This window comes from Ranitomeya imitator, chromosome 3, assembly GCF_032444005.1.
Source record: "Ranitomeya imitator isolate aRanImi1 chromosome 3, aRanImi1.pri, whole genome shotgun sequence".
Taxonomy (NCBI): Eukaryota; Metazoa; Chordata; class Amphibia; order Anura; family Dendrobatidae; genus Ranitomeya; species Ranitomeya imitator.
In genome coordinates, this window is record NC_091284.1 from 355,245,847 (window position 1) to 355,390,025 (window position 144,179).

Below are 144,179 nucleotides of genomic sequence, written 5' to 3' on the forward strand. Positions count from 1 at the left end.
CAGGCACCAAAGTTATCAGCCGGAACAATCGTCGTATCATAATATGTGATTGCCTCACTTCTTTTACATTCCTTTTTATTATATTGTCTTTTTAAAATAATGTTTCAAGTAAAAGCTTTTGTTAGAAATTCTAACACTACTTTTTGATTGGTGTGTCTCGATCACAGCACTGTATGAGGGCACAAATTAACGTAACAAACTAATGTAAACTTAACTAAAACAAAGAAAAAATGAATATTAGTTTAAATAATTTTTTTTAATTTAACAACATAACATTTTTAAAACCAGTAATACTATTTAGTATTGTCCCCCCTACAACTGGTGGCACATGTCCTTTATCTTCTGCAACTCTACGATTGCCAGATTCTGCTGCTTGTGAATGTGCGCCAGAGTCTCACACAGCCTTTCAATCCTGGCTTTTACATCCAGGATGGTCACACTGCCGGCTGCTGTTGGTGACAAAGCATAAAAACCTAACATTAATACCACAGTATTATCCTGATAGTGGGCTGTGATCACATCCCCATAATAGCGTACAGGATGAATGAAACATCTGAGGCGGCGGAAGGCTCTGAAACGGCCCTTGCTGTACAGGGTTACATAGAGAGAGGCAGTGAGTGACAATCTTTAACGTGTAGGGAAAACTTACGTGGCAAGACCTCGTCTGGGGACATATTCTCCGAAAGAGAGAAGCCCGGAAGAGCATCAGGGGGACAGTACTGCGGTGACTGGGATGCCTCAGGGTGGCGGCGCTGTTTCTTTGCCTCTTTTAATGGAAAAAAAGGTGCTGTCAGCATTCATAAATAAATAATGTTTTAGAAGAGGGAAGAGGGGACCTGCCACCAAATCCTCATCACATTATTGTGTGAACCTACTAGGGTGTTGAGCCGTTGACCCTGAGGGCGCACGGACATCGGAGGCGGGGTGGGAAGCCTCGTGGCTGCGATGGTGTGTTTTTGCCTCTGTGAAGGGAAAAAAATAAAAAATTTTAAACATAAATGGCAACAGTGACTGCAGGTGGGGGGGGGGGGGGCGAGGGGACCTGCCACCAAATCCTCATCACATTATTGTATGAACCTACTAGGATCTGTTGTTGACCCGGAGGGCACTGGGACAGAAGAGGCCGTGTGGGAAGCCTCGTGGCTGCGACGCTGTATTTTTGCCTCTGTGAAGGGAAAAAAATAAAAAATTTTAAACATAAATGGCAACAGTGACTGCAGGTGGGGGAGGGGGGGATCGAGGGGACCTGCCACCAAATCCTCATCACATTATTGTATGAACCTACTAGGATCTGTTGTTGACCCGGAGGGCACTGGGACAGAAGAGGCCGTGAGGGAAGCCTCGTGGCTGCGACGCTGTGTTTTTGCCTCTGTGAAGGGAAAAAAATAACAATTTTTAAACATAAATGGCAACAGTGACTGCAGGTGGGGGGGGGGGGTCGAGGGGACCTGCCACCAAATCCTCATCACATTATTGTATGAACCTACTAGGATCTGTTGTTGACCCGGAGGGCACTGGAACAGAAGAGGCCGTGAGGGAAGCCTCGTGGCTGCGACGCTGTGTTTTTGCCTCTGTGAAGGGAAAAAAATAACAATTTTTAAACATAAATGGCAACAGTGACTGCAGGTGGGGGGGGGGTCGAGGGGACCTGCCACCAAATCCTCATCACATTATTGTATGAACCTACTAGGATCTGTTGTTGACCCGGAGGGCACTGGAACAGAAGAGGCCGTGAGGGAAGCCTCGTGGCTGCGACGCTGTGTTTTTGCCTCTGTGAAGGGAAAAAAATAACAATTTTTAAACATAAATGGCAACAGTGACTGCAGGTGGGGGGGGGGTCGAGGGGACCTGCCACCAAATCCTCATCACATTATTGTATGAACCTACTAGGATCTGTTGTTGACCCGGAGGGCACTGGGACAGAAGAGGCCGTGTGGGAAGCCTCGTGGCTGCGACGCTGTGTTTTTGCCTCTGTGAAGGGAAAAAAATAACAAATTTTAAACATAAATGGCAACAGTGACTGCAGGTGGGGGAGGGGGGGATCGAGGGGACCTGCCACCAAATCCTCATCACATTATTGTATGAACCTACTAGGATCTGTTGTTGACCCGGAGGGCACTGGGACAGAAGAGGCCGTGAGGGAAGCCTCGTGGCTGCGACGCTGTGTTTTTGCCTCTGTGAAGGGAAAAAAATAACAATTTTTAAACATAAATGGCAACAGTGACTGCAGGTGGGGGGGGGGGTCGAGGGGACCTGCCACCAAATCCTCATCACATTATTGTATGAACCTACTAGGATCTGTTGTTGACCCGGAGGGCACTGGAACAGAAGAGGCCGTGAGGGAAGCCTCGTGGCTGCGACGCTGTGTTTTTGCCTCTGTGAAGGGAAAAAAATAACAATTTTTAAACATAAATGGCAACAGTGACTGCAGGTGGGGGGGGGGTCGAGGGGACCTGCCACCAAATCCTCATCACATTATTGTATGAACCTACTAGGATCTGTTGTTGACCCGGAGGGCACTGGGACAGAAGAGGCCGTGTGGGAAGCCTCGTGGCTGCGACGCTGTGTTTTTGCCTCTGTGAAGGGAAAAAAATAACAATTTTTAAACATAAATGTCAACAGTGACTGCAGGTGGGGGGGGGGATCTAGGGGACCTGCCACCAAATCCTCATCACATTATTGTATGAACCTACTAGGATCTGTTGTTGACCCGGAAGGCACTGGGACAGAAGAGGCCGTGTGGGAAGCCTTGTGGCGGCAGCGCTGTCTCTTGGCCTCTGTGAAGGAAAAAAAAAAGTTTGGTCAGCAGAAAGCTGTGCCACATAGTGCTCTTCACCGTTCAAACTGCCCCATAGCTGTGACACATAGTGGTTCTGCAACGTTCAAACTGACCCATAGATGTGGCACATAGTGGCTCTGCAATGTTCAAACTGTCCCATAGATGTGGCACATAGTGGCTCTGCAACGTTCAAACTGTCCCATAGATGTGACACATAGTGGCTCTGCAACGTTCAAACTGCCACATAGCTGTGACACTTTGTGGCTCTGCAACGTTCAAACTGCCACATAGCTGTGACACTTTGTGGCTCTGCAACGTTCATACTGGCCCAAAGGCCTATGCAAATCCATGCAGCGTACCCCCCATTCCCATGAATCACCCAATTAACCCTTCTGCGTGCCCAAATTTTGGGTACCTGCGTACTGACCTCTGCGAATCTCCTTGCGAAGCTCCTGCAGGCGCTCTGGGCTTTTGGACTTCAGATCGCCCCATTTTTTCACAATCTGGGCCTTACTGCGTGTTATCCCAAACCGCTTCCTGAGGCCCTCAGACACCACATGGACAACTTCGTCCTTGTGCTGGTTGCGGTGCAGCACCAGCCCTGTTGTTTCATACTGCATCCTATCCATTGTTCCAATAAGGAACTTGAGCTCTGGGATGCCCATAGGAGGATCACGGCGACTGGCAGCCATTATCAGGATGTCAGGGATCCAAAACAAGCTAGCGCAGGCACGCCGGAACGCTGTAACGTCATCACGCCGTCATAGACCACGAGCGTACATTACGTGACGCTCCGGCGTTATATAACCATCCTTCGAACGGCTTTTACTCTGTGCGTTCATTCCGTACCGCTCATGCGTCACAAATGTGACGCTGTCCATAAACTGCAACGCTATTGCGAAGCCGATCTGGCGGCAGGACGGCGTAGTCAAGCTCCTCCTGTGGGCGTTGCTGTTCAGGGTCATTCCATCTAAAATGGCGGCGAGATTGCGTTCTGCTCCTCTGGGGCAGCCAGAGCTCCTTTTTTTTATTAGTCAGATGGATGCCCTGGATTATGAGGGTCAGGAAAGCCGCCCTGCCCACCCACACATCCACAAGCGGGAAGTGCTTGGCCACATAGCCAGAATGATGGAGAGGAGGTTTGGCGTCTGCCGCAGTCAGCTTCAACTGCGTAAAAAATGGGCTGACCTCCGCTATAAAACGCCACAAATGTTTGCTGAGTTGCGTGCGGAGGCAAGGCGAGGCAAGTACTAGTATGGGGGGATTGGGAGATGCACGCTGTCAGGAGGGGGGGGGTTTGTGAGGGAGGCTTGCGCTCATGGTTGCCAACTTCACCTCAAATGCATTAAAACACATGCCCTGTTTTTTAAAAATTTAGTTATTTTCCAAGCAGAATATGCGTTGTCCGTGAGAAAACTTGTCGGGTTCCCTAATCTCAACCACCATCTTGAAATTATTAAGATGTCCGTAATTTTTAGTTTCTCAATTGACCAAAAATATTATCGGAGGAGGGTGGCCTACTGATAAAATGATACGTTTTCCAAAGACAGGAAGACCATTGAACACCAGAGCCCACAGACATGTCAGAGTATCGCACCCCTGTAAAGTGTGATCTCTATTTTATGTTTGAGTATATTGTAAGCTTTGATCTGCAGCACTCAACATTTGTGTGTAAACATTGTGATTCTTTACTTTAGGTGTAGAGAGACAGCGGCGGCAGCAAGTGAGACCCACCATTGACACCAGTACCACATCTTCAGACACCAGTGGCAGCCCACAGTCCGGGACATCACGTAAGTTCACAATCATTGATTGCATTTTTTTTAACATCACACGGGACATAACAGGGTAGCTGAAATATTTGAAGACATTACAGACGCAGTAATGACCCAGCGGCCTAACACGCCTCCACCATCTGTTGCGACCATGCACCCTCGCACCCCTGTGAAGTGTTATATAAATTTTATGTTTCAGTATATTGTTAGCTTTGATCTGCAGCACTCTACATGTGTATTTAAAGATTGCGTTTGTTAACTTTATGTGTAGAGAGACAGCGGCGGCAACAGGTACCTGCCATTGCCAGAAGCACCACAGCATCCACCACCAGCGGGAGCCCAGATCCCGGGACGTCACGTAAGTTAACAATCATTGATTACAGTTTTTCAACTGCATAAGGGACATAAGAGGGTAGCGGTAATATTTGAATACATTACAGACGCAGTAATGACACAGCGGCCTACCACGCCTCCACCAGACAGCAGACGGCCTCGCACCCCTACACCACCCTCAACACCTCCCTTCCGACACTCCTCTTCCTCCCCCGGGTCGGCGCCATTCTCCCCAGAAGCTAACATACGTAAGTGACCAAAACAGCGAGCGCTTCCCAACGGCGTGTTCCATAGTTAACCAGATCTGTTATTATTTCCTTTTCGGTGCTGCAGCACTGTCAAGATCGCTGGGATGGGAAATTAGCACCTCTGGTTCTGACAATGAGGAACCGGCGTCCCTTCTCCGTAAGTATCAACATAATACGAGTGGTTTTCTGCTGGATGTCACAATAGACAACTAAAACTGTAAAATTTAATAAAATTAACATTGCCCTGTGGTGCCAGACCAAATAGAAATTTACAACACACAAAATTTGGTCCTGCCACAGAGGTCGAGATGTATTTTCAGCGGATTCAACGTTGGTTCTCCAACCTCTTCTATCCACAGAACCGCCCACCGTAAGAGAGCTCCTGGCGAGACAATTGCGCCTGGAGCGGACAGCAGCGCTCCTGCAGCAGACAGCAGCGCTCCTCCAGGCTCAAGTAGAGCAGCAGGGCGTGACGCTGCGACACCTCTTGGGCCGTGGAAGGAGATAATTTTTTTTTTTTTGGTTATGTTATATTTAGTTGTTAATTAATTTTAAACCAAGAAATTGTTACCAAAAAAACCAAAAATCTTCGCATTCTTTCTTTAATGTTTACCAAGCTATAAGGGTTAACAGCACCATTTAATAGGCATCACATTTACTTTAAGTTAGAGAGGTTTATATGACAGCAAAGCAAAAAAAATTTTTTTTTTATACGGCGCGATCCTGCCAGGGTACAGCTCCAGAACCATTAAAGTACTGACAGTATTTTTCGCGACAGTCGCTTGCATCGTCTGCCTGCCTGCCAGATCCAAGTGCTTGAAGAGCTGTAAAATTATCAGGTTGTGTACGCCATTCCCCGGGCACAATATCTCCGGTTCTTGCGTCCACTGCATCAATAAACGAAGGAGGAGAATAGGAGCTCGTATCATGACGTCTCAGGAAATTATGGAGCACACAGCATGCCAAAACCACAAAGTCTATAGACGGCAGCTTCAAGTTGATAGCTGTGTGGAACACTCTAAACCGATTTGCCATAATCCCAAAGGCATTTTCAACCACACGACGGGCCCTCGACAACCGGTAATTAAATATTCTGCGCTCCGGTGTGAGTGTTCTCTGTGCAAATGGCTTCAGCAAATGTGGATGAAGAGGGAAAGCTTCATCAGCGATGAAGACAAAATTTAGGTTTGCTTTTGTGTCTTCATTTAGTGGCAACAGCAGTTCATTGTTCCTCAAGCTTTCCCCAAATGAAGTGTGTTCAAAAACACCACCGTCGGAGACTCGACCATTCATGCCAACATCTACATCGACAAACTCATAGTTCGCATTGACAAGGGCCATGAGGATCACACTGAAATATCCTTTGTAGTTGAAAAAGAAGGATCCAGAGTTGGCTGGTTGCGTGATGCGCACATGCTTTCCATCTAATGCACCACCGCAGTTTGGAAACTGCCACAGCTCATCAAAATCGGAAGCAATCCTCTTCCACTCATCCGCCGTCTTGGGAAACTGCAAGATGAGAAGGAAACATGTACAAATTAGGTCAAATATATTATGCACATACACTCTCATGTGGACATCCTACAGTGAATGAGGCGCAGTATGGGTATAACAAAGTCAACAACCCTGAGTATGCAGGCAGCCATTTTATCAGATGGCTTCGATGACTCAGAGGGGGTGCTAAACAATATATCTAAATTATATAATCAATAAAATTAGGTTGGGAGCATCAAATAAAAGAAGGGTGGCGCAGGGTTGGAGCAGCACATATCAGAATGGAGCCGCAAAATGGTAGCAGCACATGTCAGAATGGAGGCGCAGGATCACAGCAGCACATGTCTGAATGGGGACGCAGGATGGGAGCAGCACATGATAGGATGTAGAACATATACCAATAGAAATGCGCGTAAACAGGGCGTAGAACGGGTTAAATAGCTAGTATAATATATCGACATAACACAGCAGCCAATAAAATATAGTAGTACCTCCATATAATGCCTTAAGCTGCGCACAATGGCCTCGCATGTCTCCGGAATCACAACGCTCAGGAAAGGTCTGGAAACAGCAGCGGAAAACTGCAAATCCTGAAGAGACCTTCCTGTTGCCAGGAACCGCAGTGTCACCGCCAACCTTTCATCCACGGGCACGGCTGCACGCATCGGCGTATCACACCTTTGTATGAGTGGCATAACAGCAGACAGTATTATTTTGAAGGATTCCTCCGACATCCGAAGGTAGTTTCTGAAATCATGAGGGTTATTGTCACGTAACTCTCTTATGAGACCCATGTGTGACAATGAGGATCTTTTCTGCAGCCAGCTCCGGGTCCACATGCGACGTTTTCGTTTAGGACGTCTCTCCTCTTGGAGACGTGCTGCCTGAAACACCAGGGCAGCAGCAACAACAGAACTCTCATCGGAAGTGAGCATAGTTCCTAAAAAGAAATCAAACGTACAATAAATACACGTGCTTACAAAACAATGTTCTGACCATTGATCTAATAACTATATATTTTACTACTGGTATTAAATGGAGCAGTCAACCATCTCGATCTGTAAAAGAATTAATTGGGCCACGCTACAGCTGTGTACCTGAGGTTCTCAGGCCTACCCTACTCTCCATAAAGGAACAATCGACCACGCTCCAGCGTTTATCCACGTTGAAGCGCAACATATGCTACGCTGAAGCGTTATACATACCTTTTGCGGAAAAAGTCTAGTAGTAGAAGAAAAGTCCAGGAAATCCAGCGAATTTAGGAGTTCTGTTTACAGCACGTGCTACAGAGAGAAATGAATAGCGCGCTCGAGAGCTCCGGTTTTATCCGCTGGGAACAATAGTCCTTTGTCGAATGAGCGCACAGTATTGTACCGCCCAATCAGCACTTGGGAGGTGGAGAATTCAGCGCTCCTACGTAGCCAACTCCTCCGCCCTTTACATCGTATACAATATCGTGCACACCTTTGTTACACTATGCGATCATGCCGCCACAGCGGGACACTAGACGACGAAAGAAAGTTTCAAACGATGTGCTACGACGTACGATTCACAGCGGGGTCCCGGATCGCAGGAGCGTGTCACACACTGCGATATCGTACCTATATCGCTCGAACGTCACAAATCGTGCAGTCGTAGCGATCAAAATTGCACTGTGTGACGGTACCCTTACTGCATACACGCGTATGGAGAAAGTATGTACATATACACCTAAATAAAATGGCAATGGTTGATGATATCAACTTCTTGTTTGAGGCACATTAGTATATTGGAGGGGGAAAATTTTCAAGATGGGTGGTGACCAAGGAGGCCATGTTGAAGTCAGCCATTTTGGATCCAACTTTATTTTTTCCAATGGGAAGAGGGTCATGTGACACATCAAACTTATTGAGGATTTCACAAGAAAAACCATGGTGTGCTTGGTTTTAACGTAACTTTATTCTTTCATGAGTTATTTACAAGTTTCTCTTTGTTTACAGCCAGTGACATGTCGCAGAGGTTAACACGTGAGGAGCAGAAAGAAATTGTGTTGATGTCTGGTGAACGCAGTACCCGGGTCATTGCAGCAGATTTCAATGCAAGACACTGTACGCAAGAAAACTGGCACCATTCTCATGTTATTTATGTGTATCCATATAAATGGCCAACCAAAAATAGTTTGCCTCATCACTGAACATAATATTCTGTGAAAACTGAGGGTCCCGTTCCAATTTTTGTTTTGCCCATTCTGCAAATTTAGCGTGCTGATCTTGCATCAGTCGAACATCCCTTCGGCGGATATTAGCTACTCACAAATGGCACCCTTACAAAATCCAGCTGCTGCAGCATATCAACGAGGATGACCCAGATCGGCGCACTGAATTTGCAGAATGGGCCAAACAAAAATTGGAATCTGCTGCAATGACACGGGCACTGCGTTCACCAGACATCAACACAATTTCTATCTGCTCCTCACGTGTTAACCTCTGCGACATGTCAATGACTGTAAACAAAGAGAAACTTGTAAATAGCTCATGAAAGAATAAAGTTAAACCAAGCACCCCATTGTTTTTCTTGTGAAATTCTCAATAAGTTTCATGTGTCACATGAAGCTGATATCACCAACCATTCCCATTTTATTTAGGTGTATCCATATCCTTGGCCCACCCTGTAGATGGCTTCTGCCTGGGAGTATGCATATCGCATACATCCTCTTCATTCCTGGCTCAGAAACTGGCATTGGAGAGGGTTCATACACAGATGTAACAATATCCCTGCCATTTAAGAGAGGTCTCTGGACCCTTAGGACCATTTTTTTTCAAGGAACAATTGATGAAATCTTCCTATTATGTTGTTGGCATTCATGTTTTTAGGCAGACCTCAGCGTCTCTCCTTAGGTCCACAGCCTTTCCAATGTACTAAATAATGTAAGAACCCTTTTCATTACTTGAAAATCTAGAATTTTCTTGATCAAAATGACAATTCAATAGTAACTTTATTATGGAATTTTATTTTATTTAGCTGCGTTTGGCTCAATCTTGAGCTACAGTATGACGACTTGATGGATGAACGCTTTTGTAAGAAGATTGATTTTCCGCAAGCCTACATACAGTGGGGAAAAAGTATTTAGTCAGTCACCATTTGTGCAAGTTCTCCCACTTAAAAAGATGGCCTGTGATTGACATCATATGTAGACCACAACTTTGAGGGTATGTGCACACGTCAGGATTTCTTGCAGAACTTTTCCTGACAAAAACCGGACATTTCTGCCAGAAATCCGCATGCGTTTTTACCGCGATTTTACTGCGTTTTTGACGCATTTTTGGTGCGTTTTTTGTGCGTTTTTTCCCAAATGCATAGAATTGCGGGAAAAACGCAGAAAATCCGCAAAAATAATGAACATGCTCATTTTTTTTACCGAGATGCGTTTTTTTCGCGGAAAAAAACGCATCCATGTGCACAAAACATGCAGAATGCATTCTAAATGATAGAAAGCATAATGTATGCGTTTTTAATGAATTTTTATAGCGTTTTTAGCGCGAAAAAACGCAAAAAAAAGTGAAAAAACATGAACGTGTGCACATGGCCTAAGAGTCAAAATGAGAAAACAAATCCAGAATATCACCTGGTCTGATTTGGCAAGATTTATTTAGCAAATTATGGTGAAAAATAAGTATTTGGTCATTAACAAATGTTCATCTCAATATCTTGTTATATATCCTTTGTTAGCAATGACAGTGGTCAAATGTTTTCTGTAAGTCTTCACAAGGTTGGCACACACTGCTGGTGGTATGTTGGCCCATTCCTCCATGCAGATCTCCTCTAGATCAGTGATGCTTTAGGCATGTCGGTGGGCAACACAGACTGCCAACCTTGTAAAGACTTACAGAAAATGTTTGACCTCTCTCATTGCCAACAAAGGATATATAGCAAAATATTCAGATGAACTTTTGTTAATGACCAAATACTTATTTTTCACCATAATTTGCAAAATAAATCTTGCCAAATCAGACAAGGTGATATTCTGGACTTGTTTTCTCATTTTGACTCTCATATTTGTGGTCTACCTATGATGTCAATTACAGGCATCTCTCATCTTTTCGGGAGAACTCACTCAATTGGTGGCTGACTAAATACTTTTTTTCCCACTGTAGTTCCACCAAAGTCTTTTCCGCTGTTATCTTGATAATTTCCAGCCATTGGGATGCTGGTCTTCCTTTTCGCCTTGTTCCTTCTATTCTTATGACCATAATGTGCTTTTCCAGTGATCGCTCTCTTCCTATGATGTATCCAAAGTAGGTGTAGCTAGCTAGTCATAGCTTGGTGATCCCTGCTTAACCCCTTAATCCCATATGACGTACTATCCCGTGGAGGTGGGGTGGGCCTTAATTCCCACCGACGGGATAGGATGTCATAGCGATCGGCTGCGCTAACGGGGGGAGCGCTGCCGACCGCGGCTGGGTGTCAGCAGACTATCGCAGCTGACATCCGGCACTATGTGCCAGGAGCTGTCACGGACCGCTCCCGGCACATTAACCCCCGGCACACCGCGATCAAACATGATCGTGGTGTGCCGGCGGTACAGGGAAGCATCGCGCAGGGAGGGGGCTCTCTGCGTGCTTCCCTGAGACGATCGGTACAAGGTGATGTGCTCACCTTGTACCGAGCGTCTTCTCCCTGCAGTCCCCGGATCCAAAATGGCCGGGGGGCTGTATCCGGGTCCTGCAGGGAGTACTTCCGGGTCGACTGCAGGTGCTGGTAAGCCTGCAGCAATGTGAGTGAGATTGCCGATCTTACAGAGTACTATTCAAACTGTAAGATCGGCGATCTGTGATGTCCCCCCCTGGGACAAAGTAAAAAAGTTAAAAAAAAAATTTCTACATGTGTAAAGAAAAAAAAAAAATTACTAAATAAATAAATTAAAAAAAAATTATTATTGCCATAAATACATTTCTTTATCTTAAAAAAACCCAAACAATAAAAGTTCACATATTTAGTATCGCCGCGTCCGTAATGACCCAACCTATCAAACTGTCCCACTAGTTAACCCCTTCAGTGAACACCGTAAGAAAAAAAAAAAAAACGAGCCAAAAAACAACGCTTTACTATCATACCGCCAAACAAAAAGTGGAATAACACACGATCAAAAAGACGGATATAAAAAACCATGGTACCGCTGAAAACGGCATCTTGTCCCACAAAAAACGAGCTGCCACAAAGCATCATAAGCAAAAAAATAAAAAAGTTATAGTCTTCAGAATAAAGCGATGCCAAAATAATTATTTTTTCTATAAAATAGTTTTTATCGTATAAAAGCGCCAAAACATAAAAAAAGATATAAATGAAATATCGCTGTAATCGTACTGACCCGACGAATAAAACTGCTTTATCAATTTTACCAAACGCCTCCCCCAAAAGAAATTCATGAATAGCTGGTTTTTGGTCATTCTGCCTCACAAAAATCGGAATAAAAAGTGATCAAAAACTGTCACGTGTCCAAAAATGTTACCAATAAAAACGTCAACTCGTCCCGCAAAAAACAAGACCTCAGATGACTCTGTGGACCAAAATATGGAAAAATTATAGGTCTCAAAATGTGGAGACGCAAAAACTTTTTTGCTATAAAAAAGCGTCTTTTAGTGTGTGACAGCTGCCAATCATAAAAATCCGATATAAAAAACGCTATAAAAGTAAATCAAACCCCCCTTCATCACCCCCTTAGTTAGGGAAAAATAATAAAATAAAAAAAATGTATTTATTTCCATTTTCCCATTAGGGCTATGGTTAGGGCTAGGGTTAGGGCTAGGGTTGGGGCTAGGGTTGGGGCTAGGGTTAGGGCTAGGGTTAGGGTTAGGGCTAGGGTTGGGGCTAGGGTTAGGGCTAGGGTTAGGACTAGGGTTAGGGCTAGGGTTAGGGCTAGGGTTAGGGTTGGGGCTAGGGTTAGGGCTAGGGATAAGGTTGGGGTTGGGGCTAGGGTTGGAGCTAAAGTTAGGGTTAGGGTTGGGGCTAAAGTTAGGGTTAGGGTTTGGATTACATTTACGGTTGGGATTAGGGTTGGGATTAGAATTAGGGGTGTGTCAGGGTTAGGGGTGTGGTTAGGGTTACCATTGGGATTAGGGTTAGGGGTGTTGTTGGATTAGGGTTTCAGGTAGAATTGGGGAGTTTCCACTGTTCAGGCACATCAGGGGCTCTCCAAACGCGACATGGCGTCCGATCGCAATTCCAGCCAATTCTGCGTTGAAAAAGTAAAACAGTGCTCCTTCCCTTCCAAGCTCTCCGGTGCGCCCAAACAGGGGTTTACCCCAACATATGGGGTATCAGCGTACTCGGGACAAATTGGACAACAACTTTTGAGGTCCAAGTTCTCTTGTTATACTTGGGAAAATAAAAATTTGGGGGGCTAAAAATCATTTTTGTGGGAAAAATAAGATTTTTTATTTTCACGGCTCTGCGTTGTAAACTGCAGTGAAAGACTTGGGGGTTCAAAGTTCTCACAACACATCTAGATAAGTTCCTTGGGAGGTCTAGTTTCCAATATGGGGTCACTTGTGGGGGGTTTGTACTGTTTGGGTACATCAGGGGCTCTGCAAATGCAACGTGACGCCTGCAGACCAATCCATCTAAGTCTGTATTCCAAATGGTGCTCCTTCCCTTCCGAGCTCTGCCATGCGCCCAAACAGTGGTTCCCCCACACATATGGGGTATCAGCGTACTCAGGACAAATTGGACAACATCTTTTGGGGTCCAATTTATCCTGTTACCCTTGTGAAAATACAAAACTGGGGGCTAAAAAATCATTTTTGTGAAAAAAAAAGAATTTTTATTTTCACAGCTCTACGTCATAAACTGTAGTGAAACACTTGGGGGTTCAAAGTTCTCACAACACATCTAGATAAGTTCCTAGGGGGGGTCTAGATTCCAATATGGGGTCACTTGTGAGGGGTTTCTACTGTTTGGGTACATCAGGGGCTCTGCAAATGCAACGTGACGCCTGCAGACCAATCCATCTAAGTCTGTATTCCAAATGGCGCTCCTTCCCTTCCGAGCTCTGCCATGCACCCAAACAGTGGTTCCCCCCACATATGGGGTATCAGCGTACTCAGGACAAATTGGACAACAACTCTTGGGGTCCAATTTATCCTGTTACCCTTGTAAAAATACAAAACTGGGGACTAAAAAATCATTTTTGTGAAAAGAAAAATAATTTTTATTTTCACGGCTCTGCGTTATAAACTGTAGTGAAACACTTGGGGGTTCAAAGCTCTCAAAACACATCTAGATAAGTTCCTTAGGGGGTCTGCTTTCCAAAATGGTGTCACTTGTGGGTGGTTTCAATGTTTAGGCACATCAGGGGCTCTCCAAACGCAACATGGCGTCCCATCTCAATTCCAGTCAATTTTGCATTGAAAAGTCAAATGGCGCTCCTTCCCTTCCGAGCTCTGCCATGCACCCAAACAATGGTTTACACCCACATATGGGGTATCACCGTACTTAGGACAAATTGCACAACAACTTTTGTGGTTTAATTTCTTCTCTTACCTGTGGGAAAATAAAAAATTGGGGGCAAAAATATCATTTTTGTGAAAAAATATGATTTTTTATTTTTACGGCTCTGCATTATAAACTTCTATGAAGCACTTGGTGGCTCAAAGTGCTCACCACACATCTAGATAAGTTCCTTAAGAGGTCTACTTTCCAAAATGGTGTCACTTGTGGGGGGTTTCAATGTTTAGGCACATCAGGAGCTCTCCAAACACAACATGGCGTCCCATCTCAATTCCAGTCAATTTTGCATTGAAAAGTCAAATGGCGCTCCTTTCTTTCCGAGCTCTGCCATGCGCCCAAACAGTAGTTTACCCCCACATATGGGGTATCAACATACTCAGGCCAAATTGTACAACAACTTTCAGGGTCCATTTTCTCCTGCTACCCTTGGTAAAATAAAACAAATTGGAGCTGAAATAAATTTTGTGTGAAAAAAAGTTAAATGTTCATTTTTTATGTAAACATTCCAAAAATTCCTGTAAAACACCTGAAGGGTTAATAAACTTCTTGAATGTGGTTTTGAGCACCTTGAGGGGTGCAGTTTTTAGAATGGTGTCATACTTGGGTATTTTCTATCATATAGACCCCTCAAAATGACTTCAAATGAGATGTGTGTAGCAATATGTTATATGTTCATGTGGCCTCTAGGGGTCTCACTACTTTAATGTGTGTTCTATATTCTTTGTTTGGAACTTGTTGGATGTTGTTGTACTCGGAATTCATGTAATGGAGGTTGAGACATGATGTGAATAAAGAGCCTGGAGATACTCATAGAGTGTGATTTATGACAGGATTCATCAAACAGAACATGGTGGCAGCCGGGCACAGAACCTGCAAATTCTTAGAGCTTATATGAGGCTGGAACTGCACAGATCACTGCAACTGTAAGTACAGATTCCCTGACAGTACAGAAAAATGGAGACTGGTCTGAAGCCCCCTCAGAGACTGGATGTCACTTCATGTAATCTGTCCCAGACTTGGAGACATTGGAAGGAAGAGTTTACACTGTATGTGGATCTGACTGTGGGCCCCACTGATGACAAACGGAAAGTAAAGCTGTTTTATTACCTAATTGGGGAAAATGGCAGAGAATTAGCCCACACCTTGCTCCCAGACACAGACAACCTCCTCCTAGCAGACATTGTGCAGGCATTTGATAAACACTGTGACCCAAAGAAGAATGAGACAGTGGAAAGATATAAGTTTTTCACAAGACATCAGGAGGATGGTGAAAATGTGGACAGATATCTGACAGAGCTGAGGAGACTTGCAGAAACATGTGGCTTTGGAGAGATCAGGGACAGTCTAATCAAGGACAGAATGGTGTGTGGCATAAAGGACAGTCATCTCAAAGAAAGATTACTGAGAGAGGAAGGCATGACTTTAGAGAAATGTATGCAAATCTGCAGGGCTGCTGAGCTCACAAAGCACAGCCTGAAGATGATGGCAGGCACTAGTGAGAATGATGATGACAAGGTGCATGCAGTATCTATGAAAGGAAAGACAGGACCAGACTACCCTATAAACACTGTCCACTGCAAGTATTGTGGGAAAAGGCATGAGAGAGACAAAACCAAGTGTCCAGCATAGGGTTGAGCGAAACGGGTCGAACATTTTCAAAAGTCGCCGACTTTTGGCTAAGTCGGGGTTTCATGAAACCCGATCCGACCCCTGTGCGGGGTCGGCCATGCGGTACGCGACTTTCGCGCCAAAGTCGCGTTTCAATGACGCGAAAAGCGCCATTTCTCAGCCAATGAAGGTAAACGCAGAGTGTGGGCAGCGTGATGACATAGGTCCTGGTCCCCACCATCTTAGAGAAGGGCATTGCAGTGATTGGCTTGCTGTCTGCGACGTCACAGGGGCTATAAAGAGGCGTTCCCGCCGACCGCCATCTTACTGCTGCTGATCTGAGCTTAGGGAGAGGTTGCTGCCGCTTTGTCAGAAGCAGGGATAGCGTTAGGCAGGGTCCATTAACCACAAAACCGCTTGTGCTGCAGCGATTTGCACTGTCCAACACCACCCTCGGTGTGCAGGGACAGTGGAAGTTTTTTTTTTTTTTTTTTCCCCTCAGCGCTGTAGCTCATTGGGCTGCCCTAGAAGGCTCCCTGATAGCTGCATTGCTGTGTGTACGCCACTGTGCAAACCAACTGCTTTTTTCAAAGCACAAATCCTCTTGTTCCTTCCTTTCTGCACAGCTATCTTTTTTGTTTGTCCACACTTTTTATTTCATTTGTGCATCAGTCCACTCCTTATTGCTGCCTGCCATACCTGGCTGAGATTACTGCAGGCAGGGAGATAGTAGCTGCCTGCCATACCTGGCTGAGATTACTGCAGTCAGGGAGATAGTAATTGTAGGACATTCCCTGTGTTTTTTTTTTTTTTTTTTTTTGGTGGGAGATTAAGATTGGCAATTTGGCATTTCTGCTAGAGTGCCATCCCTGTGTGTGCCATCTCTCTCACATAGTGGGCCATAGAAAGCCTTTTCATTTTTCTGTATTTTTTTTTGTGGGGTGTATAAATTCTCCCTGATAAAAATACAGTGGGAGATTAATATTGGCCTTTGGGCTTGTGTGCCAGTCCTGAGTGTGCCATCTCTCTCACAAATAGTGGGCCATAGAAAGCCTATTTTATTTTTTTTTGGGTTTTATAAATTCTCCCTGAAAAAAAGGGAGATTAATATTGGCCTCTGGGCTTGTGTGCCAGTCCTGAGCGTGCCATCTGTGCCAGCCCTGAGCGTGCCATCTCTCTCACAAATAGTGGGCCATAGAAAGCCTATTTAATTTTTTTTTTGGTTTTATAAATTCTCCCAGAAAAAAAGGGAGATTAATATTGGCCTCTGGGCTTCTGTGCCAGTCCTGAGCGTGCCATCTGTGCCAGTCCTGAGCGTCCCATCTCTCTCACAAATAGTGGGCCATAGAAAGCCTATTTTTTTTTTGGGGGGGGTTTTAGAAATTCTCCCTGGAAAAAAAAAGGGAGATTAATATTGCCCTTTGGGCTTGTGTGCCAGTACTAAGCGTTCCATCTCTCTCTCTCTCTCTTAGTCAGTGGGCCATAGAACGCCTATTTTTGGTTTTATTTGTTTTCTAAATTCTCCCTGAAAAAATCATTTTATTTTATTTGGTTTCTAAATTCTTCCTGATAAAATCATATTTTTTTTATTATTTTTTTTTCTAAAGTCTCCCTGAAAAAAAAAAAAAAAAAAAAAAAAACAGTGGGAGATTAATATTGGCCTTTCTGCTTGTGTGCCAGTCTTGACTCCTGGGTGCGTCATCTCTCAGTCAGTGGGCCATAGAACGCCTATTTTTGGTTTTATTTGTTTTATAAATTCTCCCTGAAAAAAATCATTTTATTTTATTTGGTTTCTAAATTCTTCCTGATAAAATCATATTTTTTTTATTATTTTTTTTTCTAAAGTCTCCCTGAAAAAAAAAAAAAAAAAAAACAACCAAAAAAAACAGTGGGAGATTAATATTGGCCTTTCTGCTTGTGTGCCAGTCTTGACTCCTGGGTGTGCCATCTCTCTCTCTCTCTCTCTCTCTCTCTCTCTCCAATTGTGGTCCATAGAAAGCCTATATTTTTTTTCCTTGATTTGGGTTCCAAAATCTACCAGAGAAAATAACTCCATCAATCATTGGTAGAAAAATATTGGCCTCTGGGCTTGTGTGCCACTCCTGATTCCTGTGTGCGTCATCTCTCAGTCAGTGGGCCATAGAACGCCTATTTTTGGTTTTATTTGTTTTATAAATTCTCCCTGAAAAAATCATTTTATTTTATTTGGTTTCTAAATTCTTCCTGATAAAATCATATTTTTTTTATTATTTTTTTTTCTAAAGTCTCCCTGAAAAAAAAAAAAAAAAAAAAAAAAAAACAGTGGGAGATTAATATTGGCCTTTCTGCTTGTGTGCCAGTCTTGACTCCTGGGTGTGCCATCTCTCTCTCTCTCTCTCTCTCTCTCTCCAATTGTGGTCCATAGAAAGCCTATATTTTTTTTCCTTGATTTGGGTTCCAAAATCTACCAGAGAAAATAACTCCATCAATCATTGGTAGAAAAATATTGGCCTCTGGGCTTGTGTGCCACTCCTGATTCCTGTGTGCGTCATCTCTCACTCAGTGGCCCATAGAAAGCATATAGTTTGTTACATTTGTTTTCTAAATTCTCCCTGCAAAAATCAATGTTTTTTTTTGGGGGGGGTTTCTAAAGTGTTCCTGAAAAAAATAAAAATAAAAAAAAAATAATAGTGTGACATTAATATTAACATTTGTGCTTCAGTGACAGTCCTGCGTGTGGGGCATCTCTCTAATTTGCAGCCACCAAAAAAAGAGTGTGTAACATTGGGCCTGATTTTCGCTGTGGTCTCACCAACCTGTAAAGGGGTAGCTAAATCATACTGAAGTTATAGCTCACCGTGTAAGTTGTGTGACTGCAACAAATAACGTTAGTTTGGTTACGTTTTTAAAACAATGAGGAAGTCTAGTGGAAGAGGTCGTGGCCGGGGGCGTTCATTGTCAGCTGGTAATGAGGGTAGTGGTAGTGGTGGAGCATCAGGTGGTCGTGGGGAAAAAAATATTGCTCCTAAGTCTGGAGCTGTGGAGCCAGGTTCGTCGTCCGGCTACACAAGGCCTCGAACGCTCCCTTTTCTGGGATTAGGAAAACCGCTTTTAAAGCCGGAGCAGCAAGAGCAAGTTTTGGCTTATCTTGCTGACTCAGCCTCTAGCTCTTTTGCCTCCTCTCGTGAAACTGGTAAAAGTAAAAGCAGCGCGTCGTTAGTGGATGTTCACGGTCAGGGACAAGTCACTTCCTTGTCCTCTTCAGCAAAAACAACAACAGAGAAGAATGCAGCAGGCGACACAACGGGTTACTCCATGGAGCTCTTTACACATACCGTCCCTGGCTTAGAAAGTGAAGCAGTTAACAGTCCATGCCCATTACAAATTGAATCTGACATGGAGTGCACTGACGCACAGCCACAGCCAGACTACTATGCTGGTCCTTTGACTCAGACCACAACATTGCCCTCGCAGGGTGCTGATCAAGAATCAGACCCTGATGAGACTATGTTGCCCCATCACGAACGCTATACCACCGAACGACACGGTGACACAGACGAAGTTGCGCAGGAGGTACAAGAAGAGTTATTAGATGACCCAGTTTTTGACCCCGATTGGCAGCCATTGGGGGAACAGGGTGCAGGCGGCAGCAGTTCTGAAGCAGAGGAGGAGGAGGGGCCGCAGCAGGCATCAACATCGCCACAGGTTCCATCTGCCGGGCCCGTATCTTGCCCAAAACGCGTGGCAAAGCCAAAACCTGGTGGAGGACAGCGTGGCCATCCGGTTAAAGCTCAGTCTGCAATGCCTGAAAAGGTATCCGATGCTAGAAAGAGTGCAGTCTGGCATTTTTTTAAACAACATCCAATTGATCAGCGCAAAGTCATCTGTCAAAAATGTTCTACTTCCTTAAGCAGAGGTCAGAATCTGAAAAGTCTCAATACTAGTTGCATGCATAGACATTTAACCACCATGCATTTGAAAGCTTGGACTAACTACCAAACGTCCCTTAAGGTTGTTGCACCCTCGGCCAATGAAGCTAGTCATCAACGCAACATCCCTTCCGGCAGTGTAGGACCACCATTTAGCGCACCACCTGCTGTATCTGTGCAGGTATCTTTGCCAGGCCAAAGCAGTCAGGGTCAGGGAATCACCAGTTTCGTAGTAGGAAACACTGCATCTAGGGCACCGGCGGCAACAATACCATCTCCCACCGTCTCTCAGTCTGCCATGTCCACCGGCACCCCCGCTAGTTCCACGATCTCCATCTCTCCAGTCCAGCTCACCCTACATGAGACTATGGTTAGAAAAAGGAAGTACTTAGCCTCGCATCCGCGTACACAGGGTTTGAACGCCCACATAGCTAGACTAATCTCGTTAGAGATGATGCCCTACCGGTTAGTTGAAAGCGAAGCTTTCAAAGACCTGATGGACTACGCTGTACCACGCTACGAGCTACCCAGTCGACACTTTTTTTCCAGAAAAGCCATCCCAGCCCTCCACCAGCATGTTAAAGAGCGCATCGTCCATGCACTCAGGCAATCTGTGAGCACAAAGGTGCACCTGACAACAGATGCATGGACCAGTAGGCATGGCCAGGGACGTTACGTGTCCATCACGGCACACTGGGTAAATGTGGTGGATTCAGGGTCCACAGGGGACAGCAAGTTTGGGACAGTTCTGCCTAGCCCACGGTCTAGTAAACAGTTGTCTGTAGCCGTTCGCACCCCCTCCTCCTCCTCCTCCTCCTCGTCCTCCTGCAGAAGCAAGAGCTCGTCCACAGACCGCAGTCGCACAAACACTCCATCCGCACCTGCCACTGTTGCACACCAGGTCTCCCATTATGGGGCAGCTACTGGCATACGTCAGCAGGCTGTATTGGCTATGAAGTGTTTGGGCGACAATAGACACACCGCGGAAGTTCTGTCCGAGTTCTTGCAGCAAGAAACGCAGTCGTGGCTGGGCACTGTAGATCTTGAGGCAGGCAAGGTAGTGAGTGATAACGGAAGGAATTTCATGGCTGCCATCTCCCTTTCCCAACTGAAACACATTCCTTGCCTGGCTCACACCTTAAACCTGGTGGTGCAGTGCTTCCTGAAAAGTTATCCGGGGTTATCCGACCTGCTCCTCAAAGTGCGTGGACTTTGCGCACATATCCGCCGTTCGCCTGTACACTCCAGCCGTATGCAGACCTATCAGCGTTCTTTGAACCTTCCCCAGCATCGCCTAATCATAGACGTTGCAACAAGGTGGAACTCAACACTGCACATGCTTCAGAGACTGTGCGAACAGAGGCGGGCTGTTATGTTTTTGTGGGAGGATACACATACACGGGCAGGCAGTAGGATGGCAGACATGGAGTTGTCAGGTGTGCAGTGGTCGAAGATTCAAGACATGTGTCAAGTCCTTCAGTGTTTTGAGGAATGCACACGGCTGGTTAGTGCAGACAACACCATAATAAGCATGAGCATCCCCCTAATGCGTCTGCTGATGCAAAGTTTGACGCACATAAAGGATCAGGCGTCTGCACCAGAGGAAGAGGAAAGCCTTGATGACAGTCAGCGATTGTCTGGTCAGGGCAGTGTACATGACGAGGTACCGGGCGAAGAGGAGGTGGAGGATGAGGAGGATGATGGGGATGAGTATATTTTTAATGAGGAAGCTTTCCCGGGGGCACGGGAAATTGGTGGCGTGGCAAGGCCGGGTTCTGGTTTTTTGAGGGACACAAGTGACGTAGATTTGCCTGCAACTGCCCCTCAACCAAGCACAACCGCAGATTTGACAACGGGAACTTTGGCCCACATGGCGGATTATGCCTTGCGTATCCTCAAAAGGGACACACGCATTACAAAAATGATGAACGATGACGATTACTGGTTGGCCTGCCTCCTTGATCCTCGCTATAAAGGCAAATTGCAAAATATTATGCCACATGAGAACTTGGAACTAATATTAGCAACAAAACAATCAACTCTTGTTGACCGTTTGCTTCTGGCATTCCCTGCACACAGCGCCCGTGATCGTTCTCACACGAGCTCCAGGGGCCAGCAGACCAGAGGTGTTAGAGGGGCAGAAATCAGAAGTGGCGTTGGCCAGAGGGGTTTTCTGACCAGGTTGTGGAGTGATTTTTCTATGACCGCAGACAGGACAGGTACTGCAGCATCAATTCAAAGTGACAGGAGACAACATTTGTCCAGTATGGTTACAAACTATTTTTCATCCCTTATCGACGTTCTCCCTCAACCGTCATTCCCATTTGATTACTGGGCATCCAAATTAGACACCTGGCCAGAATTGGCAGAATATGCATTGCAGGAGCTTGCTTGCCCGGCAGCTAGTGTCCTATCAGAAAGAGTATTCAGTGCTGCAGGTTCAATACTAACAGAAAAAAGGACTCGTCTGGCTACCCAAAATGTAGATGATCTAACCTTCATTAAAATGAACCACAACTGGATTTCAAAATCTTTTGCCCCACCCTGCCCGGCTGACACCTAGCTTTCCTATGAAAAGGTCTTGCCTGTGGACTATTCTGAATGACTTTTCCAATCTCGTAATTTTCTTCACCTGATTGTCCAGCATACGACATGTTTCCACCTCACGAAATGGCCAAACTCCCCACACGGGGCCGTGCTATCGCCACTTTGCGCTTGGACCCTTGAGAGTGCTGTTTGTCTGAAGAGGTGGGTGTGGCCGCTTTTGGTCGACGGCACTGCCACTGGGTCCCTCATAGTACAATAAAGTGTCTCTGGCGGTGGTGGTGCGCACCCAACGTCAGACACACCGTTGTAATATGAGGGGCCCTGTGCCTGTACCGCCGGCCACAAGCCAGTTCCCCCCCCCAGCTCAAACAGTGCTCTACCACTAGCAAAATTATCTCTCACAGCTTCACCAATGTGTAGTCTAGGCGCTGACATCCTTCAATGCCTGGCACTGACAATACCATTGTTTTGACATTTTTGTTATGTTAGGCCTTCGAAGCCTGTCTGCGGTCCCTTCTTTCTACAACTACTACACTGACCAGGCCACTGCTGGCCGTGTTACCCTGGAACCAATTTAAAAGTGCCTACAGTCAGCCCAATTTTGTTATGTTAGGCCTTCGAAGACTGTCTGCCGTCACTCCTTCCACTAGACTTCCACTGACCATACACTGCTGCCCATGTACCCCTGGAACCAATTTAAAGTGCCTACAGCCAGCCCAATTTTGTTATGTTAGGCCTTGGAAGCCTGTCTGCGGTCACTCCTTCCACTAGACTTCCACTGACCAGACCACTGCTGCCCATGTACCCCTGGAACCAATTTAAAAGTGCCTACAGCCAGCCCAAGTTTGTTATGTTAGGCCTTCGAAGCCTGTCTGCGGTCACTCCTTCCACTAGACTTCCACTGACCAGACCACTGCTGCCCGTGTACCCCTGGAACCAATTTAAAAGTGCCTACAGCCAGCCCAAGTTTGTTATGTTAGGCCTTGGAAGCCTGTCTGCGGTCACTCCTTCCACTAGACTTCCACTGACCAGACCACTGCTGCCCATGTACCCCTGGAACCAATTTAAAAGTGCCTACAGCCAGCCCAAGTTTGTTATGTTAGGCCTTGGAAGCCTGTCTGCGGTCACTCCTTCCACTAGACTTCCACTGACCAGACCACTGCTGCCCGTGTACCCCTGGAACCAATTTAAAAGTGCCTACAGCCAGCCCAAGTTTGTTATGTTAGGCCTTGGAAGCCTGTCTGCGGTCACTCCTTCCACTAGACTTCCACTGACCAGACCACTGCTGCCCGTGTACCCCTGGAACCAATTTAAAAGTGCCTACAGCCAGCCCAAGTTTGTTATGTTAGGCCTTCGAAGCCTGTCTGCGGTCACTCCTTCCACTAGACTTCCACTGACCATACACTGCTGCCCATGTACCCCTGGAACCAATTTAAAAGTGCCTACAGCCAGCCCAAGTTTGTTATGTTAGGCCTTCGAAGCCTGTCTGCGGTCACTCCTTCCACTAGGCCTCCACTGACCAGACCACTGCTGCCCGTGTACCCCTGGAACCAATTTAAAATTGCCTACAGCCATGTTTTATTATTTTAGGCCTTCGATGCCTGTCTGCGGTCACTCCTTCCACTAGGCCTCCACTGACCACACCACTGCTGCCCGTGTACCCCTGGAACCAATTTAAAATTGCCTACAGCCAGCCCAATTTTTTTATTTTAGGCCTTCGATGCCTGTCTGCGGTCCATTCTTTCAACTACTACTACACTGACCAGGGCACTGCTGCCCAAGTACCCCTGGAACCAATTTAAAATTGACTACAGCCATGTGTTAATATTTTAGGCCTTCGATGCCTGTCTGTGGTCACTCCTTCCACTAGGCCTCCACTGACCACACCACTGCTGCCCGTGTACCCCTGGAACCAATTTAAAATTGCCTACAGCCATGTGTGATTATTTTAGGCCTTCGATGCCTGTCTGCGGTCACTCCTTCCACTAGGCCTCCACTGACCACACCACTGCTGCCCGTGTAACCCTGGAACCAATTTAAAATTGCCTACAGCCATGTGTTATTATTTTAGGCCTTCGATGCCTGTCTGCGGTCACTCCTTCCACTAGGCCTCCACTGACCACACCACTGCTGCCCGTGTACCCCTGGAACCAATTTAAAATTGCCTACAGCCAGCCCAATTTTTTTATTTTAGGCCTTCGATGCCTGTCTGCGGTCCATTCTTTCAACTACTACTACACTGACCAGGGCACTGCTGCCCAAGTACCCCTGGAACCAATTTAAAATTGACTACAGCCATGTGTTAATATTTTAGGCCTTCGATGCCTGTCTGTGGTCACTCCTTCCACTAGGCCTCCACTGACCACACCACTGCTGCCCGTGTACCCCTGGAACCAATTTAAAATTGCCTACAGCCATGTGTGATTATTTTAGGCCTTCGATGCCTGTCTGCGGTCACTCCTTCCACTAGGCCTCCACTGACCACACCACTGCTGCCCGTGTAACCCTGGAACCAATTTAAAATTGCCTACAGCCATGTGTTATTATTTTAGGCCTTCGATGCCTGTCTGCGGTCACTCCTTCCACTAGGCCTCCACTGACCACACCACTGCTGCCCGTGTACCCCTGGAACCAATTTAAAATTGCCTACAGCCAGCCCAATTTTTTTATTTTAGGCCTTCGATGCCTGTCTGCGGTCCATTCTTTCAACTACTATTACACTGACCAGGGCACTGCTGCCCGTGTACCCCTGGAACCAATTTAAAATTGCCTACAGCCATGTGTTATTATTTTAGGCCTTCGATGCCTGTCTGCGGTCACTCCTTCCACTAGGCCTCCACTGACCACACCACTGCTGCCCGTGTACCCCTGGAACCAATTTAAAATTGCCTACAGCCATGTGTTATTATTTTAGGCCTTCGATGCCTGTCTGCGGTCACTCCTTCCACTAGGCCTCCACTGACCACACCACTGCTGCCCGTGTACCCCTGGAACCAATTTAAAATTGCCTACAGCCATGTGTGATTATTTTAGGCCTTCGATGCCTGTCTGCGGTCACTCCTTCCACTAGGCCTCCACTGACCACACCACTGCTGCCCGTGTACCCCTGGAACCAATTTAAAATTGCCTACAGCCAGCCCAATTTTTTTATTTTAGGCCTTCGATGCCTGTCTGCGGTCCATTCTTTCAACTACTACTACACTGACCAGGGCACTGCTGCCCAAGTACCCCTGGAACCAATTTAAAATTGACTACAGCCATGTGTTAATATTTTAGGCCTTCGATGCCTGTCTGCGGTCACTCCTTCCACTAGGCCTCCACTGACCACACCACTGCTGCCCGTGTACCCCTGGAACCAATTTAAAATTGCCTACAGCCAGCCCAATTTTTTTATTTTAGGCCTTCGATGCCTGTCTGCGGTCCATTCTTTCAACTACTACTACACTGACCAGGGCACTGCTGCCCAAGTACCCCTGGAACCAATTTAAAATTGCCTACAGCCATGTGTGATTATTTTAGGCCTTCGATGCCTGTCTGCGGTCACTCCTTCCACTAGGCCTCCACTGACCACACCACTGCTGCCCGTGTACCCCTGGAACCAATTTAAAATTGCCTACAGCCAGCCCAATTTTTTTATTTTAGGCCTTCGATGCCTGTCTGCGGTCCATTCTTTCAACTACTACTACACTGACCAGGGCACTGCTGCCCAAGTACCCCTGGAACCAATTTAAAATTGACTACAGCCATGTGTTAATATTTTAGGCCTTCGATGCCTGTCTGCGGTCACTCCTTCCACTAGGCCTCCACTGACCACACCACTGCTGCCCGTGTACCCCTGGAACCAATTTAAAATTGCCTACAGCCAGCCCAATTTTTTTATTTTAGGCCTTCGATGCCTGTCTGCGGTCCATTCTTTCAACTACTACTACACTGACCAGGGCACTGCTGCCCGTGTACCCCTGGAACCAATTTAAAATTGCCTACAGCCATGTGTTATTATTTTAGGCCTTCGATGCCTGTCTGTGGTCCCTCCTTCCACTAGGCCTCCACTGACCTGTCTACTGCGGCCCGTGTACCCCTTGAACCAACCTAATAAAATATTTAAAAAATTAATTTGATTATAAAAAATAAGATCGTGTTGAGATCTCAAATGCAGACATTTTAACAATCAAAACAAACACACAACAAATATCTGGAACTGTACTACAAAGGTCCAACAGCTACAATTTCTTTCTCCTGCAAGAAGTTAACTGAAAGTTTTTTGGAGTTGTTAACACAGATATGGCATCCACCGAGTGTTGTCCTGTCGCGTCTCCTTTAAATTATTTCCAATAAGATGTTAAACTATTAATTTAATAAAATCAATAATTAAAAAAATAATTGAGTAAGTCAAAAGCACATTGCAAATAAACATTAATTACAAATCAAGAAGCATGGCGCGTCCGAGGGTGAGTAGATACCGAATAAGAATATAATCACCCTCGGACGCGCAATGCTTATTTACAACAGCCTTCCTTCCTAAGAATCAGCCCTTCCGTGGTGTAGAGAGAGGTTGTGTTACACTCCAAGGTGTTCCCCAGGTTGCCTTTCCTGAGCTTCGATCTTCCGGCTCTCGTTTAGTAGCTGTTGGAAACTACGCTGCATTAGGCCTACTAATTGTGTATGGGGTGTAGAGACAGGTTGTGTTACACTCCAAGGTTTTCACCAGGTTGCCTTTCCTGAGCTTCGATCTTCATGCTCTCGTTTAGTAGGTGTCGGAAAGTAGGCTGCATTAGGCCTACAAATTGGGTATGGGGTGGAGAGAGATGGTGTGTTACACTCCAAGGTGTTCCCCAGGTTTCCTTGCCATTGCTTCGGTCTTCCGACTCTCGTTTAGTAGTTGTAGAAAAGTACACAGCATTAGGCCTACAAAATGGGTATGGGGTGGAGAGAGATGGTGTGTTACACTCCAAGGTGTTCCCCAGGTTGCCTTTCCTGAGCTTCGATCTTCATGCTCTCGTTTAGTAGGTGTCGGAAAGTAGGCTGCATTAGGCCTAAAAAATGGGGAATGGGGTGGAGAGAGATGGTGTGTTACACTCCAAGGTGTTCCCCAGGTTTCCTTGCCATTGCTTCGGTCTTCCGACTCTCGTTTAGTAGTTGTAGAAAAGTACACTGCATTAGGCCTAAAAAATGGGTATGGGGTGGAGAGAGATGGTGTGTTACACTCCAAGGTGTTCCCCAGGTTGCCTTTCCTGAGCTTCGATCTTCATGCTCTCGTTTAGTAGGTGTCGGAAAGTAGGCTGCATTAGGCCTACAAATTGGGTATGGGGTGGAGAGAGATGGTGTGTTACACTCCAAGGTGTTCCCCAGGTTTCCTTGCCATTGCTTCGGTCTTCCGACTCTCGTTTAGTAGTTGTAGAAAAGTACACAGCATTAGGCCTACAAAATGGGTATGGGGTGGAGAGAGATGGTGTGTTACACTCCAAGGTGTTCCCCAGGTTGCCTTTCCTGAGCTTCTATCTTCAGGCTCTCATTAAATTGTGGTTAAATGGAACAACTGCATTTGGCGTACTAGTTGGTTTGGGGCCTACTATCGGTGTCTGCCACTCCTTGCTGTTCTCCTGGTTTCCTGTCCTGAAATTCCATTTTCAGCCTCTCGTTAAGTAGTTGTTAATGTTAGACTACATTTGGCCTACTAGTTGGGTTGGGGCCTACTATCGGTGTCTGCCACTCCTTGCTGTTCTCCTCCACTGAACAAAGCTGTGCCGCCTGTTTACTACGGTTGCCAATTTTGAACTGCATTTCGACTACTTACTGATTTGGCCCTACTCTCTGTGTCAGCCTCTCATTCCAGTTGTCCTCCACTGCAATGCCCCCTGGTTATTCCTGTGTTACCAATTTTGAACTGCATTTAGCCCACTTTCTTCTTTGGGCCTATATCTGTGTTTCCACTTCATCGTGCCCATTGCCCAGCCAGTGATAGATGAGTCTGCTGGTACATTGACCCATAACGCAACATTCCCCGTGCACGCTACACAACAACATTGTGACCCTGCTGAAAGTCAGGTTGCTCTTCCCGCATACCATACCACCTTACACGGGGACAAAGAGGAAGGTGCAGATGAAAGTGCAGGTTCCTTCATCAGGTGGGGGGAGGAATACTAGTTGGCGACGTCACTGGCACAGGGCCTCTCATAGTACGCAAAAGTGTTGCTGCCGGTGGGAGGCGCCCCCGCCGTGCAAACACACCGCTGTACTTTGAGGGGCCCTGTGCCAGTGCCAATGCCAACGAGTGGGCCCCCCCTGCTTGCTCAGGATCACAGCACTTGCAAAGTTGAAATACTTACCTCTCCCTGCTCCACTGCCGTGACGTGGTCCAGATTTACTGGGCCCACTAATTACTTGAACCAGCCCTACCCCCCACAACTTTAGCCAAATGACCCCCAATTTCAAATGCCTTCCAATTATTTTAAGGTAAATTACGCTTGACAAGCTTCATTAAGAAGAATGGATGGTTTTGACATTAAAATGGGCACTCTAGGTGTTTTCCTGGCCCCCACTCACTGCCGACTATGCTGCCCCATTGACTTGCATTGGGTTTCGTGTTTCGGTCGATCCCGACTTTACGTCATAATCGGCCGATTTCACTCGACCCGACTTTGGACATAGTCGGGTTTCGCAAAACCCGGCTCGACTCTAAAAAGGTCAAGGTCGCTCAACTCTAGTCCAGCATATGGGGAAACCTGCAAGTCATGTGGCAAGAAGAATCATTCCTCTGCTGTCTGCAGGCAAGGAAGAGGCAAACAGTACAGACAGCTCCACACTGTGACACCAGACACTGACAGTGCAGAGGACATTACATGGCTACAAATGCAGTCTACAACAGAGAAAGTCAATGTAGTCGGGCAGTCAGTAGTGAAGGATGCCAAGCAGCTTTATGCAACATTCTTGTTGGATGAGAAGCCCATTAGATTTCAGCTGGATTGTGGAGCAAGCTGCAATGTAATTTAATTTGATCTGCTAAACAAACAGGTTTCTATTGAGCCAACTGACAAGGTACTGGTGATGTACAACAAAAGTGTTCTGAAACCAATGGGGACATGTAAGCTAAAAATACGAAACCCATGTAACAGAAAGAGTTATAGAGTTGAATTTACCGTGTTACGGGGTGGTAACCATGTACCATTACTGGGAGTAAAAGCAGTTCAGGCAATGGACTTAATAAAAGTACAGTCTCAGAACATTATGTCTGTTGAAGTTGCCCAGGATATAAAAAATCCAAAACTAAATGCAGAGCACAACTTGGACATGCAGAAAATAAAAGCAGAGTATGCTGATGTATTTGAAGGTGATGGATGCTTTGAAGGTAAATATAGGCTAGAAATTGACAACACAGTACAGCCCACCAGATTACCTACAAGAAGAGTGCCTGTAGCTTTAACGCAACTGCTGAAAGTAGAACTGCAAGATCTACAGAGAAGAGGCATGATAGCACCAGTCTATAAGAGCACAGATTGGATCAGCAGTTTGGTCATAGTGCAGAAACCATCGGGCAAGTTAAGAATATGTATTGATCCTAAGCCACTCAACAAGGCGCTGAAACGAAATCATTACCCAATGCCAACATTAGATGATGTTCTACCAGATTTATCAAAGGCTAAAATATTTTCTGTATGTGATGTAAAAAATGGATTCTGGCATGTGGCCCTGACTGAAGATTCAAGTTTATTGACAACATTTTCTTCACCATTTGGACGCTTTAAATGGCTGAAAATGCCCATGGGACTAAAACCTGCTCCAGAGATATTCCAGCAGAAATTGATGCAGGCTTTGGAAGGACTTACTGGAGTGAAGACAATAGCGGATGATATCCTAGTAGTGGGAGAAGGTGAAAATATGGAATCTGCAATCAAGGATCACGATCAGAAGATGATACAATTTTTGGACAGATGCAGAGAAAAAAACATAAAGCTGAATTTGGACAAATTCAAATTGAAAATAACAGAAGTGGCCTATATTGGTCATCGACTGACTTCAACTGGGGTCAAAGTGGATCCTGAAAAGGTGAGAGCAATACAAGATTTGCCTACCCCTACTGATGTTTCTGGAGTACAACGATTTTTGGGCATGGTGAATTATCTCTCAAAATTTTGCAGACATCTGTCAGACATGTGTGAGCCACTGAGACAGCTAACCCACAAAGATGTGCGCTGGGAATGGACAGAAAGCCAGGAGACTGCTTTCCGAGCAGTAAAGAATGCCATTGCAGATACAGCAACCCTAAAGTATTTCGATCCAGATCGAGAAGTGGTGGTACAATGTGATGCTTCGGAAAAAGGCCTTGGAGCCACATTAATGCAGAACAAACAGCCAATTACATTTGCAAGCAGAGCCCTTACAACAACAGAGCAGGGATATGCGCAGATTGAGAAGGAACTATTGGCTGTGGTATTTGGGATGGAGAAGTTTCACCAGTACACCTATGGTCGACGGGTAAGAGTGCAGTCGGATCACAAACCATTGGAGAGCATTACAAAGAAACCATTACTAAATGCCCCAAAGAGACTACAGCGCATGCTGTTGCGACTTCAGAAATATGATGTTGACATCGGGTACTGTCCAGGAAGAGACTTACTGATTGCAGATATGCTAAGCAGAGCTTACCTTCCTATCACAAATGATGAGGAGGAAGACATTGAAACCATCAATATGTGTAACTACCTTGCAGTGTCAAAAGAAAAGGTCAAGCAAATCCAGACGTTTACAGAGAAGGATAAAAGTCTCCAGAGTTTAAAGACTGTCATCTTGCAGGGCTGGCCAAAATACAAGCAGCATGCTCCGAGGGAAGTCTCACCATTCTTCCACATAATAGATGAATTGTTAGTGCAGCAAGGAATCATCTTTAAAGGAGACAGGGCTGTTATACCTGAAGTTCTCAGAAGAGGCATATTGAAGATGTTGCACTCTTCTCACTTAGGCATGGAAGGATGCCTACGTCGTGCACGAGAATCAGTTTATTGGCCAGGAATGAATGACCACATAAAAAATTACATAGCACAATGTGAAATATGTGCATCCTGCAATGATAAGCAACCAAAGGAGACATTGCAACCTCATGAAATTCCACATAGGCCTTGGTCAAAAATAGGAACAGACTTGTTCACATGGAATGACAAAGAATACCTGATTACAGTGGACTATTTCTCTAACTTCTGGGAGGTTGATTTGGTGCAGGATACAAGGGCGAGAACAGTGATTAAAAAACTCAAGGCCCATTTTGCCAGGTATGGCATTCCAGATATCGTTTTCTCTGACAATGCGGCACAGTTTACGTCGGAAGAATTCAAAACTTTCAGTAAGAAATGGGAATTTGAACACCAGACGTCTTCTCCAAGATATCCTCAGAGTAATGGGAAAGCAGAGTCAGCAGTAAAAACGGCCAAAAGACTCATGCAGAAAGCAAACCAGGCGGGTGCTGATGTATATCTGTCTATACTGGATCATAGAAACACACCCACCCAAGGCCTAGACAGCAGTCCGGCACAGAGGCTCATGAGTAGGCGTACAAAGACACTAGTACCAACTGCGTGTCATCTGTTAGAGCCAAAGCTGCTGGGAAACATCGAAGCTAAATTACAGAAGAATCAAGCTAGGCAAGCTTTCTATTACAATAAATCTGCAAAGGATCTGCCTGAGCTCCAGAGAAATGACAACATTCGGCTGCAGCCAAGCACCACATTTGACAAACACTGGCAAAAGGCAAAGGTTGTCCAGAAACTGGGACCTCGGTCTTACGAAATTCTAACAGACGACGGAAGAAGACTAAGGAGGAATCAAAGATATTTGAGGAAAACGCAAGAAAGAGATGATTCATGGCCTTTTGAACAGTATCCAGACACCCAAGACAACGAGGCAGCAAGTACAAGTCAGGTAACAACAGTGACAGCTGACCATCAGGGTGAGGACTCAGGCCAGAGACAGACAATATCAGAAGAACTACCAGATGTACCAGATGTAGAAAGTGACACATCTTATATTACCAGAGCTGGCAGAATTCGCAAAAAGCCGGCGCACCTCAAAGATTATATCTAACTGGACGTACTAGGTTAATTTCTAACTTTGTCATAGTATACATTAGTTTAGTATCTTTTGTTGTTCCTCTAGTTAAAAGAGAAAGGATGTAGCAATATGTTATATGTTCATGTGGCCTCTAGGGGTCTCACTACTTTAATGTGTGTTCTATATTCTTTGTTTGGAACTTGTTGGATGTTGTTGTACTCGGAATTCATGTAATGGAGGTTGAGACATGATGTGAATAAAGAGCCTGGAGATACTCACAGAGTGTGATTTATGACAGGATTCATCAAACAGAACAATGTGGTCCCTAAAAAAAAATGGTGTTGTAAAAATGAGAAATTGCTGGTCAACTTTTAACCCTTATAACTCCCTAACAAAAAAAATTTTGGTTCCAAAATTGTGCTGATGTAAAGTAGACATGTGGGAAATGTTACTTATTAAGTATTTTGCATGACATATCTCTGTGATTTAAGGGCATAAAAATTCAAAGTTGAAAAATTGCGAAATTTTCAAAATTTTCGCCAAATTTCCGTTTTTTTCTCAAATTAACGCAAGTTATATCGAATAAATTTTACCACTAACATGAAGTACAACATCTCATGAGAAAACAATGTCAGAATCGCCAAGATCCGTTGAAGCGTTCCAGATTTATAACCTCATAAAGGGACAGTGGTCAGAATTGTAAAAATTGGCCCGGTCATTAATGTGCAAACCACCCTCGGGGCTTAAGGGGTTAAAGTGACATGTCTGACTTGATTTGTTCCAAAATTGATTTGTTTGGTCTTCTTGCTAGTCATTGTGTTAGGCCGGGGTCACACTAGACCGTAATACGGACGAGTGCAATGCGATAAAAAATCGCATAGCACTCGTCCCAATGTTAATCAATGGGGCAGCTCCCATCATCCAATATTTTCTCGGCCGTATTCAGGATCCGAGTGAAATCGCAGCATGCTGCGATTGTCAGCGTTTCTCGGCCGAGAATCGCCAATGAAAGTCTATGGAAGCCCCAAAAATACGGATCACACACAGACTAGCAGTGTGACTTGCGAGGAATACGCAGCGCTGTTAGAGAGAAAAGCCGGCAATTCAGTGCGGTGTACAGTAAAATCACACTGACCGCTTAGAATAGAATAGGTCGAATAAATGTGTACACATAGAATAGGTATATATACAGTGGGGCAAAAAAGTATTTAGTCAGTCAGCAATAGTGCAAGTTCCACCACTTAAAAAGATGAGAGGCGTCTGTAATTTACATCATAGGTAGACCTCAACTATGGGAGACAAACTGAGAAAAAAAAATCCAGAAAATCACATTGTCTGTTTTTTTAACATTTTATTTGCATATTATGGTGGAAAATAAGTATTTGGTCAGAAACAAAATTTCATCTCAATACTTTGTAATATATCCTTTGTTGGCAATGACAGAGGTCAAACGTTTTCTGTAAGTCTTCACAAGGTTGCCACACACTGTTGTTGGTATGTTGGCCCATTCCTCCATGCAGATCTCTTCTATGAGGACAACCAGCAGAGGGCGCCCTCTTATGAACTCGAGCCAGGGAGCTTTCTAGGAAAGTTCTCAAAATCTAGGAACAGCCAGCAGAGGGCGCCTCACCGCAAATGCAGGTAAATATAGGTCAATGACCTACTTTACCTACATTCCCCGGGGTTTTGCAGACATGAGCTGCTGCATTAGCAAAGCTCGTGGCTGCAAAATATTTTAACCCCTTCAGATGGATTTACATCGTTGGACTTTACAGATCTGCGGAAGGTAAGGATATTGTTGGTTTATTATATTTTTTTTGTTACAGAACGAGGGTCTTCAGTGAGTGGATTGGGCGTTCAATAAAATATTACAACAACCTTTGTTTTTATTTCATTAAAATAATTTTTCATAATGTGTTTGTGTTTTTTTTAACCCTTTACTAGTTTTGGATTAATAATGGATAGGTGTCATAATTGACGCCTCTCCATTATTAATCTGGCTTAATGTCACCTTACAATAGCAAGGTGGCATTAACCCTTCATTACCCCATATCCCACCGCTACACGGGAATGGGAAGAGAGTGGCCAAGTGCCAGAATAGGCGCATCTTCCAGATGTGCCTTTTCTGGGGTGGCTGGGGGCAGGTGTTTTTAGCCAGGGGGGGGCCAATAACCGTGGACCCTCTCCAGGCTATTAATATCTGCCCTCAGTCACTGGCTTTACTACTCTGGCGGAGAAAATTGTGCGCCATTTTTTCCGCCATTTAACCCCTTAATTTACTAGCTAGAACGGCCAAATTTTGCATAGACACACTACTGACATTAGTAGTGTGGAATATGCAAAAAAAATGGTGATATGAGATGGTTTACTGTATGTAAACCAGGTCTCTTATCATGTCGGGTTTAGGAAGGAGAAAGCAAAAGCCGGTAATTGAATTACCGGCTTTCTGCTACATCGCGCTGGATGAAATATTAATATATATACATATATGTGTCTACTGACATATATATATATATATACAGTGGGGCAAAAAAGTATTTAGTCAGTCAGCAATAGTGCAAGTTCCACCACTTAAAAAGATGAGAGGCGTCTGTAATTTACATCATAGGTAGACCTCAACTATGGGAGACAAACTGAGAAAAAAAAATCCAGAAAATCACATTGTCTGTTTTTTTAACATTTTATTTGCATATTATGGTGGAAAATAAGTATTTGGTCAGAAACAAACAATCAAGATTTCTGGCTCTCACAGACCTGTAACTTCTTCTTTAAGAGTCTCCTCTTTCCTCCACTCATTACCTGTAGTAATGGCACCTGTTTAAACTTGTTATCAGTATAAAAACACACCTGTGCACACCCTCAAACAGTCTGACTCCAAACTCCACTATGGTGAAGACCAAAGAGCTGTCAAAGGACACCAGAAACAAAATTGTAGCCCTGCACCAGGCTGGGAAGACTGAATCTGCAATAGCCAACCAGCTTGGAGTGAAGAAATCAACAGTGGGAGCAATAATTAGAAAATGGAAGACATACAAGACCACTAATAATCTCCCTCGATCTGGGGCTCCACGCAAAATCCCACCCCGTGGGGTCAGAATGATCACAAGAACGGTGAGCAAAAATCCCAGAACCACGCGGGGGGACCTAGTGAATGAACTGCAGAGAGCTGGGACCAATGTAACAAGGCCTACCATAAGTAACACAATACGCCACCATGGACTCAGATCCTGCAGTGCCAGACGTGTCCCACTGCTTAAGCCAGTACATGTCTGGGCCCGTCTGAAGTTTCCTAGAGAGCATTTGGATGATCCAGAGGAGTTTTGGGAGAATGTCCTATGGTCTGATGAACCCAAACTGGAACTGTTTGGTAGAAACACAACTTGTCGTGTTCGGAGGAAAAAGAATACTGAGTTGCATCCATCAAACACCATACCTACTGTAAAGCATGGTGGTGGAAACATCATGCTTTGGGGCTGTTTCTCTGCAAAGGGGCCAGGACGACTTATGCGGGTACATGAAAGAATGAATGGGGCCATGTATCGTGAGATTTTGAGTGCAAACCTCCTTCCATCAGCAAGGGCATTGAAGATGAAACGTGGCTGGGTCTTTCAACATGACAATGATCCAAAGCACACCGCCAGGGCAATGAAGGAGTGGCTTCGTAAGAAGCATTTCAAGGTCCTGGAGTGGCCTAGCCAGTCTCCAGATCTCAACCCTATAGAAAACCTTTGGAGGGAGTTGAAAGTCCGTGTTGCCAAGCAAAAAGCCAAAAACATCACTGCTCTAGAGGAGATCTGCATGGAGGAATGGGCCAACATACCAACAACAGTGTGTGGCAACCTTGTGAAGACTTACAGAAAACGTTTGACCTCTGTCATTGCCAACAAAGGATATATTACAAAGTATTGAGATGAAATTTTGTTTCTGACCAAATACTTATTTTCCACCATAATATGCAAATAAAATGTTAAAAAAACAGACAATGTGATTTTCTGGATTTTTTTTTCTCAGTTTGTCTCCCATAGTTGAGGTCTACCTATGATGTAAATTACAGACGCCTCTCATCTTTTTAAGTGGTGGAACTTGCACTATTGCTGACTGACTAAATACTTTTTTGCCCCACTGTATATATATATATATAGACAGTATATATGTTTTTTTTTTTGTCACATGGATCCCTTGTATAGCCGTATGTCGGTTTTGCAAGCCTGCGATAAAAACACGCAGTACGGATGCCATACGGATGTCACACGGATGTCACAAGGATCATTTGATGCGAGAAAATCGCATCCTCGCACTGCACACGGATCAATGTTTTGGTAACATTTGTGCGATTCTCGTCCGTCAAAAACGGTCCGTTTTTTTATACATTGTGTGTGTCCCCGGCCTTAATAACATCCTTCTCCAGCATTTCAAAGGTGTTGATTCTTCTGTCTTTTTTCTTTATCAGACAGATTTTGCATCCATATGTTATCTGTGAGGGGTTGACTCACTCAGCTGTTTTACCAGGTAGACACAGGAACTGTACTGGTGGTAGTTCACCTGCTAGTTTATTATGGACAGCATAAACTTCAGCAGGGTTCAGGAAAAATAGACAGAGTCTTACTGGCATAATGATGAAACAAAACAAAAGGTAACTTTGCCCTGCAAGCTTCACTGCAGGAAACAAACACCGCGTGCTAAGCTCCTCCAGGAGCTACGAGGGAGTTACACCTCTCCCAGCACACCATCTAGACTGACACTCATGTCCAGATATTTAACACCCCATGTAATGATCATGAGTCGCCCTCCAGGGCAGCGGGGTACTCGGTACCAGGTTCGGTCTTAAAGGGGAAGTCACGGTGGCTGCGACCTGGTCCATGACCCTGGGCGCCCAATAAAGGGGACGGTCTTTTAAGGGAAAAATGTTTATAAGTCTGTCGTGACGTCACCTGTGGTTTCAGTCATTTGTGGGACCGACGCTGCGTTAACCCCTTCACCCCCGGAGCTTTTTCCGTTTTTTCATTTTCGTTTTTCGCTCCTCTCCTTCCCAGAGCCATAACTTTTTTATTTTTCCATCAATATGGCCATGTGAGGGCTTATTTTTTGCAGGACGAGATGTACTTTTGAACAATACCATTGGTTTTACCAGGCATGTAACAGAAAACGGGAAAAAAATTCCAAGTGTGATGAAATTGCAAAAAAAGTGCAATCTCACACTTGTTTTTTGTTTGGCTTTTTTGCTAGGTTCACCAAATACTAAAACTAACCTGTCATTATGATTCTCCAGGTCATTACGAGTTCATAGACACCTAACATATCTAGGATATTTTTTATCTAAGTGGTGAAAAAAATTCCAAAGTTTGCTAAAAAAAAAAAAAAGTTGCGCGATTTTCCGATACCCGTTAGCGTCTCCATTCTCCATCTCCAATTTTCGTGATCTGGGGTCAGGTGGGGGCTTATTTTTTGTGTGCCGAGCTGGCATTTTTAATGATACCATTTTGGTGTAGATACCTTCCTTTGATCGCCCGTTATTGCATTTTAATGCAATGTCGCGGCGACCAAAAAAACGTTATTTTGGCGTTTTGATTTTTTTTCTCATTACGCCATTTAGCGGTCAGGTTAATCCTTTGTTTTTATTGATAGATCGGGCGATTCTGAACGCGGTGATACCAAATATGTGTATGTTTGATTTTTTTCTAATTGTTTTATTTTGATTGGGGCGAAAGGGGGGTGTTTTGAACTTTTATATATTTTTTATTTGTTTTAATATTTTTAAACACTTTTTTTTTAAATTTTGGCATGCTTCAATAGCCTCCATAGGAGGCTAGAAGCATGCACAACTCAATCGCCTCTGCTACATAGAGGTGAAGCACAGATCACCTCTATGTAGCAGAAATGCAGGTGTACTTTGAACACCGACCACAGGGTGGCGCTCAAAGCAATCGGCCATCAACAACCATAGAGGTTTCTAGGAGACCTCTGGTTGTTATGGCAATGCACCGCTGACCCCCGATCATGTGACGGGGGTCAGCGGCGCGAGCACCTCCGGCTGCGCGGCCGGGAGCGCTTGTTAAATGCCACTGTCAGCGCTTGACTGCGGCATTTAACTAGTTAATGGGCGCGGGCGGATTGCGATTCTGCTCGCGCTCATTGCGCGCACATGTACAAAACAGCTGGCATGTCACGGCTTTGAGGTGGGCTCACCGCCGGAGCCCACCTCAAAGGGGTTAAAGGTGTCCTCTGGGAAATCTTGTTGCAGCACTGATGGTACACTTCCCACAGATGAAGCGGGGTCCCCAGGGGTCCTAAGGTGTATGGTGGTGATGACGGCTGCCAGTAAATGAGTAAAGGACATAAGTTGTAAGTCTTTACCTGGTTTACTGTAGTTGGCAGGCCACAGTCCAGGGCACCAGCAACAAGAACATAGGAGTCCATACAGGCTGGAAACAAGCGGAATCCCCTTGGCAAGTCAGGTTAGGAGCCTTCCACTCTGCACTTGCTAATATCCCTTGCTGCCTGAAGTGTTCCAAACAAGGTCCAAATTCTTTCAGTTCTTTCTCCTGTCCTGGGACGGGTACCTGTATGGCAGGCAGCTTGAGCTGTACTTTCTGGAGTCTCTACACGGTGACTCCAGGCTCCAGGATGCTGCTGTGCCACAGGCGTAATTTGGGCAATGTCTGTAAGATCTTATGCTCTCTGGTTCTGCTGAGTGTCCTGTAGTAACACTCTAGCCACGGGCTCCCGGTATGCGGTCTCTGACTCCTCTGAGGCCTATTCTCATCCTCCTTGAGCCCTGAATCTCTCCTCTGTTCCTTTTCTGTCTGCCCTCGCTCACAGACTGTACAAACTGAACTGACTCCTCCTCCAAACCAGGATCTTTTTCCAGGAAAGCTGCCCTAAAACAGGGTTTTGAGCTCCCCCTCCTGGCCTGGATTTGGAAGGTGTTGTGTGTGTGATAACCTGGCAAAGGGAATCTCACTTATCTCCAGGCATAGCACTACCCTCCCTGAGAGGAAGGCAGCACTACAGTGGTACCTGAACTTCTGGGGTGCCACAATCACATGACCGTGACATCACACAGGTCCTGTCAGGACTCTGCAGGTGGCGATACAGTGGATCTCCTCCCACCCGCTCTATGGAGGTCCACTAAAACCAGCCCAAAACATAACTTAACCCTCTCAACATATAGCGTGCTGGAGGAAAACTATTTTGGTCTCACATAACTGAAGCTAATATGAGCAGTGACACATATTTCCCTTCATACACTGTGTCAGTGACCCTGTCACATATTTCCCACCTCTGCCCAAAGCCGGGGGTTTTGGCACTTTCAAACACCGAACTGGGAATTCGGGAGAGAGCATCTGCATTGCCATGTAACTTCACTTCTCTGGCCTATGCTCTAGGTGGAATGTGAAGTCTTGAAGGGCTAAGAACCACCTAGTTACCTGGTGTTCTTACCCTTCTCTCTCAACCATCTCAAAGGGGCATGGTCCAACACTGACTTAAACCTACAGCCTAGCAGGTGGTATTTCAGGGTGTCGACAGCCCACTTTATGGCTTAGCATTCTTTCTCAACTATTGCGTAGTTCTTTTTCAAGATGAGGGTTTCCTGCTTAGATTAAGGATGGGATGCTCTTCTCTATTGATTTCCTGTGACAGCACGGCTCTCAACTCAACTTCTGAAGCATCGGTCTGAACCACATATTCTTTACTAAAGTCGGGTGTGACTAGAACCAGATGCTTGCACAGAGCCCGCTTCAGTGTGTCAGGAGTCCATTTTACCATCGTCGACTTGGTGCCCACAAGGAGATCTTTTCACAATGCTGCAACTAAGGCAAAGTTCGGGATAAATCACCTGTAATACCCCACAATCCCAAGAAACACCCTGACTTGCTTCTTGGAGAGTGGTTGCAGCCACTCCTGAATTGCTTTTATTTTATTCAACTGGGGCTTGATTTCGCCTCTCCCGACGATTTAGCCTAATTACCTGGCCTCTTTCTTCCCTATGGCACACTTCTTGGAATTTATGGTGAATCCCGCTTTCCTCAAGTCATCAAGGATCACCTGTACCTGATTGACTCCTATGTAATGCATGACTTTATTGATTATTTGCTATTTTTAGTGTTTGTTTATATTTATTATCTTTTATTATGTAAATTCATACTAGTTTATTCAATTGTCGTGTGAGCATTTATTTATTCATCACAATTCTTTGAACCTTAACAAAACAGATGCGAACTGCAGTCAGAGCTAAAGATGACAATGTCATCCAATTAGGCTGTGGCATATATCTTACATGGAGCCAAGATTTCATCCATCACCCTCTAGAAGGTAGCTGGGGCTCCCTGCAGTCGAAAAAGGCATCTTGATGTACTGAAAACACCCATCTGGCATTGACAAGGCCATCTTTTCCTTGACGCTCTGTGACACTTTTTTGGAAGTGCATTGAACAGCAAGGTGGATTGCTGCTGAGGGGAAAGAGAAAAAAAAATTTCTTTAAATCTTCAGCTTAGAAAGTGTGAACGAGCTTAGTGTGACCTGAGCGTAAGTGTGAACGGCGGTAAGTGTGACTTGTGATTCAGTGACTTTGGATTCAGGGAGTTTCAAAGGGAGGAATTGCTGAATTGCTGTCTGTGTTTTATTGATACTTTGCATTTATTTTTTATTTAACTTTTCTGTCTGGTGCAATCCCCATTAAGAAATGTGCTCCACTATTGATAATGCCATCCAGTGCACATCTTGCCACATGTATGCAGTCCTTGAGCAGCCGATCGAGGGTGCATACTGCTGTGTGAGATGTGAGCACGTTGTGCATTTGGAAACCCAGATTCTGAATCTAAATGTGCAGCTGGCAACACTGAGATCCATTGACAATATGGAAATGAGTCTTCTGCTCACTAAGCAGACGCTCAATGGGATAGATGAGGGGGAAGATGGTAGGATGGAGCTGCAGGACAGTGGAGCAGCAAGCTGGGTGACAGTTAGAAGGCCGGGTAGAGGGAAGAGTGCCAGTGAGGCTAGTCCTGATCTGGCACACCCCAATAAGTTTGCTAAGTTGGCAGATGAGGGGGGTGCCAGTACAGGGGTAGCACTGCTACAGCCAGGCATGCCCTCTGAAAGCCAGAGGAGTGACTGCTCCAGTAAGGAGGGAAATAGGAGAGCAGGGCAGGCCAGACAGGTGCTGGTAGTGGGGGACTCAATTATTAGGGGAACAGATAGGGCAATCTGTCACAAAGACAGGGATCGTCGAACGGTGTGCTGCCTACCTGGCGCTCGAGTCCGACACATCGATGATCGGGTGGACAGATTACTGGGAGGGGCTGGTGAGGACCCAGCGGTCATGGTGCACATTGGCACAAATGACAAAGTTAGAGGTAGGTGGAAGGTCCTTAAAATGATTTCAGGGAATTAGGCTGCAAGCTGAAAGCAAGGACCTCCAACGTGGTATTTTCCGAAATATTGCCTGTACCACGTGCCACGCCAAAGAGGCAACGGGAGATTAGGGAGGTTAATAAGTGGCTCAAGAATTGATGTAGGAAGGAGGGGTTTGGGTTCCTGCAGAACTGGGCCGACTTCTCAGTTGGCTACAGGCTCTACGCTAGGGACGGGCTGCACCTCAATGGGGATGGTTCAGCTGTGCTGGGGCAGAAAATGGCTAGAAGGTTGGAGGAATGTTTAAACTAGGAAATGGGGGGGAAGGTATTCAATTTATAGGAGGGGAAGATAGTGCAGATAGAGACCTGGGCATAAATAAGGAAGTTGGGGGTGGCGGTGGCATGGGGGGTGGGGTTAGATCAATTAATAATTTAAGAAAGAATAGAGGTACAGAGAGATACATAAAATGTATGTAAACTAATGCCAGAAGCCTCGCCAACAAAATGGACGAATTAGAATTAGTGGTGTTGGAGCATAATTATGACATGGTGGGGATATCTGAAACGAGGCTTTTTGAGAGCCATGACTGGGCTGTTAATTTGCAGGGTTATAGTCTGTTCAGAAATGATTGAACGGATAAGCGAGGGGGAGGTGTGTCTATATGTAAAATCATCCTTAAAACCTATCCTGCGTGATAATATAGGTGAATCTAATGAAAATGTAGAGTCCCTGTGGGTGGAGATAAAGGGAGGGGGAAAAAATAATAAATTACTGAAAGGGGTTTGTTATAAGTCTCTAAAAATAATGGAAGCAACGGAGAATATCCTCATAAAGCAAATAGATGAAGCTGCGACTCAAGTCATTATTATGGGGGACTTCAACTACCCTCAAATAGATTGGGGAACGGAAATTTGCAGTTCCAGCAAAGGTAATCGGTTTTTGACAACTATGAGAGACAATTACCTTTCACAATTGGTTCAGGACCCAACAAGAATGGGGGGCACTGCTAGACCTAATATTAACCAACAGGCCAGACCGCATATCAAATATAAGGGTTGGGGGTCACTTGGGGAATAGTGATCACGAAATAATAAGTTTTCATGTATCCTTTAATAAGATGTGTAGTAGAGGGGTTACAAGGACACTAAACTTCAGGAGGGCAAATTTCAAACGGATGAGAGATGATCTTAGTGCAATTAACTGGGACAAAAAAATACACAAAGAAAATGGGAGACATTTATTAGCATCCTGGATAGGACCTGTGCGCAGTATATACCGTATGGGAATAAACATACTAGAAATAGGAGGAAACCAATCTGGCTAAATAGAACTGTAAGGGGTGCAATAAGTGACAAAAAGAAAGCATTTAGAGAATTAAAGAAAGTAGGTAGTGAGGAGGCATTAAATAAATACAGAAAATTAAATAAATTCTGTAAAAAGCAAATCAAGGCAGCTAAGATTGAGACAGAGAGACTCATTGCCAGAGAGAGTAAAAATAATCTCCAAATATACTTTAACTGCGTAAATAGTAAGAAACTAAAAAATGATAGTGTTGGCCTCCTTAAAAATAGTCTGGGTGAAATGGTGGATGAGGATGAGGAAAAAGCCAATATGCTAAATGACTTTTTTTCATCAGTATTTACACAAGAAAATTCCATGGCAGACAATATGATCAGTGAATTATAAAGTGTCACCTGCTTAACCCAGCAGGAAGTACGTCGGCGTCTAAAATTCACTAAAATTGACAAATCTCCGGGCCTGGATGGGATACACCCCCGAGTACTGCAGGAATTAAGTACAGTCATTGATAGACCATTATTTTTAATCTTTAAAGAGTCCTTAATAACAGGATTTGTACCACAGGACTGGCGTATAGCAAATGTGGTGCCAATATTCAAAAAGGGGACAAAAACTGAACTCGGAAATTATAGGCCAGTAAGCTTAACCTCTACTGTGGGTAGAATCCTGGAGGGTATTCTAAGGGATGCTATACTGGAGTATCTGAAGAGGAATAACCTCATGACCCAATACCAACATGGGTTTACTAGGGACCGTTCCTGTCAGACTAATCTCATCAATTGCTATGAAGAGGTAAGTTACGGACTTGACCAAGGGAACCCAGTGGACGTAGTGTATATGGACTTTTCAAAAGCTTTTGATACGGTGCCACACAAAAGGTTGATACATAAAATGAGAATAATGGGGATAGGGGAAAATATGTGTAAGTGGGTTAAGAGCTGGCTCAGGGATAGGAAACAAAGGGTGGTTATTAATGGAGCACACTCGGACTGGGTCACGGTTAGCAGTGGGGTACCACAGGGGTCAGTATTGGGCCCTCTTCTTTTAAACATATTTATTAATGATCTTGTAGGGGGCATACAGAGTGGAATTTCAATATTTGCAGATGACACTAAACTCTGCAGGGTAATCAATACAGAGGAGGGCAATTTTATATTACAGGATGATTTATGTAAACTAGAAGCTTGGGCTGATAAATGGCAAATGAGCTTTAATGGGAATAAATGTAAGGTCATACACTTGGATAGAAGTAATAAGATGTATAACTATGTGCTTAATTCTAAAACTCTGGACAAAACTGTCAATGAAAAAGACCTGGGTGTATGGGTGGATGACAAACTCACATGTAGTGGCCAGTGTCAGGCAGCTGCTACAAAGGCAAATAAAATAATGGAATGCATTAAAAGAGGCATAGATGCTCATGAGGAGAACATAATTTTACCTCTATACAAGTCACTAGTTTGACCATACTTAGAATACTGTGTACAGTTCTGGTCTCCGGTGTATAAGAAAGACATAGCTGAACTGGAGCGAGTGCAGAAAAGAGCAACCAAGGTTATTAATACCAATACCAAGATAGGTTATTACACTTGGGGCTATTTAGTTTGGAAAAATGAAGGCTAAGTCGTGGTCTTATGTTAATGTATAAATATATGAGTGAACAGTACAAAGACCTTTCTGATGATCTTTTTAATCATAGACCTGAGACAGGGACAAGAGGGCATCCTCTACATCTGGAGGAAAGAAGGTTTAAGCATAATAACAGACGCAGAATCTTTACTGTAAGAGCAGTGAGACTATGGAACTCTCTGCCGTATGATGTTGTAATGAGTGATTCATTACTTAAATTTAAAAGGGGACTGGATGCCTTTCTTGAAAAGTATAATGTTACAGGGTATATATGCTAGATTCCTTGTTAGGGTGTTGATCCAGGGAACTAGTCTGATTGCTGTATGTGGAGTTGGGAAGGAATTTTTTTCCCCAATGTGGAGCTTACTCTCTGCCACATGGTTTTTTTTTTGCCTTCCTCTGGATCAACATGTTAGGGCATGTTAGGTTAGGCTATGGGTTGAACTAGATGGACTTAAAGTCTTCCTTCAACCTTAAAACTATGTTACCATGGGGGATCTGCCAGTACCCCTTCTTCAGGTTGAGGGATATAATGTACCTAGCACGTCCCAGTCGCTCAATGAGTTCATCCACCCAGGGCATCGGGTACGCGTCAAAAAGGGACACCTCATTGAGCTTGCGGTAGTTGCTGCAAAACCGTCACTCCCCATTGGGCTTTGGTACGAGGACGATGGGATTTGACAAGCCACTTTTGAACCAGGTGCAACAGATCAAACATCTGGGAGCGTGGGGTTTGCCACCAGCATTCGGTCAGCGATGGACTCGCTGAGCCCTTATAGACATTGTCACTCCCAGGTGTACCAGAATTTCAGTTTTCAATTTGCCATACTCTTTGGCATCCTGAAGGGTTAAATCCTAATACGTCTTTTGGGGTTCACCAGTCAAATAGGGGGCTAGCACCTCTGCTCACTGCTCTGGATGTAGCCTCTCACGCTCTGCTACCTGCTCCAGCATAGTCAAAAAGGCTTCGGCATCATCCCCAGGTGGTCATTTTCTGTATAGCTCATCTTACCATTTTCCAGACGTACGCATTATCGCCTGGAGACAGAGAGGAGACCATCGGCCTTACACGAACCGCTTCTGCGAGGAGCTCCATTAGCCGTGTTAGTGCCTCCTGCTGCTGTTGCTGCTGCAGCTGTTGTTGAAGCTGTTGTGCTAACAGCTTATTCATTTCCTGTTGTACCAAATTCTTTTGTTGACTAGCGAGCTGGTGTTGCTGCTGTACCTGGATGAGATGTTTCACAAGCTCCTCCATCTCCGTCTCCCTCTGAATGGCGGATTTCACTCAGGACATTAGATTGTCCTCAGTCTCTATGCGTGTTCCTGGAGCGCTGCCCACACCCAAAACATCACATGGAGTTGAGTCAGCTGCTTTACCAGGTAGATGCAGGACTCTCATGTCCAGGTATTTAACACCCCATGTGATGATCACATGACCGTGACATCACACAGGTCCTGTCAGGACTCAGCAGTTGAGATACGGTGGACCTCCTTTTACCCGCTCTATGGAGGTCCACTAAAACCAGCCCATAACATAACTTAACCCTTTCAACACATAGCGTGCTAGAGGAAAACTATTCTGGTTTCACATCACTAAAGCTAATATGCACAATGACACATATCTCCTTTCATACTCAGTGCCAGTGACCCTGTCGCATCTCATAGAACAGTCAAACTATGTGCAAGTAGTGTCTTTGTTGCCAGTGAAATGTTCCTCAATTTGAAGACCTTGTCCAGTGACTTCATTGTTGATTTGCCCATAACAATTCTCCTATTGGCTTCTGATGTTGCTGCTGCATCATGAATTATCATCTGAGTAGGTTGAAGCCCTTCACAACTTCTGGTTCATTGCAGTCTACCTCAAATGTGTCCCAGTCGTATGTGGCATCTTGAGTAATAATCTTTATATGTGTACATAATTCGTCAGGCTTTCTTTCATCTGTGTCTAGTGATGTAAATCGATTGTGCAGACTGTTCCAAAAAACTTCAGGTATTTTGGTCAAATCAAAGTGGGAAACAGCCTGTTGTCTAGTCCATTGCCAAAGTTTGACTCTAAACTTTTTATCAAAAGTTCATGATAAGTTCCACAGTCTGTCAGCTACTGGCCTTGTTTTCATGGTAATGATCAACATCCTCCATCTTTGACGACCACATATGTAGTCAGTCATGTCAATGTGTAGAGTCTCCATTTGTGATTTGGGAAGAAAGTGCTCATGATGGACAGTTGATTTGTTGTACAAAACTCAATGAATAATTTTGTTCACCAAAGTTCTAACGATGGTTCCATGTTTGCTGTGACCCACTTTGGCAGTCTCCTATGATAATGAATAAGTCTTATTTTGGCATCTTAACAATTTCCTCTTGAACTTGATGATAGAATAGTTCAATGTCCTCCTAATGAGCATCTGTTGTTGGTAAGTGGACTTGTATAACTGTAGAATTGATTGGCACACTGCTTCTTCGGTTATCATTGGCAGAATAGCAAACCCAATGATCGTTTAACTAGAGATATCTGAATTGAGGCCATCTTAATTTGCTAATTCTGCACACAACAAATGCACAATATATACAGAATATGAATAATATCACTAAAACTTTTTCTCCACTCATGGTTAGTGGTTGGGTGAAGCCATTTATTGTCAAACTATTGTGTTTTCTATTTTTAAATCATAATGACAACCCAAAATATCCAAATGACCAGGATCAAAAGTTTACATACCCTGGTGATTTTGGCTTGATAGAATGGACAGAAGTTGACACAAATCGGTTTGAACGGCTACTAAAGGTAACATCCTCACCTGTTTAAATGAAAAAAAGTGGTTTGGTACCATGTTAGCCAGTAGAAAAAAAGATATAGAGTGCTCTCAGTGGTAGAAACAAAATAGGAATCTTGTGGATGTGATACCTTTTAATGGCTAACAAAATATAGTGAATGATGTTACAAAAGCAAGCTTTCAAGACTGCTTACGTCTCTTCATCAGGCTTATGACAATATATTTGAGGAAACCAAATTATATACAGTAAAGGTACCTTCACACTGAGCAACTTTAAAATGATAATGATAGCGATCCGTGACGTTGCAGCGTCCTGGATAGCGATATCGTTGTGTTTGACACGCAGCAGCGATCAGGATCCTGCTGTGACATCGCTGGTCGGAGCTGAAAGTCTGGAACTTTATTTAGTCGCTGGATCACCCGCTGACATCGCTGAATCGGCGTGTGTGACGCCGATCCAGCGATGTGTTCACTTGCAACCAGGGTAAACATCGGGTTACTAAGCGCAGGGCCACGCTTAGTAACCCGATATTTACCCTGGTTACCATTGTAAATGTAAAAAAAAACACTACATACTTACATTCCGGTGTCTGTTGCGTCCCCCGGCGTCAGCTTCCCTGCACTGTGTCAGCGCCGGCCGGCCGTAAAGCAGAGCACAACGGTGATGTCACCGCTCTGCTTTACGGCCGACACTGACACAGTGCAGGGAAGCTGACGCCGGGGGACGCGACAGACACCGGAATGTAAGTATGTAGTGTTTTTTTTTACAATGGTAATCATGGTAAACATCGGGTTACTAAGCACGGCCCTGCGCTTAGTAACCCGATGTTTACCCTGGTTACCCGGGGACTTCGGCATCGTTGGTCGCTGGAGAGCTGTCTGTGTGACAGCTCTCCAGCGACCACACAATGACTAAACAGCGACGCTGCAGCGATCGGCATCGTTGTCTATATCGCTGCAGCGTTGCTTAATGTGATGGTACCTTAAGGAGCACAGGCATGGTGTGATACATGTACATTTAAATAAACAAACACTGAGCTTAAAGAAAGAATCCTTAATTAGGTAAGATAAGACAAGTGGTATGAAAGTTTTATGGACCCCATATGCATGTGAGATCAAAGGGCTGGTGGTGCCTTCATTGTTTTTGGAGGAAATTGCTCAGACCTCATCCTTGCTCTCAGCCTCTGTCCTGTTTCTCCAACATAGAAGTCCCCCACTGGACATATATTTTGCATAGAATTAAATACACCACATTGGAAGAGGAACATGTGAATGTCCCAGGGATCTTATAGTCCTGCTGTGTGTTGGGTATTTGGATCTTGTCGTTGGTCTCTATATGAATGGAGGTTTTGCATCTCCTCCCATTGCAAGGAAACATTCCCCTTGGTGAATCTGAGGGCATTGAATTTTGTATCATGATGTTTCTTAAATTGGGAGGTGACCTGTAACATAGCAAGGGGGGTCTTTGAATAATATTTTTAACCGGTCATCCTTGTGTAGGATATGGTGAAGCTTCTTAGCCATTTTTCTCAGTATTTCAAGCTGTGGGTTGTAGGTCACTAGCAGAGGTACACAATGATTTTCCTTTTTTCTTTTCTGTACGTCAAAACAAAAAATGGTTACAATGTTAGCCATTAAAAGGTATCACACCCACAGGGATCCTATTTTGTTTCTCCGACTCTATATCTTTTTTTCCTCACCTGTGACCTGTTTGCTTGCAATCAGTGTGTGTGCATAAAAGCTGAGTGAGTTTCTGGGATCCAGACAAACTCTTGCATCTTTCATCCAGTCACTGACGTTTTTTGGTTGTGAGTCATGGAGAAAGCAAAAGAATTGTCCATGTATCTATGGGAAAAGTTAGTTGAACTGATACAAAAAGACATCCAAGGAATTGATAATGCCAGTCAGCAGCATTCAAACTGTGTTTAACAAATGGAAAATTAGGAGCTCTGTAAAAACAAAACCACGGTCAGGTAGACCAACAAAAATGTCATCCACAACTGCCAGGAAAATTGTTCAGGATGAAAAGGAAAACCCACAAATAACATCAGGTGAAATACAGGACTCTCTGAAAACTAGTGGTGTGGCTGTTTCAAGATGCATAATTAGGAGGCACTTGAAAAAAAATGGGCTGCTTGGTCAAGTCTCCAGAAGAAAGCCATTATTGCACAAATGCAACAAAGTATCTGACCTACAATACGCAAAACAGCACAGCGATAAGCCTCAAACCTTCTGGAACAAAGTTATTTGAAGTGATGAGAACAAAATTTAACTTTTTGGCCACAGCTATAAACGTTACATTTGGAAAGAGGTCAACAAGGCCTATGATGAAAGGAACACCAGTCCTACTGTAAAGCAAGGAGGTGGATCGCTGATGTTTTGCGAATGTGTGAGCTATAAAGGCACAGGAAACTCGGTCAAAGTTGAAGGAAAGATGAATGCAGCACATTTTCAGAAAATACTGGAGGCAAATTTGCACACATCAGCCCAGAAGCTGCACATGAGACGTACTTGGACATTCCAACATGACAATGATCCAAAACCCAAACCAAAGTTGACCTGTCATTGGCTACAGCATAAAAAATGAAGGTTCTGGAGAGGCCATGTCAGTCTCCTCTCCACTCTGGGAATATCTCAAGTGAGCAGTTTATGCTAGACAGCCCAGGAATTTACAGGAACTGGAGGCTTTTTGCCAAGAAGAGTGGGCAGCTTTACCATTTGAGAAAATAAAGAACCTCATCCATAACTACCACAAAAGACTTCAAGCTGTCATTGATGTTAGAAGGGGCAATATATACTGTAGTAAGAAATGGGGTATGTAAACTTTTGATAAGGGTCATTTGATGTTTTGGACTGTCATTATGATTTAAAAAGAGAAAATACAGTAGTTTGACAAATGGCTTCACCCAACCACTAACCATGAGTGGAGAAAAAGTTTTGGTGTTATCATTCATATTCGCTGAAAAAAAGGCCAAGAAAGCAAAATTTCTGCTGGCGTATGTAAACTTTTGAGCACAACTGTATATCAAATACACAACATAGACAAATACCCAATACAAACATCAAGTGCACAATATAGACATCAAATGCATAATACCCACAACAAATAAAGAAAACAGACACCAAATACACAATATACACAACAAATATACAATACAAACACTCAATACAAAAAGGAAATTATAGTGAATTGAGAGAACAGGAGGTGCATAGTGGTGGGGTGTTCAGGATACAGAAAAGTGACCGGTAATTAATTGAGGGAGAGAGTGCAATGGCTAATTATTTATTATGTTTATTTATTTTACTCACTTATATAGCACCATTAATTCCACAGAGCTTTACATGCACTATTGGCAATGTCCCCATTGGGGCTCACAATCTAGATTCCCTATCAGTATGTCTCTGGAGTGTGGGAGGAAACCAGAGAACCAGGAGGAAACCCACGCTAACACAGGGAGAACATACACATGTGGTCAAAATTGTTGGTACCCCTTGTTTAATGACAGAAAAACCCACAACAGTCACAGAAATAACTTGAATCTGACAATAGTATTGGGTATTGGCTTCCCCTTTTCTTGTAGGTTTTTTCATTACAAACATACATTGATAATTCACCACTGTGCATCTTGTCAGCTGTAATAGGGCAGCATGGTGGCTCACTGGTTAGTATTGCAGTGCTGGGGTCCTGTGTTCAGATCCCACCAAGAACAACATCTGCAAGGAGTTTGTACACACGTGGTCAAAATTGTTGGTATCCCTCATGTAATGAAAGAAAAACCCACAATGATCACAGAAATAACTTGAATCTGACAAAAGTAATAATAAGTAAAAAATCTATGAAAATGAACAAATGAAAGTAAGACATTGCTTTTCAGCCATGCCTCCACAGATTTGTTTTTTTAAATAAACTCATGAAATAGGCCTGGTCAGAAATGATGGTACCATTAACTTAATATTTTGTTGCACAACCTCACCCCATAGACCTCCATACAGTATACTGCTCTCCATAGTCCTCCTTATAGTGTAATGCACTTTCCATAGTCATCCATATAGTATAATGCACCCCATAGTCTTTCATATAGTATAATGCGCTCCCCACAGTCTTCTTTACAGTATAATGCACCACATAGTCCTCCATATAGCATAATTTACTCCCCATAGTCCTCCATACAGTACAATGCACTTCCCATAGTCCTCCATACAGTATAATGCACTCACCTTAGTGCTTGTTTTTTGATTGTATTCCTGCTCTGAGTGTAGGAGTCTCTGGAGTTGCAGATATATGTTCCACGTCTTTAGTTAGATGGAGGAATTTTTGTATAATCTGCTGTGGATATTTTTGGAAGGGTTTTAATACTGACCGCACAGAGCTCTGTCCTATCCTTTCCTATTTTTAGCTAGAGCAGCCTCTTGTGCTAAATCCTGTTTTCTGCCTGTGTTTGTCTTTCCTCTCCTACTCACAGCCAATATTTGTGGGGGGCTGCCTATCCTTTGGGGTTCTGCTCTGAGGCAAGATAGTATTCCTATTTCCATCTATAGGGGTATTTAGTCCTCCGGCTGTGACGAGGTGTCTAGGGTTTGTTAGGCACACCCCACGGCTACTTCTAGAGTGCGGTGTTAAGATCAGGATTTGCGGTCAGTATAGTTACCACTTACTCCAGTGAAAGTTTTCATGCTGCTCCAAGGTCACCGGATCATAACAGTACAACTGGCCCATAATGAGTTAAATGCATCTCAGAAGAAGGGAAGGAAGGTGTTGAGCCATTTTTTTTTCTTCAGTCTGTTTTGTCTTCTCTTCCCTCTTTATCTCTGGGTGGCTGAGGAGCCTAGTGCTAGCATGAATGTTCAGGAATTAGCTTCTCGTATAGACCAGCTTGCTGCTAAGGTACAGGGTATTTCTGATTATATTGTTCAGACTCCTGTTTTAGAACCGAAGATTCCTACTACTGATTTGTTTTTTGGTGACAGGTCCATATTTTTGAGTTTTAAAAACAACTGTAAACTGTTTTTTGCTTTGAGACCTCGATCCTCTGGTGATTCCATTCAGCAGGTTAAAATCGTCATCTCCCTGCTGCGTGGCGACCCGCAGGATTGGGCGTTTTCCCTGGAATCTGAGAATCCGGCTTTGATTAATGTAGACTCCTTTTTTCAGGCTTTCGGATTATTATATGATGAACCTAATTCTGTGGATGAAGCTGAGAAGACCTTGTTGGCCCTGTCTCAGGGTCAAGAAGCGGTAGAATTGTATTGTCAGAAATTCAAAAAATGGTCTGTGTTGACTAAATGGAATAATGATGCTTTGGCGGCAATTTTCAGAAAGGGTCTTTCTGAATCCGTTAAAGATGTTATGGTGGGGTTTCCCACGCCTTCCGGTCTGAGTGATTCTTTGTCTCTGGCCATTCAGGTTGACTGGCGCTTGCGGGAGCGCAGAGCTGTGCGCGCTATGGCGTTGTCCTCAGAGCAGATTCCTGAGCCAATGCAGTGTGATAGGATTCTGTCTAGAACGGAACGACAAGGTTTCAGACGTCAGAATAGGTTGTGTTATTATTGTGGCAACGCTTCTCATGTCATTTCAGTCTGCCCTAAGCGGACAAAGAGGATCGCTAGTTCATTTACCATCAGTACTGTACAACCTATATTTCTGTTATCTGTGTCCTTGATCTGCTCATTGTCATCATTTTCTGTCATGGCGTTTGTGGATTCAGGCGCCGCCTTGAACTTAATGGACTTTGAGTTTTCCAGGCGTTGTGGTTTTCCCTTGTAGCCTTTGCAGAACCCTATTCCTTTAAGGGGCATTGATGCAACACCCTTGGCTAAAAATAAGCCCCAGTTTTGGACACAGGTGACCATGCGCATGTCGCCAGCCCATCAGGAAGATTGTCGATTTCTGGTGTTGCATAACTTGCATGATGCAATCGTGCTCGGTTTTCCGTGGTTGCAGGTACATAATCCTGTGTTGGATTGGAAGTCCATGTCTGTGACTAGTTGGGGTTGTCAGGGGGTTCATAATGATGTTCCTTTGATGTCAATCTCCTCTTCTTCCTCTTCTGAAATTCCAGAGTTTTTGTCTGATTTTCAGGATGTATTCGATGAGCCCAAGTCCAGTTTCCTTCCACCGCATAGGGACTGCGATTGTGCTATTGACTTGATTCCAGGCTGTAAATTTCCTAAGGGTCGACTTTTCAACCTGTCTGTGCCTGAACATACCGCCATGCGGAGCTATATTAAGGAGTCTTTGGAGAAAGGGCATATTTGGCCATCTTCTTCACCGTTGGGAGCGGGGTTCTTTTTTGTTGCTAAAAAAGATGGTTCCTTGAGACCCTGTATTGATTATCGCCTCTTGAATAAAATCACGGTCAAGTTGCAATACCCTTTACCTTTGCTTACCAATTTGTTTGCTAGGATTAAGGGAGCTAGTTGGTTTACGAAGATTGACCTTCGGGGGGCATATAATCTTGTTCGTATTAAACAGGGTGATGAATGGAAAACTGCGTTTAACACGCCCGAAGGCCATTTTGAATACCTTGTGATGCCATTCGGGCTCACTAATGCTCCATCTATTTTTCAGTCCCTCATGCATGATATTTTCCGGACTTATATTGATAAGTTCTTGATTGTATATTTGGACGATATTTTGATTTTTTCCGATGATTGGGAGTCTCATTTGGAACAGGTCAGGAATCGGGATGGTATTTCAGATCCTTCGTGACAATGCCCTGTTTGTGAAAGGGTCTAAGTGTCTCTTTGGGGTGCAGAAGGTTTCTTTTTTGGGCTTTATTTTTTCTCTCTCGTCTATAGAGATGGATCCGGTTAAGGTTCAGGCCATTCATGATTGGATTCAGCCTACATCCGTGAAGAGCCTTCAGAAATTTTGGGGTTTTGCAAATTTTTATCGCCGTTTCATTGTTAATTTTTCCAGCGTGGTTAAATCCTTGACCGATTTGACAAAGAAAGGTGCTGATGTGGCGAATTGGTCCTCTGCGGCTGTCTCTGCCTTTCAGGAGCTTAAACGTCGATTTACTTCTGCCCCGGTGTTGCGCCAACCGGATGTTTCTCTTCCATTTCAGGTTGAGGTTGACGCCTCTGAGATTGGGGCAGGGGCCATTTTGTCTCAGAGGGATCCTGTTGGTTCCTTAATGAAACCGTGTGCTTTCTTTTCCCGTAAGTTTTCCCCTTTTGAATGCAATTATGATGTCGGCAATCGGGAGTTGTTGGCTATGAAGTGGGCGTTTGAGGAGTGGCGACATTGGCTTGAGGGAGCTAAGCACCGTATTGTGGTCTTGACCGATCATAAGAATTTGATTTACCTCGAGTCTGCCAAACGGCTGAATCCTAGACAGGCTCGATGGTCCTTGTTTTTTTCCCGTTTTGATTTCGTGGTCTCGTACCTTCCGGGTTCTAAGAACATTAAGGCTGATGCCCTCTCTAGGAGTTTTTTGCCTGATTCTCCTGAGGTCTTGGAACCGGTCGGTATTCTGAAAGAAGGGGTGGTCCTTTCTGCCATTTCCCCTGATTTACGACGGGTTCTTCAGGAATTTCAGGCTGACAAACCTGACCGCTGTCCTGTGGGGAAACTGTTTGTTCCTGACAGATGGACTAGTAGAGTGATTTCTAAGGTTCACTGTTCCGTGTTGGCTGGTCATCCTGGCATTTTTGGTACCAGAGACTTGGTTGGTAGGTCCTTTTGGTGGCCTTCTTTGTCGCGTGATGTGCGTTCTTTTGTGCAGTCCTGTGGGACTTGTATGCGGGCCAAGCCTTGCTGTTCCCGTGCTAGTGGGTTGCTTTTGCCATTGTCGGTCCCTGAGAGGCCCTGGACGCATATTTCTATGGATTTTATTTCCGATCTTCCGGTTTCCCAGAGGATGTCGGTTATCTGGGTTGTTTGTGACCGGTTCTCTAAGATGGTTCATTTGGTGCCTTTGCCTAAATTGCCTTCCTCTTCGGATTTGGTTCCGTTGTTTTTTCAGCATGTGGTCCGTTTGCATGGTATTCCGGAGAATATTGTGTCCGACAGAGGTTCCCAGTTTGTTTCTAGGTTTTGGCGGGCCTTTTGTGCTAGGCTGGGCATTGATTTGTCTTTTTCTTCTGCGTTTCATCCTCAGACAAATGGACAGACCGAGCGAACTAATCAGACTTTGGAGACTTATTTGAGATGCTTTGTGTCTGCTGATCAGGATGATTGGGTAGCTTTCTTGCCATTGGCCGAGTTTGCCCTTAATAATCGGGCTAGTTCGGCTACTTTAGTTTCACCTTTCTTTTGTAATTTTGGTTTTCATCCTCGTTTTTCTTCTGGGCAGGTTGAACCTTCTGACTATCCTGGTGTGGATTCTGTGGTTGACAGGTTACAGCAGATTTGGGCTCATGTGGTGGACAATTTGGTGTTGTCTCAGGAGGAGGCTTAACGTTTTGCTAACCGTCGTCGGTGTGTTGGTTCCCGGCTTCGGGTTGGGGATCTGGTCTGGTTGTCTTCCCGTCATGTTCCTATGAAGGTTTCTTCTCCTAAGTTTAAGCCTCGGTTTATTGGTCCTTATAGGATTTCTGAGATTATTAATCCGGTGTCTTTTCGACTGGCGCTTCCGGCCTCTTTTGCTATCCATAATGTCTTCCATAGATCTTTATTGCGGAAATATGTGGAGCCCGTTGTTCCCTCTGTTGATCCTCCTGCCCCTGTGTTGGTTGATGGGGAGTTGGAATATGTTGTTGAGAAGATTTTGGATTCCCGTTTTTCGAGGCAGAAGCTTCAGTACCTTGTCAAATGGAAGGGTTATGGCCAGGAGGATAATTCTTGGGTTTTTGCCTCTGATGTCCATGCCGCTGATTTGGTTTGTGCCTTTCATCTGGCTCATCCTGATCAGCCTGGGGGCTCTGGTGAGGAATCGGTGACCCCTCCTCAAGGGGGGGTACTCTTGTGAATTCTGCTTTTGGGCTCCTTCTGGTGGTTGTAGGTGGTAATGCAGTTGTCCCTGGCTTGCAGTCCTGGACAGGTGTATCTGCTGATTGCATCTCTGACTGGGGTATTTAGGTTTGCAGGACTCATTAGTCCTTGCCAGTTGTCAATGTTTCTTGGGAAGTGTTGGATCTATGTCTGGCTTCTCCTGCTTAGCTGCCAATTCAGCAAAGATAAGTGTCTGTTTCTTTTTCTATGGCACACAAGCTGTGTGCTTGTTTTTTGATTGTATTCCTGCTCTGAGTGTAGGAGTCTCTGGAGTTGCAGATATACGTTCCACGTCTTTAGTTAGATGGAGGAATTTTTGTACAATCTGCTGTGAATATTTTTGGGAGGGTTTTAATGCTGACTGCACAGAGCTCTGTCCTATCCTTTCCTATTTTTAGCTAGAGCGGCCTCTTGTGCTAAATCCTGTTTTCTGCCTGTTTGTCTTTCCTCTCATACTCACAGCCAATATTTGTGGGGGGCTGCCTATCCTTTGGGGTTCTGCTCTGAGGCAAGATAGTATTCCTATTTCCATCTATAGGGGTATTTAGTCCTCCGGCTGTGACGAGGTGTCTATGGTTTGTTAGGCACACCCCACGGCTACTTCTAGTTGCGGTGTTAAGATCAGGATTTGTGGTCAGTATAGTTACCACTTACTCCAGTGAAAGTTTTCATGCTGCTCCAAGGTCACCGGATCATAACAGTTCTCCATATAATGTAATTCACTCCCCATAGTGCTCGATATAGTATAATGCACACCCATAGTTTCCCATACAGTATAACGTACCCATAGTCCTCTATTCAGTATAATGCACCCAGAACTCCTCCATATAGTATAATGCACTCCCTGTAGTCATATATACAATATTACGCACTCACATATTCCTCCATAGAGTATATTGCCTCCATGCAATATAATGCACCCCATGATACTCAATACAGTATAATGCACTCTCCATAGTCCTCCGTATAGTAAAATGTACTTCTCATGGCCCTCCATTTTGTATAATGCACCCCATAGTCCTCTATAAAGTATAATGCACCCCATAGTCTTCTGTACAGTATAATCCACACCATAGTACTCCATATAGTTTATTGCACTCCCCACAGTCCTTTATACAGTTTAATGTACCCCTATAGTCTTTCATACAGTATAATGCACTCCCCATAGTCCTCTATACAGTATAATGCACCCCATAGACCTCTGTATAGTATAATGCATCCCACAGCTCTCCATACAGTATAATGCACTCCCTATAGTCATCCATACAGTATTCTGTACCATACATCCATACAGTATTATGGCCACCATAGTGTACTTACTGAAAAAAAATACAACACTCACCTCCTCATTTCCCCGCCTCTTTGCAGTGAACATTCTGAAGAATCGCACCTCTCAGCACAGTGGGCGCCATGTTGCAACATCACCGTGCCTGCTGTGCTAAAACGTCAAAGGGAGAATGATGGAGGAGGAAGTGTCAGTTGACACTCCCCTTCTCATAATTTCTTACAACTGCATCAGATTTCAGGATACCGATACAGTTGAACGATCAATGACAGGCGGAAGGTCCCAGTGGTGGAGCTGACACCGGCCACCCAAGCACACAGGCTCCATAGCAGCTGTGGGGCCTGCCACCATTTTTCTACAAAAAAGATAAACAAACAGGGAGTAATAATTTAGCAGAATAATAGGGAAATAACTTTGCACTTAGGTCTGTATCCCTGAACCCACCTAGGCGCTGCTGGCTCTTTGAGTAGGAATCTACTTGATGTCTAGACTCTCCACACTAGCTACATAAATTCTGATTTAGTCACTTGATTCCTTGTTGTAGATGGGGCTGAGTCACCCCAATCTCCATGATTTCCTCAGGAAGTGTAATATGCACATGATACTTAAGTGGTGGTGCAGAAATAGTGGTGTTTCTCTGTCTGCGTTCACACTATTATTGAGAAGGATTTGCAAGGATATAGTAGAGTCAATTGAATCAGGAGGAGCAAGTGCAACACCCACTAGGGCTGTAGGGTGCTCGAATGATTCTTAAAGGGGTGGTCATGGCACAGTGACCAGGTCCGTGGCCCTGGGCGTACAATTAAAAGGGATGAGGTAATGTTTATAGGGGATTGTTTGTGACGCCACCTGTGGTGTTCGGCTATAGATGGCCGACGCTGCTTAAAGGCACCGCTGGGGCCGATGGTGATGCAGCTGGGATGGTTCTGCTCCCCACAGGTGGAGCGGGGCCCCAGGGCTACCAAAACAGTCTATAAGGGGTTGTGGATGTTGGGGTGCAGGAATGATTGGAGGACACAGGGACTGTAGTTTCTTTACCTTTAATTGCAGATGCAGTCTGGAGCACAGGTACAGGTGATATTGGCAATCTGGGCAGCCTGGAAACAGTTCAGGATCCCCCTAGCCAAGAGGAGTTGGAAGCCTCCCTACTGCGCTGTTCTTTAGGTTCTTGATGCCTTAAACTCTCTTCAATTCCCTCTCTCAGTCTGTCCTTTAAGTGGAACACTACCTGCATGGCAGGCAGCTCGAGCCTTTTCCTGGGGTCACTCCCTCATGGTGCCTTCAGGCTCTAGTTTGCTGCTGTGCCTTCGGGAGTCAGATGTGGCCAGGAGACCTGCAATCTCCTGTTCTCCAAATTCAGTTGCTGGGCATGCAGTTCCTACACAACCACGAACTCACAATAAACTCACACTGACTAACCCTGCCTCCAGACCAAAACGTATAAGGAAGTTCCCCTGAAACCGGGTTTAGCGCTCCCCCTTCTGGTCTGGAGTCAGGAAATGTGTTGCATGCCAATGTTACCTGCTAAGGGCATCCCTTCTTGCTTTCAGGCATGGCATCACCCCCTATGAAGGAGTCAATGCCATTGTGGCAACCGGACTCCAGGGATGCCACATTCTCCCCTAGTGAAATCCAATACTCCCCGACTGGGAAAACATAAACATGGTAAACAGGTGAACAATTACAACTTTCTACAAGATTTTAACAAGATAAAAATTTCAAAAACCTTAAAAACGGTAAACAATTGACAATTAAGTTCCTGAGGGCAACACTGGTCCATTTGCGTTACCCTACAGACTTTTGAGTTTCCTCAGTGGGAACCGCCCCAACCCACCTTTGCTTTGTTCCTGGGCATGGCTACGGGACTTTAGACCTGACTTTATTTGTCTTTTCGACGTCAGGTCGGGGAACTATACACTATAAAGGTACTAACCACACATAGTCCTGTGGCCCAATTGTCCTTCAAAAGGTTATTATGAAACCACTGGTGTAGTGCACTCTCTATTGGCTACGCTACGGGTGGTTCTACGTAGCACGCGTATACCTGATTTCCTAGGACTACTCCTGCTCACTGTGGGCATGACAGATTCACCGCTGGCAGGGGGGTGGATTCTCTTGCTCTGCTGCTGGTGTGGCATCTGCTGCTTGAGCCCACTGGTCTTCAGGCTGGTCTTGAGTCACATCTCCTTCTGGCACTACTAGCTGGAGAAAGGTCAAAACAGGCATGACTATGGCCTGGTTCACTCTTGTCCAGTTTGGAGGGAACTCGCCAAGTACCGTGCTGATCTTTTCCTCCACTTCTTCCATGGGCTGAGGAATGCCTTGATCTTTAATCCTCTCCTTCAGTTGGTCAGGGCATACCTTCACATGATCCCTTGATACTGCCGCTGAGATTTCTCCTCCATCTTTACTGATGAGGCACACCTTAGTATTGTCAAAGTTTGAAGGCATGATGGTGTATGGTTCAGCTTCCTACTTATCATCCAGTTTATGCATTCTTTTTCTTTTGAGAACTTGTTCTCCAGTTGACAAGGGGACTGCAGGGGAATGCTGATTCTAATTTCTCTCTTGCCTCTGTCTTGCCTGGGACAAACTCTTTTGTAACCATTCTTGCACTTTGCAGTATTGCAGCTGCCGCTCTGTATCCCAGTCTGAATCTGGTGATGTGGTTTCAGGCGTTCGGACTCCCATGTCCAAGTCAATGGGTAACTTGCCATGTCTCGCTCTCATTAGGTAGGCCGGAGTGCAGTTGTCGGAGTCCACTGGAATATGGTTGTATAGATCTACCAGATCTGGCAACTTCTCTGACCACTGGTTTCTCTCTTCCAGGGGCAAGGTCTTCAATAGGTCAATTACTACCTGGTTCATTTTCTTGCACATTCCATTTGTCTGTGGATGATACGGCGTTGTCCTTATTTTCTTGCAACCATACAGGTTACAGAACTCCTGAAACACTTCTGCTTCAAAGGCGGGGCATTGGTCGCTGAGCACTTGTTCGGGGTAACCGTGCGGTCAACAAAAGTGTTCTTGGAATGCTTTTGCTGCCATCTTTGCTGTTTGGTCTTTAACAGGCATGACTACCAGGAATCTTGAGTAATGGTCCACTATGGTGAGGGCCTTAGACATAGCCTGACCAGTTTGGAGCCAGCTTTACGTAGTCCAAGGCTACCAGTTCGAGCAGTTGTTTGGTGATTATTGGCTGTAATGGGGCTCACTGGCTGTTGCGGTCTTTCCTGTGGAAGTTGCATGAGCCACACTCTCGGCACCACTTCTCAATGGCTCTTCTCATGCCAATCCAGTAGAATCTTTCACGAAGTAGGACTTCCAGCTCCTTCCACCTGAAATGTCCTGCTCCATCGTCGTATGCCTCTAAGACCATTGGCGCATCCCGCTTCGGGACTACTACCTGCCAGATCAGTTCATGAGTGCATGGGTGTTGTGAATTCTGTTGTCAAGCTCCCTCCTGTGGTCATGAATGGTACTTCGGCTGGTTCTGTCCATGGCTTCCTCTGGTAGTTGTGAGTGGGGCTGCGGCTTCTGAGGTTCCTTCCACAGGTGACGAGGTTAATTCGTTAGCTGGCTGCTCTATTTAACTCCACCTAGATCCTTGCTCCATGCCACCTGTCAATGTTCCAGTATTGGTCTAGTTCACTCCTGGATCGTTCTTGTGACCTGTCTTCCCAGCAGAAGCTAAGTTCCTGCTTGTTTTTCTTTAGTTTGCTATTTTTCTGTCCAGCTTGCTATTTTGATTGTTGTCTTGCTTGCTGGAAGCTCTGGGACGCAGAGGTAGCGCCTCCGCACCGTGAGTCGGTGCGGAGGGTCTTTTTGCGCCCTCTGCGTGGTCTTTTTATAGTTTTTTGTGCTGACCACAAAGCTACCTTTCCTATTCTCTGTCTGTTCAGTAAGTCGGGCCTCACTTTGCTAAATCTATTTCATCTCTGTGTTTGTGATTTTCATCTTTACTCGCGGTCATTATGTGTGGGGGGCTGCCTTTTCCTTTGGGGAGTTTCTCTGAGGCAAGGTAGGCTTTATTTTTCTATCTTTGGGGCTAGCTAGTTTCTTGGGCTGTGTCGAGTTGCATAGGGAGCGTTGGGAGCAATCCACGGCTATTTCTGGTGTGTGTGATAGGATTGGGGATTGCGGTCAGCGGAGTTCCCACGTCTCAGAGCTCGTCCTATATTATCAGTAACTATCAGGTCATTCCGTGTGCTCTTAACCACCAGAACCATTATTGTCCTGACCACCAGGTCATAACAGTACAGGTGGCCAGAAGTACTAATGCATCTCACACTATGAGGGATATGAGAATTTCTGAGACCATTTTTTTTTCTTTGCAGTGTGTTTTGTCTCTCTTTTCCCCTTTACCTCTGGGTGGTTCAGGATACAGGTGTAGATATGGACATTCAAGGTCTGTCCTCTTGTATGGATAATCTCACTGCAAGGGTACAAAACATTCAAGATTTTGTGGTTCAGAATCCAATGTTAGAGCCTAGGATTCCAATTCCTGATTTGTTTTTTGGGGATAGATCTAAGTTTCTGAATTTCAAAAATAATTGTAAATTGTTTCTTGCTTTGAAACCTCGCTCCTCAGGTGACCCTGTTCAGCAAGTGAAAATCATTATTTCTTTGTTGCGTGGTGACCCTCAAGACTGGGCATTTTCCCTTGCGCCAGGAAATCCGGCATTGCGTGATGTTGATGCGTTTTTTCTGCCGCTCGGATTGCTTTATGATGAACCTAATTCAGTGGATCAGGCAGAGAAAATCTTGCTGGCTCTGTGTCAGGGTCAGGATGAGGTAGAGATATATTGCCAGAAGTTTAGGAAGTGGTCTGTACTCACTCAGTGGAATGAATGTGCCCTGGCAGCAGTTTTCAGAAAGGGTCTCTCTGAAGCCCTTAAGGATGTCATGGTGGGATTTCCCATGCCTGCTGGTCTGAATGAGTCTATGTCTTTGGCCATTCAGATCGATCGACGCTTACGTGGGCGTAAAGCTGTGCACCATTTGGCGGTATTATCTGAGCATAGACCAGAGCCTATGCAATGTGATAGGACTTTGACCAGAGCTGAACGGCAAGAACACAGACGTCGGAATGGGCTGTGTTTTTACTGTGGTGATTCCACTCATGCTATCTCCGATTGTTCTAAGCGCACTAAGCGTTTCACTAGGTCTGCCACCATTGGTACGGTACAGTCGAAATTTCTTTTGTCCGTTACTTTGATCTGCTCTTTGTCATCCTATTCTATTATGGCATTTGTGGATTCAGGCGCTGCCATGAATTTGATGGACTTGGAGTTTGCTAGGCGCTGTGGTTTTTTCTTGGAGCCCTCGCAGTATCCTATTCCATTGAGAGGAATTGATGCTACGCCTTTGGCCAAGAATAAGCCTCAGTACTGGACCCAATTGACCATGTGCATGGCTCCTGCACATCAGGAGGATATTCGCTTTTTGGTGTTGCATAATCTGCATGATGTGGTCGTTTTGGGGTTGCCATGGCTACAGGTCTATAATCCAGTATTGGATTGGAAATCTATGTCTGTGTCCAGCTGGGGTTGTCAGGGAGTACATGGTGATGTTCCATTTTTGTCTATTTCGTCATCCACCCCTTCTGAAGTCCCGGAGTTTTTGTCGGATTACCGAGATGTATTTGATGAGCCCAAATCCAGTGCCCTACCTCCTCATAGGGATTGCGATTGTGCTATCAATTTGATTCCTGGTAGTAAGTTTCCTAAGGGCCGACTGTTCAATTTATCTGTGCCAGAGCACGCCGCTATGCGGAGTTATGTAAAGGAATACTTGGAGAAGGGTCATATTCGCCCGTCGTCGTCACCATTGGGAGCAGGGTTCTTTTTTGTGGCCAAGAAGGATGGTTCTTTGAGACCTTGTATTGATTACCGCCTTCTTAATAAGATCACAGTCAAATTTCAGTACCCTTTGCCGCTGCTGTCTGATTTATTTGCTCGGATTAAGGGGGCTAGTTGGTTCACCAAGATAGATCTTCGTGGTGCGTATAATCTTGTGCGTATTAAACAGGGCAATGAATGGAAAACAGCATTTAATACGCCCGAGGGCCATTTTGAGTACCTGGTTATGCCATTCGGGCTTTCCAATGCTCCATCAGTATTTCAGTCATTTATGCATGACATCTTCCGAGAGTACCTGGATAAATTCCTGATTGTATATTTGGATGATATTTTGGTCTTCTCGGATGATTGGGAGTCTCACGTGAAGCAGGTCAGAATGGTGTTCCAGTTCCTTCTTGCAAATTCTTTGTTTGTGAAGGGGTCAAAGTGTCTCTTTGGAGTTCAGAAGGTTTCATTTTTGGGTTTCATTTTTTTCCCTTCTACTATCGAGATGGACCCTGTTAAAGTCCAGGCCATTTATGATTGGACTCAGCCGACATCTGTGAAGAGTCTGCAAAAGTTCCAGGGCTTTGCTAATTTTTAACGGCGCTTCATCAGTAATTTTTCTAGTGTTGCTAAACCGTTGACTGATTTGACCAAGAAGAGTGCTGATGTGGTCAATTGGTCTTCTGCGGCTGTGGAAGCTTTTCAGGAGCTGAAGCGTCGTTTTTCTTCTGCCCCTGTGTTGTGCCAGCCAGATGTTTCGCTTCCGTTTCAGGTCGAGGTTGATGCTTCTGAGATTAGAGCAGGGGCTGTTTTGTCGCAAAGAAGTTCTGATGGCTCGGTGATGAAACCATGTGCCTTCTTTTCTAGAAAGTTTTCGCCTGCTGAGCGCAATTATGATGTTGGCAATCGAGAGTTGTTGGCCATGAAGTGGGCATTCGAGGAGTGGCGTCATTGGCTTGAAGGAGCCAAGCATCGTGTGGTGATCTTGACGGATCACAAGAATTTGACTTATCTCGAGTCTGCCAAACGGTTGAATCCTAGACAGGCTCGTTGGTCGCTATTTTTCTCCCGTTTTGATTTTGTGGTTTCGTACCTTCCAGGCTCTAACAATGTGAAGGCTGATGCCCTGTCAAGGAGTTTTGTGCCCGATTCTCCGGGTGTTCCTGAGCCGGTGGGTATTCTCAAAGAGGGGGTAATTTTGTCTGCCATCTCCCCTGATTTGCGGAGGGTGCTGCAAAAATTTCAGGCTGATAGACCTGACCGTTGCCCAGCAGAGAAACTGTTTGTCCCTGATAAATGGACTAGTAGAGTTATCTCTGAGGTTCATTGTTCGGTGTTGGCTGGTCATCCGGGAATCTTTGGTACCAGAGATTTGGTGGCTAGATCCTATTGGTCGCCGTCTTTGTCGCGGGATGTGCGTTCTTTTGTGCAGTCCTGTGGGACTTGTGCTCGGGCTAAGCCCTGCTGTTCTCGTGCCAGTGGGTTGCTTTTGCCCTTGCCGGTCCCGAAGAGGCCCTGGACGCATATCTCTATGGATTTTATTTCGGATCTCCCTGTCTCTCAAAAGATGTCGGTCATTTGGGTGGTTTGTGATCGCTTCTCTAAGATGGTCCATTTGGTACCCTTGTCTAAATTGCCTTCCTCCTCTGATTTGGTGCCATTGTTTTTCCAGCATGTGGTTCGTTTACATGGCATTCCGGAGAACATCGTTTCGGACAGAGGTTCCCAGTTTGTTTCGAGGTTTTGGCGAGCCTTTTGTGCTAGGATGGGCATTGATTTGTCTTTTTCCTCGGCTTTCCACCCTCAGACAAATGGCCAAACCGAACGAACTAATCAGACTTTGGAAACATATCTGAGATGCTTTGTTTCTGCTGATCAGGATGATTGGGTGTCCTTTTTGCCTTTGGCTGAGTTCGCCCTTAATAATCGGGCCAGCTCGGCTACTTTGGTTTCGCCGTTTTTCTGCAATTCTGGTTTCCATCCTCGTTTCTCTTCAGGGCAGGTTGAGTCTTCGGACTGTCCTGGTGTAGATACTGTGGTGGATAGGTTGCAGCAGATTTGGACTCATGTGGTGGACAATTTGACATTGTCCCAGGAGAAGGCTCAACGTTTCGCTAACCGCCGGCGCTGTGTGGGTCCCCGACTTTGTGTTGGGGATTTGGTTTGGTTGTCATCTCGTTATGTTCCTATGAAGGTTTCCTCCCCTAAGTTTAAGCCTCGTTTCATTGGTCCGTATAAGATTTCTGAGGTTCTCAATCCTGTGTCGTTTCGTTTGACCCTTCCAGCTTCTTTTGCCATCCATAATGTATTCCATAGGTCATTGTTGCGGAGATACGTGGTGCCTGTGGTTCCATCCGTTGATCCTCCTGCCCCGGTGTTGGTTGAGGGGGAGTTGGAGTATGTGGTGGAGAAGATTTTGGATTCTCGTATTTCGAGACGGAAACTCCAGTACCTGGTCAAATGGAAGGGTTATGGTCAGGAAGATAATTCCTGGGTCTTTGCCTCCGATGTTCATGCTGCCGATCTGGTTCGTGCCTTTCATTTGGCTTGTCCTGGTCGGCCTGGGGGCTCTGGTGAGGGTTCGGTGACCCCTCCTCAAGGGGGGGTACTGTTGTGAATTCTGTTGTCAAGCTCTCTCCTGTGGTCATGAATGGTACTTCGGCTGATTCTGTCCATGGGCTTCCTCTTGTGGGGGTGAGTGGGGCTGCGGCTTCTGAGGTTCCTTCCACAGGTGACGAGGTTAATTCGTTAGCTGGCTGCTCTATTTAACTCCACCTAGATCATTGCTCCATGCCACCTGTCAATGTTCCAGTATTGGTCTAGTTCACTCCTGGATCGTTCTTGTGACCTGTCTTCCCAGCAGAAGCTAAGTTCCTGCTTGTTTTTCTCTGGTTTGCTATTTTTCTGTCCAGCTTGCTATTTTGATTGTTGTCTTGCTTGCTGGAAGCTCTGGGACGCAGAGGGAGCGCCTCCGCACCGTGAGTCGGTGCGGAGGGTCTTTTTGCTCCCTCTGCGTGGTCTTTTTGTAGTTTTTTGTGCTGACCGCAAAGCTACCTTTCCTATTCTCTAAAAAAAGAGAAAAAAAAATCCAGCTTCCAAAAACTTACAAATTTATTCAGCATAAAAGGCAAAGTCCAGTCCAATCCAATAAATCACATAGTGAAGAGTAGCAAGCTACGCGTTTCGAACAATGGTATGTTCTTTCTCAAAGCTACTGCATACATGTGGCAGCAAGGTTAAATACCAGCTGTCACCAATGAGAATTACTCTGTCGATCACATGATAAACAGAACAAATCATCTGGTTAAAAATCTTATATTTACAAAAAAACCAAAGAATGACTTAAACAACTTACAACAAAATAAAGAAAGAAAGAAAAACGCAAAAAAACAAAACATAATACATATTATAGTTGCAATTCAGTAGTGGAACATGATCTCTCTCCGCGCATTCAGACCTGCAGGGTAGCAGGTATTCAGGCAGAACATCCAGTATGCTTCACGGGTCATTAAAGGGACACTGTCACCTGAATTTGGAGGGAACAATCTTCAGCCATAGAGGCGGGGTTTTGGGGTTTTTGATTCACCCTTTCCTTACCCGCTGGCTGCATGCTGGCTGCAATATTGGATTGAAGTTCATTCTCTGTCCTCCGTAGTACATGCCTGCACAACGCAATCTTGCTTTGCACAGGCGTGTACTATGGAGGACAGAGAATGAACTTCAATCCAATATTGCAGCCAGCATGCAGACAGCGGGTAAGGAAAGGGTGAATCAAAAACCCCAAAACCCCGCCTCCATGGCTGAAGATTGTTCCCTCCAAATTCAGGTGACAGTGTCCCTTTAAACGTCTCTTGAAATCTCCCCCTCTCGCTGATAGTTTAAGTTTCTCAATGCCGACGACTCGCAGAGATGCCGTGCTCCTCTGATGACAGGTAATAAAGTGCTTAGATGCAAATGACATAGATCGATTATCATTAACAGAAGTAATAATATCTGTAATATGTTCAGAAATGCGAGTTTTGAGCATTCTTGTGGTGCATCCTATATAACTTAAATTACATTCTATACATTTAATCATGTAAATTACATTTTTACTACTACAATTAATGAACTGTTGTATTTTATATTGTTGTTTATCTTCACTGTCGTAGAAAAAATGTGCAGTGTTAGAATGGGCACACGTCCTGCATCTAGAAGCACCACAGCGATAAAAACCACTGGAATGTAACCAGGTGCACAATGGGTTAACTGAGCTGAAAAAACTGGGAGAAAGAGTATCTGAGAGAGTGGTGGCTTTTTTTGCTACCACCTGACACCCTGACGACAAAATGGTAGAAAGTGTCTCATCTTCATACAGAATGGGAATATTTTTAAGAATCAATGATTTAATATTGTTGTATTGAGGGCTATATTGAATAGAGCAAATCACTTTTTGATTCTCAGTATTGCTACTATTTTTTTCTTTTGGTCTTATCATATCACATCGTTTTTTCTTTTGAACAATTTTCCTAGCCCTATTTAGCGACCAATTAGGATATCCCCTCTTTTTTAACTTTACACAACATATATCTATCTCTTGTTTTAAAGCCACAGCATCACTACAATTTCTGGTGATTCTGTTTAATTCACCTACTGGTATTGACTTGATAGTGTGACTTGGGTGGCTACTAGAAGCATGTAAAATGCTGTTACCAACTATAATATGTATTATGTTTTGTTTTTTTGCGTTTTTCTTTCTTTATTTATTTTGTTGTAAGTTGTTTAAGTCATTCTTTGGTTTTTTTTGTAAATATAAGATTTTTAACCAGATGACTTGCTCTGTTTATCATGTGATCGACAGAGTAATTCTCATTGGTGACAGCTGGTATTTAACCTTGCTGCCACATGTATGCAGTAGCTTTGAGAAAGAACATACCATTGTTCGAAACGCGTAGCTTGCTACTCTTCACTATGTGATTTATTGGATTGGACTGGACTTTGCCTTTTATGCTGAATAAATTTGTAAGTTTTTGGAAGCTGGATTTTTTTCTCTTTTTTTGGATTGCTTGCTCACGTGATGACTACACGTTATCCGTGCTTCCCCACAACACATGCCGACAGGTTAGCTGGTATATATTTTTTTCTTTTTTCCTATTCTCTGTCTGTTCAGTAAGTCGGGCCTCACTTTGCTAAATCTATTTCATCTCTGTGTTTGTGATTTTCATCTTTACTCGCGGTCATTATGTGTGGGGGGCTGCCTTTTCCTTTGGGGAGTTTCTCTGAGGCAAGGTAGGCTTTATTTTTCTATCTTTGGGGCTAGCTAGTTTCTTGGGCTGTGTCGAGTTGCATAGGGAGCATTGGGAGCAATCCACGGCTATTTCTGGTGTGTGTGATAGGATTGGGGATTGCGGTCAGCGGAGTTCCCACGTCTCAGAGCTCGTCCTATATTATCAGTAACTATCAGGTCATTCCGTGTGCTCTTAACCACCAGGTCCATTATCGTCCTGACCACCAGGTCATAACAATAGGTTCAAAACAGCTTACCCTCATAGATGAACAGCGTGCCCTTCTCCTTCCACAACTGCTGCACTTCCTGTGGAGCATCTGGATCAGGGTGTGAGTCAGCTTGTGTCAGTAGGTCCTTTACTTGGCGGACTGATGGATCGCTATCCTGCATCTCTGCCCACTCATGGTGGGACAATGGGTTTAACGTGGCTTCCTGCATGATGCAACGCTTGTTCCTCACCTCCTGGGAGCATTGGGACGCAACTGGGCGGTGGACGACTGGTAACTCGATTTCTTCTGATGCTTCCGGATCTTCTCCCTTGTCTGATAAATTGACCCTCTGGACAGCGCATCAGCATTAGCGTTCTTATGTCTTGCTCGGTATTTGATGGTAAATTCGTAGTTGGACAGCCGGGCCATCCATCGCTGTTCCAGGTCACCCAGTTTTGTGATTTCAATGTTGGTTAGTTTATTATTGTCCGTATAGATAGTAAACTTCGCCAAAGCCAGGTAGTGCTTGAAACGTTCCAATACCGCCAGACTATGGCAAGGAACTCCAGTTTAAAGGAACTGTAGTTGTTGGGGTTCCTTTCAGTAGGACAAAGCTTCCTGCTGGCTTAGGCAATCACTCTCTCTCTGCCTTTCTGCACTTGTGACAGCACGGCTCCTAATCCCACATTGCTGGTGTCTGTGTAAAGTACAAATTGTTGGTCATAGTCGGGATAGGCCAGGACTTTATCTCCTGTGAAAGCCAACTACATCAGAGTGAAGGATTCTTCTAGCCTGGCATTCCACTCAAACTGAAGACACTTGTACTTGGCCTTCTTGGATTGGCCCACTAGTAAGTCTAGCAGAGGTGCGGCTGTCTTGGTGAAGCCCCTGATGAATCTCCGGTAGTAGCCTCCCAACCCGAAGAACTGCAATACTTCATGAATGTTGTTGGATTTCGGCCAATCCCTGATAACAGTGACTTTGTCAGGGTTTGGTGCCACACCTTCGGCGCTTACCACGTGACCTAAGTACTGCACCTTGGGCTTCAGCAGGTGGCATTTGGACAGCTTCACTCTCAGGCCAAAGATGGACAGGGCTTCGAACACCTCGGCCAGATGCTTCAAGTGGTCTTCACTTCATAGGTCTTGGAGAAGACGATGATGTTATCCAGGTACAACAGAATGGTTTCAAAGTTCTGGTGCCCAAGGCAACACTCCATCATCCTTTAGAACGTCCCCGTTGCATTGCAAAGCCCGAATAGCATGTAGTCGAACTCGCAGAGGCCCTTTGGTGTCATGAATGCGGTCTTTTCTTTATCCGCCTCTGCCACGGGAACCTGCCAATACCCACTGGTGTGATCTAAGGTAGAGAAATAGTTAGCGGATCTCAGTGCAGCTAGTGATTCCTCAATTCTAGGTAATTGGTAGGCGTCCTTGTGTGTAATGCAGTTAATTCATCTGTAGCCAACACACATTCTCATAGCACCATCTTTCTTTCTAACGAAGACGAACGGAGCTGCCCAGGGGATACAAATATCTCTGATTACCCCAGCCTCCATTATCTCCCGCAACATATCCTTGGCAAGCTGATAGTGTGCTCGGGGTACATGCCAGTACCTTTCTTTAACCCCTTCATGACCCAGCCTATTTTGACCTTAATGACCTGGCCGTTTGTTGCAATTCTGACCAGTGTCCCTTTATGAGGTAATAACTCAGGAACACTTCAACGGATCCTAGCGGTTCTGAGATTGTTTTTCGTGACATATTGGCTTCATGTTAGTGGTAAATTTAGGTCAACAAATTCTGCGTTTATTAGTGATAAAAATGGAAATTTGGCGAAAATTTTGAAAATTTCGCAATTTTCACATTTTGAATTTTTATTCTGTTAAACCAGAGAGTTATGTGACACAAAATAGTTAATAAATAACATTTCCCACATGTATACTTTGCATCAGCACAATTTTGGAAACAAAATTTTTTTTTGCTAGGAAGTTATAAGGGTTAAAATTTGACCAGCGATTTCTCATTTTTACAACAAAATTTACAAAACCATTTTTTTTAGGGACCACTTCACATTTGAAGTCAGTTTGAGGTGTCTATATGGCTGAAAATACCCAAAAGTGACACCATTCTAAAAACTGCACCCCTCAAGGTGCTCAAAACCACATTCAAGAAGTTTATTAACCCTTCAGGTGCTTCACAGCAGCAGAAGCAACATGGAAGGAAAAAATGAACATTTAACTTTTTAGTCACAAAAATGATCTTTTAGCAACAATTTTTTTATTTTCCCAATAATAAAAGGAGAAACTGAACCATGAAAGTTGTTGTCCAATTTGTCCTAAGTATGCTGATACCTGATATGTGGGGGTAAACCACTGTTTGGGCGCACGGCAGGGCTTGGAAGGGAAGGAGCGCCATTTGACTTTTTGAATGAAAAATTGGCTCCACTCTTTTGCGGACACCATGTCACGTTTGGAGAACCCCTGTGTGCCTAAATATTGGAGCTCCCCCACAAGTGACCCCATTTTGGAAACTAGACGCCCCAAGGAACTTATCTAAATGCATAGTGAGCACTTTAAACCCCCAGGTGCTTCACAAATTGATCCGTAAAAATGAAAATGTACTTTTTTTCACAAAAAAATTCTTTTAGCCTCAATTTTTTCATTTTCACATGGGCAGCAGGATAAAATGGATCCTACAATTTGTTGGGCAATTTCTCCTGAGTACACGAATACCTCACATGTGGGGGTAAACCACTGTTTGGGCACATGGTAAGGCTCGGAAGGGAAGGAGCGCCATTTGACTTTTTGAATGAAAAATTATCTCCATCGTTAGCGGACACCATGTCGCGTTTGGAGAGCCCCTGTGTGCCTAAACAATGGAGCTTCCCCACAAGTGACCGCATTTTGGAGATTGGACCCCCAAGGAACTTATCTAGATGCCTAGTGAGCACTTTAACCCTCAGGTGCTTCACAAATTGATCCGTAAAAATGAAAAAGTACTTTTTTTCACAAAAAATTTATTTTCGCTTCAATTTTTTCATTTTCACATGGGCAATAGGATAAAATGGATCCTAAAATTTGTTGGGCAATTTCTCCCGAGTACACCGATACCTCATATGTGGGGGTAAACCACTGTTTGGGCACACGGCAGGGCTCGGAAGGGAAGGCGTGCCATTTGACTTTTTGAATGGAAAATTAGCTCCAATTGTTAGCGGACACCATGTCGCATTTGGAGAGCCCCTGTGTGCCTAAACATTGGAGCTCCCTCACAAGTGACCTCATTTTGGAAACTAGACCCCCCAAGGAACTTATCTAGATGCATATTGAGCACTTTAAACCCCCAGGTGCTTCACAGAAGTTTATAACGCAGAGCCATGAAAATAAAAAATAGTTTTTCTTTCCTCAAAAATGATATTTTAGCCTGGAATTTCCTATTTTGCCAAGGGTAATAGGAGAAATTGGACCCCAAATGTTGGTGTCCAGTTTGTCCTGAGTACACTGATACCCCATATATGGGGGTAAACCACTGTTTGGGCGCACTGCAGGGCTCGGAAGGGAAGACACGCCATTTGGCTTTTTAAATGGAAAATTAGCTCCAGTCATTAGCGGACACCATGTCACGTTTGGAGAGCCCCTGTGTGCCTAAACATTAGAGATCCCCCGCAAATGACCCCATTTTGGAAACTATGGAAACTAGACCCCCAAAGGAACTAATCTAGATGTGTGGTGAGCACTTTGAACCCCCAACTGCTTCACAGAAGTTTATAACGCAGAGCCATGAAAAAAAAAATTATTTTCTCAAAAATGATATTTTAGCCCACAATTTTTTATTTTCCTAAGGGTAACAGGAGAAATTTGATGCCAAAAGTTGTTGTCCAGTTTCTCCTGAGTACGCTGATATCCCATATGTGGGGGTAAACCACCGTTTGGGCACATGCCGGGGCTCGGAAGTGAAGTAGTGACGTTTTGAAATGCAGACTTTGATGGAATGCTCTGCGGGCGTCACGTTGCGTTTGCAGAGCCCCTGATGTGGCTAAACAGTAGAAACCCCCCACAAGTGACCCCATTTTGGAAACTAGACCCCGAAAGGAACTTATCTAGATGTGTGGTGAGCACTTTGAACCCCCAAGTGCTTCACAGAAGTTTATAACGCAGAGCCATGAAAATAATAAATACATTTTCTTTCCTCAAAAATAATTATTTAGCCCAGAATTTTTTATTTTCCCAAGGGTAACAGGAGAAATTTGACCCCAATATTTGTTGTCCAGTTTCTCCTGAGTACGGTGATACCCCATATGTGGGGGTAAACTACTGTTTGGACACATGTCAGGGCTCGGAAGTGAAGTAGTGACGTTTTGAAATGCAGACTTTGATGGAATGCTCTGCGGTAGTGTTGAGTGATACCGTCCGATACTTGAAAGTATCGGTATCGGATAGTATCGGCCGATACCCGAAAAATATCGGATATCGCCGATACCGATATCCGATACCAATACAAGTCAATGGGACATCAAGTATCGGAAGGTATTCTCATGGTTCCCAGGGTCTGAAGGAGAGGAAACTCTCCTTCAGGCCCTGGGATCCATAGGGATGTGTAAAATAAAGAATTAAAATAAAAAATATTGATATGCTCACCTCTCCGGCGGCCCCTGGACTTCACACTGCTAACCGGGAGGCTTCTTTGTTTAACCCCTTCCCGACCTGTGACACAGCGTATGCGTCATGAAAGTCGGTGCCAATCCGACCTGTGACGCATATGCTGTGTCACAGAAAGATTGCGTCCCTGCAGATCGGGTGAAAGGGTTAACTCCCATTTCACCCGATCTGCAGGGACAGGGGGAGTGGTAGTTTAGCCCAGGGGGGGTGGCTTCACCCCCTCGTGGCTACGATCGCTCTGATTGGCTGTTGAAAGTGAAACTGCCAATCAGAGCGATTTGTAATATTTCACCTAAAAAAATGGTGAAATATTACAATCCAGCCATGGCCGATGCTGCAATATCATCGGCCATGGCTGGAAATACTAATGTGCCCCCACCCCACCCCTCCGATCGCCCCCCCAGCCCCCCGATCTGTGGCCCGCTCCCCTCCGTCCTGTGCTCCGCTCCCCCGTCCTCCTGTCCGCTCCCCCGTGCTCCAATCACACCCCCCCGTGCTCCAATCAAACCCCCCCGCACTCCGATCCCCCCCCGTGCTCCGAACCACCCCCCCTGCACACCGATCCCCCCCCCCTGCACACCGATCCACCCGCCCGCACACCGATCACTCTCCCCCATGCTCCGATCCCTCCCCCCCGTGCTCCGACGCCCCCCCGTGCCCTGATCTCCCCCCCCTGTGCCCTGATCTCCCCCCCTTATACTTACCGATCCTGGCGGGGTCCGTCAGTCTTCTTCCCCGAGCGCCGCCATGTTCCAAAATGGCGGGCGCATGCGCAGTGCGCCCGCCGAATCTGCCTGCCGGCAGATTCGTTCCAATGTGAATTTTGATCACTGTGATATAATCTATCACAGTGGTCAAAATAAAAAAACAGTAAATGACCCCCCCCCATTTGTCCCCCATAGATAGGGACAATAATAAAATAAAGAATTTTTTTTTTTTTCACTAAGGTTGGAGTTAGAACTAGGGTTAGGGTTAGGGTTAGGGGTAGGGTTAGGGTTAGGGGTAGGGGTAGGGTTAGGGGTAGGGTTAGGGGTAGGGTTAGGGTTAGGGGTAGGGGTAGGGTTAGGGGTAGGGTTAGGGTTAGGGTTAGGGTTTCGGTATGTGCACACGTATTCTGGTCCTCTGCGGATTTTTCTGCAGCGGATTTGATAAATCCGCAGTGCTAAACCGCTGCGGATTTATGGCAGATTTACCGCGGTTTTTCTGCGCATTTCACTGCGGTTTTACAACTGCGATTTTCTATTGGAGCAGTTGTAAAACCGCTGTGGAATCCGCAGAAAGAAGTGACATGCTGCGGAATGTAAACCGCTGCGTTTCCGTGCAGTTTTTCCGCAGCATGTGTACAGCGATTTTTGATTCCCATAGGTTTACATTGAAATGTAAACTCATGGGAAACTGCTGCGGATCCGCAGCGTTTTCCAAAGCGTGTGCACATACCTTTAGAATTAGGCTATGTGCACACGGTGCGGATTTGGCTGCGGATCCGCAGCGGATTGGCCGCTGCGGATCCGCAGCAGTGTTCCATCAGGTTTACAGTACCATGTAAACCTATGGAAAACCAAATCCGCTGTGCCCATGGTGCGGAAAATACCGCACGGAAACGCTGCGTTGTATTTTCCGCAGCATGTCAATTCTTTGTGCGGATTCCGCAGCGTTTTACACCTATTCCTCAATAGGAATCCGCAGGTGAAATCCGCAGTAAATCCGCAGGTAAAACGCAGTGCCTTTTACCCGCGGATTTTTCAAAAATGGTGCGGAAAAATCTCACACGAATCCGCAACGTGGGTACATAGCCTTAGGGTTAGGGTTGGGTTGGAATTAGGGTTGTGGTTAGGGTTAGGGGTGTGTTGGGGTTAGGGTTGTGGTTAGGGGTGTGTTGCGGTTAGGGTTGTGGTTAGGGTTACGGCTACAGTTGGGATAAGGGTTAGGGGTGTGTTGGCGTAAGAATTGAGGGGTTTCCACTGTTTAGGCACATCAGGGGGTCTCCAAACGCAACATGGCGCCACCATTGATTCCAGCCAATCTTTTATTCAAAAAGTCAAATGGTGCTCCTTCCCTTCCGAGCCCCGACGTGTGCCCAAACAGTGGTTTACCCCCACATATGGGGTATCAGTGTACTCAGGACAAACTGGGCAACAATTACTGGGGTCCAATTTCTCCTGTTACCCTTGAGAAAATAAAAAATTGCTTGCTAAAACATCATTTTTGAGGAAAGAAAAATGATTTTTTATTTTCACGGCTCTGCGTTGTAAACGTCTGTGAAGCACTTGGGGGTTCAAAGTGCTCACCACATATCTAGATAAGTTCCTTGGGGGGTCTAGTTTCCAAAATGGGGTCACTTGTGGGGGGTTTCTACTGTTTAGGCACACCAGGGGCTCTGCAAACGCAACGTGACGCCCGCAGACCATTCCATCAAAGTCTGCATTTCAAAAGTCACTACTTCCCTTCTGAGCCCCGACGTGTGCCCAAACAGTGGTTTACCCCCACATATGGGGTATCAGCGTACTCAGGAGAAACTGGACAACAACTTTTGGGGTCCAATTTCTCCTGTAACCCTTGGGAAAATAAAAAATTCTGGGCTAAAAAATTATTTTTGAGGAAAGAAAACGTATTTATTATTTTCACTGCTCTGTGTTATAAACTTCTGTGAAGCACTTGGGGGTTCAAAGTGCTCACCTCACATCTAGATAAGTTCCTTTCGGGGTCTAGTTTCTAAAATGGGGTCACTTGTGGGGGGTTTCTACTGTTTAGCCACATCAGGGGCTCTGCAAACGCAACGTAACGCCCGCAGAGCATTCCATCAAAGTCTGCATTTCAAAATGTCACTACTTGACTTCCGAGCCCCGACATGTGCCCAAACTGTGGTTTACCCCCACATATGGGGTATCAGCGTACTCAGGAGAAACTGTACAACAACTTTTGGGGTCAAATTTCTCCTGTTACCCTTGGGAAAATAATAAATTGCAGGCTAAAAAATCATTTTAGAGAAAATAAAATTTTTATTTTATTTTCATGGCTCTGCGTTATAAACTTCTGTGAAGCACTTGGAAGTTCAAAGTCCTCACCACACATCTAGATTAGTTCCTTTGGGGGTCTAGTTTCCAAAATGGGGTCATATGTGGGGAATCTCCAATGTTTAGGCACACAGGGGCTCTCCAAACGTGACATGGTGTCCGCTAATGATTGGAGCTAATTTTTCATTTAAAAAGCCAATTGGCGTGCCTTCCCTTCCGAGCCCTGCCGTGCGCCCAAACAGTGGTTTACCCCCACATATGGGGTATCAGCGTACTCAGGACAAACTGGACAACAACATTTGCGGTCCAATTTCTCCTATTACCCTTGGCAAAATAGGAAATTCCAGGCTAAAAATCATTTTTGAGGAAAGAAAAATTATTTTTTATTTTCATGGCTCTGCATTATAAACTTCTGTGAAGCACCTGGGGGTTTAAAGTGCTCAATATGCATCTAGATAAGTTCCTTGGGGGGTCTAGTTTCCAAAATGGGGTCACTTGTGGGGGAGCTCCAATGCATAGGCACACAGGGGCTCTCTAAACGCGACATGGTGTCCGCTAACAATTGGAGCTAATTTTCCATTCAAAAAGTCAAATGGCGCGCCTTCCCTTCCGAGCCCTGCCGTGTGCCCAAACAGTGGTTTACCCCCACATATGAGGTATCGGCGTACTCGGGAGAAATTGCCCAACAAATTTTAGGATTCATTTTATCCTGTTGCCCATGTGAAAATGAAAAACTGAGGCGAAAAGAATTTTTTTGTGAAAAAAAAAGTACTTTTTCATTTTTACAGATCAATTTGTGAAGCACCTGAGGGTTTAAAGTGCTCAATATGCATCTAGATAAGTTCCTTGGGGGGTCTAGTTTCCAAAATGGGGTCATTTGTGGGGGAGCTCCAATGTTTAGGCACACGGGGGCTCTCCAAACACGACATGGTGTCCGCTAACGATGGAGATAATTTTTCATTCAAAGAGTCAAATGGCGCTCCTTCCCTTCCGAACCTTACCATGTGCCCAAACAGTGGTTTACCTCCACATGTGAGGTATCGGTGTACTCATGAGAAATTGCCCAACAAATTTTAGGATCCATTTTATCCTGTTGCCCATGTGAAAATGAAAAAAATTGAGGCTAAAAGAATTTTTTTGTGAAAAAAAAGTACTTTTTCATTTTTACGGATCAATTTGTGAAGCCCCCGGGGGTTCAAAGTTCTCACTATGCATCTAGATAAGTTCCTTGGGGCGTCTAGTTTCCAAAATGGGGTCACGTGTGGGGGAGCTCCAATTTTTAGGCACACGGGGGCTCTCCAAACGTGACATGGTGTCCGCTAAAGAGTGGAGCCAATTTTTCATTCAAAAAGTCAAATGGCGCTCCTTCCCTTCCAAGCCCTGCCGTGCGCCCAAACAGTGGTTTACCCCCACATATGAGGTATCAGCGGACTCAGGACAAATTGGACAACAACTTTCGTGGTTCAGTTTCTCCTTGTACCATTGGGAAAATAAAAAAAATGTTGCTAAAAGATAATTTTTGTGACTAAAAAGTTAAATGTTCATTTTTTCCTTCCATGTTGCTTCTGCTGCTGTGAAGCACCTGAAGGGTTAAAAAACTTCTTGAATGTGGTTTTGAGCACCTTGAGGGGTGCATTTTTTAGAATGGTGTCACTTTTGGGTATTTTCATCCATATAGACCCCTCAAACTGACTTCAAATGTGAGGTGGTCCCTAAAAAAAATGGTTTTGTAAATTTCGTTGTAAAAATGAGAAATCGCTGGTCAAATTTTAACTCTTATAACTTCCTAGCAAAAAAAAATGTTGTTTCCAAAATTGTGCTGGTGTAAAGTAGACATGTGGGAAATGTTATTTATTAACTATTTTGTGTCACATAACTCTCTGGTTTAACAGAATAAAAATTCAAAATGTGAAAATTGCGAAATTTTCAAAATTTTCGCCAAATTTCCGTTTTTATCACAAATAAACGCAGAATTTATTGACCTAAATTTACCACTAACATGAAGCCCAATATGTCACGAAAAAACAATCTCAGAACCGCTAGGATCCGTTGAAGCGTTCCTGAGTTATTACCTCATAAAGGGACACTGGTCAGAATTGCAAAAAACGGCCAGGTCATTAAGGTCAAAATAGGCTGGGTCATGAAGGGGTTAAAAAGCGCTCCTTTCGGACCTGTGAATGACGTCCCGGCTTCTGATTGGTCGCGTGCCGCCCATGTGACCGGCACGCGACCAATCAGAGGCCGCGACGTCATTCGCAGGTCCTCAATTCCTAGAATTAGCAGTTTTGTGAATGAGAATGACGTCGCGGCTTCTGATTGGCCGCGTGCCGCCCATGTGACCGGCACGCGGCCAATCAGAAGCCGCGACGTCATTCTCATTCACAAAACTGCTAATTCTAGGAATTGAGGACCTGCGAATGACGTCACGGCCTCTGATTGGTCGCGTGCCGGTCACATGGGCGGCACGCGACCAATCAGAAGCCGGGACGTCATTCACAGGTCCGAAAGGCGCGCTTTTTAAACAAAGAAGCCTCCCGGTTAGCAGTGTGAAGTCCAGGGGCCGCCGGAGAGGTGAGCATATCAATATTTTTTATTTTAATTCTTTATTTTACACATCCCTATTGATTCGATACCGATACCCGATATCACAAAAATATCGGATCTCGGTATCGGAATTCCGATACCGCAAGTATCGGCCGATACCCGATACTTGCGGTATCGGAATGCTCAACACTACTCTGCGGGCATCACGTTGCGTTTGCAGAGACCATGATATGGCTAAACAGTAGAAACCCCCCATAAGTGACCCCATTTTAGAAACTAGTCCCCGAAAGGAACTTATTTAGATATATGGTGAGTACTTTAAACCCCCAAGTGCTTCACAGAAGTTTATAATGCAGAGCCGTGAAAATAATAAATACGTTTTCTTTCCTCAAAAATAATATTTAGCCCAACATTTTTTATTTTCCCAAGGGTTACAGGAGAAATTGGACCCCAAAAGCTGTTGTCCAGTTTCTCCTGAGTAAGGTGATACCCCATGTGTGGGGGTAAACCACTGTTTGGGCACACGTCGGGGCTCAGAAGGGAAGTAGTGACTTTTGAAATGCAGACTTTGATGGAATGGTCTGCGGTCGTCACGTTGCGTTTGCAGAGCCCCTGGTGTGCCTAAACAGTAGAAACCCCCCACAAGTGACCCCATTTTGGAAACTAGACCCCCCAAGGAACTTATCTAGATATGTGGTGAGCACTTTGAACCCCCAAGTGCTTCACAGACGTTTACAACGCAGAGCCGTGAAAATAAAAAATAATTTTTCTTTCCTCAAAAATGATGTTTTAGCAAGCAATTTTTTTATTTTCACAAGGGTAACAGGAGAAATTGCACCCCAGTAATTGTTGCGCAGTTTGTCCTGAGTACGCTGGTACCCCATATGTGGGGGTAAACCACTGTTTGGGCACACGTCGGGGCTCGGAAGTGAGGGAGCACCATTTGACTTTTTGAATACAAGATTGGCTGGAATCAATGGTGGCGCCATGTTGCGTTTGGAGACCCCTGATGTGCCTAAACAGTGGAAACCCCTCAATTCTACCTCCAACACTAACCCCAACACACCCCTTACCCTAATCCCAACTGTAGCCATAACCGTAATCACAACCCTAATTCCAACCCTAACCCTAAGGCTATGTGCCCACGTTGCGGATTCGTGTGAGATTTTTCAGCACCATTTTTTAAAAATCCGCGGGTAAAAGGCACTGTGTTTTACCTGCGGATTTACCGCGGATTTCCAGTGTTTTTTTGTGCGGATTTCACCTGTGGATTCCTATTGAGGAACAGGTGTAAAACGCTGCGGAATCCGCACAAAGAATTGACATGCTGCGGAAAATACAACGCAGCGTTTCCGCGCGGTATTTTCCGCACCATGGGCACAGCGGATTTGGTTTTCCATAGGTTTACATGGTACTGTAAACCTGATTGAACACTGCTGCGGATCCGCAGCGGCCAATCCGCTGCGGATCCGCAGCCAAATCCGCACCGTGTGCACATAGCCTAATTCTAAAGGTATGTGCACACGCTGTGGAAAACGCTGCGGATCCGCAGCAGTTTCCCATGAGTTTACAGTTCAATGTAAACCTATGGGAAACAAAAATCGCTGTACACATGCTGCAGAAAAACTGCACGGAAACTCAGCGGTTTACATTCCGCAGCATGTCACTTCTTTCTGCGGATTCCGCAGTGGTTTTACAACTGCTCCAATAGAAAATCGCAGTTGTAAAACCGCAGTGAAATGCGCAGAAAAACTGTGGTAAATCCGCCATAAATCCACAGCGGTTTAGCACTGCGGATTTATTAAATCCGCTGCGGAAAAATCCGCAGAGGACCAGAATATGTGTGCACATACCGAAACCCTAACCCTAACCCTAGTTCTAACCCCAACCTTAGTGGAAAAAAAAATTATTTATTTTATTATTGTCCCTACCTATGGGGGTGACAAAGGGATGGGGGGTCATTTAATATTTTTTTTATTTCGATCACTATGATAGATATTATCACAGTGATCAAAATGCACATTGGAACGAATCTGCCTGCCGGCAGATTCGGCGGGCGCACTGCGCATGCGCCCGCCATTTTGGAAGGCTCGGTAAGTATGATGGGGAGGGGGGGAGCACGGGGGGTGGATCGGAGCATAGGGGGGTGGATCGGAGCGCAGGGGGTGGATCGGAGCACGGGGTGTGGATCGGAGCATGGGGGGTGGATTGGAGCACGAGGGGGTGGATCAGAGCACGGGGGTGTGGATCGGAGTGCAGGGGGGTTGGATTGGAGCACGGGGGGTGGGATTGGAGCACGGGGGAGCGGACAACAGCACGGGGGGAGCGGACAGGAGGACGGAGGGGAGCGGAGCGGTGCATAGGACTGATCGGGGAACTGGGGGGGCAATTGGTGGGGGGGGGGTGGCAGACCAATGTTTCCAGCCATGGGCGATGATATTGCAGCATCGGCCATGGCTGGATTGTAATATTTCACCAGTTTTAATAGGTGAAATATTACAAATCGCTCTGATTGGCAGTTTCACTTTCAACAGCCAATCAGAGTGATCGTAGCCACGGGGGGGGCTGTACTACCACTTCCCCTGTCCCTGCAGATTGGGTGAAATTGGAGTTAACCCTTTCACCCGATCTGCAGGGACGCGATCTTTCCATGACGCCACATAGGCGTCATGGGTCGGATTGGCACCGACTTTCATGACGCCTACGTGGTGTCATGGGTCGGGAAGGGGTAAATGGGCAGATTATCTCCAGCTGGGAAATGGTGTTGTATCCCTTTTACCTGCCCAAAGTCTAGAGGATGTTTGCTGAAGACCGACTCATATTGTCGAGCCACCCGGTAAGGCCCATGCTTTTGGTGCAAATGAGTGGAGTCAGTGCCTATGTGTAGCTGTTGACATCAATCCTCTAGCTGCCCCTCAGAGCCACTGTCCTCCACCTGGTCGGAAGGAAGCAAGGGTTCTGCTGTCTCTATTGCATTGTTACTTACAGTGAACAGCTTAGCAAGGGTGGCATATCAGGGTAAATGGACCTCTTTTTCCGCATAATTCAGGATGCGTATTAGAATTCTCCCCTTGCGGATATTGACTACCCCCTGGCTGTCAGGACAGTGGGCCTACTATCAGAGTATACCAGTTCTACCAGGGCCTGGTAATCTTGATCCCTGAGGCCTACGGCTGCCCGACATCAAATTAACATTTCACTCCTTGGGGGTACTGTAAAGGGGTACGGATCACTCATTCTGACACTGTCGACTTCTCCATCAGACAGCTCTACCTGTTGCCTCTGCATCAGTGCTTTGATCTCCTTTTGCAGGACTCGCTGCTGACTGGAACTGGTGGTCTCGGCTACCTGTTGCAACAAAACAATAATTTCTCCAAGACAATGTTCTATTACATTGGTGCCTAAAGTGATCATAGGATGGCACTCTCGTTTGTCAATAACAACTATAATCAAACCTTATGACTGCAATTCTATTCTGCCATTCTTAATGGTCACCTCCGTATACCCCACTTGTGGCAAAGGTAGACCATTGCTGGCGACTATTGTCAGATCATTATCTGGGCCGTGGGTAATATCAGAGTCAGCCCAGTACTGTTTGTAAAGAATATATGGCATAGTTGTCACCTGAGAGCCGGTGTCCAGTAAAGCGTTCACTGGGATGCCATCAATCACAACTGGGAGGACCGGTCATCCTCCCACATACTTGTCTCGCCAGCTTTGTGGGCCTGGTCGTCCTACTCCTGGGGGTTGGCCCTCTGCCTCAGGGGTTGCCCGTTTAAATTGCAGAATCTTGCAATGTGTCCTGACTTGCTGCAGCAGCGACAAATTGGTCGTCCGTCCTGGTCATAGTGGTCGTTATATGTCCCTCTTGTCGGTGGGATCCTATTCTGCCATCGCCACGTGACATTATCTGGACTGGAAGCCATCTTGATCTTCCCCTTTGGGAACACTTGCATGGACTACACGGTTTTGGCTAGTGCAGCCACACTTTTGGTCAACTCCTGCACCTGGAGACGTAGTTCTGCAGAAGCGTCATTATATAGGGTCTGCGCGTCGGCTTCCACGAGAGTCTGTGGAAAGGATGCCGCTTCCTGGTGTTATGTAATTGCTGGGCACCTAGGGGGCACTGTGCGGCTGGAAAGTGGTTCATGCAGCACCCAGATGGCCCTATCTTTAAAGTGTGCAAAGTCCAGGTCACGGTTTTGCAGGGCCCTGATGCACAGCTGTGTCCTGTGGGTGCTGGACAGGAGTCCCTCAATAAATTGCTCCTTTAACAATCTGTCCCCATCTTGCACGCTGTCAGGGTCAACCTGCTTAATGGCCCACAGCGCCTCCTGGAGATTAAGGGCATAGTCCCATATACTGTCCTGCACCCTTTATTTACACCCAAAGAATCTAATTTTTGTCTCTGTTGCATTGCAGTGTCAAAGGTGTCCTTCAGCTTGGCCAGGATTTGCTTAACAGTCCTTTTATCAGTGTACTGCGAGGACTTTATCTGTATCTGAGCTGCACCAGTTAACTGGCCAGTGAGGATGCTGACGTTTTGATTCTCATACAGGGGGTACACTTCAAACAAACTGTAGAGTCTCTCCTTAAAATCTCTTAGGATGTGCGACTCCCCTGAGTACTGAGGTAACCAGGCTGCTCCCGGTATATACGGCATTGATAATGGCATTATGGAAGCTGTTTATGAGGGCTGCGGCCGTGGCCGGCGCTGCATCTCCATCCGGGCTGAACATATTCCTCCCCCTAGTTAACCTCAGCCAGGCAACAGAATGCCAAAAGTGTGCAAAGCGGTCATCAAAGCAAAAGGTGGCTACTTTGAAGAACCTAGAATATAAGACATAATTTCAGTTGTTTCACACTTTTTTGATAAGTGTATAATTCCACATATAATTCCTCATAGTTTTGATGCCTTCAGTGTTAATGTACAATTTTCATAGTCATGAAAATACAGAAAAATCTTTAAATGAGAAGGTGTGCCCATACTTTTGGTCTGTACTGTACCTTTTCTCCCCAGTGTCCCCTTCTGTTGTCTGTGAGTGCATATTTGTATGATTGATATTTTTCCTTTATCCCTGTTTGTCCTTCCTTGTTTGTCTGGTTTGTGTATGTTCATACACTATTACTCCCCACTTGCCTGGGTGGAGAAAGGGGACAGATATGGAGCTGATTCAGGAGTACAGGCAAGGATGTGGCCCCAGCATCTTCACCATCAGAAGTAATCCAGGAAGCAGGGATAGCTAGGACACCCCTAACGTTAGGGACAGAGAAGGAGCCCCTTGACCCAAGTAATCTGCCAACAGAGTCGTGACACTCCACTTTGCCTATCTTCACATGTTCTGCCATTTTATGGGTGATTTACTGTGGTTTGGTTAGTATATGAATTCGTAATTCATTAACATAACTTAGAGTTGATCGTAGAATATTTAGGAGGAAAGAAACTTCACAAAGGGAACTGACTTGTTATAATGGTGGCATCTTATTTTACCATGCTCAAATTCAGTGAGGGTTTTGCAATGAGCCAATGTTAGTAAAAACATCGCTATGTGCTTGATATTCATGAGCGTTAATTCTATGATTCAGAGGTGTGCCCTAATACTTTGTCTATAAAGTATATTTCAGCTGCTAATAAGGCAGATTCCATTAATTTCTGTTTCATTTTTTAATTGTGACTAAAATGAGAGAAAATAAATAAAAGATAACTTTTATAATTAAAGATATCAAAACTACTGTAGAGATGAGCGAATTCACTTGGGTTCCTTCTTATTTAGCAAGCTATAGCGCTTGCTGAATAAGCTGCAGAGGGAACCTGTCTTCCTGGATCTCGCTGGCCGATCAGCGCCGCAGCTGCGTGTTGCGGCGGTGTGACTGGAGAGCCTGTGTGTTGGGCTCTCCATGCATGTGTCATGTCTGTCACACCGCCGCAACACATGCAGCTGCAGCGTCGATCAGCGCTATAGCTTGCCGAATAAGAGGGAACCCAAGCAAATTCGCTCATCTCTAATCAAAACCTTGTGACAGAGCTCTAAAATGTTGCCACTGGCCCTAAATACAGGTTTAGTGACATAGTAGCAGAACCAAGTTCAATGCATATATTAGATAATACAGCCAGCCTCACTGCATAGCTGCAATAACTACAAGGTGAGAGAGATTATCTGCTCACCAGAGGCAGTGCATGGACTAATAAGCCTTCTTATTCACTGTCTACTCAATATTCCAGTGGACAGAAAGGAAAACAATTATTTTTACTTATTTACTCCCATAGGTGACAGCCTGTCTGTCACAATCCATTTTTGGATTTGTGAGAGCTCTGGCTCTGCTTTAATTTAAACTTAGTTTTTTGCTTTCGTGTCAGCAAGGGTTAATGCCAGTTTTCCTCGCTGCAAGCTGCTGAGTTGCTAGGTCAGCTGATGTAGGTGGTGACCACTCCCATCATCCTTTAAATAGTCACATGAAGCATCAGCTGACTGTTGGTAATAGAGTTGTCTATGTATGCCAGCCTTGGAGATGCAGTTCTCTAGTGTCAGCGCTGAATCTACTACTTCTGTGGAGTTTGGAGTCCTGTTTCTGTATCCTCTATGGTGTGGAGCTTGGCAGCGGAGCCTGGAACTAAGTTGCTTGATTATTTACCTTGTCTGTTTCACGCTTGTCACTATCCCCTGTGTTTGCAGTGGTGAGGCTAGCATCCTTGCCTGCCAGTGCACTAGCCAGGGTATAGTGAGGTGACAGTTAGGCACCAAGTATGAGACGGCAGTGGGGGGAAGGATGAAGGACGTTAGGGGAGCTTAGGGGTAGGCACAGGCTGAGTTAGGAGGTGCCTCATCCCTCGTTCTCTTCTATTAGGACCCCCTTTTCGCATCCCGTTGGTGTTTGTTGTGCCATCTGCTGGACTGACCCTTGTGGTCGTGACACTGTCACTGCATGGCGCTGTAGGCTGAACATGGCAAAGGAGAAAGTGGCAAAATATATAACACTCCATCAATCTGGAAAATTGCAACAACTTTAAAAGTTTAATACGTTATGTTTAACCAGACAGTAAGCAAAAACGCATCTCCAAACGGCATAAAAAGCATTACACAGAAAAGTAAAGAGTACTATGTCAGATATCCTCAACTTCAAGCAACCTAAACGCAGCAGAGATGGCTTTGAATCTACTTGAATGCAGAGTGAAGGAAAAGCAGCCAAGAAGAGTTCAGAATATATGAGAACAAACTCAACACTATTGAATAAGACATCGAGTGATTACTTCATGTATATAATTAACAGAATGTCAAAAGTGTCCAAGGCTGTTATCAAGATAAAGGGTTATTATTAAAAAGAATCTAAAATATAGGAGAGTATTCCTATGTTTGACAGGTTATAGTTATTGCATAAGTCCTTCTGTGTTCTTGCATATTTTTGATGACTCTACAATTTTTCTCAAATTGAAAATAGTGAAAACTGTGTTTTTCTGGCACCAGATACGTAGTCTCTAAGAAAATGAGTCTGTAAAACTTGCTGTTGCAAACACTTTTGTCATTTGATTGAATGTGCATATTTCCCTATTTCTTGATCAGTGCCTCTGACAGAAGATTGAATATTTTGAATAGAAGTTTCCTAATTTTTACTTGACGCTAGATTTACAATACATTCAACAAGGAGAGTATGTAGACCTGTACTTGTTGTTCTATATACCTTTCAATTAATCGGACGTGCTCATTATTCTTCTAATCTCTATGTAGAAACAGGAGGTCAATTTTGTCACTGCAAAAGTCTATGGTGGGCAGAGGAGCGCAGCAGCTGGGTCAGGCGCTGAAGAGGGGAATGATAAATGCAGGGACAAGAGATTTCCTGTTCCTACATAGTGCAGAGAAAAGAGAAGAATTAGCTGGGTAGAAAGGTGAAAATAGCAATTGTAAGTACACAGTGCTACATTATACTATTCTAATGCCAGAAAGTTGTCGTGTATGTGCTTTAAGATGTAGCACAGCTGGCAACTACGTCATTATGTTTGCACTATGTTAATATTATCCTTTGCAGATAATGTACATGATAATTCAATATATAGAAGTGGCTTAAATATGCACAAAGTGATGTACTTCTTATGCTCTGCCATTTAGTGATTATTGCCATAAGGATACATGGTTAAACTGCATGCCGGGGTCCTGAACTTAGTAGTAAAGGAGAAGGAGACATTTTGTGCGCAAGAGTCGTCATCCCAGAGAAGCTAAAGGAGCAGGTATAAAGGAGCAAGTAAGGGAGCAGCTATAGCTCCTGGATATAACAAACCACTGCATCCACTTAAGATAACTGTGTGATAAGGATTTTGCATATCATCAGAAGTTGAAGCTCAGCAGTCTCTGCACTTTTTATATATCGGCATTACTATACTGGAAAGCAACTGTGATTGCTGTATAGACATTGAATCTCGGTTAAATCACCATTTATCTGGATGTACCTGTCTGTTATCAACAGCCCCTCTGGCCTACCTGTTTTTTGGACTATTTGGAGTGCACCACATTACTTCACACTGCCAGGAGGCAGAGGTTAACTTTATTTTCTTTTATTTTTTTCAGTGCCATAGCGAATTGGTAACATTCACATACAGTAGCATATTACATTACATGGTGACTGCAATGTATTAAAAGGCTAAAAGCATTGATGGAAGTGCTTCTTAGGCTTCTTTCACACTTCCGTCTTTGAGCTCCCGTCGAAATCCGTCGACTTTTGAAAAAACAAGATCCTGCAAATTTTTCTGCGGGATCCTGTATTTTCCCATAGACTTGCATGAGCGACGGATCGTGACGGATTGCCATCCGTTTCATCCGTCGTGCATTGGATCCGTTGGAAAATTGCTGTCTGTCAGGCGGAGAAAACGTTCAGAGGAACGTTTTTTTTCTGCAAGTCGGAAAATCGCTCCGCAACGGGTCCTGCGCTGCCCGTCGTTGGCTATAATGGAAGCCTACGGACGCAGGATCCGTCGCTGACCGTCAAAAACAGGAATCCGGTTTTTGTATTCTGAGCATGCCTGGAATGATTTTGTAGTCAGAGGAATATCTCTCCTTCTCTCTCTCCAGACATTCAAATTCAGGCAGCGCCTAATTCGACGCATCCGTCAGGACACAGGATGCACTGCATCCGTTTTCACTATTTTTAAGACATCCGTCGATACGTCGCATCGTAGCATTCTGATGGCTGCCTGCCGACGGAAGTGTGAAAGAAGCCTTAGGCTCCTCTATTTAATGAAACCAATTTAGGGTATACCTTCATTGAAAATAATAGTCTATTAAACTTGCCTATACAGTTGAAATAAAAATGCCATGAGTCATTGTCCCAGAAAGAAGGCGGGGGAATGGTGGAGCAGCGGGTCACAGAGGCAGGAGTTGGCGGCTGCAGCTAAAACCTGTGCCCACTGCTAAAGAGAAATTAATATTCACTGTGCTGGCAATGTGCTGGCAGTTACAGCCGCAGCCGCTGACTTCCAGCACCATACATACAAGGAGAGGGATAAGGAGCCATGCATACAGGGATGGGGAACCATGCATGCAAGGACAGGGATGGGAAACCATGCATACAAAGATGGGGGATAAGGAACCATACATGCAAGGATGGGGATAAGGAGCCATGCTTACAGGGACAGGGAGCATGCCTACAAGGACAGGGATAGGGGGCCATGCATACCAGGATAGGGACGGGGAGAGCCATGCACACCTGGATAGGGATGAGGGGACAATGCATACCCAGCTTATACAAGAGTCAATAAGTTTTCCCAGTTTTTCGTGGCAAAGTTAGGTACCTCGGCTTATACTAAGGTTGGCTTATACTCGAATATATACGATATACAGGAGTGCTGTACACCAGAATCCCTGATGGTAAAACAACAATCTTTTGGCATCTGCTGTGAAAATAGGTCCCTATATGTTTTACATGTACGCTGCAAGTTACTTTGTGCCTACACCAAGCATGAGGCATTAAAACAACATAAACATAGTATATCCCTACAATAGTGCCCCGTAAAGTGTTGTCCATTTGATTTTTCGTATATAGTTAATATTTATTTTTTATCTGGATGGTTACCAGGGGTGAGACAGACTCTTTTAGAGATCAAAGCAGTTGGCTCTAGAATGTGCTCCACCACCCTTGGCTCCAAAAGTTCAGCTTGATAGATGTTTGTTGTTCCTTTTCCAACTAATACATATTATTTTTAGTTATACTTTGACACATTGATTGGAAAATACACTTAACATTTTTTAAATAATGAACATTTTCCTAGGCAATCACCTACCCAACCAAATGCTGTTCCCACTCATGCCTGTAAGTACATTAGGCTTTCATCACTGAGGGAGATTCAAGAAAAAACATAACTTTAAGGCAGATTGACTACAGAGATTGATATTTGCAGGCAAACAGTCATCCACTGTGCCCCAATTACGAATGGACTCTGTTCAGTTGACAGTGATAGATGGAGGGCTGCTGTGTAAGTGTAGCACTCACTATTCTTCTTCTGTTCCCTTTGAATGAACCTTTTCATAACCAATATTGTAAGATTGCCAAATTGGTCTTAGTTATACGTTTATTTATATGTTCTTGTACTTTAACAATATTGTTGTTTATTTTGCATGTAAGGTAAAATGTATGACCTCCATTTACAAAACATGGAGTAAAGATGTATACTTTTAAAGGAACCCATTGAGTTATCTTAGAGACTACTCATAGTTTAATTGTTCTTGCCTGTACATAATGTATGTATTTTATGACATACTGTGTGCATCATTTTGTGCAGTTTTCTTGCTGCATAAACAATGGATTGTGATATTCTGCAGCATTAAAGGTTAGGGATGCTATGACTGACTGTAGGAAAGATGGTCTTCTTGACGGTCAGCCACAAAGAGAAAGACTGCTTTAATTTCTTAATGTTTTTTCTTTATCCAGGAAACGTATATGATATATTTGGCATGTACGTATATTATAGAGGCTTTTGTTGAAAACGTGCTAGGTTACTTTAGTCAGTCCTATAAATTTAGTAGCATCTTAGGGGGTGCACGCGTGTGGGGTCAGGCACACGCATCCCTGTAGCAAAGCATCACGCAGCTAAGCATCGAGACACCGCAGTTATTTCAATGGCAGTTAGTCATGGCAGGAGTCAGGACCCCACTCTATGTATGTCTCTTTTGGGTATGTCTGCTGAATAAGCACTTCTTATTACTTGGACCTAACTTTTCTATTAACCCATCTTACTCTTTCATCATGTTTACATATGCCCTTACAGTGTTTACTCCACTAATCCTCACTTCTTCCCTATCCACAAACCCCAGGACCCTCTAACCAAATAATCATCTCCCCTTCCCTCTTTCCTCCCCACCTTTCCTCCTCTGCTGACCTGCTCCTCAACCTGAAATCTGTCCTAATAAAACAAGTCGGCCACTCTCCTTTTCCCACCTGCTCTCCCTTTGTCCGCTTCTCCTCATTGCTGGCAACATATCTCCCAACCCTGGACCCCCACAGCTCATACCTCCCATTACTACCCCTTCCTACCACTCCCTATCTAATATGAACTACCACAATCTTTCCAACATTAAACCCGTGCCCCTGACGCACCCCCCCCCCTGCTCCCTCTCTCTGTAGCACTCTGGAATGCCTGCTCAATCTGAAATAAGCTTCATGTGATTCATGACCTTTTTCTCTCTCACAAGCTTGCCTTCCTCGGCATCTCAGAAACATGGCTAACACCCTCTGACACTGCCTCCCCTGCTGCGCTGTGTTACGGCAGCCTCCACTTCACCCACACCCCTCGCTCTGGCCACAGACATGGTGGAGGAGTGGGTCTTCTTTCTTCAAACTGCACCTTTAACCCAATCCCACCTCTACCCTCCCTTATCCTCTCCTCTTTTGAAGTCCACTCTGTCCGCATCTACTCTTCATCCAACCTCCAAGTGGCCATCATATACCGACCTCTGGGCCTGGCCACTGCCTTTATTGACCAATTCTACACCTGGCTTCTTCACTTTCTCTCTGTTGACCATTCCCACCATCATCATGGGTGACTTCAACATCCCCACTGATACCCTTCAGTCAACAGCCTCTAAACTTCTGCTCTTACTTCATCTTTTGGACTTACTCAGTGGTCCTCCGCAGCCACCCACAGAGACGGACATACACTAGACCTAGTCTTCACCCGTCTCTGCTCTCTATCTACCTTGATCATCTCCCCTCCCCCTCTATCCGACCACTATCTGCTCACCTTCTCATCCCTGTCCTCCTCACCGGTCACCCATGTCCAGCAACATTCGCACCCCCGCAGAAACCGAGGGAAGGGTGAGTTGAATATTATAAACTTGTCCTCTTATGATTTATCAGCTGCTGAGGTTTCCTTACTTTCTAAGGGATTATCATTTTCTCCAATGAATACCCTGGATAAATTTGAATTAACAAAAGATTTATATCTGTTTTGTAGACAACTGACCTTTAAGTTGCTTTATCAGAATCCATCTGTAATGGATGGTTTAACAGATGCGGATAGACAACTACTCCGGGATTTGACGGAGTTGCTGGATGAAAACGAGAACAATCAAGGTAGGCGGAAATTTAGTGGGAGATTGCCTTCACAGGCTACTCCGTCTTTCTCACTGTTCCCAGCTATACAAATCTTTTTTGATAAGACAAATAGGGATATCCAGAACCTGAAAGTTGATAGCCATGGCCACAATAATTTGACTAAAAGTACCGTCACACTCAGTGACGCTGCAGCGATATAGACAATGAGCCGATCGCTGCAGCATCGCTGTTTAGGTCGCTGTAGAGACGTCAAACACAGCAGCTCCAGAGCGATGCAGGAGCGATCCTGTGACATAACGGCGACTCACTTATCGTTGTAGCTGTTTGTTAGCTCCATGTAAAACATTGCTGGCATCGTTGTTTTTGCTGTCAAACACGACGATACACGCCGACCTGACGACCAAATAAAGTTCTGGACTTCTAGCTACGACCAGCGATATCACAGCAGGATCCAGATCGCTGCTGCATGTCAAACACAACGATATCGCTATCCAGGACGCTGCAACGTCACGGATCGTTGTCGTTCTCGTTGTAAAGTTTCTGAGTGTGAAGGTACCTTAAGGATGAGAGACGGGCTTTATCTAAATTGAAATCCAATTACCTTTTTAAGATTAAGGAGGCGGACAAGGGTGGCAACATTGTGCTGTGGCCTAAAGATATGTATTGTTTGGAAGCCAAACGGCAATTGGGCAATCCACAGCACTATGTTGCCCTACCTTCTGATCTGACATTGGTCTTTAAATCAAGTTTGGTCAAGTTATTGTCCAATGCATACTCCTGGAACATTATAGACAAAAAGGAATTTGACTTTTTGACGGTTAAGCATCCAGTGGTGCCAACATTCTACATGCTGCCCAAAGTCCACAAGTCTGTGTCCAACCCCCCGGGCAGACCTATTGTCTCGGGGATCGGGGGTTTATATGAAAAACCATGTATATATTTGGACTTTTTCTTGCAGCCTATCGTTCTCAAGTTGGATTCTTATATTCGTGATTCGTCATTTTTGATACAACTGGACCCCTTGAAAATACCTGACAACACCATCCTTGCAACACTTGAAGTTGAGGCACTTTATACGAACATTAAGCATAATTTAGGTATTTCAGCCGTGGCTTACTTTTTGGATAAATTTTCCACAGGGGATAGAGGTCACGATTTGTTTATCTTGGACCTCTTGAGAGTAGTACTGGAGAAAAATTACTTTATATTTGATAGGGTTTTTTACAAGCAATTGTCAGGCATCGCTATGGGGGCAAGATGTGCGCCCTCATATGCAAATCTGTTTATGGGGTGATGGGAGGAGACGCAGGTCAAGAAAAATGAGTTATTCTGTAAGAATGTCCTTAAATGGGACCGATTTATTGATGATGTTATTATCTTATGGGCAGGTTCGGCTGAAGAAATGGAGCTTTTTGTTGAGGAGCTGTTGTGAATTCTGTTGTCGAACTCCCTCCTGTGGTCGTGAATGGTACTTCGGCGAGTTCTGTCTATGGGCTCCCTCTGGTGGCTATGAGTGAAGCTGCTGCTTCTGAGGTTCCTTACACAGGTGACGTGGTTTATCCTTTGGTTGGCTGCTCTATTTAACTCCTCTCAGATCGTTACTCCATGCCAGCTGTCAATGTTTTTGCATTGGTTCAGTTCGCTCCTGGATCTCTCTGGTGACCTGCCTTCTCCTGCAGAAGCTAAGTTCCTGATAGTCATTATTTGTTCACCGTTTTCTTGTCCAGCTGGTTATCATGATTTTGTCCTGCTAGCTGGAAGCTCTGGGATGCAGAGTGGCTCCTCCGCACCGTGAGTCGCTGCGGAGGTCTTTTTTGCACACTCTGTGTGGTCTTTTGTAGGTTTTTGTGCTGATCCCAAAGTTACCTTTCCTATCCTCTGTCTATTTAGTAAGTCTGGCCTCCCTTTGCTGAAACCTGTTTCATCTCTGCGTTTGTGACTTCCATCTTTACTCACAGTCAATATATGTGGGGGGCTTCCTTTACCTTTGGGGAATTTCCCTGAGGCAAGGTAGGCTTTATTTTCTATCTCTAGGGCTAGCTAGTCCTTAGGCTGTGACGAGGCGCCTAGGGAGCTTCAGGAGCGCTCCACGGCTATTTTTAGTGTGTGCGATAGGATTAGGGCTTGCGGTCAGCAGAGCTCCCACATCCCAGAGCTCGTACTGTATGAGGTTTAACTATCAGGTCATTCCGGGTGCTCCTAACCACCAGGTCATAACAGGAGCTTAATGATAATTGTTGGAATATTAAGCTGACTTCCCACTTCTCCAATAGTTTGGTGGACTTTCTTGACCTGAAGATCATGATCCAAGGCAATCGGATTAACACCACCCTTTTTGTAAAAATACAGCTACAAATAATGTACTGCACTACTCCAGTTTCCATCCAAATCACCTCCGGAATTGTGTTCCCAAGGAACAATTTTTATGCCTAAGGAGGAATTGTAGTTTGTTGTCTGACTTTTCAGGATGAATCGAGATTACTCATGGACCGTTTCCGGGAGCGGGGATACCCACGCAAAATTGTTTTGAGGGCCTTTGAATATTCCCGCCAAAATTTGAGGAAAAAGGCCCTAAAAATACGAGAGACCTAATTTGACAGTGCTTAGTCTAATAACACGATATAACAACCAGTGGGGAGACATTCGTCGAATAATGGACAACAATTGGGGGATCTTGTTAAGTGATAAGCTTAAACCGCTTATCCCAAATAGACCTAGGATAGTGGCGAGAAGATCAAGAAACCTGAAGGATTCCCTCTCCAGAAGTCATTTCAAGCGTCCTATGTCTAGAACCTGTTCAGGTAATCGAATTGTTGGATCATACCCATGTGGGGGTTGCTCTATATGTCCACTAATGATATCTGATGTGGGTATTTCATTACCCTCTTTACCCTTTCAGGTGAGATCAAGATCTTTTTTAATTGCTATACACGCAATTTAATATATGCTTTGGTTTGTGGTTGCAATAAGATCTATGTAGGACATACTACTCAAGAGCTTCGACGTAGGATCCAACAGCATGTATCAAATATCACCACAGTCAAGAGTGACAGAGATAAGGGTAGCAGATCACCTCGGTGGCAGCTCATTTTCTAGATCATCATAATAGCAGCTCCAGGACACTACGGATTATGTGTTTGGAAGGGGTAACCCTAAGTATTAGGGGGGGGGAGAATAACGTATGAACTTTTGAGGAGAGAATCCCGTTGGATTTATGAACTAAACAGTCTAACAGCAGATGGTCTAAATGAGGAATTACTGTATATGGGTTTCTACAAAAGGCTATAGTGACTTTTGCCCTACTTATTTTTGTGGATTACTCTGGGTACAGTTACCTGTGTTATGGATTTGTTGGGGTATTTACTGTTTTTTTCTTATTTTCTCATTTTTTCCTGTTTTCCCTTTCCTCCGTTTTAGATCTTGCCTTCTCCTTACTATCTATATTGTTGTGAAAGGAAGACAACGCCTCCTCCTGGCTCTCATGTTTATGACGAAAGAAAGATCACACTCAAACTCACACCTCACCACCTGTGCGCTTGACCCCATCCCATACAACCTCCACCCCAAGCTCACCACCACTCTTATCCAATCCCTAACCAACCTCTTCAACCTATCACTAACTTCTGGCACCTTCCCTTCTGCTTTCAAACATGCCACAATCACGCCTATCCTTAAAAAGCCAACCCTCGATCCAACAGCTATGTCCAGCTATCACCTAATATCGCTGCTCCCATTCGCTTCCAAACTCCTGAAGCAGCATGTCCACACTGAACTTTCCTCCCACCTCTCATCTAACTTGCTCTTTGACAATCTACAATCTGGTTTTTGCCCCCATCACTCAACTGAGACAGCCCTTACCAAAATCACTAACAACCTACTTACAGCCAAAGCTAATGGACAATACTCTGTACTCCTCCTAGACCTGTCCTCTACTTTCGACACAGTTGACCACTTCCTCCTACTACAGATCCTCTCCTCCCTTGGCATCAAAGACCCCGCCCTATCCTGGATCTCCTCATACCTTTCCAACCGCACATTCAGCGTCTCCCACTCCCTCATTACCTCCTCATCTCACCCTCTGTCTGTTGGAGCCCCTCAATGCTCTGTTCTAGGACCCCTACTCTTCTCAATCTATACACTCGGCCTGGGACAACTCATAAAGTCTCATGGATTCCAGTACCACCTTTATGCTGATGACACTCTGATCTACCTTTCTGGCCAAGACGTCACCTCCCTGCTGTTCAGAATCCCGGAGTGTCTATCAGCCATATCCTCCTTCTCCTCTCGCTAACTTGAACTCAATGTGGACAAATCTGAACTCATCATTTCCTCCATCTCATAGGTCTTCCTTACCTGACCTATCTATCGCAGTGAAGGACATCACGCTTTCCCCCGTACTGGAAGTCGGCTGCCTCGATGTAACCTGTTGTGAATTCTGTTGTCAAACTCCCTCCTGTGGTCGTGAATGGTACTTCGGCGAGTTCTGTCTATGGGCTCCCTCTGGTGGCTATGAGTGAAGCTGCTGCTTCTGAGGTTCCTTACACAGGTGACGTGGGTTATCCTTTGGTTGGCTGCTCTATTTAACTCCTCTCAGATCGTTACTCCATGCCAGCTGTCAATGTTTTTGCATTGGTTCAGTTCGCTCCTGGATCTCTCTGGTGACCTGCCTTCTCCTGCAGAAGCTAAGTTCCTGATAGTCATTATTTGTTCATTGTTTTCTTGTCCAGCTGGTTATCATGATTTTGCCTTGCTAGCTGGTAGCTCTGGGATGCAGAGTGGCTCCTCCGCACCGTGAGTCGGTGCGGAGGTCTTTTTTGCACACTCTGCGTGGTCTTTTGTAGGTTTTTGTGCTGATCGCAAAGTTACCTTTCCTATCCTCTGTCTATTTAGTAAGTCTGGCCTCCCTTTGCTGAAACCTGTTTCATCTCTGCGTTTGTGACTTCCATCTTTACTCACAGTCAATATATGTGGGGGGCTTCCTTTACCTTTGGGGAATTTCCCTGAGGCAAGGTAGGCTTTATTTTCTATCTCTAGGGCTAGCTAGATCTTAGACTGTGACGAGGCACCTAGGGAGCGTCAGGAGCGCTCCACGGCTATTTTTAGTGTGTGTGATAGGATTAGGGCTTGCAGTCAGCAGAGCTCCCACATCCCAGAGCTCGTCCTGTATGAGGTTTAACTATTAGGTCATTCCGGGTGCTCCTAACCACCAGGTCACAACAGTACAGCTGGCCCAAAGTATTAATGCATCTCAATAGAGGGATAAGAGAACTTCTGAGACCATTTTTTTTTCTTTGCACTGTGTTTTGTCTTTCTTTTCCCCTAGACCTTTGGGTGGTTCAGGACACAGGTGTAGATATGGACATTCAAGGTCTGTCCTCTTGTGTGGATCATCTCACTGAAAGAGCAAAAAAAGGGGAAGAAGCCAGCGCAGCCTAAGGTTAAGACGCAATAATGTCTGTCTGGACCTGGTCAACCTTTATCCTCGCTTGCCTACTCTGGCGCCATGGGGGTGACTCAGTAATGCTCCAGGTACAGCATGCTTTTAATGTGGTCTTGCTTTTAGTTCATTTAGGAGTCCTTTATGGCACAGCGAATATAAAAAACGTAGTGTAGGACTGCCCCAATATGAGATTGCCGTGAAGAGGCGGGGTGGCTCAAAGAATTGATCAATTGTTTGCTAAATGTCTCATTTTGAAAATACAGTTAGAAATTAATATGTGCATTTGCACTTTATGTATTGCGTCTTAACCTTAGGCTGCGCTGGCTTCTCCCCTTTTTTGCTCTATCTCACTGAAAGGGTGCAAAAGATTCAAGATTTTGTGGTTCAGAATCCTATGTTAGAGCCTAGAATTCCTATTCCTGACTTATTTTCTGGGGATAGATCTAGGTTCTTGAATTTCAAAAATAATTGTAAACTGTTTCTAGCTTTGAAACCCCGCTCCTCTGGGGACCCCGTTCAACAGGTAAAAATCATTATTTCTTTGTTGCGTGGTGACCCTCAAGACTGGGCATTTTCCCTTGCGCCAGGAGATCCTGCATTGCGTGATGTTGATGCGTTTTTTCTGGTGCTTGGATTGCTTTATGATGAACCAAATTCAGTGGATCAGGCAGAGAAAATCTTGCTGGCTTTGTGTCAGGGTCAGGATGAAGCGGAGGTGTACTGTCAGAAGTTTAGGAAGTGGTCTGTGCTTACTCAGTGGAATGAATGTGCCCTGGCGGCAATTTTCAGAAAGGGTCTTTCTGAAGCCCTTAAGGATGTCATGGTGGGATTTCCCACGCCTGCTGGTCTGAATGAGTCTATGTCTTTGGCCATTCAGATCGATCGGCGCATGCGTGAGCGCAAAGCTGTGCACCATCTGGCGGTATTCTCTGAGCATAGGCCTGAGCCTATGCAGTGTGATAGGACTTTGACCAGAGCTGAATGGCAAGAACACAGACGTCTGAATGGGCTGTGTTTCTACTGTGGTGATTCCACTCATGCTATCTCTGATTGTCCTAAGCGCACTAAGCGGTTCGCTAGGTCTGCCACCATTGGTACGGTACAATCTAAATTTCTTTTGTCCGTTACTCTGATTTGCTCTCTGTCGTCCTATTCTGTAATGGCATTTGTGGATTCAGGCGCTGCCCTGAATTTGAAGGACTTGGAGTTTGCCAGGCGCTGTGGTTTTTTCTTGGAGCCCTTGCAGTGTCCTATTCCATTGAGAGGAATTGATGCTACGCCTTTGGCCAAGAATAAACCTCAGTACTGGACTCAATTGACCATGTGCATGGCTCCTGCACATCAGGAGGATATTCGCTTTTTGGTGTTGCATAATCTGCATGATGTGGTCGTTTTGGGGTTGCCATGGCTACAGGTCCATAATCCAGTGTTGGATTGGAAAGCTATGTCTGTTTCCAGCTGGGGTTGTCAGGGGGTACATGGTGATGTTCCATTGCTGTCAACTTCGCCCTCCACTCCTTCTGAAGTCCCTGAGTTTTTATCAGATTACCGGGATGTATTTGAAGAGCCCAAATCTGGTGCCCTACCTCCTCATAGGGATTGCGACTGTGCTATTAATTTGATTCCTGGTAGTAAGTTTCCTAAGGGTCGTCTGTTTAATTTATCTGTACCAGAGCACGCAGCTATGCGGAGTTATATAAAGGAATCCTTGGAGAAGGGTCATATTCGTCCGTCGTCGTCACCATTGGGAGCAGGGTTCTTTTTTATGGCCAAGAAGGATGGTTCTTTGAGACCTTGTATTGATTACCGCCTTCTTAACAAGATCACAGTCAAATTTCAGTATCCTTTGCCGCTGCTGTCTGATTTATTTGCTCGGATTAAGGGGGCTAGTTGGTTCACCAAGATAGATCTTCGTGGTGCGTATAATCTTGTGCGAATTAAACAGGGTGATGAATGGAAAACGGCATTTAATACGCCCGAGGGCCATTTTGAGTACCTGGTTATGCCATTCGGGCTTTCTAATGCTCCATCTGTGTTTCAGTCCTTTATGCATGACATCTTCCAAGAGTACCTGGATAGATTCATGATTGTATACTTGGATGACATTTTGGTCTTTTCGGATGATTGGGAGTCTCATGTGAAGCAGGTCAGAATGGTGTTCCAGGTCCTTCGTGCAAATTCCTTGTTTGTGAAGGGGTCAAAGTGTCTCTTTGGAGTTCAGAAGGTTTCATTTTTGGGTTTCATTTTTTCCCCTTCTACTATCGAGATGGAGCCTGTTAAAGTTCAGGCCATTCACGATTGGACTCAGCCGACATCTGTGAAGAGCTTGCAGAAATTCCTGGGCTTTGCTAATTTTTATCGTCGCTTCATCGCTAATTTTTCCAGTATTGCTAAACCGTTGATTGATTTGACCAAGAAGGGTGCTGATGTGGTCAATTGGTCCTCTGCGGCTGTAGAGGCTTTTCAGGAATTGAAGCGTCGTTTTGCTTCTGCCCCTGTGTTGTGCCAGCCAGATGTTTCGCTCCCTTTTCAGGTTGAGGTTGATGCTTCTGAAATTGGAGCAGGGGCTGTTTTGTCGCAAAGAAGTTCTGATGGCTCGGTGATGAAACCCTGTGCCTTCTTTTCTAGAAAATTCTCGCCTGCTGAGCGCAATTATGATGTGGGCAATCGGGAGTTGTTGGCCATGAAGTGGGCATTCGAGGAGTGGCGACATTGGCTTGAAGGAGCTAAACATCGCGTGGTGGTCTTGACGGATCACATGAATTTGACTTATCTCGAGTCTGCCAAACGGTTGAATCCTACACAGGCTCGATGGTCGCTCTTTTTCTCCCGTTTTGATTTTGTGGTTTCATACCTTCCGGGATCTAAGAATGTGAAGGCTGACGCCCTGTCAAGGAGTTTTGTGCCTGACTCTCCGGGTGTTCCGGAGCCGGCGGGTATTCTTAAAGAGGGGGTAATTTTGTCTGCCATCTCCCCTGATTTGCGGCGGGTGCTGCAGAAGTTTCAGGCTGATAGACCTGACCGTTGTCCTACGGAGAAACTGTTTGTCCCTGATAGATGGACTAGTAGAGTTATCTCTGAGGTTCATTGTTCGGTGTTGGCTGGTCATCCTGGAATCTTTGGTACCAGAGATTTGGTGGCTAGATCCTTTTGGTGGCCTTCTTTGTCACGGGATGTGCGTTCTTTTGTGCAGTCCTGTGGGACTTGTGCTCGGGCTAAGCCCTGCTGTTCTCATGCCAGTGGGTTGCTTTTGCCCTTGCCGATCCCGAAGAGGCCCTGGACGCATATTTCCATGGATTTTATTTCTGATCTCCCTGTTTCTCAAAAGATGTCGGTCATATGGGTGGTTTGTGATCGCTTCTCTAAGATGGTCCATTTGGTACCCTTATCTAAATTGCCTTCCTCCTCTGATTTGGTGCCATTGTTTTTCCAGCATGTGGTTCGTTTGCATGGCATTCCAGAGAACATCGTCTCGGACAGAGGTTCCCAGTGTGTTTCGAGGTTTTGGCGGTCCTTTTGCGCTAAGATGGGCATTGATTTGTCTTTTTCTTCGGCTTTCCATCCTCAGACTAATGGCCAAACCGAATGAACTAATCAGACTTTGGAGACATATCTGAGATGCTTTGTTTCTGCTGATCAGGATGATTGGGTGTCCTTCTTGCCTTTGGCTGAGTTTGCCCTTAATAATCGGGCCAGCTCGGCTACTTTAGTTTCTCCTTTTTTCTGTAATTCTGGTTTCCATCCTCGTTTCTCTTCAGGGCAGGTTGAGCCTTCGGACTGTCCTGGTGTGGATGCGGTGGTGGACAGGTTGCAGCAGATTTGGACTCATGTGGTGGACAATTTGACATTGTCCCAGGAGAAGGCTCAACGTTTCGCTAACCGCCGGCGTTGTGTTGGTCCCCGACTTCGTGTTGGGGATTTGGTTTGGTTGTCATCTCGTCATGTTCCTATGAAGGTTTCCTCTCCTAAGTTTAAGCCTCGTTTCATTGGGCCATATAAGATTTCTGAAGTTCTTAATCCTGTGTCATTTCGTTTGGACCTTCCAGGTTCTTTTGCCATCCATAATGTGTTCCATAGGTCGTTGTTGCGGAGATACGTGGCGCCTATAGTTCCCTCCGTTGATCCTCCTGCCCCGGTGTTGGTCGAGGGGGAGTTGGAGTATGTGGTGGAGAAGATTTTGGATTCTCGTGTTTCGAGACGGAAACTCCAGTACCTGGTCAAGTGGAAGGGTTATGGTCAGGAAGATAATTCCTGGGTTTTTGCCTCTGATGTTCATGCTGCCGATCTTGTTCGTGCCTTTCATTTGGCTCATCCTGATCGGCCTGAGGGCTCTGGTGAGGGTTCGGTGACCCCTCCTCAAAGGGGGGTACTGTTGTGAATTCTGTTGTCAAACTCCCTCCTGTGGTCGTGAATGGTACTTTGGCGAGTTCTGTCTATGGGCTCCCTCTGGTGGCTATGAGTGAAGCTGCTGCTTCTGAGGTGCCTTACACAGGTGACGTGGGTTATTCTTTGGCTGGCTGCTCTATTTAACTCCTCTCAGATCGTTACTCCATGCCAGCTGTCAATGTTTTTGCATTGGTTCAGTTCGCTCCTGGATCTTTCTGGTGACCTGCCTTCTCCTGCAGAAGCTAAGTTCCTGATAGTCATTATTTGTTCATTGTTTTCTTGTCCAGCTGGTTATCATGATTTTGCCTTGCTAGCTGGTAGCTCTGGGATGCAGAGTGGCCCCTCCGCACCGTGAGTCGGTGCGGAGGTCTTTTTTGCACACTCTGTGTGGTCTTTTGTAGGTTTTTGTGCTGATCGCAAAGTTACCTTTCCTATCCTCTGTCTATTTAGTAAGTCTGGCCTCCCTTTGCTGAAACCTGTTTCATCTCTGCGTTTGTGACTTCCATCTTTACTCACAGTCAATATATGTGGGGGGCTTCCTTTACCTTTGGGGAATTTCTCTGAGGCAAGGTAGGCTTTATTTTCTATCTCTAGGGCTAGCTAGATCTTAGGCTGTGACGAGGCGCCTAGGGAGCGTCAGGAGCGCTCCACGGCTATTTTTAGTGTGTGTGATAGGATTAGGGCTTGCGGTCAGCAGAGCTCCCACATCCCAGAGCTCGTCCTGTATGAGGTTTAACTATCAGGTCATTCCGGGTGCTCCTAACCACCAGGTCATAACAGTAACCCTTGACTCTGCCCTGTCCTTTAAACTGCACAATCAAGCTCTTTCCACCTCCTGTCGCCTCCAGCTCAAAACTATCTCCAGAATCCATCCTTTCCACAACCGTCAATCTACTAAAATTCTTGTGCATGCCCTCATCACCTCCCGCCTTGACTACTGCAACATCCTTTTCTGTAGCCTCCCTGCTAACACCCTTGCACCTCTCCTGTCCATCCTTAACAATGCTGCCCGACTAATTCATCTCTCTCCTCACTACTCCTCCGCTTCCACCCTCTGCAAATCTCTTCACTGGCTCCCATTCCCTCAGCGTATCCAGTTCAAATTACTAATACTGACCTACAAAGTCATCCATAACCTGTCTCCTCCATATATCTCTGAACTAATCTCCCGATATCTTCCCTCACGTAATCTCCGGTCCTCCCAAGACATCCTTCTCTCCTCCACACTTATTCGCTCCTAACCTAACCCCCTCCATGACTTCTCCCGAATATCCCCATCCTCTGGAATTTTTTGCCCCAACACGTCCAACTATCAACCACATTCGGATCCTTCAGAATCCTTCTGAAAATCCACCTCTTCAGGAAAGCCTACAGCCTGCACTGACCCTGCTGCCTCCTCACCACTACCAAAGCTACCGCCTCACCAATATCGGAGCTCCTGCAACCCTCAACCTATTGTCTCCATCCCCACCATCCTGTAGAATGTAAGCCCGCAAGGGCAGGGTCCTTGCCCCTCTGTATCAGTCTGTAATTGTTAGTTTGCTTACTGTAAGTGATATCTGTAATTTGTATGTAACCCCTTCTCATGTACATCACCATGGAATCAATGGTGCTATAAAAATAAATAATAATAATTTCACGACAACATTTGCTGACATGAAAAGCGCATTGGAGTGGCTCGCGGAGGAATTGTCCAATCTCAATGATGTAGTCTGGTCTGTATTATTAATCATGTATATATATTTGTTTTTTCTTTATTCCTTCGCATTTTATGTCATTTTTTTCACATATGCTTACAGTGGAATGGCAATCAGAATTATCTTGTTTACATCCCAGGTTTAGTGCAATATCTTTATTCAATATTAAATTATATTGTCACCAATTACATAGTTACATAGTTATTAAGGTTGAAGGAAGACTATAAGTCCATCTAGTTCAACCCATAACCTAACCTAACATGCCCTAATATGTTGATCCAGAGGAAGGCAAAAAAAACCCATGTGGCAAGAGTAAGCTCCACATTGGGGAAAAAAATTCCTTCCCGACTCCACATACGGCAATCAGACTAGTTCCCTGGATCAACGCCCTATCAAGGAATCTAGTGTATATACCCTGTAACATTATACTTTTCCAGAAAGGTATCCAGTCCCCTCTTAAATTTAAGTAATGAATCACTCATTACAACATCATACGGCAGAGAGTTCCATAGTCTCACTGCTCTTACAGTAAAGAATCCGCGTCTGTTATTATGCTTAAACCTTTTTTTCCTCCAAACGCAGAGGATGCCCCCTTGTCCCTGTTTCAGGTCTATGATTAAAAAGATCATCAGAAAGGTCTTTGTACTGTCCCCTCATATATTTATACATTAAAATAAGATCACCCCTTAGTCTTTGTTTTTCCAAACTAAATAGCCCCAAGTGTAATAACCTATCTTGGTATTGAAGACCCCCCAGTCCTCTAATAACCTTGGTCGCTCTTCTCTGCACCCTCTCTAGTTCAGCTATGTCTTTCTTATACACCGGAGACCAGAACTGTGCACAGTATTCTAAGTGTGGTCGAACTAGTGACTTGTATAGAGGTAAAATTATATTCTCCTCATGAGCATCTATGCCTCTTTTAATGCATCCCATTATTTTATTTGCCTTTGTAGCAGCTGCCTGACACTGGCCACTGAATATGAGTTTGTCATCCACCCATACACCCAGGTCTTTTTCATTGACGGTTTTGCCCAGAGTTTTAGAATTAAGCACATAATTATACATCTTACTACTTATACATCTTATTCCTTCTACCCAAGAATTGTCACCAATTCAATATCTCCAAATTGTTTTATTGATTTTTATTACATGTGCTTTATCTACCTTTTTTATTTTTTGTTTATGCACTGTTAATCAATTGACTGCAGATCTCTTTCTTTTCATTAGTATATTATGTTCATTAGAGTTGAGCGACTTACTTTTTTATGATCGAGTCGGGTTTCGCGAAACCCGACTTTGTCAAAAGTCGGGTCGGGTGAAATCGGCCTATTATTGCGAAAAGTCGGGGGCCGACTGAAACACGAAACCCAATGCAAGTCAATGGGGAATCAAAGTTGGCAGTGAGTGAAGGACAGAAAAACACCTACAGTGCCCATTTTAATGCCAAAAACATCGATTCTTATTTCTTAAAGGGAAGGTGCCATAAAAAAAAAATTTTTTTCAGAAATTGTAAAAATGTAAAGAATTAATGATTACATTTTCTTAAAAAATATTATCATTTGTTTATAATTTAGTAAAATATGAAAAATAATTTGAAAAGTTTTGGAATTTCCACTTTTCAACACTAGGGGGAGCAGCTGCTGAAATTTCAGAAAAACCTAGTGTACAAATAGCTCACATTACAGCACTGCAGTAATTATGGGCGGAGTCTGCTGACCTGTGTGATGTCTCCTCCCCTTCTGGGTGTTTGCTAAGGGATTAGAGAGGATGAGATTCAGGGACCCAGTGAGCAGCCATTTTGTTGGTGACTGCAGAGTATGGCTGCCGTCACACTATCAGTATTTGGTCAGTATTTTACCTCAGTATTTGTAAGCCAAAACCAGGAGTGGAACAAATAGAGGAAAAGTATAATAGAAACATATGCACCACTTCTGCATTTATCACCCACTCCTGGATTTGGCTTACAAATACTGAGGTAAAATACTGACCAAATACTGAGCGTGGACGGCAAACCTTAGGCTACTTTCACACTAGCGATTTTGGCTGTACGGTGCAATGCGTCATTCAGGAGAAAAAACGCATCCTGCAAAGTTGTCTGCAGGATGCGTTTTTCCCCATAGACTAACATTACCGACGCATGTAACGTTTGTGCGTCGAGTCCACCATTTTCGACCGCGCATGCACGGCCGAAACTCCGCCCCCTCATGCCCAGACCTTACAATGGGGCAACGGAAGCGTCGCAAGACTGCTTCCGCTGCCCACGTCGGGCATTTCTTTCACAGCATGCGTCAGTACGACGCACTGTGAAAGGCCCGTACCGACGCTAGTGTGAAAGCAGCCTTATACTGACAAGTAGACAGTCACCATGGCAGGCAGCAAGGATTCTGGGAGATATGTGGTGGAGGGAGCAGGGTGACAGCAGCACAGAGTATTTCAGGAGAGCAGTGTGCTGGTCTATAGGGGCCCCCTGTTTGGTGCGCGGAGCAGCCAGGGATTATACATAGAGCGCTGTCTTATACACACCTGGATGGACCGTCTGCTCCACAGAAATCCAGGAAACATTTCTGAGGATTGATGGCCTGTTCTGATCCAGACTTTGCATGCAGACCCCATTCCCCTCCTCAGATCCTGTCTTCCCCATCCTGTCCTGGCAATGTGTGAAAGCGAGGCGACAGGCACAGTCGGGGTGACGCTGGGAAGGAAATGTAGCCATATAGTAACAATAAAAATGAGACCCCTCTCTTCAGCTGCTTCACCAGCCTTCCCCTGACTACACCTAACTGGAGGTCATTCTGTCCCCTCTATTACCCCAGACCCGCGTGCAGGTGCTCAGCCAGAACCACCCTAGAATGGGTCCGCTTTCTGAATATAATACTGACATACAGATCACACATAATACCGCCATGTAGATCACACATAAAACCACCATATAATTCTCACATAATACTGCCACATAGATAGATCACACATAATCCCACAATACAGTTCTCATATAATCCCGTCATATAGTTCTTATATTATTGCACCATACTGATCAAACATAATACAACCATACATATTACATATAATACTGTCATATAGATCACACATAATGCCATCATACAGGTCACACATAATAATTAGCGGCATCAAGTGTGGTCTATATGGCAGCATTATGTAAAAAATATACATTATATGGTGGCATCATGTTTGATCTATATGGCAGCAGTATGCAAAAAATATATATATGGCAACATTACGTTCCGTCCATATTACAGTATTATGTAATAGATATATCTGGCGGCATTATGTATGACCTATATGGCAGTATTATGTAATAAATATATATGGCGGTATATTTATTATGTAAAGGCAGGAAAGTTGTGAGCTATGCCCTTCTGTGACCCCCACAATTATTTATTTATTTTTTTGGGCGGGGGGGGCAATTAGACCTTATGCTATGTCGCCCTATGATTTGTATGTACGCCCCTGGTGACGATCCTCACAGCTTGTCCTGAAAGACAGCAGGCTTGGGGTGTCGGTGAGATTGAGGTGGGTTTCAGGGAGCAGGAGATGGGTGTCAGGGGGCATGGGGTGGGTCAGTGAGCTTAGGGTGGGTGTCAGGGCTCAGTCTCAGTCTTTCCTCTTCTGCTCCCTGGATCACTAGTCTCAGACCACCTGCCCTCTGCTCTGCACTGTATAGTAGGACGATCAGGCAGGAGACCTGAGGAGCTGCAGGACTACAACACTTAGGAGCTCAGTCCTGGCATGCTGGGACTTGTAGTGACACAGCAGCTAGAGCTTGCTGAGTGTCATCACCCCCTGGGTCTGCTTCCTTGTGCCAACCATAGCCCAAATGTTAGAACACTATTACTGTGCCAACCATAGCCCACCTCTTTACACTGTGCAGACCTCCCACCTGATCCATAGGTGAAGCCCCCAGGCTGCTGCCTGCCTGCACACTGATCCCCCTGCACCATGCACAGCTGCAGGCAGGGAAGGGTTAACCATTACAGGCCAGCCTGGGTGCCGCCCCTTGTAACCAGGAGGGATCCCCTGCTGCAGAGAATCATGGGGCTTCAGACTCCAGGCTGCAATCTACAGGGACAGTCACTGTGTGGGGTGATGAAGTGTTGCCACAGATCAGTGCTGCACACATAACGCTCCATGTACAGGGAGACACACTGCTGCTGCTGGGGGATTTCCTGCCCCTGGACTGAGGGAGGAAGTTTTCAGCAACACAGGGCAGGTCGGCAGTGATCGCAGCCTGTACTGTAATAAGTACAGGCTGTGATCACTGCTAATGCTGCAGATACTTACCCCAAACCCTCGCTCCCAGCAGCTTCTCCTCAACATCTTCTGTCCTCGCAGCCCACAGCAAACAAAATGGCCGCGATCTCCTCTCACAGCTCCTCTCACAGCTGTGACGTAGCAGCCCAGTGGGCGTGTCCAGGTCACAGCTGAGAGGCAGGAGGAGCGGCCTCAATGTAAGAGATGCGGTCGGGGTCCGACTGTTGGCTCCTATGTCCATGTGTGCCGTAAGTGAGGAGTGCAAGTGTCGTTCCCAGACACACACACCCCCACTAGTCAAAATGGCAGCCCCCAGTGGCACACACAAATGTCAATAAATAAAAAACTATTAAAGTAGTTAATTTAATTTTGTATTAAATAAAATTGATTGTATAATCAATAATTATTAATACAAAAATTAAAATCACGGCACCTTCACTTTAAGCTTGTCAATCTTAATTTACTTTATAATAATAGTTAGGCATTGAAAACAGGGGCTCATTTGGCTAAAGTTGTGGGGGGGTAGGGCTGGCTCAAGATTTTCGTGGGCCCGGGAAATGCGGACTATGTCACGGCAGTGGAGCAAGGAGAGGTAAGGGTATGTTCACACGTTCAGGATTACCATCCTTTTTTTTTCAGGACTGTTTTTTTAAAAAACTGCAGCTCTTGGCAGAAAACGCAGGTCCTTTTTTTGGTCCTTTTTTGTCCTTTTATGATGCGTTTTTTGATGCGTTTTTTGATCCTTTTTTTTATGCAGTTTTCTAACCCTACCCCTACCCCTATTCTAACCTTAGTGAAAAAAAAAAAAAAAATTCTTAATTTTTTTATTGTCCCTACCAATGGGGGTGACAAAGTGGGGGGGGTGTCATTTACTATTTTTTTATTTTGATCACTGAGATAGATTATATCTCAGTGATCAAAATGCACTTTGGAGCGAATCTGCCGGCCGGCAGATTCGGCGGGCGCACTGCGCATGCGCCCGCCATTTTGCAAGATGGCGGCGCCCAGGGAGAAGACGGCCGGACGGACACCGGGACGCCGGGTAAGTATAAGGGGGGGAAATTAGGGCACGGGGGGGGGCATCGGAGCACTGGGGGGGGCATTGGAGCACGGGGGGGGGGGCATCGGAGCACGGGGGGCGGGATCGGAGCACGGGGGGGCAGCCACACTCCGCCCACGCACTTCCGCCCGCTCCCCCGCACTTCCTGCTGCAGCGGTTCTGCACATCAAATCGCAGTAAAACCCGCAGATATATTTTTGATCTGCGGGTTTTACTGCGGTTTTGACCTCACAATGGAGGTCTATGGGTGCAGAACCGCTGCGGTTTAGGAAAAAGAAGTGACATGCTCCTTCTTTTTTGCCGCAGCTATTCTGCGCGGCTTTTTAAACGAAATTCCGGATCATGTGCACAGCAGTGACTGTTTTCCATAGGGTTACATTGTTATGTACCCTGCATGGAAAACAGCTGCGGAACCGCAGCGGCAAAACCGCTGCGGTTCCGCAGTAAAAAACGCACTGTGTGAACATGGCCTTAGTATTTCAACTTTGCAAGTGCTGCGATCCTGAGCAAGCAGGGGGGGCTCACTAGTTGGCACTGGCACAGGGCCCTTCATAGTACGGCGGTGTGTTTGATGGCGGGTGGCGCCTCCCACTGCCAGAGACACTTTTGCGTACTATGAGGGGCCCTGTGCCAGTGCCAACGAGTATGCCCCCCACCTGATGAAGGAACCTGCACTTTCATCTGCACCTTCCTCTTTGTCCCCGTGTAAGGTGGTATAGTATGTGGGAAGGGGAACCTGACTTTCAGCAGGGTCAGATTCTGGCTGTGTAGAGTGCAAGGGGAATGTAGTAGTTTGGGTCAATCTACCAGCAGACTCATCTAGCAGTGGCTGGCCAATAGGCAGGATGCGGAGGAAACACAGATATAGGCCCAAATAATAAAGTAGGCTAAATGCAGTTCAAAAGTGGTAACAGGACTAAACAGGCAGCTTTGTTTTGTTCAGTGGAGGACAACTGTAATGAGTGGCAGACACAGTTAGTAGGCCCAAGTAATAAAGTGGGCCAAATGCAGTTCAAAATTGGTAACAGGAGTAAACAGGCGGCTCAGCTTTGTTCAGTGGAGGAGAAAAGCAAGGAGCGGCAGACACCGTTAGTAGGCCCAACCAAACAAGTAGGCCAAATGCAGTTTAATATCTGAAACAGTGAAAATTGAGGCTCAGCTTTGTTCAGTGGAGGAGAAAAGCAAGGAGCGGCAGACACCGTTAGTAGGCCCAACCAAACAAGTAGGCCAAATGCAGTTTAATATCTGAAACAGTGAAAATTGAGGCTCAGCTTTGTTCAGTGGAGGAGAAAAGCAAGGAGCGGCAGACACCGTTAGTAGGCCCAACCAAACAAGTAGGCCAAATGCAGTTTAATATCTGAAACAGTGAAAATTGAGGCTCAGCTTTGTTCAGTGGAGGAGAAAAGCAAGGAGCGGCAGACACCGTTAGTAGGCCCAACCAAACAAGTAGGCCAAATGCAGTTTAATATCTGAAACAGAGTGAAAACTGAGGCTCAGTTTTGTTCAGTGGAGGAGAACAACAAGCAGCGGCAGACACCGTTAGAAGGCCCAACCAAACAAGTAGGCCAAATGCAGTTTAATATCTGAAACGATGGAAATTGAGGCCCAGCTTTGTTCAGTGGAGGAGAAAAGCAAGGAGCGGCAGACAACGTTAGTAGGCCCAACCAAACAAGTAAGCCAAATGCAGTTTAATATCTGAAACGGTGAAAATTGAGGCTCAGCTTTGTTCAGTGGAGGAGAAAAGCAAGGAGCGGCAGACACCGTTAGTAGGCCCAACCAAACAAGTAGGCCAAATGCAGTTTAATATCTGAAACGGTGTAAATTGAGGCTCAGCTTTGTTCAGTGGAGGAGAAAAACAAGGAGCGGCAGACACCATTAGTAGGCCAAACCAAATAAGTAGGCCAAATGCAGTTTAATATCTGAAACGGTGAAAATTGATGCTCAGCTTTGTTCAGTGGAGGAGAAAAGCAAGGAGCGGCAGACACCATTAGAAGGCCCAACCAAACAAGTAGGCCAAATGCAGTTTAATATCTGAAACTGTGGAAATTGAGGCCCAGCTTTGTTCAGTGGAGGAGAAAAGCAAGGAGCGGCAGACAACGTTAGTAGGCCCAACCAAACAAGTAAGCCAAATGCAGTTTAATATCTGAAACGGTGAAAATTGAGGCTCAGCTTTGTTCAGTGGAGGAGAAAAGCAAGGAGCGGCAGACACCGTTAGTAGGCCCAACCAAGCAAGTAGGCCAAATGCAGTTTAATATCTGAAAAGGTGAAAATTGAGGCTCAGCTTTGTTCAGTGGAGGACAACTGTAATGGGAGGCAGACATAGTTAGTAGGCCTAAATAAGTAAGTAGGCTAAATGCAGTTCAAAATTGTTAACAGGAGTAAACAGGCGGCTCAGCTTTGTTCAGTGGAGGAGAAAAGCAAGGATCGGCAGACACTGTTAGTAGGCCAAACCAAATAAGTAGGCCAAATGCAGTTTAATATCTGAAACGGTGAAAATTGAGGCCCAGCTTTGTTCAGTGGAGGAGAAAAGCAAGGAGCGGCAGACACCGTTAGAAGGCCCAACCAAACAAGTAGGCCAAATGCAGTTTAATATCTGAAACAGTGAAAATTGAGGCTCAGCATTGTTCAGTGGAGGAGAAAAGCAAGGAGCGGCAGACACCGTTAGTAGGCCCAACAAAACAAGTAGGCCAAATGCAGTTTAATATCTGAAACGTTGAAAATTGAGGCTCAGCTTTGTTCAGTGGAGGAGAAAAGCAAGGAGCGGCAGACACCGTTAGTAGGCCCAACAAAACAAGTAGGCCAAATGCAGTTTAATATCTGAAACGGTGAAAATTGAGGCTCAGCTTTGTTCAGTGGAGGAGAAAAGCAAGGAGCGGCAGACACCGTTAGTAGGCCCAACCAAACAAGTAGGCCAAATGCAGTTTAATATCTGAAACGGTGAAAATTGAGGCTCAGCTTTGTTCAGTGGAGGAGAAAAGCAAGGAGCGGCAGACACCGTTAGTAGGCCCAACCAAACAAGTAGGCCAAATGCAGTTTAATATCTGAAACGGTGAAAATTGAGGCTCAGCTTTGTTCAGTTGAGGAGAAAAGCAAGGAGCGGCAGACACCGTTAGTAGGCCAAACCAAATAAGTAGGCCAAATGCAGTTTAATATCTGAAACGGTGAAAATTGAGGCTCAGCTTTGTTCAGTGGAGGAGAAAAGCAAGGAGCGGCAGACACCGTTATAAGGCCCAACCAAACAAGTAGGCCAAATGCAGTTTACTATCTGAAACGGTGAAAATTGAGGCCCAGCTTTGTTCAGTGGAGGAGAAAAGCAAGGAGCGGCAGGCACCGTTAGTAGGCCCAACCAAACAAGTAGGCCAAATGCAGTTTAATATCTGAAACGGTGAAAATTGAGGCTCAGCTTTGTTCAGTGGAAGAGAAAAGCAAGGAGCGGCAGACACCATTAGTAGGCCCAACCAGACAAGTAGGCCAAATGCAGTTTAATATCTGAAACGGTGAAAATTGATGCTCAGCTTTGTTCAGTGGAGGAGGAAAGCAAGGAGCGGCAGACACCGTTAGTAGGCCCAACCAAACAAGTAGGCCAAATGCAGTTTAATATCTGAAACGGTGAAAATTGAGGCTCAGCTTTGTTCAGTGGAGGACAACTGTAATGGGAGGCAGACACAGTTAGTAGGCCTAAATAAGTAAGTAGGCTAAATGCAGTTCAAAATTGTTAACAGGAGTAAACAGGCGGCTCAGCTTTGTTCAGTGGAGGAGAAAAGCAAGGATCGGCAGACACTGTTAGTAGGCCCAACCAAACATGTAGGCCAAATGCAGTTTAATATCTGAAACGGTGAAAATTGTGGCTCAGCTTTGTTCAGTGGAGGAGAAAAGCAAGGAGCGGCAGACGCCGTTAGTAGGCCCAACCAAACAAGTAGGCCAAATGCAGTTTAATATCTGAAACGGTGAAAATTGACGCTCAGCTTTGTTCAGTGGAGGACAACTGTAATGGGAGGCAGACACAGTTAGTAGGCCTAAATAAGTAAGTAGGCTAAATGCAGTTCAAAATTGGTAATTGGAGTACACAGGCGGCATAGCTTTGTTCAATGGAGGACAGCTGTAATGAGTGGCACAGACAGACTTAGTAGGCCTAAAATAAAAAAGTTTGCTCAAAGCAGTTCAAAATTGGTAACAGGATAAAACAGGCATCTTAGCTTTGTTCAATGGAGGAAAGCTGTAATGAGTGGCGCAGACAGACGTAGTAGGCCCAAAATAAAAAAGTTGGCTCAAAGCAGTTCAAAATTGGTAAGAGGAGTACACAGGCGGCATAGCTTTTTTCAGCGAAGGAGGACAACTGTTATGAGAGGCTCACACAGACTTAGTAGGCCTAAAATAAAAAAGTAGGCTAAATGCAGTTCAAAATTGGTAAGAGGAGTACATAGGCGGCATAGCTTTTTTCAGTGGAGGAGGACAACTGTTATGAGAGGCTTACACAGACTTAGTAGGCCTAAAATAAAAAAGTAGGCTAAATGCAGTTCAAAATTGGTAAGAGGAGTACACAGGTGGCATAGCTTTTTTCAGTGGAGGAGGACAACTGTTATGAGAGGCTAACACAGACTTAGTAGGTCTAAAATAAAAAAGTAGGCTAAATGCAGTTTAATATCTGAAACGGTGAAAATTGAGGCTCAGCTTTGTTCAGTGGAGGACAACTGTAATGGTAGGCAGACACAGTTAGTAGGCCTAAATAAGTAAGTAGGCTAAATGCAGTTCAAAATTGTTAACAGGATTAAACAGGCGGCTCAGCTTTGTTCAGTGGAGGAGAAAAGCAAGAATCGGCAGACACCGTTAGTAGGCCCAACCAAACCTGCACTCTTCCTACTATCGAATACCTTTTCAGGCATTGCACGCTGTTCTCCTTTCACCGGATGGCCACGCTATCCTAAAAGTGTTTTTGGTTTTGTCAAACGTTTTTGGCCAGATACGGGCCTGCCAGATGAAAGCTGTTGCGATGTAGATGCCTGGTGCGGATCATCCTCCTCCGCTTCAGAGCTACTGCCAGCGGCACCCTGTTCCCCCAATGGCTGCCAATCTGGTTCAACAATTGGGTCATCTATCACCTCCTCTTCAATGTCATGTGCACTTTCCTCTGTGTCACCGTGTGAGGTGCTATAGCGTTCGTGACGGGGCACCATAGTGTCATCAGGGTCAGATTCTGGCTCAGTACAATGCAAGGGCAATGTAGTGATCTGAGTCAATGGAACAGCATAATAACCTAGCTGTGGCTGTGCATCTGTGCATTCCATGTCCGATTCATCTTAATGGGCTGTTAACTATTTCCCTTTCTAACCCTGGCACGGTATGTGTAAAGAGCTCCATGGAGTAAACTGTAGTGTCGCCTGCCGCATCCTTCAGTTTTGGTTTGCCTGAAGGACACAAGGAAGTGACTTGGTCCTGACCGGGAGCATCCACTGACGACTCGCTGCTTTTATATTTTGAACTTTCGGAGGAGGAGACGAAAGAGCTAGAGGCTGAGTCAGCAAGGAAAGCCAAAACTTCCTCCTTTAAAAGCTGTTTTCCTGCTCCCAGATAAGGGAGCCTTCAAGGCCTTGTGTAGCCAGATGATGACGCTGGCTCAACACCTCCAGCCTTAGGTGCTATTTTGCTTTTCCTACTACCACCAGATGCTCCACCACGCACCACCACCACCACCATCAGTACCAGCTGGCAACGACCACCCACAGCCTCTTCCACCAGACTTCCTCATTTTTTGGGAAAATCTAACCAAAATAACAACCGTTATATGTTACTGTAAAACAAGGTAGAAGGTGTATATAAACTTGTTGGAAATTTAAATCTCCCTTTTTTTGGGGGGGAGACTGCAGCAAAAAACAGGCCCTGTGTATTACGCTACACAATGTAAGTGACACAACGTGGCTGGCAGATATACGACAAACAGAACTGACGTATAGAAACTTGTTGGCAATTTAAATCTCACTTTTTTTTGGGGGAGACTGCAGCAAAAAACAGGCCCTGTGTAATACACTACACAATGTAAGTTGCACAATGTGGCTGGCAGATATACGACAAACAGAACTGACGTATAGAAACTTGTTGTCAATTTAAATCTCACTTTTTTGGGGGGAGACTGCGGAAAAAAAAGCCCTGTGTATTACACTACACAATGTAAGTGGCACAACGTGGCTGGCAGATATACGACAAACAGAACTGACGTATAGAAACTTGTTGTCAATTTAAATCTCACTTTTTTTGGGGGGGAGACTGCAGCAAAAAACAGGCCCTGTGTAATACACTACACAATGTAAGTGGCACAATGTGGCTGGCAGATATACGACAAACAGAACTGACGTATAGAAACTTGTTGGCAATTTAAATCTCACTTTTTTTTGGGGGGGGGGAGACTGCAGCAAAAAACAGGCCCTGTGCATTACACTGCACAATGTCAGTGGCAGAACGTGGCTGGCAGATATACGACAAACAGAACTGACGTATAGAAACTTGTTGTCAATTTAAATCTCACTTTTTTTGGGGGGGGGAGACTGCAGCAAAAAACAGGCCCTGTGTAATACACTACACAATGTAAGTGGCACAATGTGGCTGGCAGATATACGACAAACAGAACTGACGTATAGAAACTTGTTGTCAATTTAAATCTCACTTTTTTTTTGGGGGGGGGAGACTGCAGCAAAAAACAGGCCCTGTGTAATACACTACACAATGTAAGTGGCACAATGTGGCTGGCAGATATACGACAAACAGAACTGACGTATAGAAACTTGTTGTCAATTTAAATCTCACTTTTTTGGGGGGAGACTGCGGAAAAAAACAGGCCCAGTGTATTACACTACACAATGTAAGTGGCACAACGTGGCTGGCAGATATACGACTAACAGAACTGATGTATAGAAACTTGTTGGCAATTTAAATCTCACTTTTTTCGGGGGAGACTGCGGAAAAAAAACATGCCCTGTGTATTACACTACACAATGTAAGTGGCACAACGTGGCTGGCAGATATACGACAAACAGAACTGACGTATAGAAACTTGTTGTCAATTTAAATCTCACTTTTTTGGGGGGAGACTGCGGAAAAAAACAGGCCCAGTGTATTACACTACACAATGTAAGTGGCACAACGTGGCTGGCAGATATACGACCAACAAAACTGACGTATAGAAACTTGTTGTCAATTTAAATCTCACTTTTTTGGGGGGCAGACTGCAGCAAAAAATAGGCCCTGTGTATTACACTACACAATGTACAGTTGTGGCCAAAAGTATTGACACCCCTGCAATTCTGTCAGATAATACTCAGTTTCTTCCTGAAAATGATTGCAATCACAAATTCTTTGGTATTATTATCTTCATTTAATTTGTCTTAAATGAAAAAACACAAAAGAGAATGAAGCAAAAAGCAAAACATTGATCATTTCACACAAAACTCCAAAAATGGGCCAGACAAAAGTATTGGCACCCTCAGCCTAATACTTGGTTGCACAACTTTTAGCCAAAATAACTGCGACCAACCGCTTCCGGTAACCATCAATGAGTTTGTTACAATGCTCTGCTGGAATTTTAGACCATTCTTCTTTGGCAAACTGCTCCAGGTTCCTGATATTTGAAAGGTGCCTTTTCCAAACTGCCATTTTTAGATCTCTCCACATGTGTTCTATGGGATTCAGGTCTGGAGGCATTGCTGGCCACCTTAGAAGTCTCCAGTGCTTTGTCTCAAACCATTTTCTAGTGCTTTTTGAAGTGTGTTTTGGGTCATTGTCCTGCTGGAAGACCCATGACCTCGGAGGGAGACCCAGCTTTCTCACACTGGGCCCCATTATGCTGCAAAATTTGTTGGTAGTCTTCAGACTTCTTAAAGCCATGCACACGGTCAAGCAGTCCAGTGCCAGAGGCAGCAAAGCAACCCCAAAACATCAGGGAACCTCTGCCATGTTTGACTGTGGGGACCGTGTTCTTTTCTTTGAATGCCTCTTTTTTTCTCCTGTAAACCCTGTGTTGATGCTTTTGCCCAAAAACTCTACTTTTGTCTCATCTGACCAGAGAACATTCTTCCAAAACGTTTTAGGCTTTTTCAGGTAAGTTTTGGCAAACTCCAGCCTGGCTTTTTTATGTCTCGATGTAAGAAGTGGGGTCTTCCTGGGTCTCCTACCATACAGTCCCTCTTCATTCAGACGCCGACGGATAGTACGGGTTGACACTGTTGTACCCTCGGACTGCAGGGCAACTTGAACTTGTTTGGATGTTAGTCGAGGTTCTTTATCCAACATCCGCACAATCTTGCGTTGAAATCTCTTGTCAATTTTTCTTTTCCGTCCACATCTAGGGAGGTTAGCCACAGTGCCATGGGCTTTAAACTTCTTGATGACTTGATGACACTACGCACAGTAGACACAGGAACATTCAGGTCTTTGGAGATGGACTTGTAGCCTTGAGATTGCTCATGCTTCCTCACAATTTGGTTTCTCAAGTCCTCAGACAGTTCTTTGGTCTTCTTTCTTTTCTCCATGCTCAATGTGGTACACAAAAGGACACAGGACAGAGGTTGAGTCAACTTTAATCCATGTCAACTGGCTGGGCTGCAAGTGTGATTTAGTTATTGCCAACACCTGTTAGGTGCCACAGGTAAGTTACAGGTGCTGTTAATTACACAAATTAGAGAAGCATCACATGATTTTTTGAACAGTGCCAATACTTTTGGCCACCCCTTTTTTATGTTTGGTGTGGAATTATATCCAATTTGGCTTTAGGATAATTCTTTTTGTGTTTTTTCATTTAAGACAAATTAACTGAAGATAATAATAGCAAAAAATTTGTGTTTACAATCATTTTCAGAAAGAAACTGAGTATTATCTGACAGAATTGCAGGGGTGTCAATACTTTTGGCCACAACTGTACATTGTGTAGTGTAATACACAGGGCCTGTTTATTGCTGCGGAAAAAAACAGGCCCTGTGTATTACACTACACAATGTAAGCGGCACAATGTGGCTGGCAGATATACTACAAACAGAACTGACATATAGAAACTTGTTGTCAATTTAAATCTCACTTTTTTGGGGGTGAGACTGCAGCAAAAAACAGGCCCTGTGTATTACACTACACAATGTAAGTGGCACAACGTGGCTGGCAGATATACGACCAACAGAACTGACGTATAGAAACTTGTTGTCAATTTAAATCTCACTTTTTTGGGGGGGAGACTGCAGCAAAAAACAGGCCCTGTGTATTACACTACAAAATGTAAGTGGCACAACGTGGCTGGCAGATATACGACAAACAGAACTGACGTATAGAAGCTTGTTGGCAATTTAAATCTCACTTTTTTGGGGGGAGACTGCGGAAAAAAACAGGCCCTGTGTATTACACTACACAATGTAAGTGGCACAACGTGGCTGGCAGATATACGACAAACAGAACTGACGTATTGAAACTTGTTGTCAATTTAAATCTCACTTGTTTGGGGGGGGGGGGAGACTGCAGCAAAAAAAATAAATAACCAGAACACACATATAGCCAGCAGCTTTTGTTTTGGCCAAAAGATTTTTTAAGCCGCCAACACGACAAGGTAGAAACTTTTGGCTGAGCACTACTCTACTCTATCCTATTAATCATTTGTTAAAATATCCAATACAATTTTGGCATATTTTTATTTATTTTCAACTTTTGAAATGACCAATAATATCACATACAAGGGAGAAATACCACTGCACCATGACCAGACACCATATTACCACCACATAGTGACCTATAATACCACATACAAGGAACAAATACCACCACACCATGTCCAGACCAGATATTACCACCTCATGGTGACCAAATAACAGCACATGCAAGGAACAAATACCGCCACACCATGGCCGGACAACATATTACCACCACATAGTGACTGAATACTACAATACTGATTATTAATAAAAAAACAATACTAATATCACCATAAGTGCCATTATACACAGGAGATCTGTGCTAAGTATGCAGTGTCTGTCCAGACCACATATTACCACCTCATAGTGACCAAATAACAGCATATGCAAGGAACAAGTACCGCCACACCATGGCCGGACAACATATTACCACCACATAGTGACTGAATACTACAATACTAATCATTAATAAAAAAAACAATACTAATATCACCATAAGTGCCATTATACACAGGAGATCTGTACTTAGTATGCAGTGTCTGTATATAGGTAATACAGTGATTACCGGTGACATTATGCACAGGAGCTCTGATTATAGTGTACAGTGTACAGGTAATACAGTGATCAACAGTGAAATTATACACACGAGCACTGTATATGTTGTACAGGTTATACAGTGGTCAATGACCTTATACACAGGAACTCTGCATATAGTGTCAGTGTAAGGGTAATACAGTGATCACTGGTGACATTGTACACAGGACCGCTGTATATAGCATACATTGTATAGTGTCAGTGTACAGGTAACACCCTGACTCACCAGTGACGTCTGGAGGTGAAGTCCTTTTCATCTTCTTCCAGCACAGACCACCATCACTTCTTCCAGCCAGGGCTCGTCTCTGCAGGAAATAATAAAGTTATCTAGGGCACTGCTTGCAGAACACATTACTTAATTTTTTCCCAACTTCTACACTACATCTGATGAAGATAAAAAGGCGACATAGTGTCGCTCTGCACAGTAACAGGACCGCCTCCCCCATTTAAAACAGTATCCTCAAAAAATAAAATAAATACATGACTGCAGTAATAATATCCCTTAATTAGCCCCTATGGTAACAATATCCCCCATCCTGGCCCCCGTGTGTCTCATTCCTGGCTCCAGCCATATGTTCTCCCATCCTGGCCCCAGATGTTCTCCCATCCTGCACTCATCAGTGTCCATTCTGCCCCTATATGATGTCCCATGATCCTGCCCCATCTGCCCCGTGATCCTGCTCCATCTGTCCCATGATCCTGCCCCATCTGTCTCCATTGTATCCATCCTGCACCATGTGACTTCATCCTGCCACATGTCCATCCTGCCCCATGATCCTGCACCATGTGTCTCCATACTTCCCCATGATCCTGCCCCATCTGTCTCCATCCTGCCCAATGATCCTGCTCCAGCTGTCTCCATCCTATCCCATGATCCTGCCCCATCTGTCTCCATCCTGCCCCATGATCCTGCCCCATTTGTCTCCATCCTGCCCCATGATCCTGACCTCTGTCTCCATCCTTCCCCATGACCTTCCCCATGATCCTGCCCCCTGTGTCTCCATCCTGCCCCAGTGTCTCCATTCTTGCCCCCTGTGTCTCCATTCTTGCCTCCTGTGTCTCCATTCTTGCCCCGTGTCTCCATTCTTCCCCCCTGTGTTTCCATTCTTGCCCCCTGTGTCCTGCCGCTGCCGATGCGAGCCTCCTCTGGCCATTGGGCCCCATATGCCAGTCAGGGCAGTAATGCCCTGACGGCAGCCCTGGTATTGAGAGTTTAGGTTAAAGGATGGTGGGACCTTTGTAATAAAGGGTCTAGGAGATCGAGTCTGAATTTTGAGGAACGGGGTCCTTGAAGTTAGACTAGATACTGTGCAGCTACGACATTGAGAGCAGAGCCTAGGAAAAGGTGACATAGAACTCTTTGGAGCAGAGTCGGTATATGAGGAACAGTGCTCTACAGAATGGGCTTCATACCAGAGAAAGAAGATTCTAGAGCAAGGATGGGCAATCAATTTTTCCAAGGGGCCGCATGAGAGACCGTGACTGTTGTGGAGGGCCAAACCAATAGACTGAAATTAATCAGCTCAATACTAATATTAAGATATATTCATATAACTATAAAATAATTATAATTATCACTTAATAATGAGCAGAATTAAGTATGCTGATATACTCCCTATATACAGTATAAGTCCACACACAGCCCCCTATATAAAGTATGAGCCCCCAGACAGCCCACTGCATACAGTATTAGCCCACAAACAGCCCCACTATATACAGTATGAGCTCCCATATAGCCCTATTAGTCCACAAACAACCCTACTATATACAGTATGAGCTCCCATATAGCTAATAAGCCCACAAACAGCCCCACTATTTACAGTATGAAATCCCATATAGTCCCTTATATAGAGTGTGTGAACCTACATAGCCTCTTTACATACAGTATGATTCCCCTAAATCACCACTATGAACTGCATAGTTTGAGCCTCCCACATAGCTCATTATATACAGTATGAGACCCCACATAGCCTCTCTATATGCAATATGAGCCCTCAATTAGCCCCTATATATAGTTCTATCCCCACATAGCTTTCTATATACAGTATGAGATGAGCCCTTACATAGCCTCCTATATACAGTTAGCCCCTACATAGCGTTCTATATACAGTATGAGCCTCCAAATGGCCTCCTATATACAGTATGAGCCCTCATATAGCCTCTCTATATACAATGTGATCCCCACGTAACCCTCTATACACAGCCTGCATACACATAGCCTCTCTGTATACAGTATGAGACCACAAATAGCCCCTTACAGACAGTACAAGACTTCCACAAAGCCTAGTATATACATGCAAACATCCCATACACATACTCACCTCGACAGATGCAATGAATTCATCGCACCAGCTGTCTGTTGCATATGCTGATTGGTGGAAGAAAGAGCCAGCGGCTTCACCCTCCATTGATGTATTCACCGCTGTTTGCATCCTGAGGATTCAGATAGTGGTGACATCGAGATGCAGATATCGGACAGGTAACGGCGGGCATGGTGCTGTCCATGAGCCACTGTCTTTGCTCTTTGGCTGTCTCTGTCTGCAGGCTGGACTGCAATAGCCAGAGGACCGGATGTGAGCTGCAGGCCATACTTTGCCCAGATCTGTTCTAAAGAATAGGCTCTGGACAGTATGAGATAGCTAATTAATGGTGTTTCAAATAGGTTGAGGAATGTGTGAAGAAACACAGTTCTGGCAGTTGTCATTGTGAAGCAAACAACGACCTGACACACAGTATTGGCCATCTTTAGCATAAAGAAGAACAAGGATTCCTGGAAGTGATGGTATGGCCCTACAGAACCCTTATCTCAACATTATAACATTATCAAATTTATCTGTGGTTACATGAAGAAACAGAAGGATTTGCACAAGCCTACAGCCACAGAAGATCTGTGGTTAGTTCTCCAAAATGTTTTGAACCAACCTCCCTGCTGAGTTCCATCAAAAAACTGTCTGCAAGTGACCAAGAGGAATTGAGGCTCATGTAAAGGAAAAGGGTGGTCACTAGTGTTGAGCATTCCGATACTGCAAATATCGGGTATCGGCCGATATTCGCTGTATCGGATTTCTGATACCGAGTTCCGATACTTTTAAGATATAGGATACCGGAATCGGAAGTTCCTATAGTGCAATGATGCACTATAATGGAGTGTGGGCGGTGCGTGGGCAGAGACTGCGTGTCTGTGTGTGCGGGCAGGGTCTGTGCATGACCGTGGGGGGTTCGTGTGGGCCTGCCGGGGGTCTGTGTGGCCTGCCGGGGGTCTGTGCGGCCTGCTGGGGGTCTGTACAGGCCACTCGGGGGTCTGTGCGGCCTGCCGGGGGTCTGCACGGGCCTCTCGGGGGGTCTGTGCTGCCTGCTGGGGGTCTGTGCGGCCTGCCGGGGGTCTGCACAGACCTCTCGGGGGTCTGTGCGGCCTGCCGGGGGTCTGTGCGGCCTGCCGGGGGTCTGTACGGGCTTCTCGGGGGGTCTGTGCGGCCTGCCGGGGGTCTGTGCGGCCTGCCGGGGTCTTTGTGTTTGTGTGCAGGCATCGTCCGATGGGACTACAAGTCCAATCGGGCTATGCCTGCTACAATGGCAATGATTGACACATTAGCCAATGATGGGACAGTAGTAGTCCCATCATCCGGCTAATGTGTTGAATGTAATAAAAAAACACAGAAACATACATGCTACATACATACAACATACTACATGCATACAACATACATACTACATACATACATACTACATACATACAGCATATTACATACATACAACATACACACAACATACATACTACATACATACATACATACAACATACTTACAACATACATACTACATACATACACATACATACAACATACATACTACATACATACTATATACATACATACAACATACCACATACATACAACATACACACAACATACATACAACATACATACAACACACTACATGCATACAACATACATACAACATACAAACTACATACATACTACATACATACAACATAATATATACATACAACATACTACATACATACTACATGCATACTACATACATGCATCCTACATACATACTACATACATCATACATACTACATACATACAACATACATACTACATACATACTACATGCATACATATTACATACATACTACATACATACTACATACAATACATTCATACATTACATACAATACATACATATAGACATACAGTACATATAACAGAGTACATACTCACCATCACTTGTCATTTTGATCCCCGAAGCCAGTGTCATCTGTAAAAAAAGATTAAAATAATAAACATTCAATATTCTCCCGTGGAGAACGGCAGCATCAGCTGATGCGATCGCTCTCTAGGAGCTCCAGGAATACAATGACGGGAGGAAGGTATCCTTCTGCACTGTATTCCTCCACCGCTGTAAAAAAAAAGTCCCTAGTCTCACTTTTGGCATTGCTGTGTGAGAAATTTTCCCATGCAGCAATTGCCATAAAGTGAGAGTCAGTACATCACTGAGAGGTTACTAGAGTTCAGAGTCTCACTTTATGGCAATTGCTGCGTGGGAAAATTTCTCACACAGCAATGCCAAAAGTGAGTCTAGGGACTATTTTTTTACAGCGGCGGAGGAATACAGTGCGGAACGATACCTTCCTTTCATCATTGTATTCCTGGAGGCCCTAGAGAGCGGTTGCATCAGCTGATGCTGCCGTTTTCCACGGGAGATCGTTGTGGGACACTCGTAGATTTCTGCGGATCAGGGAGTATATTGGTTGTTTGTTATTTTAATATTTTTTACAGATGACACTGGCTTTGGGGATCAAAATGACAAGTGATGGTGAGTATGTACTCTATGTTATATGTACTGTATGTCTATATGTATGTATTGTATGTAATGCATGAATGTATTGTATGTAGTATGTATGTAGCATGTATGTAGTATGTATGTATGTAGTATGTAGTATGTTGTATGTGTGTAGTATGTACATAGTATGTATGTTTGTTGTATGGATGTATGGATGTTGTATGGATGTATGTAGTATGTATGTAGTATGTCGTATGTATGTTGTATGTATGTAGTATGTATGTAGTATGTTGTATGTATGCTGTATGTATGTATATATGTAGTATGTACTGTATGTAGCATGTTGTATGTATGTAGTATTTATGTAGTATGTTGTATGTATGTATGTATGCAGTATGTATGTAGTATGTTGCATGTAGTATGTATGTATTATGTATGTTGTATGTATGTATTATGTATGTATGTATGTTGTATGTATTTAGTATGTATGCAGTATGTATGTAGTATGTACTATGTATGTAGTATGTATGTAGTTGTTTTTGTTACATTCAACACATTAGCTGGATGATGGGACTACTACTGTCCCATCATTGTCTAATGTGTCAATCACTGCCATTGTAGCAGGCATAGCCCGATGGGACTTGCCTGCACACAAACACAAAGACCCCCGACAGACCGCACAGACCCCCTGAGAGGCCCGCACAGACCCCCGGCAGGCCGCACAGACCTCCGGCAGGCCGCTCAGACCCCCGAGAGGCCCATACAGACCCCCGGCAGGCCGCACAGATCTCCGGCAGGCCTCACAGACCCCCGAGAGGCCCGTACAAACCCCCGACAGGCTGCACAGACCCCCGGCAGGCCGCACAGACCCCCGAGAGGCCTGTACAGACCCCCGGCAGGCCGCACAGATCCCCAGCAGGCCGTACAGACCCCTGAGAGGCCCATACAGACCCCCGGCAGGCCCGTAGAGACACCCCACGGTCCCACACAGACACGCAGTCTCCGCCCACGCACCGCCCACATTCTCCCCCCCTCCGGAACAGGATGTACAAGGAAAGAAAGGGCTTATTTTCATTCCGATATTTGTGTCCCATTGACTTGCATTGGTTTCCGGTATCGGTATCGGCGATATCCAATATTTTTTTTTATATCGGCAGATACAATCCGATCCCGATATTTCCGAATATCGGAAGGCATTGCTCAACACTAGTGGTCATACCTAATATTGATTTGAGTTAGACTTCTCTTTTTTTATTCACTTTCCACTTTATTAATAGATAAAAATAAACTATTAACACTTCTATTTTTGAAAGCATTTTTATTTTGAAGGAATTTTATAAACCTATCTCAAATTTTTGCACAATGGGGGATAGTGGTTCAATGTGTAATTTGTTTCTATAAGGCTAGGGCAACAGAATGATTTAAAGTCATCACAATGTCAAACTACTACTGTCACGATGTGACACGACCCAACGGGGGTTAGGTCAGTGGACGGAGCAACACACTAACAACGGGATGGAAATGGGGAGAGGAAGGCCCTACTCATAGGGAAATGGGGGATGGTCACCACCTGTGCTCAAACCTGAGCCTGTCCCTGCACTCCACTAATACCTTCCCCCTCACCACCATCAGGAACCTCGTCCCTCGCTGTCACCTAATACTGCCCTGGCTAGTGCACTGGCTGGCAAGGGGCACTAGCCTCACCACTGCAGATAATACCACACAGGTGACAGTAACAAACATGAAAGGACAGGGTAGAAACACAACTTAGCTTCAACTTCCTCTGCTGCAGCACACTGCGCAGCAGAATAAAGGCACCAGAATTACGAGCTCACGAAACCAGATGATAATGCAGCGCCCCAGAGATCTGGTCGTTGCAGTAACGTCGCTCTGCCACTAAGGGGAGTGATGGTATGTCTGATGGCACTAAAGAAGTTTTTCTGACCAGGTATCACCAGCACACATTACACTTCGCACTCCGGCCACTAGGGGGAGCAAAAGGCTTTATTTATTGGGCCACTCCTCACACTGGTAAAACTAGGGGTTGGATAGGAAGTTAGATCAGAAGCTGACTGGGTTGGATTCAGGCAACATCCCGTGGCAGGGGGTGTTGCAGGGAGAAGATTCAGGGGGGGTCCCTGTCAGGTATTGGAACCTGGCAGGTACCCAGTGACCAGAACAGAACGTTATGTCTGCACTACCTTGTGGCGGTATCCTAAGAAAGAGACGCGAAGTGAAGGATATTGTGGAACAGTGAGTAACGAGATCAAGCACAAAGGAGAGCCAGTAGGAGTCGTGCTCGGAGAACGGCAACATCCTACTGAGGCGCGTAGCCGGTGGCCGGAATACCGAGGAAGTAACTGATTCTATGCCTTACTTCAAACTCCGCAGGACAGTTAATTATAGGTTGGCTGTCTACCTTACATCACCTAAGCAGACATAGGGGGCAACGCGTGGAGAGGGGCATCTCTAGGGTCCCAGGAGACCTCCAAGCCTTCCCGTCATACGGGTGCGTCTTAGCCATAACATACCTGGGGGACGGAGAACTAGAAAGAACTTGAACAAATTAGAATGAACGAGAATAGAAGTTGTGAGGACTATCCCGAATGCTCAGCAGGGAAGCACTATAACACACAGGCGCTAGTGGTAGGCAACGATTTCCACCTGCAAAGGGAACTCTGGATGTGCCTTCGGACCGGCCGGTTTCAGACAGCCCAGTTGACTGTACTCTGGATTGCGGATCCTGAAGTCTTCAGTAAAGAGGTAAAGAGACTGCAACCCTGTGTCCTTGTTATTGTCTGCACCTTACACCATCACCATCCACCTTACTGGGAAGCCCTGGGGACATTCTTCACCTGTGGGAAGGTATACCATCTAGCTGCCATCACATCTCCCCAGTGGACCCCAAGCAGCGTCGGTCGCCCTGACCGGACACCACAGGTGGTGTCACAAAACCTTGACAGACTTGTATCACATTCATTGGACGCCCCTTAGCAGGGTCACGGACCGGGTCCAGCCACCGTGACATCCCCAGAACTGAGCCAGCAGAGGACCGGTACCGAGTAACCCACGGCCCTGAGTATGGGGGCGCTCCAATAAACCACAGCAGCCAGGGAGCTCCTTCCTCCAGGCTTATTCTATCACCGACAGTCAGCTGATGCATCAGGTGACCATTTAAAGGATGGTGGGAGTTGTCACCACCCATATTTGCTGACCTTGCCACATTTAACCCCCGCTGTTCCTGAAAGGAAAATGCTATATTTAATACAGAGTGAAACCAGAGCTTCCACGAATCCAAACATGGATTGTACCAACTACCTACATTTTTACAAATGATGAAATGTAGTCACTTTGTAGCATCTGGGCTGGACGATTGCACTTTTCATCAGCTAAAGCAACCCCCAGGTGGCTGGATTAGCTATTAGCTTGACAAAGTGGAGTTTCCAAAACTGAAAACAAGGCTGGAAATTAGGATCACCTTTGAAAATAAAAGTACATTAGTACATTTTTATGAACACTTTAATAAAAGGCATTTCTTTGTAAGTGGACAAACCCTTTCATTCTGTAATATCGAGTAACTGTGCCACCCTGTGTATAATTGAAACTGTCTAAATGCTGGACCTCATCTAAGACGTTAAAGGCGAAAGCATATTGTGATAACTAAAATATTCTTATCCCACTGTGTCTACAGTTGAGCTTTTTGAATTACCGTACATTGATTTGTGTATTTTCTTATTTTGAAGGGAAACCATTTGAGAGCAGTATACGCATGCTACATGGATCTATAAAAGTTATTATTTGACCTCATAAGTTATATCTTAAACATGTGGTTCTAGCTCTCACACATGAGTAAGGAAGGAGGCATGATCTCTTGCCAAAAAACATGGTGCATGATGAGTTGTAAAACTGGCATTGCTTTGTGTAATAAATATGAGAAGTTCATTAAAGGTATTTTTGATCCTGTTATTTATTCAGCAAAACGCTTTAGCCCTGATTCATCAAAGCGATTACACCACAATTCTAGCGTAAATCCCTTTGTGAAGTCACAAAATGTTGCTACTTCCAGCTCCAAAATGAGCAGTGCCACAGATACTCTAATTAATGACGAATTGTGGAATACCTTATTCCCGAAATCTTACTCCAGTCAATGAATGGCGTAAGATTGGTGACGAGACTCGTGGAGGTGCAGGCTCCTTCTAAAACACTCCTGATTCCGTAACAGGCATGTGCCACATAGTGAATCAGGAGCATCTGACTCCTACATGATCTCTCATGAAGACTGACATGAACAAAGCTTTTCTTGATGAATCGACGCCTTAATTTCAACCATGACTTGCTCTCTTTGACACTCCATGAGAAACTTAGTACAGTCAATTTGATGTATTATATGAGCTTTGACCACATAGATATCTAATCTAAGGGACACCTGTTTTAGTGTCAGATTTTTTTAATATAAGGGGTATTTTCTTTGTATGAGTTTTTACTGAGCATTTCATGGGTTACAGATTGAAAAGAACAATGGCAAGGTGAGTGTGAACAGAGACGTCTTTTGGATGAACAACTGATGAGTGAGTAGTCAGAACTTGGAATACATGTTCTGATCTTTGACATTACAGGAATCTGTGGGGCGCTTTCACCTCACGCCCAATAACTTTGCTAACACGGCATTTTTTGGGTGTTAGAGAAACATTAACATTTTTAACATTTAATGAAAATATTTCTGAAACTTTTAGTAAAGAAATTAAATGAGCCATTTTTATTCCTTATAATTTCTCTGTATGTGTTACTGAACACGTAAAATGTAACTCTGACGAAAAATGGAAAATTCTTCAGAATCCTCAGATGTAGTAACTATGTATAGTCTCCCTGTTAGCAGACTACTCTTATTTACAGTGGGGCAAAAAAGTATTTAGTCAGTCAGCAATAGTGCAAGTTCCACCACTTAAAAAGATGAGAGGCGTCTGTAATTTACATCATAGGTAGACCTCAACTATGGGAGACAAACTGAGAAAAAAAATCCAGAAAATCACATTGTCTGTTTTTTTATCATTTTTTTTGCATATTATGGTGGAAAATAAGTATTTGGTCAGAAACAAACAATCAAGATTTCTGGCTCTCACAGACCTGTAACTTCTTCTTTAAGAGTCTCCTCTTTCCTCCACTCATTACCTGTAGTAATAGCACCTGTTTAAACTTGTTATCAGTATAAAAAGACACCTGTGCACACCCTCAAACAGTCTGACTCCAAACTCCACTATGGTGAAGACCAAAGAGCTGTCAAAGGACACCAGAAACAAAATTGTAGCCCTGCACCAGGCTGGGAAGACTGAATCTGCAATAGCCAACCAGCTTGGAGTGAAGAAATCAACAGTGGGAGCAATAATTAGAAAATGGAAGACATACAAGACCACTGATAATCTCCCTCGATCTGGGGCTCCACGCAAAATCCCACCCCGTGGGGTCAGAATGATCACAAGAACGGTGAGCAAAAATCCCAGAACCACGCGGGGGGACCTAGTGAATGAACTGCAGAGAGCTGGGACCAATGTAACAAGGCCTACCATAAGTAACACACTACGCCACCATGGACTCAGATCCTGCAGTGCCAGACGTGTCCCACTGCTTAAGCCAGTACATGTCCGGGCCCGTCTGAAGTTTGCTAGAGAGCATTTGGATGATCCAGAGGAGTTTTGGGAGAATGTCCTATGGTCTGATGAAACCAAACTGGAACTGTTTGGTAGAAACACAACTTGTCGTGTTTGGAGGAAAAAGAATACTGAGTTGCATCCATCAAACACCATACCTACTGTAAAGCATGGTGGTGGAAACATCATGCTTTGGGGCTGTTTCTCTGCAAAGGGGCCAGGACGACTGATTCGGGTACATGAAAGAATGAATGGAGCCATGTATCGTGAGATTTTGAGTGCACACCTCCTTCCATCAGCAAGGGCATTGAAGATGAAACGTGGCTGGGTCTTTCAACATGACAATGATCCAAAGCACACCGCCAGGGCAACGAAGGAGTGGCTTCGTAAGAAGCATTTCAAGGTCCTGGAGTGGCCTAGCCAGTCTCCAGATCTCAACCCTATAGAAAACCTTTGGAGGGAGTTGAAAGTCCGTGTTGCCAAGCGAAAAGCCAAAAACATCACTGCTCTAGAGGAGATCTGCATGGAGGAATGGGCCAACATACCAACAACAGTGAGTGGCAACCTTGTGAAGACTTACAGAAAACGTTTGACCTCTGTCACTGCCAACAAAGGATATATTACAAAGTATTGAGATGAAATTTTGTTTCTGACCAAATACTTATTTTCCACCATAATATGCAAATAAAATGTTAAAAAAACAGACAATGTGATTTTCTGGATTTTTTTTTCTCAGTTTGTCTCCCATAGTTGAGGTCTACCTATGATGTAAATTACAGATGCCTCTCATCTTTTTAAGTGGTGGAACTTGCACTATTGCTGACTGACTAAATACTTTTTTGCCCCACTGTATATGATGCGTCCTGACCTTGGCTACTGTTGGGCATTTACCTTGTATGCATATGCACGCGACAGCCTAAGCCTGCCAAGCCAGAAGAGCATGGGATGTTCAGGCATGGCTCCGTCATTTCACTTCGTTTTAAAGATGTTTAGTGTGGCTGAGGTATTTCTTCACAGTCAGTGGGTCACATAATGTCTTTATTAGTCTAGCACAGTGGTACAGGTATATTGGATTAAAAATGAATCTTGCCCAGGCTGCTACAGCTGACAGCATTGCTGTCAATGTGTGCTGTTGGGGGACTCCTACATGGTGTAGGTGTGATGTATCTGATGGTGTGGACCCAAGATTTTTATAGGTGAGTGTTGACATTTGCTTTCTTAAAATGTAGATACAATTAAAAATGCATTAAAAAATAAAAGGAAGGAAAACCATAAGGTTGCCCAAAATATAGTAGAAAATGACTATGGCTTCAGAGGATGTCCAATGCACTGATCTTCTGGACCGATATCCACGAGAAGACATTAATTCACTTAACGTCAGTTCTGGGACATGAAATGGGTATTTATTGGCCAGGACGTTTTATTTATTATGCTTATGAGGAAGGATATGGTCTGAAACGCGTATGGTGTTACATATCCTGACTTTCCTGTAGGAATAAACTTTGGAATTTTTATCCATTCTGATGCTGAATTACATTCTTCCACAATCAAGAATGGCAGCGACACTGCAGGAAAGTATGGTCAGAGTGCTGCATTGCCACAGAGCATCTACTCTATGATGACATCACTGATGCAGTGATGTCATTGTGCCACTAGTGTCATAGTGCAACTAGAAGACGGCATGGAAACAAAGGAGGAAAAAGGGAAAATTATAATTTATACAAATGATAATTTATACTAATCTTATACAAAATGCCTATAATGATATACAATAACTGTTACTGAATGTGCTCTAAGACAAAGACATTTCTTTATTGTGGAAATAATTCTGTAACTTATTTTTAGTTTAGTTTGGGGGAAAGAAAGACTTTTTATCATATTTATCATATTGTGCAAGGACACTTTTACAGTCTATTGCCAGACATCAGAACTGGCTAAGATCTTTGTTTCCAGTGGCGAAGTTCCTGCCAGTTAACCAGAATCAGACTCTGATTTGAATATTTCCTAAGTTTACCACATGTTTTTCTCAAAGTATGACAAAGTCAATATGCGCTCAGCTGCCCAGACAAGAGTGATGCATTAATATCTGGCAGCCATCTATCAGTCTTTTCAGTAATATAATCATGATCATCAGAAAGTATAAAATAACAATAGTTCAGTGTGTTGTGCATCTGCGCTGTGCCTTGTGTGACAATATTCTGTAGTTGAATGCTTGCTACAGAATATGAGAATATAATTCATGAAAAGCACTCCAGACCAAGAAACTATGTGCACAATTAGAGGATATTTGGAGAATTGACTTTGATGTGCTCAATAAACCATAAACTGTCTTAACTTCTCAATATTATGTCTGGATATTCTGTTTCAGAATGTGGATTGTTGCATGTCTGGTTTACACATAACATATTTTCACTGTAATTCCTATTCATACACTCTAGTAATGCCCTATGTGGTTTTGAGGCCCTTCTTGTTTTCTTTATTGCTTCATTCCATGCCTTTGGCATTACTGTAGGGTAAAATACAGCTGCAACAGTGGTACTGCATATGTGGTCTCAAGCATCAACATTTCAAGTAAGATGTATAAAAAAATTTGACGCAATTATGACATTTTTTTATTTACATTTTTTTCCGTTAATTTTCAAGTACAGACTGTACGAGTAGCGGTATGTCCGATGGCACTAAAGAGTTCTCTTGACCAGGTATCACCAGAACACATTACACTTCACACTCCGGCCACTAGGGGGAGAAAAAGGCTTTATTTATTGGGCCACTCCTCACACTGGTAAAACTAGGGGCTGGGGAGGAAGTTAGTCAGAAGCTGACTGGGTTGGAACCAGGCAACATCCCGTGGCAGGGGGTGTTGCAGGGAGAAGGCACAGGGGGGTCCCTGGCAGGCATGGGAACCTGGCAGGCGCCTAGCGAACAGAACAGAACATAACAGAACCGCGCCTGCACACCTTGCGGCGGTATCCTAAGAAAGAGACAAGAGGGGAAGAATATTGTGGAACAGTGTAAACGAGATCAGCACAAAGGAGAGCCAGTAAGAGTCGTGCCGAGAGAGGAAGGCAACATCTTACTGAGGCGTGTAGACGGTGGCCGGATCACCGTAGGAGTAACTGACTTCAGGCCTTACTTCAAATTCCGCTGGACAGTTAATCATAGGTTGGCTGTCTACCTTTTACACCTACGAAGACATAGGGGGCAACATTGGGAGAGGGGCGTCTCTAGGGTCCCGGAAGACCTCCAAGCCTTCCCGTCAAACGGGTGGCGTCCTAGCCATACTATATCTGGGGGACGTTAGAAACTAGCAACACCTGGAACCAAAGAACGAGAGAGAGAGAGAAAGCTGTAGAGAACGAACGAAGGAGAACAGCAGTTGTGAGGACTATTCCGAATGCTCAGCAGGGTAGGACTACAACACACAGGCGCTATTGGTAGGCAACGATTTCCATCTGCGAGGGAAACTCTGGATGTGCCCATCGGACCGGCCGGTCTCTGATAGCCCGGTTGAACGTGCTCTGGACTGAGTGTACTGAAGCCTTCAGTAAAAGGTAAAGAGACTGCAACCTTGTGTTCTCGTTATTGCCTGCACCTCACACCATCTCCACCCACACTACTGGGAAGCCCTGGGGATTTACTTCACCTGTGGGAAGGTATACCATCCGGCTGCTATTCCATCCCCCCAGTGGACCCCACAGCAGCGTCGGTCACCCTGACCGAACACCACAGGTGGCGTCACGAACTACTGACAGACTGTACTACCATTTCCATTGGACGCCCCTTAGCAGGGTTACGACCGGGTCCAGCCACCGTGACAACCGCAGAACCGAAGGAGAAGGGACCAGTACCGAGTGACTTGTGGCCCTGTGTCTAGGGGCGCTCCAACTTCTCAATGTATTCTGCTTTTAGTTGTTATAAATCCACCATATGGTTTCAGAGATGTAGCCTTTTTTTTAGTGCTTATTTTTGTGGTCCAAAGTATTCTCAGGGGCCGTGTCTTTGTGATGCCCTATATTACAGGAGCACCAAATAAAAGCTCCATTATCTCTGAAACCCTATGACAGATTTAAAAAAACTTAAAAACCTCATGCAATATTTCCACACAGCCCCCAACAATCACATGTCTTTGATACTATTGATTTTTTCCTATGGGGCAGAGGAGAACTTTTGGGCTCCTAAAACCTCCAGGACTGGCCTGGGTGCAACTGAAACTTCTGCACCACGTATTGTTTTACACTTGGGCAAAATTATTCACTTGGATCCCACCGGCAACTAATCGAAACACTGTAGAATAGGAAATGGAGTTCAATAATTTACAGTTGTGGGCAAAAGTATTGACACCCCTGCAATTCTGTCAGATAATACTCAGTTTCTTCCTGAAAATGATTGCAATCACAAATTCTTTGGTATTATTATCTTCATTTAATTTGTCTTCAATGAAAAAAACACGAAAAGAATTGTCCTAAAGCCAAATTGGATATAATTCCACACCAAACATAAAAAGGGGTGGCCAAAAGTTTTGGCACTGTTAGAAAAATCATGTGATGCTTCTCTAATTTGTGTAATTAACAGCACCTGTAACTTACCTTTGGCACCTAACAGGTGTTGGCAATAACTAAATCACACTTGCAGCCAGTTGACATGGATTAAAGCTGACTCAACCGCTGTCCTGTGTCCTTGTGTGTACCACGTTGAGCATGGAGAAAAGAAAGAATACCAAAGAACTGTCTGAGGACTTGAGAAACCAAATTGTGAGGAAGCATGAGCAATCTCAAGGCTACAAGTCCATCTCCAAAGACCTGAATGTTCCTGTGTCTACCGTGCGCAGTGTCATCAAGAAGTTTAAAGCCCATGGCACTGTGGCTAACCTCCCTAGATGTGGATGGAAAAGAAAAATTGAAAAGAGATTTCAACGCAAGATTGTGCGGATGGTGGTAAAGAACCTCGACTAACATCCAAACAAGTTCAAGCTGCCCTGCAGTCCGAGGGTACAACAGTGTCAACCCGTACTATCCGTCGGCATCTGAATGAAAAAGGACTGTATGGTAGGAGACCCAGGAAGACCCCACTTCTTACCCAGAGACATAAAAAAGCCAGGCTGGAGTTTGCCAAAACGTACCTGAGAAAGCCTAAAACGTTTTGGAGGAATGTTCTCTGGTCAGATGAGACAAAAGTAGAGCTTTTTGGGCAATGGCATCAACATAGAGTTTACAGGAGAAAAAAAGAGGCATTCAAGAAACGAACACGATCCCTACAGTCAAATATGGCGGAGGTTCCCTGATGTTTTGGGGTTGCTTTGCTGCCTCTGGCACTGGACTGCTTGACCGTGTGCATGGCGTTATGAAGTCTGAAGACTACCAACAAATTTTGCAGCATAATGAAGTGCCCAGTGTGAGAAAGCTGGGTCTCCCTCAGAGGTCATGGGTCTTCCAGCAGGACAATGATCCATAACACACTTCAAAAAGCACTAGAACATGGTTTGATAGAAAGCACTGGAGACTTCTACTGTAAGGTGGCCAGCAATGACTCCAGACCTGAATCCCATAGAACACCTGTGGAGAGATCTAAAAATGGCAGTTTGGAAAAGGCACCCTTCAAATACCAGGGACCTGGAGCAGTTTGCCAAAGAAGAATGGTCTAAAATTCCAGCAGAGCATTGTAGGAAACTCATTGATGGTTACCGTGAGTGGTTGATCACAGTTATTTTGGCTAAAGGTTGTGCAACCAAGTATTAGGCTGAGGGTGCCAATACTTTTGTCTGGCCCATTTTTGGAGTTTTGTGTGAAATGATCAATGTTTTGCTTTTTGCTTCATTCTCTTTTATGTTTTTTTTCATTGAAGACAAATTAAATGAAGATAATGATACCAAAGAATTTGTGATTTCAATCATTTTAAGAACGAAACTGAGTATTATCTGACAGAATTGCAGGGGTGTCAATACGTTTGCCCACAACTGTATAAGTCTGTTATTAATCTGGGTATTCTATGATGATTTAGTTGAGGAACGTACTCTAGAGCCAATCAGTTGATTAAAAGGGTGGCATATCCAAGAATCTCGAGTCACCAGTGGATAATTCTTACAAAGTTAGATCTTTCTTCCATAGTATTAAAATATCACAACAATAGAAACACAACATAATGTTTTGGCCATATTCATTTATTTATTTTGCTCGCTTATATAGTGCCATTAATTCCACAGTGCTTTACAGACGTTATTCGCAATGTCCTCATTGGGGCTCAGAATCTAGATTCTCTATCAGTGTCTCTTTGGAGTGTGGGAGGAAACCAGTAAACCTGGAGGAACATTCAAACTCCTTACAGATGTTGTCCTTGGTGGGATTTCATCCCAGGACCCCAGCTCTACAAGGCTGCAGTGCTAACCACTGAGCCACCATGCTGTCCTGGCCTTTCTCATGCCTCAAAATGCAGCTATTATCAATGGTGCATGGGACTTGGACCCTGGATTGAAAGCGTGGCAATGCATTTGCAGATGACACTGCGCTTCATTGTTTACTAGGCACAGCTCAGTATTTTGGAACAGTTGTACCTGGTATTACAACTCAATTCTAAGAGAATGAGACTGAGTTGTAATAGTGGGCACAGCTACCAAAAGTAGGGAGCCAAGTTTGGTAAACATCAAAAAAGATGCAGCACTTGCTGGAGCACAACATCCCCATCAATATTGTAGTCTTGGAAAACCCAGTAAAAGAGAAGGAATAAGCATGGTTATCATTAAAGGGACTCTGTCACCCTGTTTAAAGGGACTCTGTCACCTGAATTTGGAGGGAACAATCTTCAGCCATAGGGGCGGGGTTTCGGGTGTTTGATTCACCCTTTCCTTACCCGCTGGCTGCATGCTGGCTGCAATATTGGATTGAAGTTCATTCTCTGTCAGATTGCCTTGTGCAGGCATGTACTATGGAGGACAGAGAATGAACTTCAATCCAATATTGCAGCCAGCATGCAGCCAGCGGGTAAGGAAAGGGTGAATCAAACACCCGAAAACCCCGCCCCTATGGCTGAAGATTGTTCCCTCCAAATTCAGGTGACAGAGTCCCTTTAAACAGTTCAGCAAAAATCATGAATATAACAGTAAGAAAATGATAGGCAGAAGTAATGTAGAAACTTGAATTAAAGGGCCACTGTCACCCCCCTGCAGCCGTTATAAACTAAAAGAGCCACCTTGTGCAGCAGTAATGCCGAGATTCTAACAAGGTGGCTCTTTTAGTTTTGTGTTCAGGTATTACTAAAATAAAGCAGTTTGAAACTTTGCAAAAATACCTGTCTTTGTCCACGGAGGCGGGTCTGAAGCCTCCTCTGTGAAGCGCCCAACTACCGTCACTTATCTCTTCTGGGGCGATGGTCGCCACCCCCTCCACACTGTTTTCTTTTCAAATCCGGCGCCGGTGCTGTGTAAATCTTTGTGGGGCAGGCACAGTAAGCTCTGGCGGTATGACGTCCCAGCCAGGCTTGCAGACTGCGCCTGTGCTGGCAGTGCGGCCACCCACCTCGGTAATCCCGGCCCCGCACTGTGTTATGCATTATGCACAGTGCGGGGCTGGGATTCCTGGGCATGCGCACTGCGTGTGTCAGTGGGGGGACCTGGGTGAGTGGCTGACACATGCAGTGCGCATGCCCAGGAATCCCATGAAGGATCATCATTTATTAATTGAAAGGGTGTTTCCTATTTGCATGAATGATTTTAAGTTGTTAATCCTTTGTTGCATGACTCTTCAAGTTTGAAATTTTGGTGAACCATAAAAAGACATGCTCTTTTAGAGAGGTATAGTTTACGAATTCCATAGCGTAAGAACAAGGAATTTTGCTCCAGCTGTGTCATGCGTTCTCAGTATTTATTATACTGTAGGAATATAGCTGTGTAAAAATATATCAAGACTGAAAAATAGTAAAATAGCCAAATCTGTTTTCAGATATATTTTGTCACTCCATTAATAGAGGAAAAATTAACTAGTACCTACTGGACAGTGTGACAATAGTGGGTGTGGACCCACTACGCCACTGGCCGGGCTTACCCTGGAGAGGCATGTCTAAGTGGCTCTCTGGTCTTCCTGAGATCTCTGATGATGAGGATAGGCTTGGGCTGTAGTGTAGCCACCAGGTGCCACTCTAGGGCATAGCCTAGACCTGCAGCAGCTGACCAACAGGTCAAGGCAGAGATACAGTTCAGACCAAAAGTTAGGACACACCTTCTCATTTAAAGATTTTTTTGTATTTTCATGACTATGAAAATTGTACATTCACACTGAAGGCATCAAAACTATGAATTAACACATGTGGAATTATATACTTAACAAAAAGTGTGAAACAACTGAAAATATGTCTTATATTCTAGGTTCTTCAAAGTAGCCACCTTTTGCTTTGACGACTGCTTTGCACACGCTTGGCATTCTCTTGATGAGCCTCAAAAGGTAGTCACCAGGAATGGTCTTCCAACAATCTTGAAGGAGTTCCCAGAGATGCTTAGCACTTGTTGGCCCTTTTGCCTTCACTCCGCGGTCCAGCTCACCCCAAACCATCTCAATTGGGTTCAGGACTGGTGACTGTGGAGGCCAGGTCATCTGGCGTAGCACTTTCTCACTCTCCTTCTTGGTCAAATAGCCCTTACACAGCCTGGAGGTGTGTTTGGGGTCTTTGGCCTGTTGAAAAATGAATGATGGTCTGTCTGTCACGGATCCCTTCTCTGTGGTGTCACTAATTTGTCACGTGCCCACTCTCGGCACGTTACTTGGTTTGTGCCTGCAAGGGTTAATCTATCTCCCCTCTCTCAGTCCAGCATTCAACCTCTGTCCTATGCTGTAATGGAAGCATAAATCACACACCGACACAGGCCACACTCGCTCATACACTGCCACTACTCACCAAATACACGGGCGATGAGTCCCGGAAATATTAATACTAATAATGTCTACCACTCATAAGGCTCACACACCTTAGGCTATGGATTCTTTTAGAACATTCAAGGTTTAACTTGTTAAAGTTTTATATTTTAATACAAAAAGGTTCAGTGCTTACAGTAAGAAAAAGTTATAAAAATATGATAATAAAAAGACATACAACTTATGCAAAAGAGTATAAAATAACAGGAGAAAACTTAAAGAAATCATCTAACGGGTAGTTTGCTTTCTGCTCACTGAGGGGGAGCGAATGGAGTTGGTGGAACACATCAGCGTCGGCTGCCCTCACATGTGAACCGTTTCTCTGTATACAGGTCTAATTTATAGCTTTGGTCTGGAGGTCAGGTTTCTAGACCAGCCCCTCAGGTTAATATCATAATTGCTTGGTTTTTGATTGGACCACAGCCTTGCCCCCCAATGAATATATTATTTTCTCTTGAGATCCTTTGTGTAAAAGCTGTCACAGAGATACTATCAGGCCGTAATTAACATCTCTCTTCCAAGAGCTAGGAGGTGTCAAATATTACCTTTCTTCTTGGCTTCCAGCAGGACCCCCTGGTGAGATTGGAGACAGAATTCTACTTGACACAGGAAAATACATATTAACACCTGAGTGTGAACCTGCAGCCTTCAGAACAGATGTTCCTGGTCACACAATACCTATACATAAGGTCACTGCACACACACACACACACATACAGTGGGGCAAAAAAGTATTTAGTCAGTCAGCAATAGTGCAAGTTCCACCACTTAAAAAGATGAGAGGCGTCTGTAATTTACATCATAGGTAGACCTCAACTATGGGAGACAAACTGAGAAAAAAAAATACAGAATATCACATTGTCTGTTTTTTTAACATTTTATTTGCATATTATGGTGGAAAAAAAGTATTTGGTCAGAAACAAAATTTCATCTCAATACTTTGTAATATATCCTTTGTTGGCAGTGACAGAGGTCAAACGTTTTCTGTAAGTCTTCACAAGGTTGCCACACACTGTTGTTGGTATGTTGGCCCATTCCTCCATGCAGATCTCTTCTAGAGCAGTGATGTTTTTGGCTTTTCGCTTGGCAACACGGACTTTCAACTCCCTCCAAAGGTTTTCTATAGGGTTGAGATCTGGAGACTGGCTAGGCCACTCCAGGGCCTTGAAATGCTTCTTACGAAGCCACTCCTTCGTTGCCCTGGCAGTGTGCTTTGGATCATTGTCATGTTGAAAGACCCAGCCACGTTTCATCTTCAATGCCCTTGCTGATGGAAGGAGGTTTGCACTCAAAATCTCACGATACATGGCCCCATTCATTCTTTCATGTACCCGGATCAGTCGTCCTGGCCCCTTTGCAGAGAAACAGCCCCAAAGCATGATGTTTCCACAACCATGCTTTACAGTAGGTATGGTGTTTGATGGATGCAACTCAGTATTCTTTTTCCTCCAAACACGACAAGTTGTGTTTCTACCAAACAGTTCCAGTTTGGTTTCATCAGACCATAGGACATTCTCCCAAAACTCCTCTGGATCATCCAAATGCTCTCTAGCAAACTTCAGACGGGCCCGGACATGTACTGGCTTAAGCAGTGGGACACGTCTGGCACTGCAGGATCTGAGTCCATGGTGGCGTAGTGTGTTACTTATGGTAGGCCTTGTTACATTGGTCCCAGCTCTCTGCAGTTCATTCACTAGGTCCCCCCGCGTGGTTCTGGGATTTTTGCTCACCGTTCTTGTGATCATTCTGACCCCATGGGGTGGGATTTTGCGTGGAGCCCCAGATCGAGGGAGATTATCAGTGGTCTTGTATGTCTTCCATTTTCTAATTATTGCTCCCACTGTTGATTTCTTCACTCCAAGCTGGTTGGCTATTGCAGATTCAGTCTTCCCAGCCTGGTGCAGGGCTACAATTTTGTTTCTGGTGTCCTTTGACAGCTCTTTGGTCTTCACCATAGTGGAGTTTGAGTCAGACTGTTTGAGGGTGTGCACAGGTGTCTTTTTATATTGATAACAAGTTTAAACAGGTGCCATTACTACAGGTAATGAGTGGAGGAAAGAGGAGACTCTTAAAGAAGAAGTTACAGGTCTGTGAGAGCCATAAATCTTGATTGTTTGTTTCTGACCAAATACTTATTTTCCACCACAATATGCAAATAAATTGTTAAAAAACAGACAATGTGATTTTCTGGATTTTTTTTTTCTCAGTTTGTCTCCCATAGTTGAGGTCTACCTATGATGTAAATTACAGACGCCTCTCATCTTTTTAAGTGGTGGAACTTGCACTATTGCTGACTGACTAAATACTTTTTTGCCCCACTGTATATATATATATATACATATTTCACCACACCTCCCTCCTTATCAACGTGCATGGGGTTGACTTACAGGTCAGCTCCTGAGCACGTATCTGGTTCTGCCTTACCTTTGCGAGATAGGCCATCAGCGTTGCCATGATCGACTCCCTTCTTATACTGAATTGTGAAATCATATGGCTGTAATATCAGACTCCTTCTAAGCAATTTCCCGTTGTCCCCAACTACTCTGTTGAGCCAACTCAATGGGTTATGATCTGTGATCACGGTGAGGTTGCGCCCATAGAGGTATGGTTGCAGCTTCTGCAGAGCCCACGCAATTGCCAAACACTCCTTTTCAATGGTGGCATAAGCCACTTCTCTGGGCAGGAGTTTCCTGCTTAGGTAAAGAATTGGGTTCTCCTCTCCTTGTTGGTTCACCTGGCTGAGAACCGCACCTAGCCCATAGGTACTGGCATCTGTCTGCACTACAAACCGGCGAGTGAAATCTGGGGCCTGCAGGATGGGTGAACTAACCAATGCCGACTTTAGGGCAGAAAATGATTCCTCACACTGAGGACTACAGGAGACAATTTTGGGAAGTTTCTTCCTGGTCAGATCAGTTAACGGTTTGGCCAGAGCACTGTAGTTTGGTACAAATCTCCTATAGTAGCCAGCAGTACCCAGGAAGGACAGTACCTGCTTCTTGGTTCGTGGGATGGCCCAGGCTGTAATGGCTTCTACCTTCCCTGGCTCAGGTTTTAGCAGTCCACCCCCCACCGGGTGTCATAGGTATTGTACCTCCTGCATGGTTACCTGACATTTCCCTGGTTTAACAGTAATACATGCAGTTTTAAGCCTTTGCAACACCTGAGAAAGATATACGAGGTGTTCCTCCCAGGAATCACTACAAATGGTTATATCATCAAGATAAGCAATGGCAAAACCATCACATCCTTTCAATAAGTGATTGACCAACCTCTGGAAGGTGGCAGGGGCATTTTTCATACCAAATGGCATCACCAGAAACTCAAACAGCCCAAATGGCGTTATAAAAGCAGACCTCTCCTGAGTTTCTCTGGTCAGGGGTATCTGCCAGTATCCCCTACTTAGGTCCATGATGGTGAGGTACGATGCTTTAGCTAGCTGCTCTAACAGCTCGTCTATCCTCGGCATGGGGCAGACCTCACATGTAGTCAATACATTTAATTTCCTGTAGTCCACACAGAACCGGGTAGTACGGTCCTTTTTTGGGACAAGAACCACAGGCGAGGCCCAAGCACTCTGGGATATTTGTGTCACCTTGAGGTTCAGCATCTCCTCTACATGCAGACTGCCTTACAGGGGGGTTAGTACCAGTGTCCACATGGTGAGCTGCTAAGTTTGTCCCCCCAGGCTCCCCTGTGAAGACTTCAGTGAACTCGCTGAGCGCCCCCATCTGCTCAGACCTCTGACTGTGGGATAGCTCAGGGTTAAACTCTGCTGACTCCAGGGACTCCATGTACTGAGTCCCAGCCCCCACATCTAGTAACAGATCAGCCTCTCCCTCTTCAGGCAGGCTACAGACAGGTAAGACACAGGTCTCCCTGTCATGATGAGCCTTCAGCATATTCATGTGAAATACTTTCTGACGCTTTGCATGCTCATCTAGTGTCACCACATAATTAACATCATTTAGCCGCTTATGTACAGTGTATGGTCCCTCCCATGCGGCCTGCAATTTATTCTGTAACTTAGGGACCAACACCCAAACCTTCTGCCCCACCTCGTAGGCCCTCAGTCTGGCATTACGGTCAAACCAGACCTTCTGGTTGATTTGGGCCTGCGTCATGTTTTCATGGGCCAGGTTGCTCAGTTTTTGCATTCTCTCTCTGAGCCGCATTATACTGTACATTCGACCACTGAGACACCAGTAGTTCTGGAGTCGTCCTCCCAACAGTCCTTAATCAAATCAAGTGGCCCCCTGACCCAATTCCCACAAACCAGTTCAAAGGGGGAGAATCCTGTAGACGCCTGGGGTACCTCTCTGTATGCGAACAACAGATGGGGGAGGTACCGCTCCCAGTCTCTCCCTTCAGTCTCCACCAGCATTCTGAGCATTTGCTTTAATATTCCATTAAAATGCTCACAGAGTCCGTTGGTTTGATGATGATAGGTAGAGTTGAGCGACCTTGACCTTTTTAGAGTCGAGCCGGGTTTCGCGAAACCCGACTATCTCAAAAGTCGAGTCGAGTGGAATCGGCCGATTATCGCGAAAAGTCGGGGATCGACCGAAACACGAAACCCAATGCAAGTCAATGGGGGAGCATAGTCGGCAGTGAGTAGAGGCCAGGAAAACATGTACAGAGCCCATTGTATTGGCAAAAACATCCATTCTTGCTACTGAAGCTTGTCAATCGTAATTTAGCTTATAATAATTGTAAGGCATTTGAAATTGGGGGTCATTTGGTTAAAGTTGTGGGGGGTAGGGTTGGTTCAAGCAATTAGTGGGCCAAGGACATCTGGACCACGTCACGGCAGTGGAGCAGGGAGAGGTAAGTATTTCAACTTTGCAAGTGCTGTGATCCTGAGCAAGCAGGGGGGGCCCACTCATTGGCATTGGCACTGGCACAGGGCCCCTCAAAGTACAGCGGTGTGTTTGCACGGCGGGGGCGCCTCCCACCGGCAGCAACACTTTTGCGTACTATGAGAGGCCCTGTGCCAGTGACGTCGCCAACGAGTATTCCTCCCCCCACCTGATAAAGGAACCTGCACCTTCATCTGCACCTTCCTCTTTGTCCCCGTGTAATGTGGTATGGTATGCGGGAAGGGGGACCTGACTTTCAGCAGGGTCACAATCTTGCAGTGTAGCGTGCACGGGGAATGTTGCGTTATGGGTCAATGTACCAGCAGACTCATCTATCACTGGCTGGGCAATGGGCAGGATGAGGGGGAAAGAGATATGGGCCCAAAGAATAAAGTGGGCTAAATGCAGTTCAAAATTGGTAACAGGACTAACCAGGGGGCATTGCTTTGCTCAGTGGAGGACAACTGGAATGAGAGGCTGACACAGAGAGTAGGCCCAAATCAGTAAGTATTCTAAATGCAGTTCAAAATTGGCAACAGTAGTAAACCGGCGGCACAGCTTTGTTCACTGGAGGAGAACAGCAAGGAGCGGCAGACACAGATAGAAGGCTCCAACCCAACTAGTAGGCCTAATGCAGTGTTGTTTTCAACAACTACTAAACGAGAGTCGGAAGACCGAAGCAATGGAGAGGAAACCTGGGGAACACCTTGGAGTGGAACACACCGTCTCTACACCCCATACCCAATTTGTAGGCCTAATGCAGTGTAGTTTTCAACAACTACTAAACGAGAGTCGGAAGACCGAAGCAATGGCGAGGAAACCTGGGGAACACCTTGGAGTGGAACACACCGTCTCTACACCCCATACCTAATTTGTAGGCCTAATGCAGTGTAGTTTTCAACAACTACTAAACGAGAGTCAGAAGATCGAAGCAATGGCGAGGAAACCTGGGGAACACCTTGGAGCGGCAGACACCGTTAGTAGGCCCTACCGAAGTAGTAGCCCCAATGCAGTTTTCAAATTCCTAGAGGCTGAAAACAAGACTATTGACGCTCTGCTTTTTTCAAAGGAGGACAGCTGTATTGAGTGGTGCAGACAGACACAGGTAGTAGGCCTTAAACCAAAAATGTGGCTCAATGCAGTTTAGAAAAGGTTACAGGGGTATACAGGCAGCATTGCTCTGGTCAGTGGAGGACAATTTCAATAGTGGACCGCAGACAGACTTTGTACGCCTACTATTAAAAAAAGGATGCTCTATGCAATTAAAAATAGATTACAGGGGTCAACAGGCAGCAGTGGTGTGGTCAGTGGAGGAGTAT

The 144,179-nt window shown here is 44.9% G+C and overlaps 2 long non-coding RNA genes across 2 annotated transcripts; one reads left to right on the plus strand and one right to left on the minus strand.

The window, feature by feature from the left end:
• The first annotated feature begins 5,003 nt into the window (after positions 1 to 5,003).
• Positions 5,004 to 5,629, plus strand: LOC138672094 (uncharacterized). Its single transcript, XR_011319572.1, has 3 exons — positions 5,004 to 5,135; positions 5,221 to 5,292; positions 5,495 to 5,629. It is a non-coding gene; the product is annotated as an uncharacterized lncRNA (long non-coding RNA).
• Positions 5,630 to 40,485: 34,856 nt separating this feature from the next.
• Positions 40,486 to 107,595, minus strand: LOC138672095 (uncharacterized). Its single transcript, XR_011319573.1, has 3 exons — positions 107,390 to 107,595; positions 105,614 to 105,782; positions 40,486 to 40,662 (listed from the first exon to the last, which is right to left on the minus strand). It is a non-coding gene; the product is annotated as an uncharacterized lncRNA (long non-coding RNA).
• Between the last annotated feature and the right edge of the window lie 36,584 nt (positions 107,596 to 144,179).